We start from the raw sequence: 129,340 nt of genomic DNA, 5'->3' as shown, positions 1-129,340 counted from the left end.
TGTGTGATGTAGATTTGTAACGGAAGCTGGAAACTACCTTGGTAGTGATGCAACGAGATGCTCGGGATTTCTTTTTATCTAAAAAACAACAACAACACAATTACTGATATGAACATGAATACTTTTCACCTGGAATTTCAGCCGTTATATACGGGTTGTTTGTTTGTTTTCTCTGTTGTTACGTGTAACACCCTCTACAATGTTCCAGCTGTGTGTCGGCGACATGTGAAACAATGGAGACTAACAAATTCAGTGGTTGGTATTATGTGGGACGATCCAGGGAGTAGGGTTACGATGATATGTAACTAAAAGTATACATTTGAATATTGAATCTTCATAAAATTATCATTATCCTTCATCACACCAACTTCTAAAATGCCCATCAAAGAAGTCATTTTCAAACTGCTAATGTATTGTCCACAACACGTCTAAGTTATAAAATACATCTCAATAGCCATTTCTTGTTTGTGGTTTTTAGCCGCCATCAACTTGCTGGATACTTTGTTTTGCCCGGTACTGTATATAGCGAGATTTGTTACCACCACAGCTTGTCAGTGATGAAACACCATGTCTTCGTATACGGACATGAAAAGTGAAAATGTGGAACAAAATATGTAGACTTCAGAATATTTGATTAATTTTATTCAAAATTACGTAAATATGACTTACATTTATTTCCCCCCCCCAAATCATGAGAGAAATAACCGCACTGACTGCACGCTGTCACTGTTGTATACAGCGACCTCAACCACCGCTGTGTTGACGTACGAATGTTGGCATTTGTGTATTATATGGGCTTTGTTGCGAGTGAGTGAGGTTTTACGCCGCTTTATCAATATTCCAGCAATATCACGACGGGGGACACCAGAAATGGGCTTCACACATTGTACCCATGTGGTGAATCGAACGCGGGTGTACAACGTGACGAGTGGACGCTTTAACCATTAGGCTACCCCACCGCACCCCTTGTTGCAGACATCAGTACCGCACTGCTTCAGTAGTCATGTGTGTGATTCATGTTACACATCACCAGGAAGTCACTGAAGAGCTAGTATCCCTGCTGTTCTAAGTGCCACTGCAACATATCTATCAAAAACAAGTGCTGGAACTGAGACTGAATATGATCACTCGCCTACATGGTCTAAATCCTCGTTTGTACTTCACGAACATACACTATCACCAACATAGCGGGTACTAAAGGCCATGAAACCCATGTCTGGTGTCCCCCGCCGTGATATTGCTGGAATATTGCTAAAAGCCGCGTAAAACCATACTCACACACTCACTAAAGACCAAAGTATCATAATCATTTTTTCTTTGTGTATTCAATGACATTTTAAAAATATGAAAATGAGATTGGGATTGAAAGTCGTCGTTGAACGTCAGATGACCATTGACTTTGTTAGATGGTCAACCAAAGCGCCCAGCTGTCAATCGCGTCATTTACCAAGAAAAGTCAAACTCACTAATATCACGTGGATTCACCTGCGTTGTCAAGTGGTCGGTGGTTGTTGACGGTGGCGTGGGCTGTTGTTGTTACAGGCAAAGAGGGCACCTGGGATCAACATGTCTGGTGTGTGGGCCATCAATCACAACACGTGGACGAACACCTGTAGCTCTGTGGAGCTCATCTCCGACTTCAGAGGCAATTTGAGCACGTTCCCGTAACACAGTCGTCCTAACGGAACGGTCTTGTGCGTGACAGACGCCTCAAAACGTCCAAAAAAGTTTAATTGAGTTTGAAACAATCTCAGAATATCTTCAGTGTTTTTGTCACTGAATTGTACAGCGACACACTCACATGTTTCACTGTAAATTTCGAATATTTCCCGACGATGTTAGCGAAGACACCATGAAATAATGTTGACACGAAGTTGTACTTTTTAACGGAATTAATCATAATGACAGTCAAGACACACGTGACAAAAATGTGACTCATGTTTGCAGTTAAAACTGATCACACACGACCAATACCTCATGCTGCATAAGCAATAAAGTTTGAAACTTCACTATGCTTAATGTCTAAATCAGATTCCGGCAAAGACGCGATGCAGATGTTCGTTTTTGTGCTTCATTTTATCATGACAGGATGGTGATCAGCGCAGACATGCCCACTTCAGAGTGCTGCACAGCTGCCAACAGAGCAATACTTTCTTTTTCAATCGTCAAGTGTTCTTGATGTCACTAGCACCTACAGTTTGTATGTTTTCCAGTTGTTGGGCTGGGAGGACAGGGGAAGTCGTGAGGATGGCTTTAACCTTCTCCAACACACCGTGACAGTTGCTGTCCAGGGTACATCTCGCTCCTAAACAGAACGAACAGGAGAGAGCAGCTGCCGCAAGTGAAAAATGTTGGCAAAGTTTACAGTAGTTACCGTCTTTTGTTGCCTCTTGGTATTTTTGGTTAACTTATTGTTTCAACTCGGAAATCGCCAGGTAACAGAAACTGGGGGCTCCCCCGGAGAACAATATGAGAAAAATGTATTTGTCAAATTTATGGGATTAATATTGTGTTGTCTCCTAAAACAATCAAGGTGTTTAGTGTAGAAAAGCCTGTTAGCCAATATTCAATTCTTCTATGCTCAAAAATTCTGAACTGGTGGAATTGGCCACACATTTACGGAAACAATGTTATACGAATACAGCATCCTTTGTAGATAAGTTACACTGTCACATAACTACAGATATAACCACGCATACACACTTACAGACGTGAGGACACGAGATCCTGATACGACAAAGGGACACCACTCTGTTTACCTACATACAGTGTTACCGGCCACTTGGCCACGTCTCTGTCTTGTGACTGAAGGAGGGAACGTCAATGTATCAAGCCAATAACTTAGGAGCCCTGGCTCGGTGGGGTAGCCTAGTGGTAAAGTCGTCCGCTCGTCACGCCGAAGACCCGGGTTCGATTCCCACATGGGTACAATGTGTAAAGCAGTGTGATATTGCTGGAATATTGCTAAAAGTGGCGTAAAACTCACTCACTCAAAGTGGTCCTGAAATTTAAAAAAATCTGAATCACATGTATCCAGTTGGGTTTATTTTTTCTTCAAGGGTTAGACACGAGTGAGTCCATAACACGACAGAATATGTGTAATGTAAATTGGTCGATATATTTGACATATTGACTTTAAGTTTCAATGGTTTTGGGGAGTATGAAGTGTCTACTACTGTTCTAGGAGTGACAAGCAGTGTGCAACCAACAAATGCATTACTTTAAAGCTGGAGTCAAATCCAACAGCAGGTGCCACGAAAGTCTCACTTGTGCAAACGAAAACCCAATGCTTTTTTATATTTTGAAATATTGTTGAAATATTGTTTTACGTCAACAAAGATGTCCCTGAGAGTCTCTGTATCTTAGGTTTTACTCTAAAAGTTTTATACACTAATAATGATAATACACATTGAAACTGACTTTCAGTCAGTCTGTCAAATAAATCGAGTAATTTTTCAGGCAATTTGTAAATTGACTGGAATTTCAGGAAATTGCCTCATTTTACACATTGACTGTAACATATATACAATCTACCTACACAGAAGTACTACAACAGTCAGGTCGCATGTCAGTAAGTCAGCCCACGTACCTGGCCGCTGTCAGAGGTAAGAGGCCCCGACTAACTTAAGCGTCTGTGTGTGCTTTCACTGACGGGCAGGCCCGAAATCTATTTGATATTTGAAATCATGAAACGAGGTGAAGTGAAATGGGTTTAACGTCGTACTTAAGACTATTTCGCTCATATGACCACGTGCAGGCGTGTGTATGTGTGGCTGCTTGTACTAGCCAAGAATTAAGCTGGTTTTATGGTTTAGTCTCTATTCGCCTACATCCCATTTCGCATTCAAAAACAATGTAGGCTAATTGGGATTAGAAAATGCACCCCTACTCTTATAATGAACCTGACTCATAGTGTTAGCGCTATGAGATACCGTGCCGCAGTGAAGCATGAATACCCCACCCGGAAGCATAATACTGACTCCAAGCCGACCAGTCCTTGTTGTACCCCATTAAAGCCGAGCACCAGGCAGGGACCAACAAGTACCATATTTTAACGTCGGTTGGTATGACGCTACCCCGACCTTCCGCTCTCCGGGCGGACGCTCTAACCACTACACCACGGAGGCGGTATCATGAGACGAATGATCTGAATTATTCAGTTGTGTTTAGTATTAAATTATATATAATGATGGGTATTCTAAACGGAACATTCAGACAACACCCAGCGTGAATATATGCATCGGTTTGTGTATGGGAGTTGGTTGATTGTAAGAAGCTGGAGTTACATATTTACATGTGGGACAGCCACTTCATTATCTGCGTCAGATACTTCAGAGAAGCTCTTGTGTTGACACTCTTGGATTATTTTGACACTAACGTGCATGTTTCTGATCTGAAATCAGTCCAACCAATGCCCTTGTGATTAAACACTAATATAACGTGTCGTTCGAAAAGGGAATGGACTACCTTGCCAAGGGAGACAACTTGTGTTACCTTGGGGAATACGCTCGACACTTGAAGGCATTGCTACCATAGTAAATGGGCGACATTCCATACAAGATTGGTTTGACACAATAGGAGGCAACACAATTATAATCTCATAATTTGACAAACAGATTCTGGATTCCCTTTCTTTAGCTTTTGTTACCGGAGTGAGCCCCCAATTTCTGTTACCTGGCTATATCCGAGTTGAAACAATAAGTTAACCAGTAATCAGTATGTAAATGAATTATCAGTGAATAATCATGGTATATCGCGCTAGTATGAATCTTCTGAGTGAGTGAGTGAGTGTATTTTTACGCCGCACTCAGCAATATTCCAGCTATATGGCGCAGGTCTGTAAATAATCGAGTCTGGACCAGACAATTCAGTGATCAATAGCATGAGCATCGATCTGCGTAATTGGGAACCGATGACATGTGTCAACCAAGGCGTTAGTCGCCTTTTACGACAAGCATAGTCGCCTTTTATGACAAGAATGGGTTGCTGAAGACCTATTCTACCCCGGATCTTCACGGGTCATGAATCATCTGAATGGTATTACCATGTGTAAGGTTGTAAGCGTGACACATTTCAAAGAGCAAAGATTCTCAAGAACGTCTCCATGCTGTCCTTTGTCAACACAAATAACGCTGGTGGCACTGCAGGTCGTGGGACGCGCTGCCACTGAAAGCCACAGCGGGGAATACTTTCAAAAGGTAGCTGTTTAATGTCTGAAATATCATCTCTCTCTAACAGTGATATGAATAGCCCGTACTTTAACACATGCCCGAACAAACTCTCCACAAGATTGTAAGACCAGAGGGCTGACTTCAACGTTCCCTTTCGTCCAGCAACATTCAAACAGCTCCAGGCTTTGGCGACTTTTGAGAAACAATCGAACATGCACTTTCCACTACATTTCAAAGAGAGTCTCACCACGCTTGCTCAAACGTTGTTTCATGGAGATGGAAATATCCGGGGCATCATTCAACTTTCAAATCGTTGAAATGTGTTACCTGTCGATTCCCAAGACAAAAGAAAACGTTAACCCGAAATCTGTACGCAAAAGAAATCTGTGTGAAACACACACCAATAAAATGTTGATAAAGTGTTGATTAAGAATTGTATTCTGAAGCTAAGTTTACAAAGGAATACAAATCACTGCAAAGCAATTACTGTACAATGACACATGAGACTGGCAGTACAGGTGTACCCAGTGGTCATAGCGATAAAGACAACAGTGGTCAAGCCTCCAACATTGGGTCAGGCTCAGTATCAAGGGTGAAAGGGGATCTTCACACAAACTTTGTTTTTGTTTAACGTGAGATGTTATGTGAGATGATTCGGCAAAGACAGGGGTCCTTTCCATACCCTAAAAAACTTCCAGAACCTTCTCTGACTCTCTGGCTCAGGCTAACCTGGAACCCTTATAGGTCTAGAAATGTGTAGACCAGTTGTCTGTGTAGTAGCACATGGCCACCCTCTACTGAATGATAACAGTAACAGAAGATTACAATACAACACTTGGCCATTCTGCAGTGAATGCTGAAACGTGAGTGTAGTTCTGTGTTGTGAGACCAGCAAGGCAGAATGTGGTGGAGATATTGATCCTCAGTCTAGTTCAAAGCCTTACCATTCTGTGTTGGCGTATTCCTTCAGAGTGACTATTCCTGGAGCTAATTGTTTGATGGGCATTCTAGAAGTTGGTGACTCAAAAATGAAACATACAACTTTATGGATCGCTCTTTGCAATAAATAAGACGTTGTCATCCATAAGGTTGTATGTTTCATTATCCCTGTAGCGCTGACACAGGTGGCAACTTGACCACCTCTGGGGGACAGTATAAACTTGCACTGACCATAACTAGCAGTAGAGACGGGTGTAATCAGGAGGGGTGGTGGGGTAGCCAAGTGGTTAAAGCGTTCGCTCGTCACGTCGAAGGCCCGGGTTCGATTCCCAACATGGGTACAAAATGCGAAGCCCATTTCTGGTGTCACCCGCCGTGATATTGTTGGAATATTGCTGAAAGCGGCGTAAACGTAAACTCACTCACTCACTCATTTATCAGATAGTATAACAAAACAGGGATGTACATAAATGGGTTTCCCATTGTGTTCTGGTTAACGCGGACATTATAAGAACCAAGACATTAATTACATCTGAGTAAAGTAATCTAAGTGTTGTTTTATTTAATATATGACATAAAAAAATACCGACATTCGCAACCGATGTCGGTTAAACCACAGAGGGCGCCTGGTATTGCTGTATTGCATGCTGTAAGATACATACATTGCTATCGCATTGATTCAAGTACCACGCGGCATTAAAAATTCAGACGAATTCTGTTTGCAAGTGTAAAACATAACTTTCAGATATAATTGTTATACCTTTATAGGAGATACTTTTAGAGGAACATATGTGCTTTACAACTTATTGTTCTGTGTGAATACATTGGTGTTTGCGGTTCAGTGAACCATCTAACATATCATGATATCACTGATATTGCTCTTTATATGGGTGATGCATGACAAAGTACAGGTAAAAAAACAAAAACAAAACAAAACAAAAACACACGAAAAGCCCCAAGTTTTTACCAAGTATTTGTACAAGTAATTTATGTAAAGTAGACAAATTTAAGAAAGTTGTGACAGATAATTCTATGTCAGAGTTTTCAGCACCGTATACTCTAAAGTGCATACAAATCCGACAGCTCAACGTTAACAGCTGAGGGAGACAAATGACAATTTTACCAACGCTTCATTTACTTCTGGTGATGGGAAACTTACCATTATAACTGTTAATGATATACAGTCTGACTTGACTATACACATGTACATATATGTACACTGGGCTGGAGGCATTTGATACTGAATAACAAATCTTGATTCTTGAAGCATAGGTTAACAAACAGTTGGTATAGAAAATGTTATAGTTGGGATTACACCTTCTCCGAGTCAGTCACCTAATCGCCAGCACACAAAGTCAGCAGCACTCAGCCATCGCTGCTCACAACACGTGGTTCCTCACTGACTGCTCATCGTCACAGAAAACGGTAATTCCTGAAGCACCGGCACTCACCTGGGACAACTTTGTGGCACAGTGGTTTTAATGAGTTTGGGGAAACCCCGCGGGATGAGAAACCCGGGTTGACATCCCACTGCAATATTTCCTTCCGAGGTAATAACGTTCACCATCAATCGACGTGTTTGCCCCATCCTGCTTGACAAAGCCAATGATATCTGAGGGACAAAACTTGAAAAAGAAAACAGTGTCGTGACGTCACCTCATTATGACGTAACCCATTATACTGACGTATACTGAATGAAGTATAGTGGGCGCCTGTGCTCCTTTAGCGAAGCATCTGTTTGTACTCGGTCGGTTGAATCAATAGGGTGGACGTAACTAAATATTTTATTTAACAGTAATAGAGTCAGTCCCCTGCAGCTTGTCCTGGATATCAAGACTGACCACCCAAACCACCGTGTCGCCCCGTACAACTCTCTGCTGTGTCAGGAGCTCCTCATAACATAACCCAGCAGAAAATGGGTACCCGGTGGGATAAGTCATGTGACTATTAACCTTCTAGCGCTTCACAGGCAGCTTGGGTTATCCGGAGTAATAATAAGCAACGCCGTTCAGCCTGCGATTTGAGCAACGGATTGGAAACAGCGCATAACAAATACACTTATCATTTTCATTGTCATTATTGTTGGGGGCAGTGGGGTAGCCTAGTGGTTAAAGTGTTGGCTCGTCACGCCGAAGACGCGGGTTCGAATCCCCACATGGGTACAATGTGTGAAGCCCATTTCTGGTGTCCCCCCGCCGTGATGTTGCTGGAATATTGCTAAAAGCGGCGTAAAACTCAGTCAGCAGTCGAAACAACAATATTAGGACATTTACTGAGTGTGTTGCACCTACAGAGGATATGTTGATTTTGAAATACTTCAGCTATGAATAAGTGCATGTGAGTGTTTATTAGTACATAACAATGCACATCCTGAATGATTATCTTTGACATTTTACAGCAGAGGCCCATTGCCTCATCCACCAATCAGATGACCTTTAATGCTGACAACAACGTGGCTACGTAACAGGGGGGATTGTGACTTGTGTCTAACACAATGGGGTTACTTGTTGCAGTTGTTTGTGTCCTGGTGTTGTGTTGTGGTGACGGTGTCACACAGGACCGTGAACCCCGGACATCATTCCCACAACAACTGAAGAACCTGGAGGAGGAGTTTCACGTTATGAAGGGGAACATCGACAACCGCTTTGACTTGATGGAGTTGTCATTGAAAGAAGAACTGACCAACAGTTTCACTCCTGCCTTGATACAGAGGCTGCTGAAGCAGGCGGTGAGAGACGTTGTCAGTGACGGCACTGTTGAAGAGGTTGTCAGTGGTCGTGTTCTCAAGGAATTAAATACCCTGAAGGTAGGTGTAAGTCAACTGAAGACAGATATCCGCGAACTCTCCCAGCGTTATAAGGATACAGAGAAGGAACGCGACAGGTATAGAGACTCTCTGACAAAACTCCGTGAGGAGTATAACAACAGATTTGAAGACCTACAGACAAACCAGAACGTTACGCTGTACGCACTATGTAATGCCATGGAGAGGAACGCTGAACTCGGGCAAGCCTTGGTGACGTTGAATACCAGCTGTAGGACAAGACGAGACATGAGTGATCACGACGGTGATACGACGTCAATGCCGCTGTCACACACTGAAGTTACAACACCGTCTACGACGTCCCTTCCAGTACAGGAGCGGAAGTCTCGTATGCTTGCTGTACCAAACAGAATAAAACGCACCCCTGCCCAGCAGGTACAGCTTGACAGTAACACAGTCCAGAGCTTGCCGTCTCTCAACTTGAAGGATGTTTGGGGTATAGTTTATGTTGCCAGGTTGCGACAGGTGCTACTGGCAACACATAACCCGGGTCAAATCACGTCCTATCACTTGGACACAAAGGAAACAAGAAGAGTTAAACGTCGTGTTGTTGTGAACGGGATGGGTGTGGACGAGGGGAGACAACTCGTCTTCATCAGTGTACGCAGACCTGGTGTCACTGTCAGCCGGATGTTGACAGATGGCCGCGACTTCCAGAGTATTGTGAGTTTGAAGTGGATGCCGTATAGTATTGCCGTTGATGCACAGAGGACGGTGATGTATGTGGCGTGCACCACGCGCTTGGTGTCTGTGACGTATGAAGGTGAGCTACAGGTTGTCTACACCGGAGATTACATGTACTCCGCAAGCTGGGATCCCATCGCCAGCGCTGTGTATTTCAATCACTTCAAAAGCGTGATGCGAATGTCTCCTGTCGGTACTGAAGCCACCGAGGTGTACGAGTTGGACTACATCGCTTCCAACGTGGTCTTCTACAACGGCAGTATCTACGTTGGAAGCTACTGTGACAGATACGTTGGTGCTCTCCGTCTGGACGAAGACAACAACCCGACAGGTTACCAAACTCTGCTGGAACTGCAGTTTACTTACTACATGAACATCTGCCTGCTTCCTTAGCTTGGAGTCACACCGAAGGTCCCGGTTCGATTCCCCCACATGAAATGTGTGAAGCCCTTTGCTGGTTCCTTTAAGTGGCATTTGGAAGCTGGTATGATGAAGAGGAACAGGTGTTTATGGATAGACAACTTCGTTATTTTAACAGATGCGAGGTTTCGATCAAGATGCTTGATAACAGTTTTAGTATCTACATCGAAACGTCGCATCTTTGAAGTTGTTTATCCATAAATATTGTTCGACTTCTCCCCCTTCTGGTGTTTCTCTCCACGATATTGCTTGAATATTCGAGTTGTCAGTGGATCGGGATTCGTGAATTTCAATCTGTCAAATATACAATCATCACTACCCCCGAGAGGTGTTAATTATGATGAAGTTATAAATCATGTTAACATCAAATGTTTTGTTTTTTGTTGAAAATATCATATCTTTTTCAAGCAAATACATAATCTGAAAACGTCCAGACTGGAACTGGTGTTTAGCAAACCTTGATTGTCGCAGGATACTAACGGGTGGTCAGATACGCTGACTTAGATGTTGTGTGTTGACTGTGTCGTCATGTAGCATGTGCGTTGTACCTGTCATGTAGCATGTGGCAGGTGGGAGCCACCGTGCAGTACGCTGGATACCCAACGCTAGATAGTGGCAAGTGGGAGCCACCATGCAGTACGCTGGATACCCAACACTGGGAGGTGGCAAGTGGGAGCCACCGTGCAGTACGCTGGATACCCAACACTGGGAGGTGGCAAGTGGGAGACACCATGCAGTACGCTGGATACCCAACGCTAGATGGTGGCAAGTGGGAGCCACCATGCAGTACGCTGGATACCCAACACTGGGAGGTGGCAAGTGGGAGCCACCGTGCAGTACGCTGGATACCCAACACTGGGAGGTGGCAGGTAGGAGCCACCGTGCAGTACGCTGGATACCCAACACTGGAAGGTCGCAAGTGGGAGCCACCGTGCAGTACGCTGGATACCCAACACTGGGAGGTGGCAAGCGGGAGCCACCGTGCAGTACGCTGGATACCCAACACTGGGAGGTGGCAAGTGGGAGCCACCGTGCAGTACGCTGCATACACAACACTGAGGTGGCAAGTGGGGGCCACCGTGCAGTACGCTGGATACCCAACACTGGGAGGGGGCAAGTGGGAGCCACCGTCCAGTACGCTGGATACCCAACACTGGGAGGTGGCAAGTGGGAGCCACCGTGCAGTACGCTGGATACCCAACACTGGAAGGTCGCAAGTGGGAGCCACCGTGCAGTACGCTGGATACCCAACACTGGGAGGTGGCAAGTGGGAGCCACCGTGCAGTACGCTGGATACCCAACACTGGAAGGTCGTAAGCGGGAGCCACCGTGCAGAACGCTGGATACCCAACACTGGGAGGTGGCAAGTGGGAGCCACCGTGCAGTATGCTGGATACCCAACACTGGGAGGTGGCAAGTGGGAGGCACCGTGCAGAACGCTGGATACCCAACACTGGGAGGTGGCAAGTGGGAGCCACCGTGCAGTACGCTGGATACCCAACGCTAGAAGGTGGCAGAGTGGGAGCCACCGTGCAGTACGCTGATACCCAACACTGGGAGGTGGCAAGTGGGAGCCACCGTGCAGAACGCTGGATACCCAAGACTGGGAGGTGGCAAGTGGGAGCCACCGTGCAGTACGCTGGATACCCAACACTGGGAGGTGGCAAGTGGGAGCCACCGTGCAGTACGCTGGATACCCAACGATAGAAGGTGGCAAGTGGGAGCCACCGTGCAGTACGCTGGATACCCAACACTGGGAGGTGGCAAGCGGGAGCCACCGTGCAGTACGCTGGATACCCAACACTGGGAGGTGGCAAGTGGGAGCCACCGTGCAGTACGCTGGATACCCAACACTGGGAGGTGGCAAGTGGGAGCCACCGTGCAGTACGCTGGATACCCAACACTGGGAGGTGGCAAGTGGGAGCCACCGTGCAGTACGCTGGATACCCAACACTGGAAGGTCGCAAGTGGGAGCCACCGTGCAGTACGCTGGATACCCAACACTGGCAGGTGGCAAGTGGGAGCCACCGTGCAGAACGCTGGATACCCAACACTGGGAGGTGGCAAGTGGGAGCCACCGTGCAGTACGCTGGATACCCAACACTGGGAGTGGCAAGTGGGAGCCACCGTGCAGTACGCTGGATACCCAACACTGGAAGGTCGCAAGTGGGAGCCACCGTGCAGTACGCTGGATACCCAACACTGGCAGGTGGCAAGTGGGAGCCACCGTGCAGAACGCTGGATACCCAAGACTGGGAGGTGGCAAGTGGGAGCCACCGTGCAGAACGCTGGATACCCAAGACTGGGAGGTCGCAAGTGGGAGCCACCGTGCAGTACGCTGGATACCCAACACTGGGAGGTGGCAAGTGGGAGCCACCGTGCAGTACGCTGCATACACAACACTGAAAGGTGGCAAGTGGGAGCCACCGTGCAGTACGCTGGATACCCAACACTGGGAGGTGGCAAGTGGGAGCCACCGTGCAGTACGCTGGATACCCAACACTGGAAGGTCGCAAGTGGGAGCCACCGTGCAGAACGCTGGATACCCAACACTGGGAGGTGGCAAGTGGGAGCCACCGTGCAGTATGCTGGATACCCAACACTGGGAGGTGGCAAGTGGGAGGCACCGTGCAGAACGCTGGATACCCAACACTGGGAGGTGGCAAGTGGGAGCCACCGTGCAGTACGCTGGATACCCAACGCTAGAAGGTGGCAAGTGGGAGCCACCGTGCAGTACGCTGGATACCCAACACTGGGAGGTGGCAAGTGGGAGCCACCGTGCAGAACGCTGGATACCCAAGACTGGGAGGTCGCAAGTGGGAGCCACCGTGCGGTACGCTGGATACCCAACACTGGGAGGTGGCAAGTGGGAGCCACCGTGCAGTACGCTGCATACACAACACTGAAAGGTGGCAAGTGGGAGCCACCGTGCAGTACGCTGGATACCCAACACTGGGAGGTGGCAAGTGGGAGCCACCGTGCAGTACGCTGAATGCCACGAGTACAGGAGTTAGGCTGTGCGTGCGTGAGGGAGTGAGTGTACGTGTGTTGTCACCTTTACACTGAGTGACTTTAGTTTTACGCCGCTTTTAGCAATATTCCAGCAACATCACGGAGGGGACACCAGGAATGGGCTTCACACATTGTACCCATGTGGGGAATCGAAATCGGGTCTTCGGCGTGACGAGCGAACACTTTAACCACTAGGCTCCCCTACCGACCCCAACTAGTTACAGAGACTGACAACAATAGAAACCAATCAGTTACCTGTGTCACACTTCCACACCTGAGTGGTGTCTGCCAATACAACAATAGAAACCAATCAGTTACCTGTGTCACACTTCCACACCCTAGTGGTGTCTGCCAATACAACAATAGAAACCAATCAGTTACCTGTGTCACACTTCCACACCTGAGTGGTGTCTGCCAATACAATAATAGAAACCAATCAGTTACCTGTGTCACACTTCCATACCCGAGTGGTGTCTGCCAATACAACAATAGAAACCAATCAGTTACCTGTGTCACACTTCCACACCTGAGTGGTGTCTGCCAATAAAATAATAGAAACCAATCAGTTACCTGTGTCACACTTCCACACTCGAGTGGTGTCTGCCAATACAATAATAGAAACCAATCAGTTACCTGTGTCACACTTCCACACCTGAGTGGTGTCTGCCAATACAACAATAGAAACCAATCAGTTACCTGTGTCACACTTCCACACCTGAGTGGTGTCTGCCAATACAATAATAGAAACCAATCAGTTACCTGTGTCACACTTCCACACCTGAGTGGTGTCTGCCAATACAACAATAGAAACCAATCAGTTACCTGTGTCACACTTCCACACTCGAGTGGTGTCTGCCAATACAACAATAGAAACCAATCAGTTACCTATGTCACACTTCCACACTCGACTGGTGTCTGCCAATACAACAATAAAAACCAATCAGTTACCTGTGTCACACTTCCACACCCTAGTGGTGTCTGCCAATACAACAATAGAAACCAATCAGTTACCTGTGTCACACTTTCACACCTGAGTGGTGTCTGCCAATACAACAATAGAAACCAATCAGTTACCTGTGTCACACTTCACACACAACAATCGAGTTACCTGGTGTCTGCCAATACAACAATAGAAACCAATCAGTTACCTGTGTCACACTTCCACACCTGAATACAACAATAGGTGTGGTGTCTGCTAATACAACAATAGAAACCAATCAGTTACCTGTGTCACACTTTCACACCTGAGTGGTGTCTGCCAATACAACAATAGAAACCAATCAGTTACCTGTGTCACACTTCCACACCCGAGTGGTGTCTGCCAATACAACAATAGAAACCAATCAGTTACCTGTGTCACACTTCCACACCCTAGTGGTGTCTGCCAATACAACAATAGAAACCAATCAGTTACCTGTGTCACACTTCCACACCCTAGTGGTGTCTGCCAATACAACAATAGAAACCAATCAGTTACCTGTGTCACACTTCCACACCTGAGTGGTGTCTGCCAATACAACAATAGAAACCAATCAGTTACCTGTGTCACACTTCCACACCCTAGTGGTGTCTGCCAATACAACAATAGAAACCAATCAGTTACCTGTGTCACACTTCCACACCCAATCGAGTGGTGTCTGCCAATACAACAATAAAACCAATCAGTTACCTGTGTCACACTTCCACACCCTAGTGGTGTCTGCCAATACAACAATAGAAACCAATCAGTTACCTGTGTCACACTTCCACACCAGTGGTGTCTGCCAATACAACAATAGAAACCAATCAGTTACCTGTGTCACACTTCCACACCCTAGTGGTGTCTGCCAATACAACAATAGAAACCAATCAGTTACCTGTGTCACACTTCCACACCCTAGTGGTGTCTGCCAATACAACAATAGAAACCAATCAGTTACCTGTGTCACACTTCCACACCCTAGTGGTGTCTGCCAATACAACAATAAAAACCAATCATTACCTGTGTCACACTTCCACACCCTAGTGGTGTCTGCCAATACAACAATAAAAACCAATCAGTTACCTGTGTCACACTTCCACACCCTAGTGGTGTCTGCCAATACAACAATAGAAACCAATCAGTTACCTGTGTCACACTTCCACACCCTAGTGGTGTCTGCCAATACAACAATAGAAACCAATCAGTTACCTGTGTCACACTTCCACACCTGAGTGGTGTCTGCCAATACAACAATAGAAACCAATCAGTTACCTGTGTCACACTTCCACACCTGAGTGGTGTCTGCCAATACAACAATAAAAACCAATCAGTTACCTGTGTCACACTTCCACACCCTAGTGGTGTCTGCCAATACAACAATAAAACCAATCAGTTACCTGTGTCACACTTCCACACCTGAGTGGTGTCTGCCAATACAACAATAAAACCAATCAGTTACCTGTGTCACACTTCCACACCCTAGTGGTGTCTGCCAATACAACAATAGAAACCAATCCAATCAGTTACCTGTGTCACACTTCCACACCCTAGTGGTGTCTGCCAATACAACAATAAAAACCAATCAGTTACCTGTGTCACACTTCCACACCCTAGTGGTGTCTGCCAATACAACAAAAAAAACCAATCAGTTACCTGTGTCACACTTCCACACCTGAGTGGTGTCTGCCAATACAACAATAAAAACCAATCAGTTACCTGTGTCACACTTCCACACCCTAGTGGTGTCTGCCAATACAACAATAAAAACCAATCAGTTACCTGTGTCACACTTCCACACCCTAGTGGTGTCTGCCAATACAACAATAAAAACCAATCAGTTACCTGTGTCACACTTCCACACCTGAGTGGTGTCTGCCAATACAACAATAAAAACCAATCAGTTACCTGTGTCACACTTCCACACCTGAGTGGTGTCTGCCAATACAACAATAAAAACCAATCAGTTACCTGTGTCACACTTCCACACCCTAGTGGTGTCTGCCAATACAACAAAAAAAACCAATCAGTTACCTGTGTCACACTTCCACACCTGAGTGGTGTCTGCCAATACAACAATAAAACCAATCAGTTACCTGTGTCACACTTCCACACCTGAGTGGTGTCTGCCAATACAACAATACCACAATAAAAACCAATCAGTTACCTGTGTCACACTTCCACACCCTAGTGGTGTCTGCCAATACAACAATAAAAACCAATCAGTTACCTGTGTCACACTTCCACACCCTAGTGGTGTCTGCCAATACAACAAAAAAACCAATCAGTTACCTGTGTCACACTTCCACACCTGAGTGGTGTCTGCCAATACAACAATAAAAACCAATCAGTTACCTGTGTCACACTTCCACACCCTAGTGGTGTCTGCCAATACAACAATAAAAACCAATCAGTTACCTGTGTCACACTTCCACACCCTAGTGGTGTCTGCCAATACAACAATAAAAACCAATCAGTTACCTGTGTCACACTTCCACACCCTTGTGGTGTCTACTAATACAAGAATGTGTGTCAGCAAAGCGGTCTGGGTAACATATAAGCTGTTGCACAAATACTGTTTTGAATACAAAACCCTCCATAATCCAAACCAAATATTTATATAGCTTAATCCTTCTCTCCGAGCTAGTTAACTAAACCTCCCAAACAATCAGTTTATCGTAATAATTCTTAACCTTGCGGTAAATAAAACCTTGCGGTAAAACCTTGCTCCGTAATATTTTCGAGACAATGAAAATTATGCGCTTATTGTCAACAAAGGTGAAAACCTCATACACACTTTTAGAAGAATATTTGTGACACGATGGATCGGTCGGCCCGGTAAAGTGTTTGAACAGACTACTTATCAAGGATGAAATACACAATGCCATTTCATGGAACTCACTGATTTCACACGGAACTGTTTTGCAGACTGTGTGGTGTATCCCCCTGTAGTATTGTTGGTGTCTGACGGTGCAGTGTCAACTCACTGATGTATAATTATGTCATCATATCTGTTCAATGGAGGATGAGGGCTTGATTGGGTTCACGTACAGAACTTCTTCAAATACAACAAATGAATTAGTTGTGTTGTCTTATTGAAAAAAAGTTTTATTTCCACATTTATTACCACTGCATGCTTATATGGAGGCATATAGGCAGGTAAACATAATTAGATGCTTGATTGGCATTTTAGAAGATGATATTTGATGAACATAGAGATTTTTTCTGGGTTACATCTTCTTTTCATTCTCGAGTACAACGTTTCAGGGCTTGTTAAACATAATTAGTAGTGAAGGTGTTAAATTATGTTCACCAGATATAGATTTATAGACATAAAAACGTTTCTCGGCAAAATTTGGAGACAACTGAGATTTTCTATATAAGCTTGCTCATATGTATCATCAATTTCTAACACGCAACAACGTTCCTTTGACAACGTCATAGTGTTATGACGTCACGCAAATTGGTTCAATAGGACTGAGTCGTCATAGTGTTACTAATGTTGCTATGTTCTCATTCATAATAGACGCATACAGTATACGCTACTTGAAAACAAGAATTAATTCACCTCTATATTCAATAACACTATGCTGAAAAGTATAATCCCTTTATTCACCGCTTTATATTGGCTATGAATGAATGTATATGCCAATACCGACACTCACGCAGTGAACGCTCTCCCATTCTACAAACGCCATTGTCGAGGGTTGCTGCCTGAAGACTATTAGTTATTCAACCGTAACAGCTGAGTCAAAGGTCACCAGGAACTATAACTCACCGGTATTAGAGACCAGAGACACGAAGTATAATAACTTTCTTGTGTTCGTTAACAATACTTGACGGTCAAATGCACAAATGGTTGTTTGTAAAATCTTTCCAAAGGCCAGAAATGGTGATCAAGAGACCATGTTCACGTCGAGGGCCCGGGTTCGAATCCCATCACGGGTACCTGAATACCATTTCGGGTGCCATCTTACTACTGTAATGATCAAAAGAAAATATCAGTGTTTCCGCTAGTAAGGTGAATATCGCTTTTTCTTAATTTAAACTATGGCGATTATTTGGATCATTTTAGGGAAGAAGAGAGCGTCTAAGTAATCTAATCCAATAATTACCGTTTGAAAAAAAACTTCTATTCTTGGAAATTTACTCGTATATTGAGCAAACAGTGCTGATTTAAGGGTTCGAATTTGTCCCCAGTAACCCATGTAAGAAGCGACTAAAGTATCAGATTGCCATGCTTGCCATCTTGGTTGACAAGTGTCATCGGAAAACACTAGCGTGGATCGATGCTCATGACGTCGATCACTGGAATCTCCGTCCTGACTTGATTACTAACAGACCAAAGTCATTTAGCTGGGACATTGCTGAGTACGTTAACAGGAAACACACCACACGTGCAGTTGAGAGAAGGAAACATGTTTGTGAGGAACGAACCAGGTAAACCTGCTAAGTAATCGTTTCTCTCATTGTGGTCACTATTCCCTTCCTCTGTGTACCTTCCTTCACCAAACACAACCAGAACACATTAGCAATTGATCGCAATTCACGCTTGTGGTTTTATCCACCCGGTCGCTAAACAATACCCCGGCCAGGGTAATGAGAGAATATATCCCGCCAACATTCCACAGAGAGCAGAAACTCGTTCAACCAGTCTCGCGTTGTCATATGGCTAGCGGTCCACAATACACGGAACAGGCTGAGACAGGGCGCGTGTTTACATGGAGACTTCTTTAGCTAGGATTAACACGGGATAAGCTGGGAGCTGACTCTCCGATCAGGAGTTGCTGTCGAAGACACAGGAACAAGATACTTGGTGTCTGTGGATATTTCGTTGGGATATTTCGGCTGTGATCGATTCCAGGAATTTCGTTTGTCGGCACGTGAGGGCAGAGCGTTACCAGGTAGGTTGTTGGTCACGGTGTGGTGACTGTAACATGAACCATGTCGTCAACGGGGTACCTTGTCTTCAGGTGTGTCTGAAGTTTTACTTCTAATCAATTGTATAGTATTTCTGTATTCTGATTACTTGACATTGAAAGGATATTCGACATCGGAAATTCAGATACAACAAAATTCTATGAGATTTTGACACCATGGTACTTTTGTACTTGGTAATTATTGAAATAACACATATTTTACCGTTGTAACTGTTATGTCTTGGTCCGTAGGTGGCAAATGCCGACATAGATGCCGTTATAGTTACAGGGATGCCACCTTAACTGTTCCTGTGTAGAGTCATATGCTTGTGACTGTACCCACGTACAGACGGAACACCGTACTTCTGGCTTAATACCTATAATACGTACCTGGCAATGTATACGTATTGATGACAAATATGTAGATATCTTGTTACAGATTGTGAAATATTTCCAAGTGTACATAATTACATTACTAGGAACGAATAATACATGTGTTCTCAACAGCTCTTTCTCTATAACGATCATTAAATCTGAATTTCACCTTGAGAATATATTTTCAATGTTGTAGTTTATCAATTATTCATAGCGTTAATATATTTTCATTCTTATGAATTACATTTGTATGGAACTTTTCCACAGTGACATATGGAGACTATGATATCTACAAAATGTGACTGCGTTTATAAGGAGACATTATATGGGGTATTTATTGTGAGATGTGTTTTACGTTCAACAATCAGCAAACCGTATAACTCTCTGGGTAAGACGTTGTATACGTACGCGTGTATTTCATTTTTCCCCAAAGTGACTGGTACAGGCAAGACAAGTATAGTGTTGTCTAAGAGATCTTCATCCTATATGAGGTGATCAATACTCCGCCTGATATGTTCATGCAAATGACAACTGGTCTTCAGTTATTGGAACGCTTGCGTGTTTTGACGTTAAAACAAACAACTAGGGTCTACAATGTGTCCAAAAGGCTTATTTCCAAGGTTCTCAGTGAACACGCCATCGATCGAGGCTGGAGTTACTGCATATTGGCATATATAAAAATATCATGCATCGTTAAAACTCTCTGTAAGATTTTCTTTTGATATTCTAAGTATCTACCTTTCACTATACTCTCCCCGGGCCGGTTTGGTAGCTAAACGGTCAAAGCTTCCGCTCATCACGTTGACGACCCGGGTTCGATTCCCCACATGAAGTCCATTTCTGGGTCCTCCGCCCTGATTTTGCTGGAATATTGCTAAAAGCGGCGTAAAACCATACTCAGTCAGGCACCTTAGTCTGCCACTCGTAATTTAACAAAGAGTGAGTGAGTGAGTGAGTTTAGTTTTACACCGCACTCAGCAATATTCCAGCTATATGGCGGCCGTCTGTAAATAATCGAGTCTGGACCAGACAATCCAGTGATCAACAGCATGAACATCGATCTGCGCAATTGGGAACCGATGACATGTGTCAACCAAGTCAGCGAAACTGACCACCCGATCCCGTTAGTCGCCTCTTACGACAAGATAGTCGCCTTTTTATGGCAAGCACATGGGTTGCTGAAGACCTATTCTACCCCGGATCTTCACGGGTCCAATTTAACAAAGAATACAAGCTAAGTAACTAAGTAAAGTCATTTTAAGGAAAACCAAGTTTCCTTCATCTTCACAACTTCTAAAGTGCCTCTTAAACAAGTTGTTGATGAGATGTTTAAGTTTTTACTGTTACTTTAAATTTCATATTGTCGCATGGTTGGAACCGTCCATCTTTCATGTTTTGCTAGAAATTGTTCGCATAATGCCGGCGCCATTAAGCGTGTCTATAACGTGTATGTATACGTACAGCAATAATTCGCATGACATGCCGCCAATAATCCTACTAGACAGTGTTCTCCTTTTGTTTGGTTGCTATGGTGAACACGTCAACGATGCGAATGAAATATTTTACATGACAACACCATAGCGACACCAAGGACACATCCATAAACACTCGGGCTAAATATAGACCGTATACAGAACTCATTCAAACTCACTTTCGTAATGACACGCTTGATCGGTTCAGTAGAATGTCAGTGAAATATATCGGTGAAGGCTCGACTAGTCACTTTCTCTAATGGTGCGGTAGCGCTGTGTAGAATTACGTCCCTTGTTGCGCCAGGAGCCTGTCATTATGAGTTTTCAAAATCGAAATTTAAGGTCCGTAGAGCTAAACACCATATCCTACCTAAGACAGAGGTTATGTGTGAGACCTGTGTTACCTCCCAAGCTGACGGGAAGTGCCATAACCGAAATACTCCTTGGATAGGCTCACTCACTCACTCACTCACTCACTCACTGATGAATCAAGTCAGCAGGGGTATAAGTCTCTGAATATTCTCTGTGCCTTAAAATGGCTGCCTGGGGTACAGAATTGTAAGGAGTGGAGAAATGAATATTACGGGTGAGTTAGTATACGTCAACATTCAGTCACTTGGATAGCGACATGCATGCAGTCGTGTGTGTGCGCGTGCGTGTGTGTCTGTGTGCATGCATGTGTCTGTGTCTGTCCCTTCTGTGTGTGTGTGTGCGTGTGTGTGTTTGTACAAGTCGGGAAGTCTGCCGCTTGTATCGAACCAGCTCACGGAAATACCATACCAAATTTGTAATACCCCGCCCTGTCCACTGACTACCAGATCACCGGTCCTTAATGCCGAGCACAAGACAAGGTCCTTTAACGTCCCTTTTTTAAAAAGACGCGCGGCTCTGTCCATTCGGCCATCTAGACGGTCGCGTTCAGAACGAAGGGCTCCGAGCTCTTTTTGTTTCTAGCCCATGTGAACAACAAGTAAGGACCGACACCGCCAGGGATTATCACCAATATATCGGCCCCATCCTCCACATAAAAAGAACACCAGGACATATCCCAACCCTTCTGCGTGTAGAAGGATGGCTGCTAATATATCGGGGATTCCGCTTGATTCATCACCACAGTCGGAAAACTCCCGAAGCATATCGTAAAAACTAATATATTGATTGTTGATTTATATCATGATGTTATACACCTTCCCTCCGACTCTGAGGCGGTATAAGTGGAACTAATTCGCTGACGTCACAGCGCTGCACTGTCAGTAAACATCATTTTGTTTACACGATCTGTTTCGCCGAAACTACCGCAGCGTGATCTTACAATCAAGCTATAACAGATCCTGGGAGATATCGCCTACGATGACATTACAACTTGATCATGCTTATCCATAATCTGGGCTGGATGCTGTTACAAATTAGCCCTAATCAAGATTACCTACTGCCCCAGTGTTGACAACATCGACTGTAGCTCTTGAAAATCACCCATCCATAAACCTGGCTAGATAATTAATCAGATTGGCCCTAATCGAGAATATTCATCACATATTGTGTTATCTCTGTAAGCGGATCACGGCACCCAAAAGCTGTATTGATTGTCTCTGCGATCACATCCATGATGAGGCTGCTGGCAGAGATTCCCAGGGGTAAGGGGCACAACAACTCTTAGCATTTTGTGCTTGAATCAGCAGGAAAAGGAGGACTCGTTGTCAGGCACTGTCATTTGGCTGAGACGATTCGGTGCTCATTATGTCAACCTCTGGTTTGCAAGTCTAGACATATGGGCACATACATCGTTATGGACAACATTTTATTGTTTTTTGTGTGCATTCAGCTACGTTTCGATGTAGAATCTTCTACTTTTTGCACATCAACCAATCAACAATACGACGTAAAATACTACGCGAGTGAGTGAGTGAGTGAGTGAGTGAGTGAGTGAGTGAGTGAGTTTCCATAACGTGATACACGTCAGTTCGGTCACACTGTCACTCACTGAATAGTTGTAAGAGGCGACTAACGGGATCGGGACGTCAGGCTCGCTGACTTGGTTGACACATGTCATCGTATGCCAATTGCGTAGATCGATGCTTATGGTGTTGATCACAGGATTGGCTGGTCCAAACTAGTTTATTTACCGTTATATATAAAGCTTTGATATTGCTGTATGAGTATCTCAACAGTCGCAACAGTCGTACATCGCGCGGGTCAGTTTCCTACGACTCGGTCCGTCAGAGAAGTTCAGTCCTTTGTTTGAAATTCAAATGGGCATTACAGAAAGACCTCAAGAATTATAGCATGCTGGTATCTATTGATCAGTAGCCCAGAGGTCAGGTGACCTTGTCATTGTAGAATGCGGCGCCTAAGGGGGACAGTCGGGTACTGTGACCCGCGACCTAAGGGGGTTGACTCGGATGACTGATCAAATATGTTTCAAGATACAAAGTCTATTGCATGTATGCGTGTATGTGCGTGCGTGCGTGCGTGCATGCGTGTATATATGTAAAAGCTAAGCTACTAGAAATTTAGCACTGGAGGAAAACATTTGGTCCTTGAACTTCGGAATTAACACACAGCTTAACCCCTTTCTCCTCATTACCACGGGGGCGGTGGGGTAGCCTAGTGGTTAAAACGTTCGCTCGTCACGCCGAAGATCCTGGTTCTATTCCCCACATGGGTACAATGTGTGAAGCCCATTTTGTGGTGTCCGCCGTCGTGATATTGCTGGAATATTGCTATAGGCGGCGTAAAGCAATACTCACTCACTAACTCACTCTCATTCTCACGATCTTCCATATCCACACTCACACAGACACAGTAACTCCACTCACTAACTCACTCTCATCCTCACGATCTTCCATATCCACACTCACACAGAGACAGTAACTCACTCACTAACTCACTCTCATCCTCACGATCTTCCATATTCACACTCACACAGAGACATTAACTCACTCACTAACTCACTCTCATCCTCACGATCTTCCATATCCACACTCAAACAGAGACAGTAACTCACTCACTAACTCACTCTCATCCTCACGATCTTCCATATCCACACTCACACAGAGACAGTAACTCACTCTCACCTCACGATCTTCCATATCCACACTAACTCACTCTAACTCACTCACTAACTCATCCTCACGATCTTCCATATCCACACTCACACAGAGACTCCACTCACTAACTCACCCTCCACTCACTAACTCACTCTCATCCTCACGATCTTCCATATCCACACTCACACAGAGACAGTAACTCACTCACTAACTCACTCTCATCCTCACGATCTTCCATATCCACACTCACACAGAGACAGTAACTCACTCACTGCCTCTCATCCTCACGATCTTCCATATCCACACTCACATCCACACTAACCATCATCCCACGATCTTCCATATCCACACTCACACAGAGACAGTAACCCCACTTCCCCCTCACGATCTTCCATACACACTACAGTCATGTAGGTAAAGACTTCTAACCCCCCTGTTCCCCAGACAGCTATCCCCTGTAAGCCAGGTGTCCTCCATGTTTTGTATATCTCCTGCTGTCTCTATGTCAAACACAAACCGCCGCCCCACGAGACATTCAATCATAATATCCAATCATACCAACACATAATACTCCCGTTGCCCATGGAGACGCAGGACGCGGTGTTGACTGTCGACAAAGAAGGTGAAGCAGTTGTTGTTTCGTGTTAAATATACGCTTTTATCCTCACCGATCTCACACTACTTACAGCCCCTGGCTACACCGGCGTTTCATGGCAGTATTTCCTTAGAATAGCTATTCCTCTGTATACATTGACATACGTATCTCTAGGGGGTGTATGTAATGTCGTTGTAAATCTTTAGTGATCTTAACGTGCCTTGTGCCATAACGTGACAATTCAATATCAATCGCTTATGACAATAAGGATGTTGAATATGATGGCGAAATTGTTGACACAATCACAGATTGTATAACTTTAATAAAGCACTTGTTGATATATAGTGTTAACTGATCTCAGACGTACATAGTAAACTTCTATATAAGATTACTGGTGTTTTATGAACGTTTGTGTAAGAGATATAGAACATCTATCAATCACTGATTGGGGGTAAAATAACCGGACGGGCTGGGGGACAATACGAGTGTGGCAGTCATTCTGGATGAATGAAACTCCACCCTCCCTTAATATACAAAACTCTTCCTACGTAAAACTCTCTAAATACAGCTTCGGGGCCCTCATTTCACAAGCAGCCATATCTTCAGAGTGACAAAGGCAGATCACTATAATGTTTATTAGAAGAATTAAAAACATATATTTAATCAAAATGCTCTGCTCACGTATGCTGGAATGAATATTTTCTTGCGGTATGTTTAGGCCCCGTGGTAGTTGTATCTTCCAGTCTTTGATCATAACTCGATGCATACCTTTAAAACTATGGTCTGACCTAGCCGTCTTTTTCTGACGGTTGTATTATTCTATTTCACGTGTAAACTGAAAATCAATATTTACTGCTTGGATTGACTGATATCGAACACGACAAGGAGGTTTACTTCTCCAGACGTGACAGGTGAAATGTACACAACAATGGCTGATTGATTCCCTCAAGACATCATCACCGACCTGCTCTTGCGCAACGACGTTCTCATTGTTAACTGCCTCGATAAAACATTCTAACTTCTACTTCGACGACTAAATGGTTGATGACCAATGGGACCCTTACAACCTCCTCCAGCAGTAGAGGTTTGACTCACAATGTCTGCTCGGATGATATCGATTTATCGATCTGTCCCCATGTGATATTTTTTGTGCCATACAATAATGACTATTGTCAAAACCCACATTCCTGCGAGAGTGAGTGAGTGAGTGAGTGCTTTTTCCGCGGCTTGTGTTCGGTAATTCCAGTAAGGTCTGACTGTGGAACCACTGTTCCCAGGATTCAAACCTAACAGGAAGACCGTGTGACACCCGACTCCCATCAAAGGTGGTCCAGTGGAGTGAGTGTCTGCCTGGAGAGCGAAAGGTAGACAGTTTGATCCCATGGTCCAAGCGTTATATATACCAAACGGCGTTAAAAGATTGTTACTTTTTTGTTTCCCTGCCTCCCGCTTTTCACATCACCGTGTTAAAATGTTCTGTACACCAATGTATTTCTCTGCGTTGTCAAATCTGATGACGTTGAACCATTTACGATTTAAAGTTTTGAATCTTCTTTACCATGACATGACTGAAATATCCATCCGACACCTGCCATCCGACCCCTTCATTGCTGAATATCTACGTAATATCAATCACTATGTTCTCAACCTCTTTGAAAACTGTCGCCGTTCAGTCAGCATTGAACCCCAACAAAGTCTCCACACACACGAGGACAGCTACTGACCCACTACAGTACTTGGGGTCACGGCAGATGTTCTGTACTAGTAATCTGTATGTGTTATTTACAGCCGTCACGCAAGGTTGAATATATTGCTTCTGTTACAGAAGGGAACTCATCCGGTAAATCGTCGTCCAGTAACACTCTCAATATAACGGTATAATGTATGTCTGTTGATAGCAGGGGTTGGGTCGGAACAATGACAGCTCACTTCGATAACAGATGGAATCCTTCCCACTCAGATTCGACTTAAGGTTAGGCCTGTAATGCTATGTGCGCTGAATCAGAAGAACAATATAATATATTGTGTAGTGGAGCTCAAGAGTGTTTGAATCAGTGGGTTTAGGACATTTCAGGAATATTCTGATGGGGGCCCCATAATTATGCTGTGTACTCATGTGGGAATCGAACCCGGTCAGGTGGCGTGATGAGCGGCACCAAGAATACGTCGTTGTGGGAAACTTGAAGACGATGTGAAGTTATATGTAGTGGTAATTAGAACATGCCATGAGCTGTACAGATGACTAACCGAGGGACAAACGACGCTATTAAAAAGCATTTTGTAACATTTGTAAAATATAAACAAAAAATGTTTGCATTAAGCTTTACATCACATTCTATCAAAATCAACAATTGTGCTTTTTCCTGCAATAAACATTACACATGATAGGCGTCATATGGTTTGAAAGTCTTACCCAAGTGTTCACTGAAGCTATATATTTTACACGCCATTAACCTACTACCGAGTACTTGTAACACCCCATGTTGGAATTAGATATGGTTAAAGCGATATAATCAAATATTAAACCTTTCTTTCGATTTTTAGTTACATAAACAATACCTCGGTATACTTTCCTTTGCCCCTCATTTCATGTGAATCCCGAAATAGACAAAATAATGTTATTACATTCCCGAAACTGGAACATGTTGACAAAGTCTGTATGTGAAGACGATATCCAGGTTGGGTTGATATCAATATTTATTGCCCTATCAGCGGTGGTAATGGCCTACAGCATGTTGTGTCGTGTTAATTATTAACAATAAAACCGTATCGTCACTCGGGCGAACTTTATCGCCGATGTAATTTGAGCCGTTGGAATCTTTGCCATTGACGTGACAATGCGCATTACGGTTATGGTGACCTTCACCTTGTTGTAATGGTGACCTTCACCTTGTTGTAATGGCCGTCTCGACAGAATTGAGTTGAGCCAAAGCTGGGGATAAAATGTTTTATGTTATTCGAAACATATGGTTTCTCTTTCTTGTTTTTTTATGTGTTTCAAGTCCAGCATCGCTATTTTCATCATTGATGTCATTAGTTTTGTTTACCGCTAAACTCTTAAATATCAGTTCGAGGAATTTAAGTAAGTGCGCAGAGTGAACAGGATTGAGCCGGTTTTTGTAGTTAGCTTTGTGTTAAACACCGTACTGGGGTCAAGCTACATGTCTGCACCTTACAATACGGTCATTATCATCCTTCCACCAAGATGAGGAGCATGACCTTCCAATACATCAAATCGGATTTTACCAAAGGATTGGGTTGTTAGGAACCTTTTCGAACCCTGATCGCCAAAGCCAGTATTACTTTAAGTAGTAACAGCTGCAGAAGATTCAGTGGCGGTGGAGGTTGTAGATGGTGGTGGTTGTGGATAGTGAACGTGGTGGTGGTAGAGGCAGTAGTAGGTGTGGTAGTAGAAGTAGTCGTAGCAGTAGCACCAGCAGCAGCTGTATTAATAGTAGTAGTAGCTGTAGCAGATTCAGTGGTGGTGGAGGTTGTAGATGGTGGTGGTTGTGGATAGTGAACGTGGTCGTGGTAGAGGCAGTAGTAGGTGTGGTAGTAGAAGTAGTCGTAGCAGTAGCACCAGCAGCAGCTGTATTAATAGTAGTAGTAGCTGTAGCAGATTCAGTGGTGGTGGAGGTTGTAGATGGTGGTGGTTGTGGATAGTGAACGTGGTCGTGGTAGAGGCAGTAGTAGGTGTGGTAGTAGAAGTAGTCGTAGCAGTAGCACCAGCAGCAGCTGTATTAATAGTAGTAGTAGCTGTAGCAGATTCAGTGGTGGTGGAGGTTGTAGATGGTGGTGGTTGTGGATAGTGAACGTGGTCGTGGTAGAGGCAGTAGTAGGTGTGGTAGTAGAAGTAGTCGTAGCAGTAGCACCAGCAGCAGCTGTATTAATAGTAGTAGTAGCTGTAGCAGATTCAGTGGTGGTGGAGGTTGTAGATGGTGGTGGTTGTGGATAGTGAACGTGGTGGTGGTAGAGGCAGTAGTAGGTGTGGTAGTAGAAGTAGTCGTAGCAGTAGCACCAACAGCAGCTGTATTAATAGTAGTAGTAGCTGTAGCAGCAGCAGTAGTAGTTGTAGTTGTAGTAGTACCAGTAGCTCCGACGACAAAGAGGGGGTGCTCATGCTATCAACCATTTGTTTGACTGACCCGATACCCGGCCACCGAGATAGTGTTAGGCTTGAGCTGAGTGCTGCGTAAAACAACCTACACTTACTCAGCCATGGGGGTCGGCGTGGTAGCCCAGTGGTTAAAGCGTCTGCTCATCACGTTGAAGACCTGGGTTCGAGTCCCCACATGAGTACAATGTGTGAAGCCCATTTCTGGTGTCACCTGCCGTTATATTGCTGGATTATTGTTTAAAGCTGCGTAAAACCAAACTCACTTTCTCAGTCATGTGTTTAGAGTTTTCTTGCACGACTTTGTATTAAATTTCTGAATTAACCAGCTGTTATGGCAATCAGCTGTTTCAATAGCCAGGTTCATGAAATATTCAAACCTCTCATTTCCCGTAATAGTCCTCTCAATGGAGTGTTTTGTGTACCAGTCGGAATTGCAGCAGTAAAAATCCATTTTTCATGATGGAAATAGCACTAAAGCCATATTTGTGTAAATACCGGATGACGACATGAGACGACAGAGACACGAGGTGGGGAATTCATGAAACAGATTCACTAATGGTCCCCAGCATTGCTTTATAACAGCAAATCACCAACGTATTGAAACAAAGTCAAACTAAATGTTTAAAACTTGTCAATTGTCATAATGTAACGAAATAGTACGACGGGGTTTTAGAGCATTTCTAATCATCACAAAGACCTATTCAGGGTAAAAACGTTATCTCTAAATAGTCAGCATCCAGAGTGACACATTTCTCCCAACGTTTCTTAAACTTGCGCAGACCGCCTGATTTCATGGAAAACCAACCCTCCACCTCTTGAATGACCCATGGGCGGATTCAGGAATTTTGAAAAGGGGTGGGGTGGGGGTTTCAGGGCAAAATATCTTCAATGTGGTCTTAAGTCATTTTCAAGGGGGTGGGGGTGGGGGTGGGTGGTGGTGGTCGAACCCTCTGAACCCCCTCTGGATCCGCCAATGAATGACGTCATTGGTATCGTCAAACAGCGTCCTCTTCTTGGCTCATCTGTGAGGTACATATGACCAGTTTGAAGATTCCTTTTCCATATCACAACAGTATCATAAGATAGACTATCTTCACCATAAACAGATTTCATCTCCTCGTGAATCTGTCGGGCAGTGCAACCCTTTAAGTGCAAAAACTTGATAACACTGCCATCTCAATCTTCTCCACAGTTAGGGTTGCTCGTGTTTAGGACTTGTGTCTAATCCATTAACTAGATATGGATCACTATGTTGCCTTCAAAATGTCATCATAATTTCTCTAAAAATTCATGGCAATAATTATAACTTTTTTGATATCCCCTCGTATACTGGCAGTAAGATGTTAACACGCTTGAGTGATTTGAGCATTAACCAATGACCCGTCATGTAGACGTGACACGCTTCTCTGAATATATAGCTGTTCCAACGAGACCACCTGGCAGGAGGTAGAATACAGCGCGATGGTCTACTCGATACACGTTGTCGACTTTATGAGCCGGTTTGGAGTGAGAGAGACACTCCCATGCATGCCGAGGCCGGATAGGTCTGCCGAAATGCCAATCGGGGAAGGCGACCTTCATAAACACCTAACTAGAAGAAGAGAGAGTCAGTTTGGTTCAATGCGGCTGTGAACATCATTTCATCAAAGTTACATCACGACACATGAGGGATGTGGGGATCTGAACCCACTTTGGTGAAACGTCACCTAACTGAGAATAATCATTTCTCGGATTCTTGGACTGGAAGCAGATCCTGCAGTTCTTCATAGCGAGTTGCGCTGCTTCATCTAAGTCAGTAAGACACGAAGAATTGTCACACGTTTTGCCCATGAGCGGATCGAAGCAGGGTTTTTGATGTGGTGAGCGAACACTTTCACCAGTTTGCAATACATCTGACGATATATAGTCTTGTAGGGAAGAGGCTATATTTACTGCTTTGTGAGGTGTAATGTAAAACTGTGATGGCCTTGTAAATGAGCTGGATCGACCACTCCATGCTCAGTTGAGAGAAAATTCCATCTCACTGATTTGATTGTCCAAATTAGCCGACGCGCTACATGGAGATTGTTATTTTGCATCGACCAACACGTACATTTCCATGTGTGTGCACCTTGGAAATATTCAATAACCCAGGGCGCACCTGCGCTCATTACAGATCAATAATTGCCCTGTTCAATTATGTAAGAAGGTTTGTGTGGAGATGTCGTATTCATCTTGACATGGGGAATTTCTCCAGAACCTCATGCTCTTGTTCTTTTCTTGGAGCCGATCAATGTGTTCATATACTGGGTCCGTGTAAGTCACGACGATGGGCATGGCGCTATAAAAACCTTGAAGCGCAATTAGAGGACTGCGGGAGCCGATGTCTGGCACTCTGAACGAGGTTTTGCGGCGTCAGCAACCACCTTGCTGTTCTACCCGAGCAGCTCACGTTAGTGTAGGAAACAACTACGGAGGTTGTCAGTGATGTAGGTTGTCAGTGTTTACGCAAGCGGCCCAGCTACAGATGGTTATCATGTCAGTGGGATTCTGTTCAGTTGATATTTATTGTAATTACAGGGGTGGCTTGAACAACCGCTGATGAACACAACTAAACAAATCTCTGTATATAGCATTTAGAACAGCGTATACATGTATTTTCATAAAGTCCTATATATTCAGAGATTTAAAACCAACCCCGACCCTCACGACCTTAAGGGACACTTATCATTTTTAATACTTATTTATTTTATTGTCATTTATACGTCAGCTAGGGGTGTTTAAGGCTGAAGGTTTTTCATCTCTCAGATTTGTTAGGTGTTCAGGCTTATAATATATTCTCACCCAGATCAATGTGAGTATTGGCTGGAATGTGGACAGCTGCTGTCAGCTACACAGCCTGCATTGATCGGACAGCAGCTGGACGCCTAGAGTATCTATAACACAATCTGACACAATAGGTGTTCAATCTGGCAGCACTTATTGTAAGTAACTCGATCAGCAAAAATCTAGGTATTGAAATCTGCAGGGATTTAGCATTCAGGCATGAGACAGTTCCACCCTACGGTGTGCGAAATGGAACAAGATCCAAACAAAGGACTCGGGGGTGGGGGTGTGTGTGTGTGTGTGTGTGTGTGTGATGGATGGCGGACAGGGGTGTGTGTGGCGGGGGTTTGTAGGAGATTGGGATAGTCATTTTGAAGCATAACAAACTCACACTTGGAGGTGAGGTTGGGTGAACCCCGTTGAAGATGTTTGCACATGACTTAAAAACCTGCACATTCCGATGACAGTCTTTCCACTAGATCAGCATGTGAGCCGGAACACGTGAAAGTCTGCTCATGGACCTTCCCAGTCACAACATAGGATCCATCATCCCCAATGGGCGACACTTGTTATGGGGTATTTGATAGGAAGTGTCCTTTAACAATGTAACAACGAGAGCGTTATTAGATAGCCTTGAAATACCAGGCAAATCTAACTGTAAAGATGACTACGATGATGATGATGATGATGATGATGATGATGGTGATGATGATGATGATGCTGATGATGAAGGAAGTGCTAGTCACATCTAATGTCACACAACTGTCACACAATGTGCTTCCAATGTATTGGTACTGTCTTGTGTGAAATGCAAACAATAGTATCATCCCGATCATGCAGGTGAATTAATATATTCAACGATAACGGTCATGATGATGATGACAGTATGAAATATAGCTGTCATGATGACTGTATCAAATATAGATGTCATGATGACTGTATCAAATATAGATGTCATGATGACAGTATCAAATATAGATGTCATGATGACAGTATCAAATATAGATGTCATGATGACTGTATCAAATATAGATGTCATGATGACAGTATCAAATATAGATGTCATGATGACTGTATCAAATATAGATGTCATGATGACTGTATCAAATATAGATGTCATGATGACTGTATCAAATATAGATGTCATGATGACAGTATCAAATATAGATGTCATGATGACTGTATCAAATATAGATGTCATGATGACTGTATCAAATATAGATGTCATGATGACAGTATCAAATATAGATGTCATGATGACTGTATCAAATATAGATGTCATGATGACAGTATCAAATATAGATGTCATGATGACAGTATCAAATATAGATGTCATGATGACTGTATCAAATATAGATGTCATGATGACAGTATCAAATATAGATGTCATGATGACAGTATCAAATATAGATGTCATGATGACAGTATCAAATAGAGATGTCATGATGACTGTATCAAATATAGATGTCATGATGACAGTATCAAATATAGATGTCATGATGACAGTATCAAATATAGATGTCATGATGACAGTATCAAATAGAGATGTCATGATGACTGTATCAAATATAGATGTCATGATGACAGTATCAAATATAGATGTCATGTCATGATGACAGATATTAAAATATAGATGTCATGATGACAGTATCAAATATAGATGTCATGATGACTGTATCAAATATAGATGTCATGATGACAGTATCAAATATAGATGTCATGATGACAGATGATCAAATATAGATGTCATGATGACAGTATATCAAATATAGATGTCATGATGACAGTATCAAATATAGATGTCATGATGACAGTATCAAATATAGATGTCATGATGACAGTATCAAATATAGATGTCATGATGACAGTATCAAATATAGATGTCATGATCATGATGTCATGACAGTATCAAATATAGATGTCATGATGACTGTATCAAATATAGATGTCATGATGACAGTATCAAATATAGATGTCATGATGACAGTATCAAATATAGATGTCATGATGACAGTATCAATGATATAGATGTCATGATGACAGTATCAAATATAGATGTCATGATGACAGTATCAAATATAGATGTCATGATGACAGTATCAAATATAGATGTCATGATGACTGTATCAAATATAGATGTCATGATGACAGTATCAAATATAGATGTCATGATGACAGTATCAAATATAGATGTCATGATGACAGTATCAAATATAGATGTCATGATGACAGTATCAAATAGAGATGTCATGATGACTGTATCAAATATAGATGTCATGATGACTGTATCAAATATAGATGTCATGATGACAGTATCAAATATAGATGTCATGATGACAGTATCAAATATAGATGTCATGATGACAGTATCAAATATAGGTGTCATGATGACAGTATCAAATATAGATGTCATGATGACAGTATCAAATATAGATGTCATGATGACAGTATCAAATATAGATGTCATGATGACAGTATCAAATATATAGATGTCATGATGACAGTATCAAATATAGATGTCATGATGACAGTATCAAATATAGATGTCATGATGACAGTATCAAAATATAGATGTCATGATGACAGTATCAAATATAGATGTCATGATGACAGTATCAAATATAGATGTCATGATGACCTTATCAAATATAGATGTCATGATGACAGTATCAAATATAGATGTCATGATGACAGTATCAAATATAGATGTCATGATGACAGTATCAAATATAGATGTCATGATGACAGTATCAAATATAGACGTCATGATGACAGTATTCAATGTAGGTGTCATGATGACAGTATCCAATGTAGGTGTCATGATGACAGTATAAAATATAGATGTCATGATGACTGTATCAAAATAGATGTCATGATGACAGTATCAACCACCTATGGTGGCTAATAATAACTCATTTGTCGCCCTTCATTGGTGATATGGATTTTGGTATATACTGTATTAGCTGACTATTCGTCAGGTAACTCGGTGACGAACACTCATTCTGTTTAACTCTGAGACGAAGCATGTATTCCAGCCTGTTATTCAATACACGGACATAAGCAGGGTTACGGTGTGAGGCTGAGTGGCGGGTTACACGTCTTGATGAGAATCGTGATACACCCAGCGTGTCAGTTGGCTCTGTGAGATGTGGTACAAAGCATATTGTTTAAAGGGAATGTCACAGTGAGCTGGATACACGTAATGGCGTCGGGATGACACAGGATGCCATAGTCGTTCTTCTTCCCAAATCTTTCCAATGTCAGTGTACAAGTTGGTCATGTGTGTCTGGGGATGGTGGAGTAAGTGGACGAGTAGCGATCTGAAGAAGGGGAATTCAGAGGACGTAGTGCTGGAAAGGTCTGTCGCTGTATGGTGAAGACAGGCGTCCAGATTTACTTTGGTTTCATTCCCGGTGTGCAACTTGCTATTCAGTGCATAGTTTCCTTCAAGTTACTGATTAAACTATTACAAGATTTACAGTAGTTTCACTTCCGGTGTGAAACAGGTTGTGTGTTTGTAACCTTCTTACATCCTGGCTGTTGGACACCACAGACTGTTCAGTGCATAGCTTCCTTCACTATAGTGTACTGGTTAACTGTTACAAGGATTTGGATTGTATTTCTGTGATTAGTGAAGACGTTTGATAACGGCCAGCAGCAGGGGTTATCAGGTGAAGGTAAGTTCTGGTTCGTACCACTGGCGATGACGAGTAGGAGAATGAATAACGTTATACAGATACTCTCATTAATATATAGGTGGAAGGAGGGATTGATGGATAGATGTTTACACAGACAATTCAGCTTGGACACTCAACATATGTATAGTGTGACAGACACTTTCCAACAGTGACAGTCAAAGAAATAAGTTGTGAGTGACTGAAGCACAGACTGATCTAGATAAACTGAAAGAGACCCTCGATGATGAACACCGACTGCTGCATTTCATACAGTCTCAAATATACAATGAAAGATTCTCATATATTCTGACAGACTTTAAAATATATGCTGTTTTGTATTGGTTATTGTTTAACCCCGCACTCAGCAATATTCCAGTTATATGACGGCAGTCTGTAAATAATCGAGTCTGGACCAGACAATCCACTGATCAACAGCATGAGCATCAATCAGTCAGTTTCCCTACCCAGTAGGGAAACGATGACCTGTGTCAACCAAGTCAGCGAGCCTGACACCCGATCCCGTTAGTCGCCTCTTACAACAAGCATGGGTTACTGAATACCATTCTAACCCGGATCATCACGTGTGCAAGTGTATTCTGACACAGTGGCAAGTATATGCAGCCAGAGACAGAGACACTAAAAAATGTACTCACAGACACTCAAACATATACTAACAAACAATCAAAAATAAACTGACAATCAAAAATATACCGACCGACAATCAAGATATACCGACAGACAATCAAATATATACAGACAGACAATAAAACATATACCGACAGACAATCAGAAATATATACTGACAGACAATCAAAAATATACTAAGAGACAATAAAAAATATACTGACAAGCAATCAGAAATATACTGACAGACAATCAAAAATATACTGAAAAACAATAAAAAATATACTGACCGACAATCAATATATACCGACAGACAATCAAAAATATACTGACAATCAAAAATATACTGAGAGTCAATTAAAAATATGTTGACAGATATTCAAATATATACTTACGACAAACAAACGTATAAACTGAATACACAGGAACATATACTGACATATACTCAGATATATAGTATAACAGATATATAGTATAACAGATATATAGTATAACAGATATATGGTATAACAGATATATAGTACAACAGATATATAGTATAACAGATATATGTTTTAACAAATATATAGTATAACAGAAATATAGTATAACAGATATATGGTATAACAGATATATAGTACAACAGATATATAGTATAACAGATATATAGTACAACAAATATATAGTATAACAGATGTATAGTATAACAGATATATGGTATAACAGATATATAGTACAACAGATATATACAACAAAGACATGAAGTTGAAGTCACCAGCTGGGAGACACACACTGTCAACAAGGAAGTGATGGGTGGTGCAGGTACGTGTGTTAGTAATGCACGTGGCCGGAACTATCAACATATACTAATACTAACTCGTGCCTGGCATGTGTAATCAACTCACACAACCACGCCTGTCGTCGTCAACACTCTACTACCGACAGCTGGGACAACACAGGAGACGTTTCATATGTTTGATCATAGACAGAAATAATTGATCACTTCTCCTGACTCCATCAATCGTGCTGGGTGAAGGTGTGTGTGTCACGCGTGTGGTTGTTGTAGTGACCGTGTGTCTATATTTCCCAATATCACCCTGTCAAGTGAAATTTATAAACGCCCACACAAATGCGTGACGTCATAATAGGGAGATAATTGTTTTTTAAGTGATGTATGATATCGTGAAGACTCTCAACTGCGACACCACGTCTCCAATGATTGTGTTCACTATACCACCACCGATCCGTACTATCTGATCTGTTTACAACCATTGTTTTTCATGAACATGTTTTATGTTTTGAAGTTGTGAAAGAAAAATCTTCAAGAAAATCGCAGATCCACCAGAACACTGAACAGTGTGTTTCCATCTTAAATGTCATTCGCATTTGCTTAGAATTATGTTCTAAGAGTATTCCCTACTTAATCTATTTTTAACACGTGTAGTAATCATTGATGAAGTTTAAATATTTTAACAAACGATCTTGCTTTTCGACAGAAAGCGATATGAGTTATGGAAGCGTAGAATGCATGAGGTACAGTTTCTATTCAGTGTTCTATAGTTTCTATTCAGTGTTCTATTGCAACAAAGGGTGTTATTTTTTCATCTGAATTCCAACACTGTACGTGTACAGTCACTGGTAAAGCATTGATTGACCAACCTAAATTATCTTCTTGGGCAATACAAATCAGTAACCTATTAATCCCTCAAGAATAACGAAATACAATTCTCGTGTCTGTTCTCATATAAGAAAAATGTAATTAACCATTTCTGTCAGTGACATACAAACATCGGCCTTTGTATATACTGATACAACCCACACTTACCCTCGAATACATTAGAATAGGTCCCTAGCAACCAATGCCAGTCGTACTTAAGAGTTGGGTGAATATGGCTTTCAGAAATATTTTCAGCAATATCATGGCGGAAGACATCAGAAATAGGCTTCACACATTGTACCCATGTGGGGAATCGAACCCGGGTCTGCGGTGTGACGAGCGAACGCTTTAACCACTAGGCTATGCTGCAAGTACCCGCCGTAAGAGGAGGCCAAGTAGATAGGGTGGTCAGACTCGGTGACTTTGTGTGTTCGATCCCCATCCGCGGATCTTGATCAAGACCATACTATTTACAGCCCCCCATCATACACCTACAATGCTGTAACATTGTTATCTCATCATACATGCCTGGAGTAACACGCCTGGGCCCAACAACCCCCGGGCCTAACAACCCCTGCGCCCAACAACCCCTGGGCCTAACAACCCCTGGGTCCAACAAACCCGAGGCCTAACAACCCCTGGGTCTAACAACCCCTGGGCCTAACAACCCCTGGGCCCACCACCCCTGGGCCTAACAACCCCTGGGCCCACCACCCCTGGGCCCACCACCCCTGGGCCTAACAACCCCTGGGCCCACCACCCCTGGGCCCACCACCCCTGGGCCTAACAACCCCTGGGCCTAACAACCCCTGGGTCCAACAACCCCTGGGCCTAGATTTTCGAAGCTCTCTTAGCGCTAAGATAGTCTTAAGTGCCACACATTAACATTAACTTACGACTATCTTAGCTCTAAGAGAGCTTCGAAAATCTAGGCCCAGGGGGTGTTAGGCCTAGTCCTCCATTTGTCCATCCACCTTACCACTCTAGTGCTAAGTAACTACAAACTTCCCTTGTTATCTTATCACTGTTGTTTCACATGTACGTATAGAGCTGTCTGTTTCCTCGTCTTTCATTCACCTGATGAAGGAGTAAGAATATACTCAGAAACGTCGTGTCCCTCAAATTAATGAAGTTGACATCCATAAATGCTTGCCTTTACAAAACTGATGTATGTGACGTTAATCAACTTACAAAGAGAAGTATTGTACACCCTCTCCAATGTCTGACACAATTAACGCCGGTTGCCACCTTGCATCACTGTAAACAAACCGCCAACTCCAGTACATCCAGACGAGCTCCGCCTCATGCCTCATCAACCTGCCTTTCACAGACATGGTGAATCCAACAGAGCTACTGATGCGGGACATATTAAAACTCAACCAACTCCATCGTGATATTTGTTGACTTTGTTGCTGGGACGTATGTTTAAACAAACGACAGTACTATATTGTACTTACAGAAAGTTGTTGTCAGAACAGGAGTGAAACCCATTAGGATTAAACATTCAAGTGGAGAGTCGGAGTGAAGAGGTAGGCATGTTGTGGAACATATCATTACATTACTGTTGGCAATACTTGTCTTAAACGGCGTGTTGACTTATGAATATTGATGTTTTTCTTACAATGTGATGTTTCTATTTATCTGATAGTAACTTTATACTTCATAAGTTAGAGGGGCGGTGGGGTAGCCTAGTCGTGATGCATTTCGCTCGTCACGCCGAAAACCCGGGTTCGATTCCCCACAAGGGTACAATGTGTGTTTCTGGTGTCCCCCGCTGTGATATTGCTGGACTATCGCTAAAAGCTGCGTAAAACTAAACTCACTCACTCACTATTTAAGTCCGAGGACTTTACAACAAGTTTGTTTCCTGATGTCGTCACAAACGCAGAACTTCTGCATGTTTGTATTATTCTGTACACGACCACCCAGTGATACGGTTGTTTTATTTGATAGGCATTCTCTAGAAGCTTTCGGATGATAAAGTACACACAAGTTACAGACAACATATTTGCTTGACAGTGGTCATACCGAACGGGACTATTCCTAAACACGACGGAAACGTATATCGAATAAGCTATTATCTTCAACATTTACTGATTGGGGTGTGTTATTCTGCTTAATGTTTATTGTAGTAAACACAGATTGCAAACTATAGTACTAGAGAGGGTGTTGTGTTTAAGTTTACTTAGCGTATCTAAGAAAATCCTCACATGGATGGAAACGGGGCATTATGGGAGTGTCTGAGAGACATATTTGGCACGGCCGTAGCTAGCGAGGGGAGTCATGTTGTTGAAATCAGCGGAATGAATGGATCTAGTACACATGTTGCTGTTTGTGGCTCTCAGTCGGTGTCCATTCAGTGCCAGTGTGAAGTGTGGTGATTTGTATAAGCGACGGTTAATGTAGGAATGCTTTCACTGTACCCTGGGTAGGTCTGTCGGGACGTGATGTAGAGCAGTCGGCTTAACAGACCCCCACCTAGATATACCTCCACATGTCATGATCAGGTATGACTTATTCCGGTCCATCTCAGTCTAGTTTGTTTTTATAAATTTGTTAAAAGCTATATGATGGCGATCTGTACGTAATGGAGTCTAGACCAGACTATCCAGTGATTGTGATCCACACGATTGGGTTACGATGACGTGAGACTAACCAAGTAGCCTCATGACCACCCAATCCACAATTTCGCCATGACAGACATGGTTTAGATATTACATTTAGACAGGCTTATGTGACATGTATAGGCTTAGCGTGACTAATACAGTCCACAACCAACTTCCTTATTACATGAGCACTATTTGAAATGTCTAACAAGTTCGACCTTTGGTTATGTGCGACATACTTTTCGTAAACTAGCTGGTCTAATTAGAATCGGGCATTCTGGAATGTATGTCAAGTTATTATTTGATTGACAGGTGGTAGATTGCACCACGTGGTGTGTGTCCGAGGCATATATACGCTTTGAGCAGTATTACAGGGATATCTTGTGTATATCTTATCAGCTTCATGTCGGAGGAAAGACTAACTGGATGTAGCAGATCGTACACGGTTGCCACTCTGGTGATATACCATCAGCACAACGGTCAACACTAACTGGATGTAGCAGATCGTACACGGTTGCCGCTCGGGTGATATACCATCAGCCCCACAGTCAACACTAACTGGATGTAGCAGATCGTACACGGTTGCCACTCTGGTGATACACCATCAGTACAACAGTCAACACTAACTGGATGTAGCAGATCGTACACTGTTGCCTCTCTGGTGATACATGTATACCATCAGTACAACAGTCAACACTAACTGGATGTAGCAGATCGTACACGGTTGCCGCTCTGGTGATATACCATCAGTACAACAGTCAACACTAACTGGATGTAGCAGATCGTACACGGTTGCCACTCTGGTGATATACCATCAGTACAACAATCAACACTAACTGGATGTAGCAGATCCCACACGGTTGCCACTCTGGTGATATACCATCAGTACAACAGTCAACACTAACTGGATGTAGCAGATCGTACACGGTTGCCGCTCTGGTGATATACCATCAGCACAACGGTCAACACTAACTGGATGTAGCAGATCGTACACGGTTGCCACTCTGGTGATATACCATCAGCACAACAGTCAACACTAACTGGATGTAGCAGATCATACACGGTTGCCACTCTGGTGATATACCATCAGCACAACAGTCAACACTAACTGGATGTAGCAGATCGTACACTGTTGCCGCTCTGGTGATATACCATCAGCACAACAGTCAACACTAACTTGATGTAGCAGATCGTACACGGTTGCCACTCTGGTGATATACCATCAGTACAACAATCAACACTAACTGGATGTAGCAGATCCCACACGGTTGCCACTCTGGTGATATACCATCAGTACAACAGTCAACACTAACTGGATGTAGCAGATCGTACACTGTTGCCGCTCTGGTGATATACCATCAGCACAACAGTCAACACTAACTTGATGTAGCAGATCGTACACGGTTGCCGCTCTGGTGATATACCATCAGCACAACGGTCAACACTAACTGGATGTAGCAGATCGTACACGGTTGCCACTCTGGTGATATACCATCAGTACAACAGTCAACACTAACTGGATGTAGCAGATCGTACACGGTTGCCACTCTGGTGATATACCATCAGTACAACAGTCAACACTAACGGGATGTAGCAGATCGTACACGGTTGCCACTCTGGTGATATACCATCAGCACAACAGTCAACACTAACTGGATGTAGCAGATCGTACACTGTTGCCACTCTGGTGATATACCATCAGTACAACAGTCAACACTAACTGGATGTAGCAGATCGTACACTGTTGCCACTCTGGTGATATACCATCAGCACAACAGTCAACACTAACTGGATGTAGCAGATCGTACACGGTTGCCACTCTGGTGATATACCATCAGTACAACAGTCAACACTAACTGGATGTAGCAGATCGTACACTGTTGCCACTCTGGTGATATACCATCAGCACAACAGTCAACACTAACTGGATGTAGCAGATCGTACACGGTTGCCACTCTGGTGATATACCATCAGCACAACGGTCAACACTAACTGGATGTAGCAGATCGTACACTGTTGCCTCTCTGGTGATATACCATCAGTACAACAGTCAACACTAACTGGATGTAGCAGATCGTACACGGTTGCCGCTCTGGTGATATACCATCAGTACAACAGTCAACACTAACTGGATGTAGCAGATCGTACACTGTTGCCACTCTGGTGATATACCATCAGTACAACAATCAACATTAACTGGATGTAGCAGATCCCACACGGCTGCCACTCTGGTGATATACCATCAGTACAACAGTCAACACTAACTGGATGTAGCAGATCGTACACGGTTGCCACTCTGGTGATATACCATCAGCACAACAGTCAACACTAACTGGATGTAGCAGATCCCACACGGTTGCCACTCTGGTGATATACCATCAGTACGACAGTCAACACTAACTGGATGTAGCAGATCGTACACGGTTGCCACTCTGGTGATATACCATCAGTACAACAGTCAACACTAACTGGATGTAGCAGATCGTACACTGTTGCCACTCTGGTGATATACCATCAGCACAACAGTCAACACTAACATTCAGTAGCACGTATTTATAATGTTAAATATATCAAATAAAGGACACCTCACTTAACTTATCATAGCAATGTATAAGTGAGAAACTGATTGTATTGAAGATGATAATATGGTAGAAAGAGTACAACATTACTAATGAAATTCTCGCCATATTAGAAAATGGTACTTATTGTTACCGTTCCCGGCGCCCGTCATATGGGGACCAAACAAAACCTGGCCAGCCTGGAGTCGGGTTGATGTATCAGCACGTAGGTATATACATGCAGTATTCTTACAAACACCTTTGAATATCTCCTTACCTATAAGCCCCCTTACAGTATAAATACTTCACTCACTGGCCCAATTTGGCAATATTTACAAATGTAATCGAACATGAAGGGCTGTTTGTCGGCGCTACCTCGGACAGAAGACTCCACTCTGTCAATGCCAGCCAGGTGTGACGGCGAGCACCTGTGTTTGGGCGCATCACCAGGTAGGGGAGCGTTGCTATTGTACGCTCACGCCTTGATTTGTATAAAACACGGAGCGTGTTGAGACTAGGCAGAAGACGACTGTTGTCATGTCGTCACCGTCGCTCAAGGCCGTAGACTGTGCATAGTTCTGTATACTTGAAGTAAAAAGATATTATTTATGATAGTAGCTGTTTGGTTAGTTGCTGCGTCTGTCTCGGTTACACATTCATTCATCGGACGGTCAGCACTATGCAACTTAAGCTTACATTATATTTGGTGAATATTCATAAATTTGTCTGTTTTAAAGCTAATACAAAACGCGATCGACTGAAATTGTATGGTGACAAAAAGCATAGAGGGTACAGTCTTGTCATGCACAGCGGGACGTATCAGTACATTGCCTGAGTTCATCCATTATAGTCAGAAGGCACCAGAAGTAATCATTCATGGTCAGAAAGCACTAGAAGTGATCAGAAATGATCCCTAATGGTCAGAATGCAAAAGAAGTGATCCGAAATGATCCCTCATGGTCAGAAGGCACTAGAAGTAATCCGAAATGATCCCTCATGGTCAGAATGCACTAGAAGTGATCCGAAATGATCCCTCATGGTCAGAAAGCACTAGAAGTAATCCGAAATGATCCCTAATGGTCAGAATGCAAAAGAAGTGATCCGAAATGATCCCTCATGGTCAGAATGCAAAAGAAGTGATCCAAAATGATCCCTCATGGTCAGAAAGCACCAGAAGTGATCCGAAATGATCCCTAATGGTCAGAATGCACTAGAAGTGATCCGAAATGATCCCTCATGGTCAGAAAGCACTAGAAGTAATCCGAAATGATCCCTCATGGTCAGAATGCAAAAGAAGTGATCCGAAATGATCCCTCATGGTCAGAAGTCACTAGAAGTGATCCGAAATGATCCCTCATGGTCAGAAAGCACCAGAAGTGATCCGAAATGATCCCTCATAGTCAGAAAGCACTAGAAGTGATCCGAAATGATCCCTCATGGTCAGAAGGCACTAGAAGTGATCCGAAATGATCCCTAATGGTCAGAAGGCACCAGAAGTGATCCGAAATGATTCCTAATGGTTAGAAAGCACTAGAAGTGATCCGAAATGATCCCTAATGGTCAGAAAGCACTAGAAGTGATCCGAAATGATCCCTCATGGTCAGAAGGCACTAGAAGTGATCCGAAATGATCCCTAATGGTCAGAAGGCACCAGAAGTGATCCGAAATGATCCCTAATGGTTAGAAAGCACTAGAAGTGATCCGAAATGATCCCTAATGGTCAGAAAGCACTAGAAGTGATCCGAAATGATCCGTTATGGTCAGAAGGCACTAGAAGTGATGTTAAATGATCACAATCACTCAGAAACCAAAACCCAGGCTTTTGGGAAAGTAGGGTGTTTCGTCTTATTGATATATTTGACATGTTACTGATGAACCTGGAGAAAATAGGAAGGACGCGCTTTTTATGTTCACTCAGATAGGTAATGGCTTTCTGTCAGAAGTTACTTTGATATATATCTTCGGTAGCTGACATTGTATTACAGTTATCATAAACAGCCATGTGCCGATACATCTAAGATAAGGTCAGAACGAATCCCCCGCAGGTTGTGGTGACCACACCATAGCTGATGATGACCACCAGACAAGGTATACACTCATGTTTCATGGTGGCTGAGAATGAAGCAAGCGAAAATTGGTTGTTTGATGTTGATGAATTTGACGCGCGGATATTATAATTGAGTTTTTTACCTTTATGTTTGCAGCATATCTGCTACTGTTTTCAGCCAAGTAACGTTTTACTTACGTTGTAATTGTTTGTCAAATCCAGTTTGTTAGTGTATAAGTGTACTTCTTTTGCCCGGTAGTGTAACAAGGGATCAATAGGTTTGGTCGGTGGTGACGATTCTTGAAACGGGATGAATGAACCGATGAACAAACCACCTCGCACAAATTTGTTTTTGTAGTAATAGATAATAAGCATGCCCTTTTTATAATATATTTCCCTCTAATAATTTTAACACATATTCAATTTGGCATTTATTGTTGACAATATCGACAAGTTTGCTCAGTGATACATTCAGACAGAAAATGTCAGATAATTCAAATATTTACCGGACTTTTTAAATCTCAACCTTTCTTCAGATCGGTGTGTATGGTTGAGAAATACAATCACAATAAACAGGTAACGAGTTTGTTTAGTCGTGAATGTGTGTTTCTTTAATTCTATCAATAGGATTTTCTGTTTTCCTAAACAAGTGCTTCAACTTCACAGCAAAATATGTAAGTGTGTTAGATCCAGTTTTTTCATACTATACAAACGCTGACACATCAATTTGTTGATCGGGCTGTGTTCACTTAAAAGTGATCAAATATTTATACAGCGCTGTGCTCGGTTCTGATCATACTTCATAGTAAAAGGATCGATTATATAATTGTCGGCTGTCGGTTGTCTGGTCGGTTTACATGTACAATGGAGATTCTTCAAAGCGACATCCATGCGAAGACAAACGTATGGTCATATGAAAACGCTGTAAAAAAATGATGAATTGCGTACTCGGCAGGAACAACACGGGGACGTTGTGAGGATGGTCACGGCGACGGAAAAGAGACTCTGTCCTTCGGTCAATATGATAGGTTTCGAAATATTCCTGTTATTACTCTTGGATTTGCGGCGTTTGTGGGGGCGAAAACAAGGTTGGGAAATAATAGGAACTTTGTATCTGTTAACTAAAGATAGAATGGTGGCATGACATGTTCAAGTAGTGTTACTTTACTGTCAGGATAATTTCAACCACCCACTCACTCACTCGCGCCTTCTGTTTACATGACCTTGTACACCCCCAGTTCTTCTTCTTATGTGTGAGTGAGTGAGTGATCAGTCGTTGAGTGAGCGAGTGATCGGTGGTTGAGTGAGTGAGTGAGTGATCGGTGGTTGAGTAAGAGAGTCACTGATCGGTAGTTGATTGAGTGGATTTCATCTATGCGGTTCTGTGTGACGAAGCCATTGAAATCCTGAGAAACCGTATAGATGAATTCCACCCAACCTTAGACACCCGTCTAACAACTGACAGTATCATCCAACTGCTACACTCCTGCATCACCTCCACCTACTTCACCTGGCGGGACAACATATACCAGCAAACCCACGGCCTCCCCATTGGTTCTCCACTATCACCATTAATGACTGAAATCTTCATGACCCACCTAGAAGAAAAAGCCCTGGAAACATACCCCATTACACCCCTCTGTTGGTTCCGGAAAGTGGACGATACCTTTGTCATCCTTAAGCCTGGCAGCGACCCTAAAGCTCTACTAGACCACATCAACTCCCAAAACCCACGTATCCAGGTCACCATGGAAGAAGAGTCCAACCGTCAATTACCCGTCCTTGATGTACTGGTTCTCAAGGACACCATAAACTTAGTACTACAGTATACCGAAAACCAACCCACACAGACCAGACCTTCACTACGCTTCTAATCATCCACCCCAAGTCAAGAAAGGAATCATCTCCAACCTAGTACACCGAGCCCACAACATCTGCTCCACCAAGCAACACCTTACCGCGGAACTCCAGCACCTAAAACAAGTCTTCACACAGTACAACAACTACCCTGAACAGCTTGTGCAACAAACCATACAGAACTTCAACAATAAAACAGAGAGAGACCCACCCGTCAACAATCTGCACCCTTTGTCATCAGCCTCCCCTACTACGGAATTGTCAGCCACAAGGTCCAGAGACTCCCCAAAAAACAGGCTAACAAAGATGTTGTTTTCAAAAAGAAGTAACACCATCCCCAACATCATCAAAACGACTGGCAAGCCACCAACCAGCCAGAAACAACATCCACAGGGAACAGTTTACCACGTCTCCTGCGACTGTGGACAGACCTACGTAGGTGAAACATCAAGACCCCTCAAAATCCAAATCAAAGAACATCAGACCTCAGTATCCAAACTAGACTCAAAATCAGCCCTTTCAGACCACATCAAAGACAATCCCGACCATAGTATCCAGTGGGACAGAACCAAAACCCCAACAACCAACCTCAAAGACCATAAACTCAGGAAACTCCAAGAAGCCATCTACATCAAAAGACTCCAGCCATCAAGTTACTACACCAAGGTTACTACATACCTCCTGCATACTACCAAAGATCCTCATCATCGATAATCCCCTATTTATGTATACATCGCATCGTCCTCATAATCACCTATTTATGTATATCACAGGCTTCACTTCCCATTGTGTACTTTGCAGGCTTCAATTGTTAACGCGTTCATCGTAGCACTTGTGTTGTTATTGTGTCTGGCTTCTAGCCCTTGTGTTGTTATTGTGTCTGGCTTCCTAATCCCCATTGTATCTGTACAAACATCTGCACCGTCTTCTCTGCAGAGATTTACCCTTGTGGCGTACCTAAACCCATGGTTGTGGGTTCGAATCCCGGTTCCATGGCCACGGTTTGTGTTCTACGTTTGCCAGCACCATATCAAGCATCACCAGAATGGTAGATGTCTGAGACTTGTATCCCTCCCCGGCGTGCAATTTGATCGTGTTTACACAAACACTCAGAATGTCCATGGCTGAAACATTGTCACATACAACAGAAGAAATCTGGCAAATAATACATCTTAAACCTGTCCATCAAGAAAGAGGCAATACCTGGGGGTTGTGGATGGGTGGTCCTGTCGATGGATAGATGGTCTTGTCGAAGGATAGATGGTCTTGTCGATGGATATATAGTCTTGTGGGGGATAGGGTTTTGTGTGGATCCTAGTCGTGCGTTGTGTTGGTGGTTGACTTGTGTTGTGTGGTAAACTTGTGTTGTGTGTGGTTGACTTGTGTTGTGTGTGGTAGACTTGTGTTGTGGGTGGTTGACTTGTGTTGTGTGTGGTAGACTTGTGTTGTGTGTGGTAGACTGGTGTTGTGCCTGTAGACTTGTGTTGTGTGTGGTAAACTTGTGTTATGTGTGGTAGACTTGTGTTGTGTGTGGTTGACTTGTGTTGTGTGTGGTAGACTCGTGTTGTGGGTGGTTGACTTGTGTTGTGTGTGGTAGACTTGTGTTGTGTGTGGTAGACTGGTGTTGTGCCTGTAGACTTGTGTTGTGTGTGGTAAACTTGTGTTATGTGTGGTAGACTTGTGTTGTGTGTGGTTGACTTGTGTTGTGTGTGGTAGACTTGTGTTGTGTGTGGTAGACTGGTGTTGTGTGCGGTAGACTGGTGTTGTGTGTGGTAGACTGGTGTTGTGTCTGGTAGACTTGTGTTGTGTGTGGTAGACTGGTGTTGTGTGTGGTAGACTGGTGTTATGTGTGGTAGACTTGTGTTGTGTGTGGTAGACTTGTGTTGTGTGTGGTAGACTTGTGTTGTGTGCGGTAGACTGGTGTTGTGTGTGGTTGACTTGTGTTGTGTGTGGTAGACTTGTGTTGTGTGTGGTAGACTTGTGTTGTGTGTGGTAGACTTGTGTTGTGTGTGGTAGACTTGTGTTGTGTCTGGTAGACTTGTGTTGTGTGTGGTAGACTGGTGTTGTGTGTGGTAGACTTGTGTTGTGTGTGGTAGACTTGTGTTGTGTGTGGTAGACTGGTGTTGTGTGCGGTAGACTTGTGTTGTGTGTGGTAGACTTGTGTTGTGTGTGGTAGACTGGTGTTGTGTGTGGTAGACTGGTGTTATGTGTGGTAGACTTGTGTTGTGTCTGGTAGACTTGTGTTGTGTGTGGTAGACTTGTGTTGTGTGTGGTAGACTGGTGTTGTGTGTGGTAGACTGGTGTTATGTGTGGTAGACTTGTGTTGTGTCTGGTAGACTTGTGTTGTGTGTGGTAGACTGGTGTTGTGTGTGGTAGACTTGTGTTGTGTGTGGTAGACTTGTGTTGTGTCTGGTAGACTTGTGTTGTGTGTGGTAGACTGGTGTTGTGTGTGGTAGACTGGTGTTATGTGTGGTAGACTTGTGTTGTGTGTGGTAGACTTGTGTTGTGTGTGGTAGACTGGTGTTGTGTGTGGTAGACTTGTGTTGTGTGTGGTAGACTTGTGTTGTGTGTGGTAGACTGGTGTTATGTGTGGTAGACTTGTGTTGTGTGTGGTAGACTTGTGTTGTGTCTGGTAGACTTGTGTTATGTGTGGTAGACTTGTGTTGTGTGTGGTAGACTTGTGTTGTGTCTGGTAGACTGGTGTTGTGTGTGGTAGACTTGTGTTGTGTCTGGTAGACTTGTGTTATGTGTGGTAGACTTGTGTTGTGTGTGGTAGACTTGTGTTGTGTGTGGTAGACTGGTGTTGTGTGTGGTAGACGTGTGTTGTGTGTGGTAGACTGGTGTTGTGTGTGGTAGACTTGTGTTGTGTGTGGTAGACTTGTGTTGTGTGTGGTAGACTTGTGTTTTGTGTGGTAGACTTGTGTTGTGTGTGGTAGACTGGTGTTATGTGTGGTAGACTTGTGTTATGGGTTGATTGGTTATGTTGAGGAAGGTGGTCACAACTAAATGAAAGGTGAGTGAGTGAGTTGGGTTTAACACCATATCACGGCGTGTCAGGTTGATGAGCGACGAAGTGATTCCGAATTGTAGGTCTTTCCGAACTGGGAAAGTCTAGAGCCTATGGTCCTGTCAAACCAAGAACCATAATCGGAACGAAATGGGATTCGAACCTACAAGCCCTTCTTGCGTGACGAAAGGACAAACGTGTCACCACCGTCCTCCCCTACCGAAGAACTCTGGTTCTCGCGTCTTGGCACGGTACATCCCGGTAACCACTGATAGAGATGGCTTCTTTAGAGTCGAGTCATTCAAATCAGACCAATGCTATAATTACATCAAACAAGTGCAGGTTATGAAATGTACCAGATTTAAATATTCTGGGTAATTGAGGACAGTAATCGAAGATAGAAAATAGCTGAACATTATGAATGACATTGCTAAGTAAGGCAATGTTTCCGGGCTCCAAGTGGCAATGGTGTATACGAAAAGGGCCATATCATGACGGTCGATCAATTATTTTGTTCGGATTGGTTGGCAAGGCAACACGAACGCTACTAAGGATGTCGTACAATTGTAAGAAATTTAGAACTAATTCTACCATTGATGTATAATTGTACCAAGATCATGCAATGCATTGTTCATCGTGGTCCCATTAGGTACGATGACATGACATGTGATGTGAATCGATGTAATTGCATGCAACAAGCTTAACGCCATGTTGTCGACAACCTCAGACACCAAGGTAGGCTATTCACGACAGAACAGCATACAATCGTGATCTGTCAATCGTCATAAAACGAAAATAAAAATCGCAACTTCCTATCAGCATAAATCAATGATTCTATACAAATCCGAGAACGCTACTTACAAATTCAGGAGTCACGTGGAATATATCGAACTGCCTATGTTGTGGTTCGTCTCCATGGCAACCGAGTATGGAACGGCGGATTGTGTATCACGTCTATCGTCCAAGTAGCTGGCAATGGAGACAAACCACCGTCCTCAGGTGCTCAGTGTGTGGGACAAACACAACGTTGTACTTGTTGTAAAAAGAAAGGTTAGTTTAGTTGTGGTGTGAGGTGTTTATTTGTTGATTGACGTTTGTAAACAGCTGAGAGAACACAACCTCCTGCTGATGTCTTTCTCACTTCCGGGATGGTTGTTAACAGTTGTTAACCGAGGATGTAATCAGTTATATCATGTATGTCGTGTCTATTTCACCACATAAAACACACATCACATTATTGTACCACAAACACTTTTTGACTTGATGATGGTATTTAAACTTAATTTTATCATACACTATTTATGTCATATTGAATGTTGTTAAATACGTCCCAATATCTGATACATTACTTCTGTTTCATGAAACTTAAAACAGCACAGAAATTCAATCGTTATGAAAAATCGGAGAAAATACACACTATAGTTACGGCCTTTGTCTTCCACGGATCAGTATAATCTAAAACAATCTTTTTATATCGTTTATACATCTATCGTATACGTATTTTATATATTCAGAAAGAAACAGTAATAATTTTACTGTTTATAGATTTCGTAGGGGAATATAACCTTTAAGGTGTTTTAATGATAAATGTGCCAATAGGATAATTTTTATAAGTATTTAAGAAAGTGAAGGATATTGGAACACGAGCAAGTCTTTAAGGCAGAATAATTTTCTCAGGAGATACTGATGGACAGTCGAGTGATGAGTACTTAACTAGCCGCGGTCGATGGGTAGGGTTGTGCTAGGGGCCACGTTGGACACCAATACCTGTTAATGCTAATTGTAAGTGTCACCGCAAGTAGCCGTTAAATTGCTGATCCGGTGTGAGGCAGTATTTACTGTAACAGTGTGAGACTGGCAGGTGCTGTTGGTGAAGCAAGACTTACTATTTTACTAACACATGTCATAACTCATAGGCAGTTATCAAATCATAACATTTTCTTCACTGATTTGCCTTTTACTCCATTTCATTAGGTTTTAGATCAATATTTTATGTTTAATATTTTCACGGGATCAAAATGAGTCTTTGTTTCATAAATATTTATAAACTCCTTCGTTGGTGTTTATTCTTGAAAGTGCTAATTGTTGTTTTACATATGTGGGTTAAATAATCAAACTCGAAATGACATTTAATTCAAAATTTATAACAAAAGATCATTTCACCATAAAAGATCGTTTAATTACATTCATGCTGATGACCTACTTTTACTAATATTGCGCCAATATCCAAAGGACTGACAATACTCTGTCAGTATGACAAACACGCACTCCTTGATTGAACAAGCATACCAGTGTCAGTGATGTAGGTCAAACAGCCGATCGAAGTGTGTTTACCCACGTAAGACATCGCAAATTCGTTCGTTTGTGTTTCTGGTTTTCCGATAAAAGCTTAATACCGCTGTGAAGAAGATTCGTGCGCTGCTGACAATGTATCGAACCGCTACAGCTGATAAAATGTCAACCTTAGCTGGAACGCAGTTTCATGTAAGCTGCTGGAACTTGTAGCAAGTCCTCGGGGAGCTCGTGCTGTACGTTATTCCAGCGTGAAGCACGAGCTGTTTCTGCAGGTTATGTCAGGTTGATGCGCCCCAGAAGAAACGGTCGATGCTGTGATGATTTACTGAGTGTTAACGTCGTGGTTTACCAAAACCTCTCTACAAATTTGATCATAGTATAACTTATTATTGATGACATGCTAGTAGATGTAAAACTTTGGGGGGCGGTGGGGTAGCCTAGTGGTTAAAGCGTTGGCTCGTCACGCCGAAGACCCGGGTTCGAATCCACACATGGGTACAGTGTGTGAAGCCCATTTCTGGTATCCCCCGCCGTGATGTTGCTGGAATTTTGCTAAAAGCGGCGTAAAACCAAACTCAGTCAGTCAGTAAAGGTTTGGAGGATAAAATGCAATATTCCAGCTATATGGCGGCGGTCTGTAAATGGACCAGACAAGCCAGTGATCAACAGCATGAGCATCGATCTGCGTTCTTGGGAACCGATGACATGTGTCAACCAAGCCAGCGAGCCTGACCACCCGATCCCGTTAGTCGCCTCTTAGGACAAGCATGGGTTACTGAAGGCTCATTTTAACCCGGATCTTCACGGGTGCCAGTTTCTGAATAAAGTTACGTTGAAGTCATCTCAATATGCCATTAATGTCAAACTAAATCTCCCTGCTAAACAGTGAAGAGTTTTACGCAGTATATCAGATATACGGCGGACCTGCTAAACTTATATGTATGGTCTACCTGTTCTTATACCGGCATGATTTTGATGCTAACGTATATTTGACAAATTTGCTTTTCAATATAACCTTGTATATGTGTGTTCTTGTGGATTAGGAAACTTGCTGCCGTCGTTTGCCGGCTGAAACATGGCCCATGACACATCAAATGTTAACACACAAACATAGACTGAAATAATCCATTTCTTGACAACCTGTCAATGAAATTCCAGTTTTAAACTCACGTTTAATTTTGTAATACATATCTGTCATTGAGCTGATTCAACTTGTGATTTGAGGGTGATTCGTAGAAGGATCTTAGAACAACTTGAAAAATAGTATTTTAACAACATTTTGCTTTTTTCAGAACAATGGTCTGATATCTGGCAGTTATCCGGAGACCTTTGCCTTACACCCACAATAGCAACAGCAGTGTACAGAGCTTCCACGTCATGACGTCACGAACTGTCCCTTCCCTGCTTCTAGGGCTTACAATGGTGCTATGTTTATGTTCATTATCAACAGCTCAAAGTAAGTAAAACTAATATGCACTTGCAGTTTAGGAAACAAAGTAAGTTTCTTCTTTAGATCTAATGCAGGTTTTTGCACTTTTTCATTACAGAGCATGTTGAATAATGTGTAGTACTCGCACAGTGTGTTGATAACTGTAGCCGACTTGTAATATATTTATGAGTGAAATACGAGCCTAATGACAGACATTATAACCTATCGTGATGGAAATATTTGAATTCCATAAACCTTGTAGGGAGTTCCAAAATCTATAATTTATGGCAAGCGAAATTCATGTGAAATTCATTGAGGATGACGCATTAAGAACATCGATTTTCGTTATAAGTGCCGGGGATCGAAGGAAAACATCTTTAATAACTCCCTTTAGGAATGTTAGGTCTCGATTTTGTCAGTTTTCGGCTCTACAAGGAAATCACCGTGAAAACAAACTCTGAACCTTAATTATCAAATATGTCTTCTAAAATGGTTATAGTCTGTCGCTAGACATAGTTCTGTACTGTTCCTATTAATATATTAGTAATACAGTCTGTACTTACTGTTAGTATAAATAGACTTGTACTGTCGTGTTCAATTAACAATAGCATCATCATCATCATCATCATCATCATCATCATCATCAATACAGCCATTGCCACAAGTTAACTGATGGTCACGTACATATTCCCAGAGCAACATATTGATTAAAGTACCGGTGTTCTCAAGTCGCCGTGTTTGTGAAAAGTATTAAACAGGCCGTCGTGATATATCTTGAATACTGCTGATTTCGGCATAAAACAACGTTCACTGAAAGTCCGCGGTTTTAGCATTTAGAGAGTGTGGGTTCTTGTATACAATCGTGTTATTCCCCTTGGTTTAAAAGAGCCAATCACGCCTCTTTTCTCACATGAATGTGACAATAAGGCCGGCGGTCATGGGGGTAACCTGTTGTAAAGGTATTTTCACGGCACTCCGAAGGCCTGGATCCGATTCCCCACATGGATAACTGTGCCATGAACATATCTGAATATTGCTAAAAGCTGTGTAGAACCCGTCTTACTCACTATTCAGCTGATACATCTCAAGCACTACGGTCCCCTTACTTCCATGTAACCAATAAACAACCTGAGTCTACCTTCCACACACTGAGGTGGGGTAGCCTAGCGGTTAAACGTTCGATCGTCACGCCGTTGACCCGGGTTCAATCCCCCACATCGGTACGATTTGTGAAACTCAATTCTGTGTCCCTCTTGATCTTGCGGGAATATTGCTAAAAGCGGCGTAAAACCTTACTCACTCATTCACTCACTTCCTCTCTTTCTCTCACACACAAGAAAACAAAAACAAAACAAAAAACACAGTGGTTATCCGTTGACGAACTTCGCCAGTCAATAATTGGACGTTCATTAAGCCATTATCACCATCATCATCGGGTGGTGGGGTATCCTAGTGGTTAAAGCGTTGGCTCGTCACGCCGAAGACCCGGGTACGATTCCCCATATGGGTACAATGTGTGAAGCCCATTTCTGGTGTCCCCTGCAGTGATATTGCTGGAATATTGCTAAAAGTGCTGTAAAACTAAAGTCACCCATCACCATCAGCCATCATCACTGTCGTCATCAATAGCCAACATCATCACTATCGTCATCATTAGCCAACATCATCACTATCGTCATCATTAGCCAACATCATCACTATCGTGATCATTAGCAAACATCATCATTATCGTCATCATTAGCAAACATCATCATTATCGTGATCATTAGCCAACATCATCACTATCGTCATCATTAGCCAACATCATCACTATCATCATCATTAGCCAACATCATCACTATCGTCATCATTAGCCAACATCATCACTATCGTCATCATTAGCCAACATCATCACTATCGTCATCATTAGCCAACATCATCACTATCATCATCATTAGACAACATCATCACTATCGTCATCATTAGCCAACATCATCACTATCATCATCATTAGCCAACATCATCACTATCGTCATCATTAGCCAACATCATCACTATCGTGATCATTAGCCATCATCATCACTATCGTCACATCATCATCACTATCGTCATCATTAGCCAACATCATCACTATCATCATCATTAGCCAACATCATCATTATCGTCATCATTAGCCAACATCATCACTATCGTCATCATTAGCCAACATCATCACTATCATCATCATTAGCCAACATCATCACTATCGTCATCATTAGTTTCATGACATTCATTCTCATGCTAGTACTAACTTTTTCCAGTTTTTACCAAACCGTTCCTCTCCATGCAAACCCCTATGACCGCCGGTACGAGTTACACCCTCAGCTGTAGCTCCATCGCCAACGGCGCCCAGATAACGTATGTCTGGCAGAGAGGGGACGAGTTAAGTCCCTTCACCACAAGCACGTCCTGCACCATCATCACCACGTCAGCTCAAGGTATCGTATCTTACGAGTGTGTCAGTGCCTACCAGCTGACCGCCAGGAGGGAGGATAACGGCGTCAATATCACCTGCACGGCATCCTTGCCTACGGGGAGAACAAACAGTGATACAGGCACCTTCTACATTCAGAGTACGTATGCTGTCCGTCATTGTGTTCCTCCGTACGTATTCACAGCTTACGTCATCCTTCCGTTTGATGTCACGCAAACCTATCGATGTGCACAGTTACCTCCCTTTTGTTCCTCAGTCGCCCCAGGTTAATCCCGGATTATGACAAGTAGTTTTTATTGTTTTTTAAGCATCATGTCTGTAGCTTTACCTAACTTCGCCCTATATGAAGTCATGTCATTATATAATCGGAACTTCCAAGTTACTATGGTTACTATAGCGTCTCAGTTCCGGTTTTCATGTCACAGGGTAGTCCCAAATTGGACCCTTACGTTGTGGCTGATTACGTGTAATCGTATGTTTGTAACATTTACGACGCACTGAAAACACCGAAGATTCCGTACAATTTCGGTTTTCAGCAACAAAACACATTTAAAAAAATTATTACATTAAAAAATAACAACAACGTTGTGAGTGATATATAACTGAGGTATTCTGATGAGAATATACATACCCTGTTGAAATTAAATTATATCATTCAATGTCTAGTATTGCAATAGAATGAATGCATGAATGAATAACTTTTTATATTTTTATAGTCATGGTTATTTTTTAAATCTTATTTCCACTCCTGTTATACATATTTCTCCAAACAATGATACATTGTCAAAAAGGTATACACGGTATAAAAGGTATACACGGTATAAAAGGTATACACGGTATAAAAGGTATGAATATATAACTGGCTCCGTAGAGTGTGTGAAGCCCATCTCTTGTCAACCGCCCTGCTTCAGCTACAATATTGCTTTCAATGGCAACAAAGCCATATTTACTCACTCACTCTGCTTGATGAATAGGTTGAATAAAACCCCACACTCCTCACATTCCTCCCTGATTGCCTGTCCAATCACCGTGTCGTCAGTTTCTGGTTGTCATGACTACAAGGCCACACCTACTGGATGGTGCCAATCAGGAGCACGGTGCGACAGGAAGCGTGGATACGTATCGAACGTAGATGATGGATAGAGACCACTATCGATATTATTGATCCACTATCGATATTATTGATCCACATAGAAGCGTATTGCTCAACATCGAACAGAACTGGTCAACATCGAACGGCCTTAATCAACATGGATTAGCATTGATCAATGATTCAATATTGAATAGCATTGATCAACATCGAACAACATTGATCAACATCGATGCATGCCTAGGTATAAGACGTAGCCATTTCTGAAACTGACATTGGCTCAGATAGAGATAACAGATACAATCGGATAGATATGTATAGATAGATTTACGATTGATAAATGCACATATAGATAGCTGGTAGACGCACACAGAAACATATGAATAGATGCCATGCTAGATAGCATATGGATTGCATTGAATGATCACAGATAGAAACCGATAGACGCACGTATAATCTATAGAGAGATGAATTTCTTTTGCATATTTGTTCTTGCAGCTACCGTCTCTGAGTAAAACGAGGACCCAATTTCGACATGTTAGTTTCTTTCACAGCTACACAGGAAAGATGTTATCATTTGTATTGGCAATATTTTGATATTTAGGATATTTAGGTACATTAACGCATTCAGTGGCAAGGCTGGAGAAGACCCTACCATCACCTTGTAGTCGTGTAAAAGCTACAACACTGGATCGGGTTATCATCGGATCCTGGCGGTTCTGTCTGGCGTGGTAGAGTAGCAATCGCACGTCACGCCGAGGATCCGGGTTTCATTTCCAACATGGGTCTCATGTTAAAATCCCATTTCTGATGTTTCTCGCCGTGATATTGCTCGAATATTGCTAAAAGCGGCGTAAAACTAAAGTCACTCACTCCCTAGCTGACCCGTGAAGATCCGGGTTAGAACTGATATTCATTAACCCACGCTTGTCGTAAAAGGCGACTAACGGGATCGGGTGGTCAGACTCGCTGACTTGTTTGACACGTGTCATCGTATCCCAATTGCGTAGATCGATGCTCATGGTGTTGATCACTGGATTGTCTGGTCCAGACTTATGTAGATTATTTACAGACCGCCGCCATATAGCTGGAATATTGCTGAGTGCGGCGTAAATCTAAACTCACTCACTCACTCCCTAACTATCGTTTCTTCGCGCCGCCGTGATGTGGCTTGACCAGCCTGGACTATTGCTGACCGCGGCGTAGAACCACAAACCTTATGTAGACTATGACTGTCTGTATTGTACTGTATTAATACTATGATCATTAGGATCAATAATCATGATTATGAATTTATCATCACTATCACTGCAGTTCCCCCGCCTAGTCAGTACCCGGAGATTATCGGGGCCGACACCATCAACGAGGGCCAAAACGTCACGTACTTGTGCGTGGCTGACGGTGCAGTCCCTCAAGCCACGCTGAGGTGGCGAGTTCGCTCTGTACTAACGGACGGATACAGCCCTCCAGCCACCGTCAACGGTGACGGCACCTTCAGGACCGTGAACTACCTCTACCGCCTCTTCACCGCCGCCGACGATGGCATTCGGCTCGACTGCGACATGTCCCATCCAGCAACGAGTGGGAGAAGGGTCACAAAAACCGTCACAGTTCAATGTGAGTAGGTCGGAATGGATGAACGGATGATTTAAAGTGTAACTGGTACTTGAAGCAAAAAGCTGATTGTGCCAAATATAAAACATACTGATCTTTAGAGGGAGCATCGTCTGTGTACCTGTATACCATTATATCCTAACAGTCTATACATACACGACATGTGCATTTATCTTACCTTCATGTAAAATACTTTAATTTCATTGGTCAATGACGCTTTAACAAGTTTCCGTGTCATCCCATCCAGAAGGGTGACAACTGGAAAAAATATTACCCGCTGGCACGGCAACCGCCAAATTCGTATCCATTTTAATGTACCGGACATGTTATAAGATACTACTCTATGCATTTACTTGTAAAGTTAACACTCTGCTGATATCTGTATTAACTAACAGTCACATAGTGAGTGAGTGAGTGAGTGTTTTGGTTTTAACGCCGCTTTAATCAGTTGTCCCGTTATGTCCTGTAACATTGAGGTGCGAGGTTTGCCGTGTAAGTTTAAACCACCGTTTTAAAACTGAGATTGTAATGTCAAACGCACAAGGAACTTATTCTGATCCGTGCAAGGGACGCAACTCGTTCAATATTACAAAGAACTCATCATCATATCGTGTGTTTTAGATAAGCCGACCGTTTCCTCCAGCCCATCCACGTACACGTTGACAGAGGGGGTTACTGGCAATCTGCACTGCTCTTATGCATCCATGCCATCTCCGACCACTGTCCGATGGGTGAAGGACAACCAAGTACTAGACAGGTCATCAGGGCGGTTCCTCAATGGCGATACTCCGACCTCACCCACTCTGATTATCAACAACCCCCAGGCAGAGGACGCGGGGACGTACGTCTGCATCGTCTCAAACGTTGTGGGTGAAGGATCTGGTCCTAGCGTCACCGTCGTCGTCCGATGTGAGTAAAGGTGATGGAGTTGTAGTGTGTGTGTATAATGGGTGTGGCTTTGTGTGTGGAATGTGTGTGGCTTTGTGTGGGTGTGGGTGTGGGTGTGGGTGTGGGTGTGATAGGTTTGCCTGGGCAGCGTTTCCTGGGTGAAGTCTCATTCGCTGTCAGGCACTAGGCTGATGACGAGCCTAAACTGTGCCAGGATCACCCGAGCCCCCTTTGCTGCTTTTTGTTTTAATCTCTAAAACATAATGATGTTTTATTTTTCCCAGATAAACCAAAGTCACAATTCCAAACGCGTCGTATGGTGCTGACATCAGCGAGTCTCTCACCATTCCATGCATCATCGACGCTGATCCCACGGTAACGTCAGTGACGTGGTACAGGACTGTTTCCGGCTCGACTCTACCGGTCACCATTTCGGGATCGAAGTACGGGGGAGGAACTGTTGCAACCCCCGCGATGACGATATTTAACCTCTTGCCGTCTGACGCAGGATCGTATCAGTGCGAGGCTGGGAATGGTCTAGGAACCACTCCGAGTAATGCGGTGTCTGTTTCCATAAGTTGTAAGTTGTATAGAAAGGTACCCGGTAGATGTTGATTTGAATAATGATAATAGATGGCTCTAATTAGGCAGCGCTTCCTGGGTGAAGTCCCATTCGCTGGCTGGGCTGCGTGCAGAGGAGCAAGGGCCCTGAGCTGATGATGAGCCTTACCAGCCTGACTGGGCCAGGATCACCCCAACCCTCTTGCTGTGTTCATATATCAAACTCTGTCAAATAAGATCTGTTCATGAGTGTACTCGATAACATATATACGTCCCCTTCTCCGACTAAAGCACCCTGGCAATGCACTCGTAGGGATTCACCGATCTTCAGAGGGAATTCGTGGATTGGGTGGTCAGGCTTGTTGGAGTGCAGGTCACCTGAACCCTCCAGAGTAGATCGTTGTTCGCTATATAAATTATCAAACTGTCTGATGTAGATCCATTTGTCATAGGCTGTGGTAGGGTAGCCCAGTGGTTAAGGCGTTCGATCGTCCCGCCGAAGACCCGGGTTCGATTCCCACATGGGTTCAATGTGTGAAGCCCATTCCTGGTGTCCCCCGCCGTGATATTGCTGTAATATGGTTAAAAGCAGCGTAGAACTAAACTCACTCACTCACTCACAGGCTGTTGTCACATAACAGTAAGACAAGTGAGTGAGTTAAGATTTAAAGTCACATCGGCAATATTTCAGCCATATCGTGACCAGTAAGATAAGACATACCTCGGTGCTTATTATTTTATGGCATAATATTGCTGAACAAATCCTCCACGAGGACAGCTATACTTGCTTTGTGCAAGGTGTCACCAGGGGGCGTCGTCGGGTGACTTCAGGGACAGGGGCACGTGTTGTATGTGTAAGAAAGTTTAACATTGATATATCATGGCCTGATCATGTATTATATGACGTTTGTATTCATACATATGCTATACTCGCTCAGATGCTCCCACCAATATCCGTGCTGTCCCAAACGCCTTCGAGGTTGATGCTGGTGGAGACGTCCTGGTGACGTGCATTGCAGACGCCGTGCCGTCCCCAACCTACGCGTGGTTTTTCGAAACGGACAGCACCAACCCTGTCTCCAGCAGCTCCGCCCTCAACATCACAGCGTCGACGCCGTTTGACAACGGCAGGTACACCTGCAAGGCGACGAACGAAAAGGGACAGGCCTCCGTCATTGTCGGCATTAGCGTCAGATGTGAGTTCCTATTTACCGAATGTATGAGTGTGTTGGGTTTTAGGCCGTTTTGAACTGTATTTAGTTTTATCACGGCCTCCGGGCGGGTCTCGGACGTTTACCACCTTGATTAAGACCATGAAGAGACAAACCTAGCCACATGACCTTGACTTTCTTAAACACCCAAGGGACGCAACTTTGCACACCAAAAGGCAACCCGTGCCCGCTGACCTTATGTAAGGCCGTTTTCTGATTCGACATTCACGTGAAGGAGTTTAACAGTATACACAAATCGTAAGGTAAGGTCTCCTGGATTCAAATACTTAAGTGCTTATTGATGTATAAGCACTTAAGTACTTATGTGCTTATTTATTTACCTGGGAGCGATGGGGTAAAGCGTGCGCTCGTCACGCCGAAGACACGGGTCCCACTCCCCACATGGGTACAATGTGTGAAGCCCATTTCTGGCGTCGTCCGCCGTGATTTTGCTAGAATATTGCTTGAAACGGCGTAAAACTAAACTCACCCACTCAGTGATTTACCAGCGTCCTGTCATTATTTAGCACCACTCCTTATAGAGGAACATTACCCCGAGTAAAGAGGTCTTATTTTATCGCAGTTCCTCCAATCATCAACACAAGTTCCTCCCCTCAAGATATTGATGAAGGGTCTTCAGTGACTCTTCTGTGCTCAGTGTACGCCAACCCAATCCCCTTCGGGGTTACGTGGTTTAAGAACTCCCAGTTCCTCAACCGGACTAACCCAGGTTACTCCGGGGGAAACAGTGTTGCCTCACCTCACCTCACCATCGCCAACATCCAGAAGAACGACGCGGGAAGCTACTACTGTGAGGTTCCCAATCAGATGGGACGGACCCGCAGCAAAAGCGTCATCGTTCGTGTTGTCTGTAAGTATCCAAATACCTAGGTATACTGATGGTAATAAATAAAGAACATAGCTATGTAATATAGTTATGTGTAAGTAGAACATCCGATACCGACCAATCATTCTATACGTTGCTTTATTTGTTGCCATCAGTATATTCAAGTAATCAGGTTGTTGTCAGAGAAGCTCAGTGCACGACAACACGGGCATTAGTTAAGGGTTGATTCACAGACAGAATTACTCCAGGGTTGATTCACAGACTGAATTATTCCAGGGTTGTTTCACAGACTGAATTACTCCAGGGTTGATTCACAGACTGAATTATTCCAGGGTTGATTCACAGACTGAATTATTCCAAGGTTGATTTACAGACTGAATTATTCCAGGGTTGATTTACAGTTTGAATTATTCCAGGTTTGATTCACAGACTTAATTATTCCGGGGTTGATTCACAGACTAAATTATTCCGGGGTTGATTCACAGATTGAATTATTCCAGGGTTGATTCACAGACTGAATTACTCCAGGGTTGATTCACAGACTGAATTATTCCAGGGTTGATTCACAGACTGAATTATTCCAGGGTTGATTCACAGACTGAATTACTCCAGGGTTGATTCACAGACTGAATTATTCCAGGGTTGTTTCACAGACTGAATTACTCCAGGGTTGATTCACAGACTGAATTATTCCAGGGTTGATTCACAGACTGAATTATTCCAAGGTTGATTTACAGACTGAATTATTCCAGGGTTGATTTACAGACTGAATTATTCCAGGTTTGATTCACAGACTGAATTATTCCAGGGTTGATTCACAGACTAAATTATTCCGGGGTTGATTCACAGACTGAATTATTCCAGGGTTGATTCACAGACTGAATTATTCCAGGGTTGATTCACAGACTGAATTATTCCAGGGTTGATTCACAGACTGAATTATTCCAGGGTTGATTCACAGATTGAATTACTCCAGGGTTGATTCACAGACTGAATTATTCCAGGGTTGATTCACAGACTGAATTACTCCAGGGTTGATTCACAGACTGAATTATTCCAGGGTTGATTCACAGACTGAATTATTCCAGGGTTGATTCACAGACTGAATTACTCCAGGGTTGATTCACAGACTGAATTATTCCAGGGTTGTTTCACAGACTGAATTACTCCAGGGTTGATTCACAGACTGAATTATTCCAGGGTTGATTCACAGACTGAATTATTCCAAGGTTGATTTACAGACTGAATTATTCCAGGGTTGATTTACAGACTGAATTATTCCAGGTTTGATTCACAGACTGAATTATTCCAGGGTTGATTCACAGACTAAATTATTCCGGGGTTGATTCACAGACTGAATTATTCCAGGGTTGATTCACAGACTGAATTATTCCAGGGTTGATTCACAGACTGAATTATTCCAGGGTTGATTCACAGACTGAATTATTCCAGGGTTGATTCACAGATTGAATTACTCCAGGGTTGATTCACAGACTGAATTATTCCAGGGTTGATTCACAGACTGAATTATTCCAGGGTTGATTCACAGACTGAATTATTCCAGGGTTGAATCACAGAGTGAATTACTCCAGGGTTGATTCACAGACTTAATTATTCCAAGGTTGATTTACAGACTGAATTATTCCAGGGTTGATTTACAGACTGAATTATTCCAGGTTCGATTCACAGACTGAATTATTCCGGGGTTGATTCACAGACTAAATTATTCCGGGGTTGATTCACAGACTGAATTATTCCAGGGTTGATTTACAGACTGAATTATTCCAGGGTTGATTCACAGACTGAATTACTCCAGGGTTGATTCACAGACTGAATTATTCCAGGGTTGATTCACAGATTGAATTACTCCAGGGTTGATTCACAGACTGAATTATTCCAGGGTTGATTCACAGACTGAATTATTCCAGGGTTGATTCACAGACTGAATTATTCCAGGGTTGATTCACAGACTGAATTACTCCAGGGTTGATTCACAGACTGAATTATTCCAGGGTTGTTTCACAGACTGAATTACTCCAGGGTTGATTCACAGACTGAATTATTCCAGGGTTGATTCACAGACTGAATTATTCCAAGGTTGATTTACAGACTGAATTATTCCAGGGTTGATTTACAGACTGAATTATTCCAGGTTTGATTCACAGACTGAATTATTCCGGGGTTGATTCACAGACTAAATTATTCCGGGGTTGATTCACAGACTGAATTATTCCAGGGTTGATTCACAGACTGAATTATTCCAGGGTTGATTCACAGACTGAATTACTCCAGGGTTGATTCACAGACTGAATTATTCCAGGGTTGATTCACAGATTGAATTACTCCAGGGTTGATTCACAGACTGAATTATTCCAGGGTTGATTCACAGACTGAATTATTCCAGGGTTGATTCACAGACTGAATTATTCCAGGGTTGATTCACAGAGTGAATTATTCCGGGGTTGATTCACAGACTGAATTATTCCAGGGTTGATTCACAGACTGAATTATTCCAGGGTTGATTCACAGACTTAATTATTCCAGGGTTGAATCACAGAGTGAATTACTCCAGGGTTGATTCACAGACTTAATTATTCCAGGGTTGATTCACAGACTGAATTATTCCAGGGTTGATTCACAGACTGAATTACTCCAGGGTTGATTCACAGACTGAATTATTCCAGGGTTGAATCACAGACTGAATTACTCCAGTATGCACCCACAGTATGCTGTATGTGGGACTGGAGGGCCGTGGTGTAAGCGAAAATGGAATTAGTCGTCATGGCAAATCGTTGTTACATGTGTAACCGGCTTTGCATGCTTGTCAACGAAATAGTCATCAGCTGCAAGCCATGTCCCAGTAAACCATGACGGGTTCTATCGACATTCAGACATTTACACTCTCCACTGGCCGGTCAGCGATGTCAACAGGGTTTATTTTCCGTCATCAAAATGTATAATGATTGCCACATTCAGTAAGATAATCCAGGGAGCTGACCCGGTTTGACTCAAGTATTAGTTGTTGAGAACAAATGACCAACATTTAAATTGCCTTGTTAACGGTATAACAGTCTGTATCACCCTGTGTAAATTCCGTGGTAGAAAGGGCACACGTGTCACCATGGACACCTTACACGTTGATTGGGTGGTCAATACATGGACATCTCTCCTTTATCCATCGTATCCGTGAGGACTTGTCGATGGTTGTGTTACCACTCACTAGTCAATTGGATTATTTGAAAACTCTTGTTTGATGGATTGTTGAGTTCCTACACTTTGCCTACATTCATCCTCTACTGTGCCTACATTGATCCTACATTGTGCCTACACTGATCCGATATTGTGCCTACATTGGTCCTCTACTGTGCCTACATTGGTCCTCTACTGTGCATACATTGATCATATATTGTGAATACGTTGATCCTCTACTGTGCCTACATTGGTCCCATACTGTGCCTACATTGGTCCTTTACTGTGCCTACATTGGTCCTGTCCTGTGCCTACATTGGTCCTGTACCGTGTCTACATTGGTTTTTCTACTGTGTCTACTTTGGTCCTGTACTGTGCCTACATTGGTCCTCTACTGTGCCTACATTGATCCTTTACTGTGCCTACATTGGTCCTGTACTGTGCCTACACTCGTCCTGTACTGTGAATACATTGGTCCTATATTGTGCTTACATTGATCCTCTACTGTGCCTACATTAATCCTATACTGTGCCTACATATATGTACATTTGATTAAAGGGGTCCACCATAAATTTGCTTCCAGATCCTCCCTCGAGTATTGCTATCACTCCAAGTGGCGCGCAAACCCTCAACGAAGGTGACAGCCTCACCCTCATCTGCCTCGTGAACGCTGTACCGATGCCCAACTACGAATGGAGAACAGGAAATGAAGTTATAACCTCCGCTCCAATCCTCGTTATCAATTCAGCTAGACCGGACGACAACCGGGACGTGACGTGTGTGGGCTCCAACTCCAAGGGGAACATCACCGAGACGGTCCGGGTCAACGTGGAATGTAATACCTAAGTCTATCATGCCATCGTCCAGTTACCATGTTATTGTCAAGAGGAAACAGGAAACTAATATCAAATATCGTCAGAAAAATACAGGGTCACAGATTGATGGATGTATACTGACACTAACAGTATGACAGGTTCATGGTATACTGACACTAACAGCATGACAGGTTCATTGTATTCTGACACTAACAGTATGGCAGCTTCACGGTATACTGACACTAACAGCATGACAGGTTCACAGTATACTGACACTAACAGTATGCCAGGTTCACGGTATACTGACGCTAACAGCATGACAGGTTCATGGTATACTGACGCTAACAGTATGACAGGTTCATGGTATACTGACACTAACAGCATGACAGGTTCACAGTATACTGACACTAACAGTATGACAGGTTCACGGTGTAATTACACTAACAGCATGACAGGTTCACGGTATACTGACACTAACAGCATGACAGGTTCATGGTATACTGACACTAACAGTATGACAGGTTCATGGTATACTGACACTAACAGTATGACAGGTTCACGGTATACTGACACTAACAGTATGACAGGTTCACGGTGTAATTACACTAACAGCATGACAGGTTCACGGTATACTGACACTAACAGCATGACAGGTTCATGGTATACTGACACTAACAGTATGACAGGTTCATGGTATACTGACACTAACAGTATGACAGGTTCACGGTATACTGACACTAACAGTATGACAGGTTCACGGTATACTGACACTAACAGTATGACAGGTTCATGGTATACTGACACTAACAGTATGACAGGTTCACGGTATACTGACACTTACAGCATGACAGGTTCATGGTATACTGACACTAACAGTATGACAGGTTCACGGTATACTAACACTAACAGTATGACAGGTTCACGGTATACTTACACTAACAGTATGACAGGTTCACGGTATACTGACACTAACAGTATGACAGGTTCACGGTATATTAACACTAACAGTATGACAGGTTCACGGTGTAATTACACTAACAGCATGACAGGTTCACGGTATACTGACACTAACAGCATGACAGGTTCATGGTATACTGACACTAACAGCATGACAGGTTCATGGTATACTGACACTAACAGTATGACAGGTTCACGGTATACTGACACTAACAGTATGACAGGTTCACGGTATACTAACACTAACAGTATGACAGGTTCATGGTATACTGACACTAACAGTATGACAGGTTCACGGTATACTGACACTTACAGCATGACAGGTTCATGGTATACTGACACTAACAGTATGACAGGTTCACGGTATACTAACACTAACAGTATGACAGGTTCACGGTATACTAACACTAACAGTATGACAGGTTCACGGTATACTAACACTAACAGTATGACAGGTTCACGGTATACTAACACTAACAGTATGACAGGTTCATGGTATATAGACACTAACGGCATGACAAATGTTCTGCCGACATTCACAGCTTGTGATTATAACTATCAACGAAGTATATTGTTGGATTTCCGTTGACGCTAACACCCATACAATGGTCACGTTCTCTTGCAGATATACATCGACTTTATATCTGAGATAATCGCTTTGAGAAACCAATTGCTCACAGCTTCCATACAGTTTCAGTTAACGTATACACAATGTCTGCTTGCATCAAAAACATAGAGGGGCGGTGGGGTAGCCTAGTGGTTAAAGCGTTGGCTCGTCACGCCGAAGACCCGGGGTTCGAATCCCCACATGGGTACATTGTGTGAAGCCCATTTCTGGTGTCCCCCGCTGTGATGTTGCTGGAATATTGCTAAAAGCGTCGTAAAACCAAACTCAGTCAGTCAAAAACATAGATTCACAATGTCGAAATTGTTTATACCTTGTAATATCATCTCATGATCGTAAGAATGTGTGTTGTCGGTGTGAGGAGTGTAGCATGCCATGTTACACCACCAGGCTCTAATGTTCTCACTATAACTATATAGACGCCCCGCGAGTAACGATACCTGGCGGTGATGCATTCGGCGCTGACGAAGGCAACGCTCTCAGCATCCCCTGCGTCGTGGACGCCAACCCAGCAGTAAACACATTTCAATGGCTGAAAGATTCCGCCGTCCTTGACCTTTCGGACACCAGCAAGTATAGCGGCGGGACAAGCGCCTCCACCGGTCTTACGATACTAGCGTTGTCGTCTGCTGATGCCGGGAACTACAGCTGCAGTGCTGGTAACCCAAGAGGTCAGGCCACGAGCAGGGATGTGTTAGTGACGATCAGCTGTAAGTTTCATTGTACTGGATGTTCTAGTCGTCCGTTGCACGGTTTTGGTGTTTGCTTCTTGGAACCCACGAACCAACTTTTCTGACGGCGGCTGGCTGTTATTTACACCCTATTGCATGTTTGCACGTGTTCTCGTTGACATCTCTTGCATGACGTCACCTGCACTCACATTTTCACTTTTGCACGGTTCCTATGGCTACGTGACGCCATGTTTTCACGTTTTTGTACCACGAACATTAACTGTGGATTGGTATTTTGTTTCTATATATATGCATGCTCTTCTTTTCTTTTTGCTTTTTATTACATCAGTTTGCAGTTTCATGAGGCTCGTGTTCGTTGTCTTTCCCAAGCAGAACGTACCAGTCTGATCTGCATATTACTTCCTCTTTCCTTCCTTGATCGTCCCAATGTTCGTTGAAAACTCAGAATATCCTTCACTGTTCGCTTGCTTCAGAACTTCGTCATGGTTTTGTATGCTTCAGGTTTCTTATTAGTATTTTGTTGGCGTAAATTTGCGTCTTATTCTTTCTTCCTGCTGTTGAGTTTGTTGTTGTACGAAGGTCGCAAACAAGCAGATCGTACCAGTCTTATCTGCATATTATTTCCGTTTACCGTCCTTGATTTGTTGTCCCTGATTTCGTTCTTTCATTGTTCGGTTGCTTCTGTTTCTTAATTTGGCAGAACCCTGCCATCTATGACACATGCTGTGTATACACTGTACAAAGCAATGGTGTGTGCACTGTGTGTCTGTGTGGTGGGTGCTGAAGTTCACTTTTAAATATAACCGGTGTAGATTGCGTACTGAATACATTTTAAAATGAGTCTCTATGTTCTAAACATAATCCACGAGCAACGGTTCCCATAACAACATATTATTAATTTATGGTACTTGCAATGCAGGGTCCCGATCCGCAAAGCATTCGTAACGTTACGACCTATCGTAACTCTGTACTATATCAATGGCTAACGAATGACGTAGTGCTACGAATGCTTTGTGGATCGGGACCCTGCTTATTGTAATGTTCGTATGAATCTTGTTTTAACTTGCACGGTCTATATCAGACAATAAGTCGATCCTTCCATTATCCGAGTCGTTAAGCCATTTGATTTTAAAAACTTACCAGACCAGCCAGAGAACGTCACAGTGAGCCAAACGTCTGTGACAGTAGTCGAGAACGAGGCTATATTGGTCACGTGCTCAGGAAACGCCGTACCCTCTCCTAGTTTTAACTGGCTGAGAGGAGGAGTGGAATACCAAGATGGCGTCTACCTTAACATCACTTCCGCAACACCAGAGGATTCTGGGACATACACGTGCAAAGTTAATAACACGAAGGGAACGGCCGAGGTTTCAATACTCGTGGATGTTCAATGTAAGTATTACAATCAATAGATGCAGTGATAAGGATTTGATCTTGACAATGACTTGATATCACAGCTAACATAAATTATATATGATTATTCAGATTTACTATAAAATATTTGAATGATATACAGTGAAATGCTAGACAGTGGAAACACGTCCTTAGATTTCCAGAATAATTATTTAATTAACTATTTAAAGTTTATATATCCCTTACAAGTTTTGATTGAACGAAGCAAAACCTCAGTGATATTTCCTTCTGCTACTACTTTCCCAACGCCAAACATCCAGAACTGTTCCCAACGTCTGGAGATTGATGTGCCACTATATTGATTGAGTATTGGTATGCGTTTCAACCAGTACTCAAAATGAGTTTAAACAGTGAACATAGACATACCAACTTACTGACTTCTCTAGTCATGATGACATACCTTCTTGGTTGAATTAAACATTGTCTATACGGCGACAGTGAAGGATTACCCAGCAAATAGAAAATGAAGTATATTTACAGTTGTGGGTCACATCTGTCTTTCAGATTTTCCTCGCGTGTCTTCCCCGGATGAACCGCTGATTGCTGATACCGGCGATACCGTCACCATACCTTGCACGATCGACGCCAACCCAAACGTGACGGCAGTGACCTGGAACATGCTGAACGGCTCCTCCCAGCAACCTGTAGACATGTCAGACAGCAGGTACACAGGCAGCACACCTGGCAGTCCATCTATGTCAATTGACAGTCTGACGCCAGAAGACGCGGGGCGCTATCAGTGCAATTGTGAAAACGCCATTGGAACCGGAAGTGGGTCGTATGTTACACTGACGATCACGTGTAAGTAGTGCTGTGTTGTGTGCCGTGGTCAGTGTTGTATCTCCCTATCCCGTTGTGTTTTGAGTTCATTCCGTGTGGTTTAACACATTCCTTGCGTGACCATAACACAATAATTTTGTTTTGTTTCATTTTTTAATATTTAAAAAAAAATAAAATACTTTTTATGCTGTTGAGTTTTGTTGTGATTTTTGTTATGCACCTTTAACAAATATGTCTGCTTTAACCCCGATTTTGTTTACTCCCCAATGCCTCTGACTGACTACCCTGGAGTATTGTACAGAACGGTGGTGTCAGGGAGGGAGTGTTGGTTAGATTCAAGTCCGTGATCCAGTCGGTGATTCGTGATCACTTTCTTCATTCGTGATCAGCTCTTCTTCACAAATTACGATAAAACCCGATGATAATCCTGAAATACTACACCGAGCTATAAAAAAACGTATTTCCCTTACTCTCCTGGCAAGACATGTTTATAGCTACAACATTAGCTATATACCCATGATATATACTATTCACGACCGTGTTATCGTCTACATGGTCTGTGGTCCTTCTCATGTACATTGGATATCCCGCTAGGAAGTGTACGTTGTTTAACCAATACCGTTCATGACGGCGTGTTCTGACGAGGTCACCTACCACGGTGGGTGCTGCTAACGAAACCGTTACAATTTCTGCCATGGTTCTGCACCTGTTCTTCTGCACTGTTTCTTTGCATCCTGTTTGTATTCCCCCTCATGGTTGTGGTCTTCTAACGTTTAATCCCACTGTTTATACATATGCGTCTTACGGTGTACATATATCATTTTGAGAAGGTCATAATTTTTCGAATACTCATCATAAACGAGGTTAATATGGTTTTAATCTTGTTGCTTCGTGTGTTGTCATTCTTGATCACAGATAAATCACAGGCTGTTCCTTTAATTGTCTTCATTTTGTTTCACACCTTTCTATCAACATTCACAAGTTAACGATGACAATGCAGCTATATAACTGGTTCTGAAATGTAAACTGAATTCTTTGTTATCGTGTCATGTTCAATGCTTTGCCCCCAGTTGTTCCAAAGGAAGTCTCACTGACACCATCTAAGGTCAATGTCACTGAAGGGGAGACAATTTCAGTCACATGCTCCTCTAGCGCAGCGCCCTCTGCCACCTACGTCTGGTTGCGTAATGGAGATTTCTATCAAAATGGCGCCACGTTGTCCATATCGTCCGCCTCGACTGAAGACAATGCCACTTTCATGTGTCAGGCAACCAACGTGAAGGGCACGACCAGTTCTAGCATTGACATTAATGTATCATGTAAGTATTGAAGAGGGGGACGTGGTGCTAGTAATATCTAGGTTAAACGATTTGATGTGCTGTATAAATTAACTCGCCTCAGACAATTATCATACTGGTAGCAGTATTGAATCATACTGTTATTATAGCCTACAGCGCTAAAGTAAACCCATGTATGTTACGATGTGTGTTACGATGTGTGTTCGGTTTGGTCAAGCAATGACATGGAAGCCGTGTGAAGTCAGTGAGCATTACTCCCTCCCGGCATGGTTGGGTCATTACTCCCTCCCGGCATGGTAGGGTCACTAGTATTTCTGATATTGACAATGAGTAGGGCACGTCAGCACATGATCGAGAAATAACGCTGATGTAATTTGACGGTTCATTGGCCTGATGTACTGCTGGCTTCCCTCCCCCTGAAACCAGGCCGTAAAGGTAGTGACTGTGATGCAAATCTACACTGTGTATTCATGGATAATGCAGGGGAGTAATGAATAAGGTCATGTGAGTATTCAGAACTATGTAGTTCAAGAATAGCCGACGCAATCTGGTCTCTTTTTGCCGCTCACTAGAAATGTGTGATTGCAGTATCAACCTCTGCCATCATGCCGTACAAGCATAAGCACACACAGAAGATACCCTCACAGCACACACACAGAAGACATACCCTCACAGACACACACATACAGAATGACACACAAACACAGATACAGACACACGCACTAATATAATTTGATATTTTCCACATTAAAGTAGATATATTCGCTGTTATTGTGCAGATAGCATCCATCACTGTGTTACACGTATGCTGCTGACGTCATGTCAAACTTCCATTTTCATCTGTGCTAAGCTAAGAAACTAGAAAATAGCTTGTCAAAAGTAAATATGGCCTGAAATTACTTTGACTTTAATGCTATTTCAAATTGTTTTCATATGTAATGTTGACAGATCGCCCTCGTGGTATCTTAAAGAACTCCATCGTCACAACAACGATTGGCAATAGCGCGACCTTGACCTGCCAGACCAGGGCCAACCCGCCCACATCGTCGTACACGTGGTCGTTTGGTAGCACGCAGCTAGCGGAGACTGGAGCCAGTTTGAAAATCACACCGACGACGGTGGACGATTTTGGTCAGTACACCTGTGTCGCTAGAAACACCATTGGATCGTCCGAACCCATCAACTTGGACTTGCAGCAAGAAACAACGCCGAGTCCACCAAGTAAGTTACAGGTTTAAATGGATATCAGTGGTTTAAATGGATATCAGTGGTTTAAATGGATATCAGTGGTTTAATTCGACATCAGTGGTTTGAACAGACATAAGTGACGTAAATAGATATAAGTGGTATAAATAGCTATAAGTGATTTAATTAGATATAAGTGAATTAATTAGTGATTAATTAGACCATGACATATTCTCATGACGCGATGTCATAGGGATACAATCATTCGATATCATCGAATATCCACAGTGTTGTAGGCGGGTCGTATGTTACAAATTCCTTCACATCACACGTTCTGAAATGAAATAATTGTTCAGCTGCTCATTTCGGAGAAACATACGGGATGTATTCAAGCCATGGCCGAAATAATGGCGCAGATATCTAAGACACTAGCTGAGATTTCCGGTTCAGACATACTCTTAAAGGGTTGCTCCCTTCTGACGCCCCAGAAACCTGTGACCAATGGTCGGAGTCGTAGAACCCCCATGTTTCTGGCCAGGTGCTCCCCAGAGTGATCAGCACTTGGGCCGTACGTTACTTGGACATGGCCTCCCACATGACCTGGCACGCCGTGACCTGGGACTTACCGGCGTTAAACCCAACTCACTCACTCACTCACTCATGCATTCCTTCCTTGTTTCAGACACGGGCGCTTCAACGGCGGCACTGGGCACGGAGATAATTGTTCTAATCGTTATAGTCGTCCTTATCCTCCTCATCATAATAATAGTCATCATAATAGTCTGCTACAAGAAAGGTATGTATAATTTTTTTCTTCTTGTTTTTTTTGCTCTGACAACGTACATAGCTGTATAATGTACTGGCACCGTTGCACACAGCAGATTATTGCCTTCCTATCAGTATACAGTGGTGATACTTTAGTAGTTCAAGACTTCTTAATATCACCGTTTAACGATGTGTGTTAACGTAACGGTGTTTGAACGGCTTGTTCAGACGTGGTACAGGTGATGACGGAGTAGGAATATACTCTTAAATGCCATGTTTCTCACAACAAAGAAGCTGACATACATAAATTCTCGCCTTTACCTGGTTTACGGTTTTCATGAAATATAAGTGTTAGTGCAAGTGATTTATAACTATTGTATAATACCGAGGACATTATGAAACGTGTTAAGAAAACTGAGACCTTTGTGCAAGTTATCGTCGATTGTTGAGTGCGCCATATACCTCCATAAATATACCGGAGCCTCTGGCTATTATACCAGATTGGTACCGATTGGAGTGAGTGAGTGAGTTCGGTTTTACACCGCTTTTAGCAATAGTCCAGAAATATCACGGCGGGGACACCAGAAATTGGCTTAACACGTGGGGAATCGAACCCGGGTCTTCAGCGTGACGAGCGAACGCTTTAACCAGAAGAGAGACGCGACCCTAAAACAGGCGTGTAGTGTGGCAGGATGACCCAGCCGGAACTCTGGTGGAGGAAGCAGGTCCAAAATGTTTGCCACAACGCAAATAGTCTGTACTGTCGAGGGCGGTGCAAACACCACATCAGTCTTACTGTTAGATTCTTCTTGTCAATGTATGTTATAAATACTGTAGTGATAACCAGGTTTGTTGTGAAAAGTACATTTATCCTATCTTACGCCCCTGAAGTGAATGGGTACATGGAAGTCATATATTGATGTCATGAATATATTTTCACATTCCATTTCTCTGCGGCGTCCGTTTCTAAAAATACAGGGTAACTGCGACATTTATATTCTCTCAATTGTAACTATGTTCACAGAGTTCTCTCCCCTTTTTGTTATACACACAAGAAACCATATCAAGATTATTCGACAGTTCATCACTTGAACACACAAAGTCTCACTTTGAAAGACATTTCAGATATTGTACAAGCATATGTTCCAAATGAAAAACATAAAAGTGTGATGACTTTTGATGGAGCCATGGTAATCTGTGGTAGATATTACTGGTTAAGGCTTGAGACTCTTAAGGGAGAGAACTCTGCTTGTCTCCATCTGGATTAAGTGTCGATATCTTCTTCCTGCCGTCACCCTGGTTCTACAAAGCCTACTTAGCGCAGCGATAACCGATAATCGTAACACACCTCATTGTTCACTTTATCAGTCCGGTTATCGGGACGCTGTAGTCGGTTTATAGAACGGGCCCTGTTTACTAACATTCCCCCCGGATCTAACTCATAAATGTCGCTTTTACTTCGTAAGATGATATGTGGTTTGTCCCTCGACATAGCCCTGTGTAGTGTCGCTTCTCTGCTTTCGATGTAGAAACCTGCTCTTTTTTATAATTACCAACTGGCCTGATTACAGTCCATCCCCTTACATACGGGCAACAAGATACGTCACTATGTACTCATACTCTAACCACATCACGTGTACAGTTAAACCTCGTTAATGTGAACGTTAAATACATTTCCGGATTAACCAGTCACGATAACGGATTTTATCTTACCTCACACATAACTGTCGTTTTCTGACTGGCTGAGCGCTCTTCTGTTATTTTCAATGTAACCCACTTACAAGCGAGTAACATTGTCAATGTCAATGGAATTCATTTGGTACATTGTGTTAGTAATTCTTCTTCACAATAATTGAGTCACGTATGATGTACGGAGATAACCGATGTTTTGCGAATGCAAATCGATGGAAGGGAGGTAATTCTAAACTCGATATTGGTTAATTGCCTAACTCTGGTACTCCTTATTATGACCCGATACCCGTGCTTCAAACAGTTCAAAATCAACATTGAGGTGTTCGGTAAGATAAATACTTTGTTCACATGTCCCTTTAAACATAGAGGGTACATCAGCTCATGTCCCCCTCGTGGCCAGTGAACAAATATTATGTCACTATGTTCAAATCGAGAGTCGTCCCGAAGGTAGTTTCCTTGTTGTCAGAGTTTGTATTATGGAGGTTTAACTGTACACATTACAATTAATTAATATGTTGTTCATTCCACTGATTATGTAAATCTTGTCTCACCAGAAACCACACCTGACTTGTCAACTTCTTTACGTGTCCGTTCACATCACAAATCGTATCTGAGTGTTGTGGCCACATTCGTGTTTTGAATGTATCTAACTAACTAACTAACTAACTAACTAACTAACTAACTAACTTCAATTGTTGCCGAGCTTAGTTTCAATAATTCACCATGAAACAGACCATTCAAGTACACCCCTTGCTTCGTAGATAGTGTTTCCTATTTTCATGTTGATCAGAATGGTATTATTTATATAGCTTTACGTGGCTACATATAGAACTCCCACTCGTATATACTCACACACACGTATACAAAGAAACACATACTCTCTCTCTCTCACTCTCTCCCTTTCACACACACACACACACACACATTTGCTGAACACGAACAAGCACGTTTTCGGAGATGCTGAGTATCTTTTTAAGGAAGCAAAACCCACTCAACCTGTGTTATAGAGACAGCGGCATATGGAACCTTTTCACTCAATTGTCAAAACGAAATGTTGAAAATCTATATGTAGTAAGAGTTCATGTATGGAAGTTCTGACCAGCAAAACCCACTCTCTGTCCATCTAAATTGTATGTCCCTCAAACATCACAAACCGCAATGCTTGAAGTTCCTCTCACTCCCTCACCAGTCTAATGCGTAAAAGACACGTTTCCGTTGAATGGCCCAGTAAGATACACACATATACACCAACCTGCATGGCTGTAGGTTCTGGCTGCAGGTTCTGGCTGTAGGTTCTGTCTGTAGGCTCTGGTTGTAGGTTCTAGCATGTCAATGTATCGTTCCGCTGCTGCTAATGTATGGTTTAGCCATTCTGTCGTGCAGTTGTGTATTTGTGTGATAACAATTAGACGTAGTTGTGTACAGCTAGTATGTCCGTATAACACACTGTCACATTTCCTTCCATTCTCGTGTAGGTGATACATAATTCTGAAGCTGTACGCTACGTGTGACCAGAAACATCCATATATGCCCAAACAATGATTCGTGTGCCATCGCGTTCAGAGTAAGGTGCTTAAAACACCTGGTGAATCACGTGACATCATTTCCCTAACTTCTTACTCAGGCTGACAATCACAAAGATGCTTGATTCAGACTCAAAAGAAACTTGTAGGTCGCCATTTTTAACCTGCACTATCGATGAGTGCATTTGACGGTTAACAGTCATTGAACACAAACATTTGGATCCGCTCTTCTCAACAAAACAGTAACCATCATCCTCTATATTCTGTATACAGGGTAGTTGTTGCATGGTGTGAGTGAGTGAGTGAGTGAGTGAGTGAGTGGGTGGGTGGGTGGTTGGTTGGGTGGGTGAGTGAGTGCGTGAGTGGGTGAATGAGTGAGTGCGTGGGTGAGTGAGTGAGGGAGTGCGTTGGTGAGTGAGTGTACCACTGCATTTGGCGGCGTATCAGCTTCATGTCGGAAACATAAACCCAAAGTAATGGAAATACACAGTCATTAAATCCTGCAGTGGGACATGAACTACACAATACAAGGACACCCCATTCACACATCTACATTCCAAATCCCCCCAACAAACCACACCTCCAGCCCAGCCCCTCCCGCATGAAGCAGTCGGCACCAGAGCCCTGATTCCTGTATGTAATTTGTGGATTTTCTGTCTCAGGAAAATGCGGCAAAAAGAAAGAGACGAAAGGTCGCGTGGCTCCTGTGGTTCCCCCGTTAGTGGCCAAGACGGAGGCTACGCCAACAGCTGTGGAGACGTCCTCTACTGACCCCGAGAAACCGTCTGTCAGGTTTGCCGCCTAAATATGTCTAGATGTGTCATTAACACTTGTGTCATGGCGTCTATTAACACCTGTGTCATGGCGTCTGTTAACACCTGTGTCATGGTGTCTATTAACACGTGTGCTGTATTCATACTTGGAGAGGAGCCGCACGGCATTGGAATCAGACAATGAAGGTGAAGGTCATCCCAGACTCATCGCTGATCCACGTGTTCCATTAACCTGACTAACACATGCTGTGTGTTCTGCTGTTGGGTCTTGGTGTATCTGTGTTATATACGTCTAAATGTGTCATTATATACTGACGATTACTGCGTGTATAATTAACACATTTGTTGCCGTGCCTAAATAACATATGTTCTGTGTTGTGTTGTTGTGTCTTGAAGTATACTTGCTATCTGTGTCGGAATGTGTCATTGCGTGCTTATAGTGTACTGTTCTTTAACATGTGATGTTTATGTCATCTTCTAATAGAATGGTTTAACAAAACGAAAAGATTAACTAATATTATAAAAAACTCCTGGCTGCCATATGTCCGAGAGGGTATAGCTATTGCTACTTGGTTACCACGTCACCACGTGGATATGGTGCCACCCTGTTACTTGGTTACCACGTCACCACGTGGATATGGTGCCACCCTGTTACTGGGTTACCACGTCACCACGTGGATATGGTGCCACCCTGTTACTTGGTTACCACGTCACCACGTGGATATGGTGCCACCCTGTTACTTGGTTACCACGTCACCACGTGGATATGGTGCCACCCTGTTACTCGTCTATGAGATGCCTCCGATGACTGAAAAATGTCTAATGCGGCTTGGAAGCCAACGCGCCCATCGGCATTGACGTTACTGTCTCGGTATTGCATATCAAACCTGATTCGTTTTAAGAATAACAAGTAACTTCATATCGTTACTTTAAACTTTGCTTGAGCGGCGTTAATCTCACAATGCGTCGCTGCAAGATGTACGACTTCTCTGTATGACATATGCCAATGTGATGATATATTTATTTATATATATATATATATATATGTGTGTATGAGTAAGAAAGCTGGCTTATCATGAACTGTCATTAGGCTGTGTTGCTGCTGTGTTAAATGTTATTGTGAAAATACTCTGAATATGATACTTCCAGACTAATCATTTATGATAATCTAACATGTTGTATAAATGAGTGCTTATTTAGTTTCTTGCATATATTCTTGATATAATGTAATGTATTTGACTGAGAGGCATATGTGCTATGTAAATGGACGATCTGTATATATTTGCACTTGATTAACAAATCTATTTAAGTCAGTTACTGCTAGAGTAGTCGACATTTCATGTCCATATACACACCCAGGGTATGACAGGGTAACTAACCAATCCACCCTTGTGTTTAGTAAATGGAGTGGCCAGGTGAGATAATGAATGTAAGTCACCATACACTAGCATGGGTGGACTCGCCTTGTTCACAGAACATGAACACACTGGTTCGTGAAGCACATGTGCATGTGTGTATGCTCACGTTAAGTCAGAACACTCAGACTACACACTCACACACACACACACACACACAGCCAGAGACAGAGATACAGACACACACACGCACGCACACGCACACCCGCTCACACACGCACACGTACACACACACACACACACACACACACACACACACTCACACACAGACAGAGACAGAGAGACGCAGCACAGCACATTGGCGGAAGAGGTGACGTTACATTAAAATGTGAACACAAACATGTTATTAACGGAAAACCTCATTTATTCAGAATGCTCATTCAACGGAAACCCAGTGTAATATAAGTATAATATAGCATGTATCACCACACAACACATGAAAGGTCACACCATGAAAGTTACACAGCACCATGAAAGGTTACACAGCACCATGAAAGTTACACAGCACAATGAAAGGTAACATAGCATCATGAAAGGTTACATAGCATCATGAAAGGTTACACAGCACCATGAAAGGTTACACAGCATCATGAAAGGTCACACAGCACCATGAAAGGTTACATTACACCATGAAATGTTGCATCACGCCATGAAAGGTTACATTACACCAGAAAAGGTTGCATCACACAATGAAAGGTTACATCACACCATGGAAGGTCACACAGCACAAACTAAAAGTTACACAGCATCATGAAAGGTTACATTACACTCTGAAAGGTTACGTATTATCACAAAGCGTTGCAAAACACCATGAAAGGTTACACAACACCATGAAAGGTTACATCACACCATGAAAGGTTACATATTATCACAAACCGTTGCACAACACCATGAAAGGTTTTACAGCATCATATACTGTTACACGGTATCATGGAAGGTTACATAGTATGATAGGAGGTTACACGGTATCATGGAAGATTACATAGTATGATAGGAGGTTACACGGTATCATGGAAGGTTACATAGTATGATAGGAGGTTACACAGCATCATGGAAGATTACATAGTATGATAGGAGGTTACACGGTATCATGGAAGGTTACATAGTATGATAGGAGGTTACACAGCATCATGGAAGATTACATAGTATGATAGGAGGTTACAGAGCACCAATAAAGGATGCATGTACATAGAACCACGTAGCATGTACGGTAAAAAGCGACATCGGAGCCAGACGGTATTGAAATGCTGACACTACTGTATGCCACTCACTTATATCTCTATGCATGTCATGTATTGTAGACCCCGTCCGCAATGGTCAGCTGTGTCGAGGCAGGATGTGCACGTCAATGTCAATAATCATGTACATAAAGAGCACGACAAGATGAGGTATATGCAGTCACTGTGTGTTCGCTTCTGTCACTGTAGCGTGTGATTAGTTACATGTCTGTATGCCAGCACCGTGTCCGTCCTTTCACAACCATCTGCATATATACAAAGCATATCTTTTCGTGTGGTGTACAGTGATGTATGCCTGATAACACACCAGAACCTGTCTAGTTGACCGTGTATACAATCCAGCTGTAAGTACACGTCTTATATGGGACATATAGAACACACGACTTCTCCTACATGTCATGTTCATGGTCTATATGCATATAGTGTGAGCTGAGACAACTAACACCTTCAGAGTTGTACAGGTAAAACGCTGTCAATACTTCACGGTTTAGTATCCATAAACAATCTTACTTTCTTACGGTTAAGTAATCCTTCATCATCTGTAAGCAGATACCGCTGTGGTTTAGTATTAGCACTGGTGCCAGGAACGCATTCTCGGGTCACATGAGACAAAAGGAAGTATTTCTGGTGCTACGTGTGTTTCTGCCTTGAAAAGTTCCATAAACGGGCACCTGTTGGGTTCAGACGGTGTCCGTCCCCGATGCAGGGATTTTTGGCCTTATGTGAGTTGTTAATGTCCTCGTGTCGTTGTTGGGGACTGGTAATTGGCAGGCTCCATTGTTAGCCCGGTGATCGGCAGTATCTGTACAGGTGATGAGGTTGTATCCCACGTGAAGTACTGACGGTGTCAGAAGCCATATTGCATGTCAGCCCTTCTTAATTATGTGAATAAATGTATTCCAGTACAGTTTAAACAAAACACTTCCCATTGTGTAAATGTATCAATGTTGATAAGCACGAGGGCCCTGTTGTCTGTTTGTGTTGCCATAGTCTGAACAAATTACAATGATAACGCCCAATAACCGTGCCTAATTACAGTGTCTTACTTTGAGAGCGAGGCTATATCCTGCAATATGTACACTGGTAGTCTAGATGTGTTGTGTGTTCCTTAGATGCTGGAGTAGAAACTCTGTGTGCTGTGTTACTTCCTCTGTGTATATATCTGTAGATAGACTCACATTAGTGTATATTATACGGCACTGTATGTACCCAAGTGCCATAGTAACAGTATGAATCATTTAGCGTCTGTATGTCTATAACTGTAGGAGGGACGGCGGAGTATACTGGTTGTTAAAGCGCTCGCTTTGTACCACGAACGTCCCTGTTCCTTTGCCTATATGACTGAGTTTTCACTGTATAATATTTCTGAGGTATTGCTACACGTGGCGAATATGACGAACATTCCACCTATCACTTCATTATACAAGAGTTGTATATATTAATGTTTCGTGAACGTATCAATGTTTCGTGAGTAATACACGATACATGTAGATATCGTCTAAGTCCCTGGTGTTCGGGGATTTGTAGGGACCATCTCACTTCATCTACCGGAATATTGCCAGAAGTGGTGTAAAATCCCTCTCATTCAGTCAGCGTGTCCAGAAATTCGCCCGTTGATCGTCGTCTTACGATGCATGTACGGTCATGGGTAATGTTAACATACAATTTTTGCAATTCGAGTGCACAGTCTGAATATAATATACAACAACACAAAGTTCAATACAATACTCACTGGGGCGTTTCATAACAATAATGACGTTTGAGAACGTCGTCAGTGTTTTGTCATATAACGTTTACTAACAGCCTATATCCACATCTATGTTCTGCTTCATTGAAAGTGATGTAATATATATTCTCTGATGTTCCTTATGTTACTGTAGCATCCTATACTAGAAGATCAAAAACCGAGAAGAATATTTCCGTCCTCGTTGTGCCATATTGTCTCACACTAGCTGTACCAGCTCATTTACAGTATAACATTGTTTCTCGGTTCTCCGTGTATACCCCTGTCCTGTGTCTAGATCCTATCACCTCTCTATATGTACATAGTGTGAGGCAACATCACATTATCTTGGCAGCAGTATCATGAATGTTTCACAATGTGATATTGTATTTCCCTTAGGTATGTAATAAGAACTTCGTAATACATGTTCACACATAGATATCGACATTTCGAGTAAGTGGAGTTGTAGTAGAAGGCAGGGATTCTTCGGGGACATATGATTGTGTTAAATGATAGATTGGTTTAAGACAATGTATAACTGTATATAGAACAGAGTTCTTCAGAAAATGCAACATTATGGAGTCCAAAACGATATATACATGATTGTATGACTTTTCAAGTTAGTGACGAGTTATTGAACATATTGTCCGTTCATGAACGAGTTCTTAATATCCCTGATGACGTCAATAGTAGCTTGTGATTAGAATGACGTCATATATGTAATGGTATGTGGCCAGTGTTGTGTCGTCAAGGCCGGGTTTGATTCCAAACATGGTCACCTCGTATGAGGACTTGTGTAGATATTGTCGTGATATGACTGAGGTATTGCGAGATATGCGATCAGACAATAGACATTAACGCTAGTATTCAAGATCGCGTGATATAAATGTCAAGGTCAAGTATATGTATGTACGTATGTATACATTCCTGTATTACACGTGTAAAATGTGTCACGTGCTATGTACCATTCAGCTCATTGTGTAGTGGGAAGAAGAATACAATATTTATTTTCCTGTTTTATCATACCGTTACATAACCTCACAGCAGACATTAGGTAGACAAGCACAAAGGACGTGTATATGTTTAATACGTCATTTGGGTCACGTGATAATTTGAATCTCAGAAAAATGTGTCTAATTCTATTGTTTTGTTATTATTTTCATTGCATATACATTGTTATAAAATTAAATAAAATAATCTTTTAAGGTGTTTTTTCCTTTTTTGTTTGTAAGTAGTATTGTTATACATGTATATGTCTTTTGTGTTTCACATTTGGTATTTAATCAGGGATCCATAAGTGTTTGACAATCCAGTGGTACTAGTATTTCTATAATCTCCATGTGACTTCACTGTATTCCCTGAACCATACCGCCGCCATAGCTTCATATGTAAACCGATTGTAATGACATGAAACAAAGCTATGATCCTCAATGTGTCCAGGATGCATATCACAATACCATGGTGATAATGTACACTTCATTCAACCTTATTATATATTAAAATATACATCCAAGCTACGGTTAACATGACAACGTAGGTAAGTATTCCAACTCAGGTGTTCACAGTGCAAGCAAGGATTTCCCCATTAGCCGTACTTGATTGTTATGTGTAAACTAATTTCAGTGTTGAAGATGAAACCGCTGGAAATGGAACAATTCCTAACGGAGCACCTGCTGGGGGCCCAATAATGTAAGTAAGAACGTGGCATCATGCTCAATAGCTTAAATAACGCAACAGTTTAATTTGTATTCTCAGCAAAATCGGTTTAGTTCACTGAAGAGATTGACTGCAGGCGACATGACGAGTCTAGAAGCTTCTCTGATGCCAGTGTGTTTCCATGGCAACCCACGTGCATGTTTTGTCTTACGTAACGTCAATGTTATGGACACTGTGTTTCGGTAATGGTTTGGTAATTTTGATAACTGTTTATTTAGTGCATTAATACTATTTGATAATCATTATTATATCGGTCTGTTATAATGAGTGAGTGAGTGAGTGAGTTTAGTTTTACGCTGCACTCAGCAATATTCCAGCGGCGATATATGGCGGCGGTCTGTAAATAATCGAGTCTGGACCAGACAATCCAGTGTTCAACAGCATGAGCTTCAATCTGCGCAATTGGGAACCGATGACATGTGTCGACCAAGTCAGCGAGCCTGAACACCCGATCCCGTTAGTCGCCTCTTACGACAAGCATGGGTTACTGAAGGCTCATTCTAACCCGGACCTTTACGGGTCCTATTATAATGGAAGACCAATGCCAGTCAGATCACCTGTAGGTTGCTTCAGGTGTTCCAGGATCATCGGTAGCTTCGTCCTGGAACGCTGTCCAAGGTGTCCTTTAGGTGTTCCAGAGGCTTATAGCCATTGGATCGAGTTCCGTCATGGCCTGCTATTCCTTGTCACAACCACGTTCGGGTTATAAGACCCGAATCTCTTAAAGTACTGTTTAAAGCAATGTAATAAAATCCTAACCAATTATGATTTCTCAATTGAAGTATTTTAAGTATTGGATGGATTTACCTTTACAGATCAATTAAGGACCCGGATGATACTCCCAGAGCACATCACTTACCTCCCCTACATTACGGTGGTGGGGACAACGGTGAGGAAAATGCAGAGGAGCGGCGAAGAAGGAGAAGGAAAAAGCGAAGGAAGCGCCAGGACGAAGGGGAGACAACCGAGCAGCCCAAGTCAGACACCATAGACGAGGAAGAGGAATAACTTGACCACGTCACATGGGAGATACTTCTGTGGAACCAAATACTATGTAGCTGTGGCTGTGATATACGTGAACTCCAAATGACCTTTGACTGGAGTGTGAGCATCAACGACAAAGAATATAATTGTTACTATTTATTGACAAGTTCCTTGAAAGGATCTCATCTTGTGACCAAACTCTCAGCAGCAGTTGTTGCTGAATATCAGTGCCTTCCGTCCCAACCTTGACGTGCATATTCTGTTCCCGCCGGTGTCCTGTCCACCCAATCTTCTGACATCGCTGACATCGCTGACATCGCTGACCTCTGACACAACGAGACCATGTGACGTTAATCAGGGCAGAGGGGAAGACGTTGTCCTTCTGTTACGTCACTATGACTACACAACTGGGTTTCCCAGTGTTCAGTGGCTGCATGCACGTATGTTACTATGACTACGCAACTGGGTATCATGATCTCAGAGTGTTGATGATGCTGTTCGGTGATACCATGGTGCAAGACACCTGCTGTTACAGGTGTTACAGGTGTTACAGGTGTCACAGGTGTGATATAGACAACGTTCACCCACAGTATGGTCCATGTACACAGTGCCAGTAATGTCCCAGTCAGTGTACAAAGATTTCCTTAGTTAAATAATGTATACACAGACTCTGAACATGTTGAACTAAGTTCCCTCGGTGAACCGAATAACAGGGTGCAGTTGTTGATTGAACATGTTTTTTATAGTAGTTTGTAACGATATAATCTTTCAAATGTGCACATATTGCGACGCCTAGAAGGGAGAAATCACGTTTGCATCATCAACGACAATATCAACTTTCTCCTTGTCCTTATTCCTGCCGACGTTGTTACTCCCTCAGCTATGATTGTTGGGTTAGCTAGGTAGCTTCAGCACGGATCACGTGCGTGCATACCCATATGTGCCTTTGCAGTCATTGAAGGCATTGTCATGTCTACTGACACGCCTTCAGTACATATATATAGATGCACATAAAGTTCTCACTTCAGATAGGAATATTAAACTGTATGTTTCAAATAGTTCCTGCATTCTCCACCTTGAGTAGCACCTGACAGTGGTTGACAGGTGATTGTATGTTTAACTGAATTATGGAGATGAAAGGAACACGATGTTGTGGTATGGACAACTTGGATCTTACAACTATAACCATACTTAAACTATGTATGATTGGGAGACAAACCTCCCTTACAACGTCTTGAGTCAATCCTGAATCAAACTGCTTTCCTGTGTTGCCATCTGTGGAATGACCGATACGTTCCAACGACTTCCTTTGTAGAACACTTCCAGATTTGGATTATGTGAATTCGTCCGTAAGCCGATATTCAGCTTGTGTAGATTCCAAATTAATCTGACACTGATCAGAGGCCACACCAAAGTGAAACCAAATCGGGCTGCTCTTTCTGTGATATAAATGACACTGTTCAGCGTTTAACCGACTCACTGTGTAATGTCAGTGTTAGCGTCCCGTCCAAAGATTGCTGGCCATGCCAGTGTTGTCATCTGCTGTCACTCGTATATAACGGTACAAGCTGGCAATGCCGTTACAGAACTCCTTCCATGCATAGGTCAACGTGATCTGTCGTCTTCAAATCATTGTAATTATAAAGTAGTGTTTTCATCCTGTCATTACATGTCTGCCAATAGAAATAAATGCTTAATGGTATATCATAATGAACATTAATTTCGATTAATTTTGTTAACGGTTAATTTGATCATTCAATGCCGTTGCAGCAACATTTGATGAATATTTTCAAACGAGTTTCAACTTGTTAGCCATTAGATATTTCAGAGTTTTATTCAAGTAGTTTGGAACTGTCACTAGTTATCTCCTTCAACAACATGTCCATATAGTAGGTGAGGTTTAAACACGTAGAGGAATGAGATATTTCTATATTTCTATATTTTCTATTTTGCATTATGGTTGTAGAAGCCGCCACAGCGATGTTGTGATGTTGGATGTTACATACATATTTTATGTACAGTATTTATTGAAATAATGCATTTTCTATGTCGTGAAATACATGCATATAAAATATGTACAATACCACCACTGGTTGTTTTGTGTTACAGGCTTCAGAAGAAATGACTGGAGAATATATCACTCGGATGTCCACACACTGCCGAACTAATTGTATACTGTTACGATCACTGGTCTTACTTTGATAAATCAAAACATAAATCCAAGATCAATGAATACACATGGTCTTTAAAATCTAACTAAATGTATTTAGTGAGGCATCTTATGATCATCAGAAGCTTAGCATAATTAGATAGAAAAGCCCGGGCTTACACATGATTTTTGCTATGAAAGTTGGGCAAGCCGTCAATACTATCTAAATATATAGCTTTTCAATCTATCGGGCTTGCACGAAAAACAAATGGCCTGCTAGACGCCTGATCATATTATTACGTTAGGATCTTATTATCAGTACTATGATGTGACATCTGTGCGTATAAAGTGTAGATTTTACTGGCGTTTCAAACATTCACTGGCTGCCGGGAGGGCGAAGTGCAAATGTGGTGAGATAGGGTAACGTGATAGGGTAACATGCAGTGTCCAAACTGACGCTGTGCTGAGGAAATTTGATGATGTGTTCCGAAATGGCTCATTTGGTGCCTGAGTTGTTTGTGGATGTCTTGTGTTCTTTAATGCGAAGTGTTTTTGAATGCATCTTCGAGTGCATAGTGGTTGGAAATTCGTCTTAAGATAAATTCTATCATGTCTCGTACCGCGAACAGCACCGCAAATAATTGTAAGTGCATCAAGATTAAGTTTTTTTAAGTGTTAATACTTGCTGTTTGGTACAATTGTCCCAAATGTGACAACAATAATCGAAAATAGGCATAAGAAATTGTTTGTACATTGTAAAGTTTTACGTGAGATACGATGAAGAATAATTATTATATATACAACTTCTTTTATTCTGTGGAGGCGACGTTACGACATAGGTTCTAATGTCGTTGTCAAGCAAGTGATACCTGAGTCAAAAATTGAGAGAATATATACAGGAGTAGTGGTTACAGTAGATAGGGAATGTGTTGTTTATACAATAGATGAGGTTGATGTACAACGTTTGTACGAGAGATTGAGTAAATTGATAGGAAGCCAGTAGGGTGACATACAAGGACTGAATTAGAGCTTATACAACTGATAGGAAGCCAGGTGGATGTTTTATACAATGGATGGGGTTGATGTACATAGTTGGAATAAAACAGGTAATGTACACAAGAAATATTGTTGATTACTTTATCAAGCGATGGTAGGCATTGGGAATGTAGTATCCTTCATCTCTGTTGAGGGCGGGTCCTATCTTCTTGATGTGTACTGCTTCCAAACTTTTACGAATTTTGTAGTCTGACTGGTTCTTTACGATGGTTTTGGCCTTGTCCCATTTGATGCTGTGGTTAGGATGGGCTTTGATGGTTACCATGGGTGCAGCCTTTTTAGCAATACAGATTACATGGTCAGTCCAGGAACAATCGTGCTGTAAAGTAAGTCCCAAATGTTTATGGCTATGAAGTCATTAATATTACTATCGTTCATTGTTAAATTTCGTTTTGGGCTGGGCTGTATTTTACGAGAAAATTGTATAGAGTCTGTTTTATTAGGATTAGATGTAACTTGCCATTTGTCAGCCCAATCAGAAATTTTACCAAGATCATTATTTAGGCACAGAGCAGTTTCATCAGGACCTGCTATTATTATAAAGTAATGTGTCATTTGCGAAGAGACGGATATTGCTGTTAATTCCTTCAACGATGTCCTTAATATAAGCTATAAACAGTAGGGGTCCTAAGACAGAGCCTTGGAGAACCCTAGCGAAGACTGATCTTTTTCTCTTGTATTTAATCGATTTTGCAATCGACTCTTTGATAGTGACGTATGCAAGACAATGATCGCTAGGCACAGGATCTAGAACACCCGATCCAAGCGCTAACACTTGAAACACAAATAAGATCAATTAATGTACCAGAACTAGGTGTAATCCTTGTAGGTTCAGTTATAAGATGTGTTAGTCCAAATACCTATTGTGATTGATTAATTTTATAACTTGTGGCAATGAGAAGATGATTGTTAGTCACCAACTACAATTGTGTCCATATTAAGATCAGCAGCGTAATTGACAGAATCTTCGATTAAATCCAGTAAGCTTCTGTTTTGTCTGCCCGATAGAACGTTCCTATAACATAATTCCGTTTTTTACCTCTTACTTAATCCACATCGCCTCAAGCCCAGCTATAGTTAAATTCTCCATATATTCAAAACTCATTTTACTTTTTACATACAATGCGACACCCCCGTCGCTGCGCTGTCCATCATTTCTGAGAGATGAATGGAAACCCGGAGTTGAAATATCGTTACTACTTATACCGTCATGTAACCATGTCTCGGTAAGACATATGACGTCGTAGTATCAGAACTCTGCCTGAAGTATGTCAACTTTATCTTTAAGGCTACGCACATTTAAATGCGTTATGTTCAGTTCATGATTATTCAATAGACCTGGGTTAGGATGAATATCATCGCAGATCAAGAGAATAAGTGATACTACCAAGGCGACTTTGGCATGGTATCGGCAAAACCAGTAGTAAAGAATAAGAGGTATTTTTAAAACTTATTGGCAGATTTGTTTTGAATGTGACAAACAAAAGATGTAGGAGTTGAATTGTATATTTATGTACGAAGAACACAAATGCAAACTCCATGCTTAATTAATGTATAGTGACACAATCATACCTGTTTTGTGAGAGTAATTTAAGAGAGAGACCGGAGCAGCTCGGTGAGTTTGTTGATATTATGTGCAGTTCCATTGACACTTTCACACAGAACTTTGATAACAATAATCATAATGACATTAATAAAACCATAACCTGCTTGCTTGACCTGTTCAGACACTGTTTTTCTCTAACTGATACCCCACACTCCCATACACGTAACACTCACAGACCAAAGCACTAACAAATACAACCTAAGTGGTTTGACAAAAAAATGTGAAAGTTTAAAACGCTGAAAGTATACACTTCTCGATAGATTCAGAGCGACAGCCGATCCTGTGCATTGTACCGAGTATCTCGATGCAAAACGAGACTTTAAAAAGCTATGCAACCACAAAAAATCGGTATATAAGAAAGATATTGAAAATGAAATTTTAGATACAGCAAAGAGCAATATATGTAAAGACTTTTGGAAGGCCATTAAGAAACAGCGAATCGAAACGCAGTTGTTGTAATATATCAGCTGATAACTTCAGTTAGAACATTGTTATTTCAATACTATTATGCACAAGTATGGATCCACCAAACAGTTGGTGATCCTAATATGTTCTTAAAGCTATTCAAACAACGCTGTAGAGACATATATTACCAAGAATGGTCATCCGATATTGCAAGCTCCAAATATTTGTGTGCATATTCACATGACATTGTCTATGAACATAGTTAAAAGTATAATCCTCTATGCAACACCGCAGATCTTTTACCAAATTTAGATGTGGCATCAATAAACTGAATGTACAAACCTATAGAAGATCCAAAGATGATGATATCAGTTCTGCCATGTGCACCCATTGCATCAATATTGTCCAGGAGGAGCACCATGTTCTATTACAATGCCCTGTTTATTCTGAGAAGTTTGTAAATTTACTTAATACCCCAAATGCAAATGTTATTGTACGCCTAGCCACATTAGTAAACAAACTCCATTTTATGATACTTATAAATGCCAGTGTACTTCCAATGCCAGCGCTCCAAAGAACATGATGTAAAAATGTCACTGTACTTTTGACCTCATGGGCACTCTACGAAATAAATCTGTCTGTGAATGCCTATTAAGACATTCTGAGAAGCGCCAGAGTCAACCTGAAGTAGCCTCCAATCAAGATGAATGAATATTACAGGTTGACTGTGAGACATAAGAGGAAGCAAATTATCCCACAAATTATAGATTGCCAACAACTGAAGGTAGATCACCAAACTAGGGACCGTGGCCAGGAAATTGAGCAAAGTTTGGTTTAAGAGAGATTCTAAAATAGTTTCACAATAACATTATGTGATCGTGAAGTTAGCACTAATATTTGCAATAAAACCTGGATTAAGCAAGCCTTGGTATTATGCCTGATACAGGTTTTTCACTATCGCAAAACGCAGTCGTTTGATGACTTATATATGTGAGTTAACTGGTACTGAGTTCCACTGGTTTGGGCAATGTTCCAACAGTACCACAAGTCTGAACACCAGGACATGTATTTATACGTTATGGAGAAGTGAACTCAGGTCCTGTTCGAGCCCAATTCTTCCTATTTGGTACTCCTCGCCATTGATACAAAATTGCCATAACATCGCCAGTGCACTCAAACAGACCATACAAAATGTATTTATTTTTGTCGGATTCTTATCATAAGGGAGTGGTAACGTGAAACATAATTCCAGATCATCATCTTGAACAAACAAACAAACATGTTAAATTCTCAACCCGTGAAGGTCCGGGTTAGAATATTGATCTTCAGTAACCCATGCTTGTCGTAAGAGGCAACTAACGGGATCGGGTGGTCAGACTCGCTGACTTGGTTGACACATGTCATCGGTTCCCAATTGCGCAGATCGATGCTCATGCTGTTGATCACTGTCTGGTCCAGACTCGATTATTTACAGACCGCCGCCATATAGCTGGAATATTTGTGAGTGCGGCGTAAAACTAAACTCACTGTTGAATTCTCTCTTTTGAAAGCATGACCTTGAGCTGTGCATCTAAATCTTGTTGGTAATGGCTGTTCGGAAACAATAATGTTATTGTGTTCCCAGATGTGTCGGCATGCATCTTTTCCCCATAAGAGGAGACATACTGGTCGTCGTATCATGCCTCTGATATCAAGCAATCACAAATTTTCTCAGGGTTTGGATTTACAAGGAAATAATCTTGTTCGGTGGGTCAGCCACGAAACACATCAAGCTGCGCAGTACGCGGTGAAATGGGATGGACGTAATACCTCACTGAGCACAGAGTAGAAGCTTTTAGAGCTTTTATCAAGATTAACAGAATAAGTGATAACAGATAAACCAACAGAGGAAACACTGAACATCTACTGTTTTTAAATGGATCAACACACCATATTATGTCTCGTATAAATGCCAAATAACAGCGCCAGTGCACTCAAACTAACAATATAAAATGTATATATTTTTTGTTGGATTCTTGTCATCAGGGAGTGGTAAAGTAAAACATGATTCCAGCTTATCATCTTGAATAAACAAAAAAAACCATGCTGAATTCTCCTTTGAAAGCATGACCCTGAGTTTTCCATCTAAAGACAGTCTTGTTGGTTATGGTTGTTCGGAAAAATTGAATGTAATTGTGTTTTAGAAGGACGCTTTTATCTGTTTTACTTTCTATTGTGGTGCCAGTTGAGATCAGATTTGTCTTCTGCAAGATTGTAAATCATGGTAAAATGCTTGATGCATGCCATCGTAACCATGCCACTTGTGAAGACCTGTGTCAATCACTTACGTGTCTGGGTCAGGACCCGTGAAGATCCGGGGTAGAATAGATCTTCAGCAACCCATGTGCTTGCCATAAAAAGGCGACTATCTTGTCGTAAGAGGCGACTAACGGGATCGGGTGGTCAGGCTCGCTGACTTGGTTGACACATGTCATCGGATCCCAATTGCGCCGATCGATGCTCATGCTGTTGATCACTGGATTGTCTGGTCCAGACTCGATTATTTACAGACCGCCGCCATATAGCTGGAATATTGCTGAGTGCGGCGTAAAACTAAACTCACTCACTCACTCACTGTCTGGGTCAGATGTGATAATTCAAAACCCATTGTCAGCAAAATGTATATAATCATTGTGATCTTCATATGCCGTTGTCTTACGGCCTGAAAAGCAATAAAATTCTGTTCTGTTCTGTCATAGAGCTTGAATATATGATGTTTAAAAAGCCCAGACATGTATTGTGATGATGGTATTTTTATTGCCGACCAACGGATAGATCCCCAGTCAGCTATTTTAAACATATCTAACTTGAGGAAATATACGGTATGAAATATGTATGGAGAAAGCAAAACTATTCACAGCATAAAATGCACTGTCAGATGTAAAGCCTCTGAAATGTACGTCAATGTCACGCTTCAATGCCTTTCAAGTTGGTTTGATTGTAGACATAAGACTTGATCAACTCACTTGGGGTTTGAAGTGATTGACGGGATATACGACAGTCAGTGACACAGTATGTAGTGTGAGGGAACAACATTGTAATCCAACAACAGTAGTCGCAAACAGAATCATGTCATCAGCAAACAACAATAAAAACAACTGTGTCAAATAGGGATGTAACTGGATACCATGAGTACCATTCTGTTGTATTATCGAAGCAAATTCATTAATGAACATTGAGAAGAGGAATGGACTCAAAATAAAGCCTTGTCTAAGCCCAGCATTGCAATTGAATGTATCTGATATTTCATGATTATTTCTGGTGCAAACTTTCACATTAACATATGTCCTCTGTTGCAATCTATTCATCATAGAGCTAATACCATGGTTTTGCAATAACACCCCCCCCCCCCCCTCCAAGTGTTTCTCTCTGTATTGAATCAAACGCTTTCTTAAAATCGACAAACAAAGCATACATTTTCTTTCCCTTTGTATTTAGACACTTTTGAACAATTGAATTTAGTATAAAGATGTTATCAACAGTGCTGTATCCTGCCCTAAAGCCGGCTTGAGATTCATCTATTTAATCAAAAGTATATGCCCAAAAATTCAATCTATTGTTGATGATATAGACAAAAACCTTTCCCAATATACTTAACAGATATATACCTCTATAATTATCAACATTATTAATGTTCCCGCTTTTATGAATTGGAATATTAATTCCGATAGTCCAAGACGTTGGAAAATTACCGCTCTCTAAAATAACAATAAAAATCAACTCAAAGTAAGGAAATAAGATATCTTCAGAATATTTAATAAATTCAGGTAAAATATCATCAACACCCGCTGCTTTATTTATCTTTAAGTGTCTTATACTATCTATAATTTCTTGTCTGGTAATAGGTGGATCTAGAATATCATTAGTCAATAGGTCAAAGTCAGTTGGTGTGCTTGTACGTACATTAGTACTGTCGTTGACAGCACTTACATCCTCTGTTACATCATTGCTAGTTGATGTAAACAATTGTTTGAAATGTTCAAACCACTCACGGGTACTTATATCATGTGTAGTAGACTGTTTACCATTCAAGCCTTGAAGGATTGACCAAAACTCTTTGGAATTGATATGGTTTTCTAGTTTTATCTGTTTTTGTTTCTAGTACTCTGTTCTTTTCTGCTTACACTTAGCGTTATATAGGTTTCTAACTAAATGGTACTCATCTAAGTGCTGTTTGTCTTATAAATTCTGAACTGATTTAATTTCCGGCAACGCTCAGCTTTCAAACGCCTACATTCACTATCAAACCATGGGCTGTTCTTACTAAAATATCTGTGTCAATTTTCGTTTCATACCCATTGCAGCAGAGCACAAAGCCTCTGCAATATATTCTATACTCTGATTGATATCACTAAAGGCTGTATCTAAACATTTATCGAGTCTTGCACACTATCTGAGAACATATTTTGTCTAAACTCATCCGATTTGTCTTCATTCCAAACAAACTTATAACTATGATTCAATCATCTCTTATTACATCACATTCCCGCTTGTGTGTTGTAACCAATTTCATCGTGATTGCGAGGTGTGTGGACTCTGTGCGAGATTGTATATTGAAGTCAGTACAAGACGAGAACAGACATGATGATGCAATAATATAATCAATTACGCTGGCCCCCCATTGACCCGAGAAATGTAAAATCTCCAATAAATAAACTTACATTTGTGTTCCAACAATCTTGTCATCATTCACACATGTCTGTACATCATGAGGCCTTCCACTGTTATGCCATGTGGCTGGACTGTATGAACTGCACATGCGTTTGGGTCACATGACCGAACAATGCCCAAGCACCTCTCTAGACTTTCTGCTAGGCTCTTATAAAAAATAATTACATGAACAGGCAAATGAAATTACCTCTTGGTTTTTGGTAACTTGTTAGAATATAATTGAAATATAATTTAAATGACAGAAAATACTTTTGGAAAAGAAAATTATAAAAACAATTTGCAGTTAGCATTGGAAACAAAATCTGCATTCACAGTTATTTTTAAGGGAACTGTGAACCTGATTGTCAGGGTAGTCATTTTCGAAACCTGTCTCAGTTTTGACTGATACTTTCCCATACTCGTGACGGGCATTACATTTTATTTTTATGTCGTTATTTTAATGCTAAAATTTCTTTTATATTAATGCTATCGATATGCGGTATTTGCATAGTATGAAATGAAATGACGAATTTATGTGGAGACACACGAAGACAATTAGTCGTGTGTTTGCAGTTATCAGTGTTCGTATTTAAAATCATTTCCAGCTTTGTAAAATGCATTGTAAATTATAAATTGTCTGAACATATACTTATAGGTTGTGTACTTTATTTGGAGACGTTAGAAATTGTAAGGAATGTTAAATTGGAGTATACGTATGCTCTGTTTGAGGGGCATTCTAGAAGTTGTGAGCAATAGGAATGACAAGTGTCTATGGGTGATCAACTTCTTTATTATACATTTGCGACGTTTCGGTATAGATGCTTATACCGTTTTCAAGCATCTATACCGAAACGTCATTATTGTAAAATAAAGAAGTTGATGATCCATAGACACTTGTCATTCCTATACGTATGCTATCATCCATAGACACTTGTCATTCCTATACGTATGCTCGGTTGCTTGTTTTGTATTGTTTGCTTAAACCATTATTTTCCCACAAATAGCTACACGCTTTAATTTACAAACATATTGTTCACAAAATGATTACAAATTTAATAACAAGTTAGAGGCATAGTGATAGCTCACATAGATTTAACTTAGCCCTCGCGTCATTTCATAATCTTCTTATGCAACAAATCGGTATCGAGTTCACAAGACAGAATTAGTACATATGTGTCCTGTTATGTTTGCGGGAGTTGCTTCCCTTGGAGCATTAATCTCATCGTCATTGACCCAAAAATCGAATTATTAGAGTTAGTGAATAAGATTTGGATCAGTTTTAGCAACATTCCAATATTATCAGGACGTGGGACACCAGAAATAGGCTTCACACATTATACCCATGTGGGATACGTATTATCAGGATTTAGTGATATGTTACAGCTAACCTATACACTTGGTGTTTCATGAAATCTTGGTATAATTACAAGTGTACATAGTCCATCATAACATTGGTTGGCGTGGTATAAGAATTGACAGACTGGTGAACAATCCGGGTGATTGTAGGCAGAGCAGTAGAAACCACCACCAAGACCACCTCAGAACAACGAGATCAACCTCCAACTAAGCCTGAACCACCCCAATACACATTCACTATGCTGGATCCATTAGTCATCATATCAGTAGACTTCTAAAGAAAACAGCAAGCGTTGACACTACATTCACATCTGGCAAAACCCTAAAATCTTTATCAAGGAAGCTTGTAAAACTACCCCTAACCCATGAGGATGTGTGTACAAATTGAAGTGTACATGTGGCAACACCTGTACATTTAGAAACTGTGACTTCAGAACGTTTATTTCTGAGAAATTTCTCCTCGTCCTTTTTGTAAATAACTTCGTTCTCGTGTTATTTGTTGTGAAAGAAGTTGCACCCGATCTGTATCTTAGTGGATGTAATAGTAAATTTCGTGAAGGAAGATGGCAGTCTTATCAATACCAACGAGCATGTTGTGACAACTTAAGCGTATGATAATGGTAAAGTACACTGGGACTCAGACGTTTGTATGCTGCTTCCATCGACTGAGATTTCCTATGTCTGGATGCCGCAAGATATTGGATTACACGCAAATAACAACAACAAAGGGAGTACAAATTTCAATTGGAAATAGCCATGGTTCAATATTCAAAGTACGACTAAAATATACAGAGAGTGTCGTAACATCAATTGAATTTCATTTATTGTATAATAATTCTAAGGATAAAAACATGCGTGAGAACTACCCCTATCTGATGGAAATGGCATACATATGACATATAATTTATATATCTTTCAAAAGTGAGTGAGTGAGTGAGTTTAGTTTTACGCCGCACTCAGTAATATCCCATCTCTTCAAAAGAAGGAACCTGACATGCTGGAGATTATCTAGTGAGTGCATCTAACTGATTCAAGCATGACATCATTGCTCAATTACAGTAAAATCATCACTTTACACATTTCCAAAACATGATATCCCCGGAAAGTGTTGGGTAAAGCCACTTGGTCTGACCACAATGTCAGTATCTGGTGTGTCCACCGTGAGCATCGATAACAGCTTGGCAGCGATGACCCACAGAAGAAAGGAGATGCCGAATGCTGTCTTGATGAATGTTTTGATACACTTGAAGTGGTGCGTGCAGTTTTTGTAGTGTCTGAGATGGCGGATTACGCTGGCGCAAGCGTGGATCAAGAGTGTCCCATAGATGTTCAATTGGAGACAAATCGGCCGATCGAGAAGGCCATGGTAACACCTGAACGTTGTTTTGCTGGATGAAGTCCTGGCAAACACGTGCAACGTGAGATCGAGCATTGTCATGCTGCAAAGATCCACCGTTGCCGTTGATGAAGGGAACGATTTGACGTGGCAAAATCTCATCTCTATAGCGAACCACTTCAATGCACCTGCCACGTTCTCAAAAACTGACCGGCCAATATGATGGATGCCTGCCCACACCATGACACATTCACCACCATAGCTATCGAACTGCTGTACAGCGTTATTGGCGTAACGTTTATTTCGACGTCTGTATACACGTGAACGTCCATCAGCACGTCTGAGAAGAAACCTAGACTCATCTGAGAACAATTTGCATTCCATCTTGCCCGCTGCCATCTCACTCGTTGTCTGCACCATTGTAGACGTCCAGCCTGTTGACGTTGTGTCAAGACGTTACGTCGAACTTGTCTTCTGGCAAAAAGTCCGCCTACCCGTAGTCGATTGCGCCTGGTCGGAGATTTGGGATTTGGGTTGTTGTGGATGTTTCGGTCGTGGTGCGTGAACGAAGATGTCTCAACCTGATGTAGCAATCCTGGGCGGCGGTGGCAACTCTAGTTTGACCTGACCTGGGTCTGTCATTAACACTCGGAGTATTCTTGTATCGGATCCATAGGTTTGAGATGGTCTGTCTGGACACACCTAACTGTCATGACACCTCATGGTGCCATGCCCCTCATTGTAAACGGCAGATGGCGCTGTGTCGTTGATCTTCTGTCCGTCTTGGCATTCTTTTGTCGTCTATAGTGGCTTAAAGCAATGTATCTGGGGGACAGTTGATGTGGCATTATAAAGCCTACCGTCACTGGCTTCAGTTCAAGGTGAAACATAGTTTCATCATGCACGTGCATTTCATGTAGGGTGCGTTTTAGCAATTCACTACAAACGTGAGTGTAACGTTACGTTTTTGTTCAATGTTTTGTTATATATGTTGCATTGCTTCTGTTGGCTATTAAATGTTGTAACCTTTTTGGAGGCATGATATAAGCCCTCGTGTAGTTGCGTACCTTGTCTATGACAGGATTCGCCCACAACTGATTCACACACGAATGTTCATACTATAGATGTAACGCTCATCACATGTCTCTTGCGGTGCATCTCCCAACACACAGCCACACAGTAAAGAACTCGGTGGAATACTCTCACTGCACCAGGTTCTCAAGACACAGAGAGATGATGCTGATCACCAGCCCCACGCCACCAAGGATGAAGCCGCCACTGATCTGTTCAAGCGTCATGCCCGCCATACTTCTCCTGCTGACACACTGATGCTCGCTCCTCGTCACATGCCACTTCCTCCACAACTTCTCCAGAATACCACTCTGGCTCAGATAGGACATTCTGTTCCACAAACAAGTGGACGAACTCAGAGAATAGCGGGTATAATGCACCCATTGTTGAATAATATTTTACACATCAATATTTACAATATTGCAGATAATGACTAAAGTATCATATATAACACGTACATAAACAGATGCTTACACATCACACGAATACCTGTAGCTACTTAGGAAGTGATTGTGTATAAAGGATTCCTCTTGACGGTGGACTTAAAGGATTCAAACGTAGGTTTCCTAATAGGTGTGATAGTAAAGAGAATTCGCCATAGTAATTGAGGATTTTCTTTTGAGAAACTATTTTCCTTCATATAGAGAATATGATTGAATACGGGATGCATTTTCTGTGTAACATGTGAGTGAATTTCTTCTAAGTGAGGGTATAAATGAGGAATATAGGATTCCTTATTAATGAGAAAATAACGGAAATTCCTCAAAGGTAAGATATTAAAAATTCCCCATAAGTGATATTTTAAAGTAGTCATCTGGAGGAAGGTATTAAACGATTATTTCTCCCTTGAGAGTGAGTTATCATGAAGGATTTCTCCCTTGAGAGTGAGTTGTACTTACATTCTTTCTATATCATCTTTCAAGGGTGAGTTCTTTGGAATCCCAAAAGCCAGGTGTATCCATAATTCCTGTGCACCCAGTGGTTCAAACTGGCAGTCCTCGGCCAGGTGGAGGTCGACGGTCGACTTGAACATCACCAGGGCATACTTCTGTTGCTTCATTCTCTGCATGTGATTACTGACATCAGACTTGAGAAAACTGGGATCGTTGTTCGTTATCTTGGCCCACAACCTTCCCTGAATACTCGTGTTGGAACTTGCCTGTTGGCAATAGAACATTTCAATAAATTAAAACGTTGTTGACTTTAATATTGAAGAACAGCCAAATGAAATATCATATTACTTTCAAAGCAGAAATCAGAGGGATGATGGTCTTCCCATCGTCGTAATTAGGTGGGCCTGAGACTGTACAGACACTTTGATTGTGTACTGTGGTGTGTAGAGATAGCCTTCACTATGTAGAGACCCACTCAAGCTGCATATCGCGCTGGCTTTAAGTTGCACACAGAAACCAACATGAAAATCAGAAACCAACTTGACTGAGAAATCATGGAGGACCAAACAAAGTGAATCTAATGATTTGTTTATGTAACCCAAAATTGAAAAAAGACCCAGTATAGCAGTGTAACGAATAATACTGAGTCTAAGTTTACTTATGTACCATTAGAGTCTAAGTTTACTTAGACTGTCCCCATGTACGCTGTTTTGATAAAAAAACACAACATTCCACAACTGTAAAACTGCACTTTCTGTCGTGTGTGCGACTACGCAGTTGATGGGTAATGGATATAGACAGAGTAAGAGCGTGTCCTCCTTTAATGAGCTGGTCACCTACCCGCCTGTACAGCTGTCCCACTATCCCGCTATACGTGCCGTTGACAGGGAGGCCCCAGGCTCCATCCTCGGGCTCCGTGATGCTGTAACTACACCACAAATGTTCATACGTATTGGGGATGGGCAATATAACCGGTTTATCTTTTCAGACATGAAAACGATACGTATTGCCATACACTGATCGAAAACCGGTATTTTTGACTTGCATTCGGAAAACTTCGTAAAACTCGGAAGTCGGATATTTCCTTGCTTATTTTGTGCCAAATATTATTTACATTTTTATTTTGTCAGGATTAAACGTTTTTATTAAAGCTTAATCATGCATAGTGATTTTGTTGTGCTCATGCTTTATACTGACTGACTGAGTTTGGTTTTACGCCGCTTTTAGCAATATTCCAGAAATGAGCTTCACACAATGTACCCATGTGGGGATTCGAACCCGGGTCTTCGGCGTGACGAGCCAACGCTTCATGCTTTATAAATCAAGCACTGACTCGATTATAAGTACTGTAGTTTTTTGTTTAAAAATACTTCTTGCAATATATTGCAATACATATCGCTATATATGCTTTCGCATCGCAATATAACGAAATATGAAAATTCTCTGCAATACCTCCCCCCCCCACCCCTGGTACGTATCAGGTGGGTCTACACATGCGATGCATAATGAAATTCTTGTTTCTACAGCACATCTTTCTCAGCTGAGTGCTGAGTGAGTGAGTGAGTTTAGTTGTACGCCGCACATATTCCATATTCCACCTATATGGCTGCGGTCTGTAAATAATCGAGTCTCGACCAGACAATCCAGTGATCAACAGCATGAACATCGATCTGCGTAATTGGGAACCGATGACATGTGTCAAACATGTCAGCGAGTCTAACCATCCGATCCCGTTAGTCGCCTCTTACGACAAGCATAGTCGCCTTTTGTGGCAAGCATGGGTTGCTGAAGACCTATTCTGCCCCGGATCTTCAGGGGTCATATGTTGATTCGAATATGAACAAGAAAACCGATGGTGGATAGTATATGAAACACACACACATAACCCCCAATCTCACTAAATTCTCAAATATCCAGGCATATAGTCAGGCTATTTCAGTTTATGTACGCTTTGCTTGGCAGATAACTGTTCTTATTTTGACAATACAACATTAAAAATACAAAAAAACACATACAGTTTCATTGCAAAAGAACATCACCTAACCGTGGTCATGGTTACGGTCAACTACCATGCCATCATGACAGTGGGTCCATACACGTACACTTGAATGAAGGACTTGTTGATCAAAACACCACATTGATATCTTTAAAAACTTGGCTATTTCCATGTTTGGACACATGACGTAGATAGCTCAAGGTATAGATAGACACGAGGGTTGTTATATTTCTGTTATGTTCCAGTACGGTCTCACATACCTTAAGTTCAGAGCCTGTGTTATGATGTCCAAGATCTCTATTGCATATCCCTCATGGCGAGTGGTTGCGTTCAACACATACTTGGATATAAACCTGTTTGACTGAAACATCGTAACATCGTAAATTCACATAATACAGATAGAAACTTCAGAAGCATATGCATAATACAATAAAATGTGTCAAACGGGTTTTTCAGAATCTTGTAAGTATACTCAACGTCATGAATGGGGGCGCACGTACATAATCAGAGGTAAAGGTATTAAACTACGGTGTTTCATCCTTCAACATACTGTGCAGTTGCACTGAGAATGTCACATGTACGGTATGTATTACTTGATATATGTTGTTCGGTCATGGGCGTAACTACGGACTAGGTGCTCAGCTTTTTTTTGTAGATTCGTTCAATGGGATAGATTGGCAAGCACCGAGTCCACGTGTCTGTGCATCCGATCCCGTTAGTTGCCTCTTTCTGAAATCCTGGGCTGCTGGTTGGATACGTGTAAACTTCCACGACCCGTGGCACTCCTTCCAAACAGAGGCGAGGCGAGGCGTCGTTATATGAAATGCTATTCAAAATATTGTTTATACAATTACATACAAGTGACTGATATCAGTTTGAGGCAGGGTAACATCAAGTACCACGTCTAAAAGTCTGTTGGTATGACGCCACCGGGGATCGAACCATACAAAGGAAGTGGTGATGTTAAATGAGAGATCGTTGTTACCTCTAAAGTCGTCACCCGGAGATGCCTGTTGTTGTAACCGTAGGCAGTGTTAGGATACAGGCAGGAAATATAGTCCCTCGCTACACAGGGTTCTACTGGAACAAACACGTTCTGCCCTGGGTGGTGCCTAACTGTCAACACAGTGTGCAGGATACGCTGAAAATAAACAACGTAGACAATACGACAGCAGAAACCTTACAGCTGACACAGTTGTACGGAGCAAACTATATCACAAGCACATGTGTATGAACCACTATCAAACAGTAATGATACCAGGTGCTCGCCGAAAGATAAGCGCATCTAGCACCATCGCTGACACTCATCATAAACACATGCAACACCAAGTAATTGTTCATCCTGAACAGACACTGGAACATTATGGTGCAAATGGCAAAAATGCATTGTCGCATTTGAACAGACACAGGACAAATGCAATTTTGATATGGAATTGCATTCGATATCAAATTCGGAAATATCCACCACACGTCCACCATAATAGTTTCAGCTTGTGTTTTAGTTTGTCTTCCCAGACGCTTGTAAAGTTGTAACACTGATCAGACATGGTGTGTAACTGTGAGCTACCACCATTCACTGATATATAACATCACATCTGCAATATTACACATTATTAACACTGACCACATCTCTTCAGAGTACACGGGAGGAGGTTCCAAGCATGTATGGTTCTTGGTACCGTGTTTAACATAGAGCTCAACAATGGCCCACACAGTCCGGTTGTTACCGATGTCCACTGGACCCCAGTCAGGTGATGTATTCCTACCTTTGATAGCGGCAGTATCAGTGCTACGTTTTCTAAAGCAATGTAACCCCGAAGATCAGTCAACTTCAGGTCCTCTATAACAAGCAGCCATTTGGAATGATGCTGAAAATCGGTTTGTCCTTTCGTCATCTCATCAAAAGAGTTCACCTAAAACCCCCAAAAGGTATTTTATTACAGTTTCAGGGTAGCATCGAACATGTAGCCAATGCAAACATCAGTATGTTATGAAAGCAGTGTAATACCTTGTGCTACAGTGTTTCAACTGTTGCACATTGTTATACATCATAGATTCAGTAAGGTGTGCACAGGGGCTTGTCATATTTAGACTCTCGCTATATTTAAACAGCGCTCTGGAAGCTTCCATTGTGCTCTGACCTACATAAATCTATAAAAGGTTCCAGCAACCTTTTTTGTGTATATAAGGGGAGCCAGCTAATGCCTTGCAACACATCTCGAGTTACCATTAGGCTACCCCACCGTCCACCTTAAAAGAACTAGATGTAAAACAAACAACAAAGAAATGGGTTGTAATAATATGTGTTCCAAGTTCATGAATCAATACAAATCATTACAAAGGGATAACTAATGTAATAAGATTTTCATTCCGAATTGCGTTTTGAAACATTTTCTAAAAAAAGGACATGAACAAATTGAAGAATAATATAGACAGCTAACCTTTAACACTGGAGATGTGGGGCATTACAAGCTGACACGTACCGTCTTCATCAGCTGCTGCACGTGTACTTGTTTCATGACAACCACCACATTTACTTCCGGAAACATCGTCTGGTGGAGTTCCAGTAAGGTGCGGGCTGTGTCTGTGGTGTTGAGGTCATACACAAGACAGCGAAGGGAGGACTGTGACATGTCTGATACAAGATTGCCACTCTCTGAAACCAAGCACTCATTTGGTTCATGATAAACAGCTTGGGGCATATGAACAGATGGTGACACGAGTTCTCCACGAATTGTTACAACCGTAGTACAATTAGTGTTCGTAGTTAATCGAGAAAGTATGGACAAGTTGTACAATCACTTTACAAATTAAGGCTGTGTCTAGGTTGACTTTGTGTTGGGATTTGATTCACTCTATTGGTAACTATGACAACGAGGAGCTGTACCTTCATGATCATACAGCAGGACAGACACCGTTGTCCACCCCAGTCTCTGGATCAACTGAGGAACATAATGACATACAGCAGGACAGACACCTCTCTCCACCCCAGTCTCTCGATCAACTGAGGAATATAACGACATACTACAGCAGGACAGACACGTCTCTCCATCCCAGTCTCTGGATCAACTGAGGAACATAATGACATACAGCAGGACAGACACCTCTCTCCACCCCAGTCTCTGGATCAACTGAGGAATATAGCGACATACAGCAGGACAGACACCTCTCTCCACCCCAGTCTCTGGATCAACTGAGGAATATAACGACATACAGCAGGACAGACACCTCTCTCCACCCCAGCCTCTGGATCAACTGAGGAATATAGCGACATACAGCAGGACAGACACCTCTCTCCACCCCAGTCTCTGGATCAACTGAGGAATATAGCGACATACAGCAGGACAGACACCTCTCTCCACCCCAGTCTCTGGATCAACTGAGGAATATAACGACATACAGCAGGACAGACACCTCTCTCCATCCCAGTCTCTGGATCAACTGAGGAATATAGCGACATACAGCAGGACAGACACGTCTCTCCATCCCAGTCTCTGGATCAACTGAGGAATATAACGACATACAGCAGGACAGACACCTCTCTCCACCCCAGTCTCTGGATCAACTGAGGAATATAGCGACATACAGCAGGACAGACACCTCTCTCCACCCCAGTCTCTGGATCAACTGAGGAATATAACGACATACAGCAGGACAGACACCTCTCTCCACCCCAGCCTCTGGATCAACTGAGGAATATAGCGACATACAGCAGGACAGACACCTGTCTCCATCCCAGTCTCTGGATCAACTGAGGAATATAACGACATACAGCAGGACAGACACCTGTCTCCACACCAGTCCCTGGATCAACTGAGGAACATAATGACACACAGCAGGACAGACACGTCTCTCCATCCCAGTCTCTGGATCAACTGAGGAACATAATGACATACAGCAGGACAGACACGTCTCTCCATCCCAGTCTCTGGATCAACTGAGGAACATAATGACATACAGCAGGACAGACACGTCTCTCCACCCCAGTCTCTGGATCAACTGAGGAACATAATGACATACAGCAGGACAGACACGTCTCTCCACCCAAGTCTCTGGATCAACTGAGGAACATAACGACATACAGCAGGACATGCACGTCTCTCCACCCCAGTCTCTGGATCGACTGAGGAACATAACGACATACAGCAGGACAGACACCTCTCTCCACCCCAGTCTCTGGATCAACTGAGGAACATAGTGACACACAGAAGGACAGACACGTCTCTCCATCCCAGTCTCTGGATCAACTGAGGAACATAACGACATACAGCAGGACAGACACCTCTCTCCATCCCAGTCTCTGGATCAACTGAGGAACATAATGACATACAGCAGGACAGACACCTCTCTCCATCCCAGTCTCTGGATCAACTGAGGAACATAACGACATACAGCAGGACAGACACCTCTCTCCACCCCAGTCTCTGGATCAAGTGAGGAACATAACGACACACAGCAGGTTAGACACGTCTCTCCATCCCAGTTTCTGGATCAACTGAGGAACATAATGACATACAGCAGGACAGACACCTCTCTCCATCCCAGTCTCTGGATCAACTGAGGAACATAATGACATACAGCAGGACAGACACCTCTCTCCATCCCAGTCTCTGGATCAACTGAGGAACATAATGACATACAGCAGGACAGACACGTCTCTCCACCCCAGTCTCTGGATCAACTGAGGAACATAATGACATACAGCAGGACAGACACGTCTCTCCACCCAAGTCTCTGGATCAACTGAGGAACATAATGACATACAGCAGGACATGCACGTCTCTCCACCCCAGTCTCTGGATCAACTGAGGAACATAATGACATACAGCAGGACAGACACCTCTCTCCATCCCAGTCTCTGGATCAACTGAGGAACATAACGACATACAGCAGGACAGACACCTCTCTCCACCCCAGTCTCTGGATCAAGTGAGGAACATAACGACACACAGCAGGACAGACACCTCTCTCCATCCCAGTCTCTGGATCAACTGAGGAACATAACGACATACAGCAGGAGAGGCACCTCTCTCCATCCCAGTCTCTGGATCAACTGAGGAACATAACGATATACATCAGGACAGACATGTCTCTCCATCCCAGTCTCTGGATCAACTGAGGAACATAACGACATACAGCAAGACAGACACGTCTCTCCACCCCAGTCTCTGGATCAACTGAGGAACATAATGACATACAGCAGGACAGACACCTCTCTCCATCCCAGTCTCTGGATCAACTGAGGAACATAACGACATACAGCAGGACAGACACCTCTCTCCACCCCAGTCTCTGGATCAACTGACTGACTGACTGACTGAGTTTAGTTTTACGCCGCTTTTAGCAATATTCCAGCAATATCACGGCGGGGGACACCAGAAATGGGCTTAAGACATTGTGCCCATGTGGGGAATCGAACCCGGGCCTTCGGCGTGACGAGCCAACGCTTTAACCACTAGGCTACACCACCGCCCCTGGATCAACTGAGGAACATAATGACATACAGCAGGACAGACACCTCTCTCCACCCTAGTCTCTGGATCAACTGAGGAACATAATGACATACAGCAGGACAGACACCTCTCTCCATCCCAGTCTCTGGATCAACTGAGGAACATAACGACATACAGCAGGTTAGACACGTCTCTCCATCCCAGTCTATGGATCAACTGAGGAACATAATGACATACAGCAGGACAGACACCGTTGTCCACACCAGTCTCTGGATCAACTGAGGAACATAACGACATACAGCAGGTTAGACACGTCTCTCCATCCCAGTTTCTGGATCAACTGAGGAACATAATGACATACAACAGGACAGACACCTCTCTCCATCCCAGTCTCTCGATCAACTGAGGAACATAATGAACACAGCAGGACAGACACCTCTCTCCATCCCAGTCTCTGGATCAACTGAGGAACATAATGACATACAGCAGGACAGACACGTCTCTCCACCCCAGTCTCTGGATCAACTGAGGAACATAATGGCATACAGCAGAACAGACACCTCTCTCCATCCCAGTCTCTGGATCAACTGAGGAACATAATGACACACAGCAGGACAGACACCTCTCTCCATCCCAGTCTCTGGATCAACTGAGGAACATAATGACACACAGCAGGACAGAAACGTCTCTCCATCCTAGTCTCTGGATCAGCTGAGGAACATAACGACATACAGCAAGAGAGACACCTCTCTCCATCCCAGTCTCTGGATCAACTGAAGAACACAATGACAGTCCTCACACGTCTCCGTGGTGAAACCTGAAGTTTAAAGGGGTGGTGGGGTAGCCTAGTGTTTAAAGCGTTCTCCCATCACGCCGATGCCGGGTTCGATTCCCCAAACAGGTACAATGTGGAAAGCTCACTTCTGATGTCCGCCGCCGTGATATTGCTGGAATATTGCCAAAAGCGGCGTCAAACCAAAACTCACTCACTGAAGTGTAAAGGGAAACATGGTTTTCATGAGTTAGTGAGTGAGTGTATATGGCTTTACGCCATTTTCGGCGTGACGAGCAAACGCTTTTACAATTAGGTTACCGCACCGCCCCCATTGTTTTCATGACAGAGGTAGGTCACCTGTAGATCATAGATATTTCATTTTGAACCGAATTCTCTGTTACGGTCAGCGGCCTGTTATATGTGCAGGGTAATAAGGCTTATAGACGCAACAACTACTTAATCTTAGAGCACGTTGTTTGCTTGTGTGACATGTGATGATATGTGGCATATGTGATAATATGTGTGACATGTGATAATATGTGTGACATGTGATAATATGTGTGACATGAGATAATGTGGTGAGGTGAGGTGAAATTGGGTTTAACGTCGTGCTTGAGAATATTTCGCTCATATGACGACGTGAATGCGTGTGTTTGTGTATGTGCGGCTGCTTGTACTAGCCCAGACTTAAGGTGGTTTTATAGTGCTAGCCCACTGAGATACCATGCCACAGTGAAGCATGAATACCCCGCTCAGACACATTATACTGACTCCGAGCCGACCAGTCCCTGTTCTAACCCATTAATGCCGAGCGCCAAGCAGGGACCAACAAGTACCATATTTTAATGTCTTTTGGTTTGACGCGGTCGGGGATCAAACCCGCGACCTTCCGCTCTCCGGGCGGACGCTCTAACCACTACACCACAGAGGCGGTCCTGAGATAATATGTGTGACATGAGATAATATGTGTGACATGTGATACTATGTGTGATATGTGATAATATGTGTGACATGTGATAATATGTGTGACATGTGATAATATGTGTGACATGTGATAATATTTGTGACATGTGATACTATGTGTGATATGTGATAATATGTGTGACATGAGATATAATGAGGTGTTAAGTATTGTTATATGTATCACGTAGTGTGAAATATATTACATTTTAACTCCATTATTTTTCTGGAATTGAGCGAGGTGTATCAGTTTATAGAGTGAACAATTTCGACATCATACTCTTTGCATAACATTTGGTTTATAAAATTACCAACATTTTGAATGTAATTTAAGTAGGGTAATATCCTCGTTACGCCTTTCCTTAAAATAATGAGGCCTCGGCTCCGTCGTATCCCAAATGCGTAGATCGATTTTCATGCTGTTGATCACTGGATTGTCTGGTCATTACTCAATTTCTTACAGACCGCCGCCATATAGCTGGAATATTGCTGAGTGTGGTGGACATCAAGCTCGTCTGTGTGATTATAGTTACAGCGTCCTTCTGGCTGGGAGGTACGCCATTATCTAGCATGTTACATAGAACAAGTCGGCAGTATTTCAGCCATATTGCAACCAGACAGAATCCTGCTTCTGTTTGAGTCCAAATACACATGAACATAACAAAAGTGCATTTAAGCACATACTGATTAAACAAATACTGACACAACATGGACGTCAGGCCCGATTAGCAACCGAAAACTGGTCAGCTGGTCAACTACTGAAAGTAGAAATTATATCAAATATATTCTCTGAATTACACTGTTCGTATATAAAAGAAAACAGGCTCTAACCTTGCATTCGGTGTTCGCCACAACACAGCACCACACACAGAATTGCAATAAAAACTTTCAGGAAACGGTAAGAATCCATCCTCTCTGTGAGAAACCTGACGCTCTCGGAGTCGTTCCATGTATGTACCATTGCCATAAAAAGTAATGAAGGTACTCGAGAACGATCAATACTATAATAGTTTAAATATGGAAGTAATAATATATCTGAAATCGAATTATATGCCAATAGGTGAATGGTACTTTCTCTCACTGCTCCTGTCTGTTCTGTATTTGTACAGCTAATGACGGACGTGCACGCACAATGTAAGGCTGCATGCCGTGTGCGTAAATACAGGCGTGGTAAAACACACTCTCCCCACCATCCCTTGGGTCGTCAGTACATGAGTTGTTAGTTTGTCTTATCGTAAACACTTGCAACTCATTGATATAGCATTATCGACATTGTTGTTGATACCAATTACGGAAAATCGATTGTTGCTGCATTTGACAGTAGTTTATCATTGATGTTTCATTGGTTTATGCCCACTGAGTTGCAGGTAAAATCGAATTTGGCTCCACGATCCCCAGAGATTTGCCTGCTGGGAGGGGTTGGATTGAATCCTTCTCACCAGTTTGTGCATTCTACCACCGACAACACCCTGCTCTGATTGAACCCGCTCTGGAAATAGTTCCAAATCGCTATTATTGGTTTGTATTACAAGGGGGTATGCGCAGTAGTTGGAACAGTGGAACAAATGCACGTGCGGTGCGTGATGAAGATTAACTTAGACTACCGTAGAAACCAACCCCTTCTTGTTCTCGGGGTTTCATTTCATATGGATACAACCCTACTATACAAACCAATAATAGCGATTTGAAACTATGATTGTTTTTTAAACAACTTTTGTCCTAAATTCTGAGGTTTTAATGTTCAATTGGCAAGGTAAAGTTACGAGGATTCGCAATCTAAATTTCACTTTATTTGATTTACGTTTTAGTTTAAAGTGAATTTCATTGGTACCTTCACTGCAAACAAACTAATATAGTCTTGGCAGTAACCAACGTCACATGTCGTAATCACGAGGCAGTAACTCATTGCATTAACTGAACCTGCTCATGAATGAATCTGGCCTGCTCCGATGTGCGTGCGTGCATTTATTTCATGTACCTACTATCGTCACTAATTACATACGCAAGAGGCTTTATGACGTCATAAATATAACGTCGACCGTTGCCAATAGCTACGCTCCCCGTCTCCCTATGTTGCCACTCCTTGTTACCTCATGGGTAAATGACGACATAAATACTGCTGTTGATACAACTACTCACACGTCAAACGAATACAGCACTGGGATGGTGTTTCATACCTGGTGATAGTTGCAATGCTCTAAGTAATCCATACTAATTTAATGAGAAAAACCATCTTCAGGACCCAAGACGCGTAAGATATATAAGTCACCAATTTTTAGAATGCATATTTTTTTTATTGAAACGCAACTATACATCGTATCCTCAGTTACCTCCAGATCAAACCTAAAGGAACCCAAGTTTCTTCATCGATGATGAAAGAGGTTCATCAGGGCGAAAGTACCCAAACACCCACGCCGAATCTTGTATTGAACACGAAGACAAGTAATTCGAAGAGACAGAAACTCAGATCGGGGATGCTAGTGCGTTAAATTCTGATCTTGGGAGGGTGTGAGAAATTCGGTTGGAGGGAAGAGAAATTCTGATCGGTGACCGGGAAGGATTTGAAAGACTATTTTGGAGGTCACTTCTTTCAAGCAGCCGTTTATAGCGTTCATAGCGACAACAGATGGATGTTTCTTTCTGTTTTCTGAAACCAATCACTTGTTTACGAACATTGGCGAGTGAGGACCACGATTTATCCTGAAATTGGAGTACAGGTGTTGGAGGTTCCCAGACACTGCTTCTCCACATTATCCCAGACCAGGGTGGCGGCGCAGGGCATGTCGTACTTGATGCCGCTAGAGCAGGCCACGAACTTGTAACAGTCGGTGCAGTGCTGATAGTCGCCATCGTCTTTGCCAGTGCAGGAGTTGACACAAGTCCCAGTCGTTAACCCAGGTGTTGTTGCTGATGTTGTTGCTGATGTTGTCTGTGACGTTGTCTGTGACGTTGTCGCGCTGGAACAAAAGTAGATTGAGAATTCACTGATTACGGACTGCTTGTAATAAATATATACAAGAAATAAAGTACCGCAACACCCCGTGTTTTCCGTAGTATTTTCATAACTTCAATTTAACTTACTATCTGGATAATTTGAACCTAAAGGAATGATTATATGGCAAGCTAGACCCAAAATGAACGAAAAACTGTACTTTATTTAGAGAAGCAAAAATTGCAAAACATTGAATGATTTTGTTGTGCTGATAACTATGTTCGTGTGATGTTTAACAGGTGCGGTCATTTTCAAGATTCTGGCATACAATCCTTGAGGAATCACATAGGTATCAAAAACTGAGCACTGTGTCAATATCTGCTGCAACCTCTGCCACCTGCAATAACATCACTGACTTCCTGTTTTCCGTTCCATTCTTGATAGAGGGCTTGATCTAAAATAACATTATTAGGCGGTAGGTAGGCAGGTATCGAGGGAGGTAGGTAGGCAGGTATCGAGGGAGGTGGGTAGGCAGGTATCGAGGGAGGTGGGTAGGCAGGTATCGAGGGAGGTGGGTAGGCAGGTATCGAGGGAGGTAGGTAGGCAGGTATCGAGGGAGGTAGGTAGGCAGGTATCGAGGGAGGTGTGTAGGCAGGTGTCGAGGGAGGTAGGTAGGCAGGTATCGGGGAGGTAGGTAGGCAGGTATCGAGGGAGGTAGGTAGGCAGGTATCGAGGGAGGTGTGTAGGCAGGTATCGAGGGAGGTAGGTAGGCAGGTATCGAGGGAGGTGGGTAGACAGGTATCGAGGGAGGTAGATAGGCAGGTATCGAGGGAGGTAGCGAGGGAGGTGTGTAGGCAGGTATCGAGGGAGGTAGGTAGGCAGGTATCGAGGGAGGTGGGTAGGCAGGTACCGAGGGAGGTAGGTAGGCAGGTATTGAGGTAGATAGGCAGGTATCGAGGGAGGTGGGTAGGCAGGTATCGAGGGAGGTAGGTAGGCAGGTGTGGAGGTAGGTAGGCAGGTATCGAGGGAGGTGGGTAGGCAGGTATTGAATGAGGTAGGTACTCAGGTATCGAGAGTAATTAGCAGGCAGGTATCGAGGGAGGTGGTAGGCAGGTATCGAGGGAGGTAGGTAGGCAGGTATCGAGGGAGGTAGGCAGGTATCGAGGGAGGTAGGTAGGCAGGTATCGAGGGAGGTGGGTAGGCAGGTACCGAGGGAGGTAGGTAGGCAGGTATTGAGGTAGGTAGGCAGGTATCGAGGGAGGTGGGTAGGCAGGTGTCGAGGGAGGTAGGTAGGCAGGTGTGGAGGTAGGTAGGCAGGTATCGAGGGAGGTGGGTAGGCAGGTATTGAAGGAGGTAGGTACTCAGGTATCGAGAGTAATTAGCAGGCAGGTATCGAGGGAGGTGGGTAGGCAGGTGTCGAAGGAGGTAGGTAGGCGGGTATCGAGGGAGGTAGGTAGTCAGGTGTCGAGGTAGGTAGGCAGGTATCGAGGTAGGTAGTCAGGTGTCGAGGTAGGTAGGTAGGCAGGTGTCGAAGGAGATCTCCCACTAGCCGTCGGCCGTCGTTGGTGAAGAGAAGTTTCAATGAGACATACTAGCAGGTCGTTGTACTGGGAACATCACAGTCGTCGATGGCGTCGTTGTGCCACAGGTTCCCAGGACATTTCACGACGTTCATGCCGCTGTTGAGACACTGGACGTAATGGGTGCAGGACCCGCAGTACGGGTAACGCTCGTTGCTGACGGCCACGTTGTTGCAGCTGGAGAGGCACACATTGGGGGCTGGAGGTACAACCACACACATTAACACACACTGCAGGCTCAACCCGACATCATATATTTCTAATTATTTTATCGACATCTAGAAGTTGGTGAGTCAATAATAAAGCACACAACTTTATTGATAACAACTCGTTATGGATAACAACTCTAAGCTTGATAACAGAATCTACATCGAAACGTCGCTCCAGGCATAAGTTGTTATCCAACATAAAGTTGTATGCTATAATAACATATATATCGTGGTATAACTCTGATCAACGGGGTCAGGTTTTTCCGAAAACATTGTGAACAATTGAAATTATGAGAGGTTACTTTTCTGTGAACCACCAAGGCCAATGAACCACCAAGGCCTGTGAACCACTAATGCCTGTGAACCACCAAGGCCTGTGAACCACTAATGCTTGTGAACCACCAAGGCCTGTGATGCCTTCATCCAACCTGGGCGGATATAGTTTTTACAGTAGATGCCATGACGTCATCAATTTCATGAGATCCCAATGCTTTGGCATCATCACTTGCATAATTCACAATGCTATGACGTTAAAGACCTGATGACATCACAATGCTATGACGTTAAAAACCTGATGACATCACAATGCTATGACGTTAAAAACCTGATGACATCACAATGCTATGACGTTAAAAACCTGATGACATCACAATGCTATGACGTTAAAAACCTGATGACATCACAATGCTATGACGTTAAAGACCTGATGACATCACAATGCTATGACAGCGCTGTACTACAAGTGTAATGACAGTAGACAGTTGATATCAGTAGACACTTGGGTGAGATTCTCTATGTATCCAATCATTTGTTTTAATGTCGTACAGAGGCATCAGTTATAGGAAGCCAGGTCTATGGTCTGGGAGTGAGAGCGACCCCAGAGTGTGTCTGTTTGTTGAGTATGTAATCAAGTACCATTTCAGAATTTAGGTTGGAGGAGTTTGCAAATCGAAGTAACGAAATTAAGTTACAACCCGACTACCGGCCCAAATAGCTGTACATTTGTATATGAAGAGGTCTGAATACTAGAAGTAATGCTGCACTTACGGTTGGTCGTGTGCGAGGTCGTCGTAGCTGACGTGGTAAGTGATGTCGTAGTTGCTGACGTAGTTGCTGACGTAGTTGCTGATGTAGTTGGCGACGAATATCTAGAATATGAAACATTTCCATGAAACTCAGATATTTTTCACAACAATTAAATAAACCTCCATAACCAAGCCTCGTTGTTACCAATTCCCATCGACCGAGAAATCCTTCGTTCCTCACCAGTATTTCAATGCGTGTAGAAACGAGCACCGTTCAAATGCTTCCCCATTACTCAGGGTCATCTAACACATATTTAACATGACAGTACTCCGTTCCCTACCCACACAGCGGGACACATGTGGCGTCCGTGCCCTACACACACAGGGAGACACATGTGGCGTCTGTCCTGTACACACACATGGAGACACATATGGCGTCCGTCCCCTACACACAGGGAGACACATGTGACGTTTGTCCTCTACACCCAGGGAGACACATGTGACGTCCGTCCTCTACGCCCAGGGAGACACATGTGACGTCCGTCCTCTACCCCCAGGGAGACACATGTGACGTCCGTCCTCTACGCCCAGGGAGACACATGTGACGTCCGTCCTCTACACCCAGAAAGACACATGTGACGTCCGTCCTCTACACCCAGGGAGACACATGTGACGTCCGTCCGCTACACACAGGGATACACATGTGACGTCCGTCCTCTACACACAGGGATACACATGTGACGTCCGTCCTCTACACCCAGGGAGACACATGTGACGTCCGTCCTCTACGCCCAGGGAGACACATGTGACGTCCGTCCTGTACACACATAGGGGGGCATATGTAACGTCCGTCCCCTACACACATAGGGGGGCATATGTGACGTCCGTCCCCTACACACATAGGTGGGCATATGTGACGTCTTCTTTTCGACAGGCCACGACAAGGCAAGCCTCTAAATGAGTTAGTGATCGGTTTTAGTTTTACGACGCCATGAGCAATATTCCAACAATATCACGGAAGTGGGCACAAGCAATCGACTTCACACATTGTACCATTGGGGCATCAAACCCGGGTCTTCGTGACGAGTTAATGCTTTAACAATCAGCCTACGCCGCTGCGCCCATTTACTCCCTGAAGGTCACAATGCTGATATTTCAGCGACATCATTACAATAATAATGTGATGCTTAATATATACTCAGACGACGTTAGTATAACATCCAGGGTGTCCTGGGTTTGCAGTTAACACGAGTTTCATGAGGTTAACATATTTGACTGTTGCAGGCAGTGACAGGCGGTACGCCTCCGACAACCAATACCAGTACATCTTGTACTACTGTGTGTCTGCTCCATGCACAACGGGGCGCTGGGGTAGCCTAGTGCTTCGCCCGCTCGCCACGCCGAAGACCCGGGTTCGATTCCCACATGAGGACAATGTGTGAAGTCGATTTCTTGTGTCCACCTCCGTGATAGTGCTGGAATATTGCTAAAAGCGGCGTAAAACCATACTCACTCACTCCCTCCATGCACAACAGCCTGGTGAGACATGACACCGAGCCCTCAGTTGTTGGTAATTGTTAGCCTGCACGTGTAGGGGCCGTATGTTGGGGCGTATGTTGGGGCGTATGCTGCACTATCTAGAGGCCGGCAAAAGCGTCACATACTGACGATGCTATCATATGAAAAGGAATACTGCCCAAATGTGTCGGAGTCATTCTAACACTGGAATATTGGAATATCGGAGAAAGGAATAACGCCTACGGCACTCAAGTACTAACGCACATATACAGGAGCTCTTTCACACCCACATGCACACGCACACGTGCACTTACTGACGCCTTCATACGAATGACGAACGTTACTTACGTGCAGCCGGAGTTACTTGATAGATCACACTCGTCGTTGGCGTCGTTGTGATGGAGGCCGGAAGGACATGCGGTGACGACCATGCCCCCCGACAGACACTGCACATACAAGGTGCAGTCAGTGCAGTGTGGGTAGCGTTCACTGGACACGGGGATACCCAGACAGGAGGATACACACGTCCCCTCTGCAACACAACAACACGCGCTAGAGGGATGTGTTAGCAGAACATGACAGAACTGCCTATTAAGTAATGAAGACATTGCTGACACGTGGTTCTCCACAGCGGAATTCAGTATATTCAATTAACAATATGAGGACAAAGTGCCTTTAATGTTAGAGCACTTACGTGCATGTACTTCCGGTCGTGTGCGCTTGCACGTGATTGCGTATGTGCCCTTCTGAGGGCAAACATGTATGCCAAGGAAACAACATGTAACTTGTTTAACGTCTCCTGGTATGACGGCGCCGGGCATTGAAACATCAGGTAAGACGTTCTGGTAACATCCCTTAAAGGGAGGCAACTCCTCAGTCACTGTCACTATGTCCTGTCAGGACTCTATCATTATCATCCAATATGAGACGGCGCTCATGGTAATCTTGCTGAGTGACATGCATGAATCTACTTCACAACATACCGACACAAGGCAGGATTGGTAATCATTCAGATGAAACCGACTAATTTGAAAAAAGGGAGTGTTGTATTTGATCATGCAACATGCACGTGTCGATCATCCAACATGTACGTGTCGATCATCCAACATGTACGTGTCGATCATCCAACATGCACGTGTCGATCATCCAACATGTACGTGTCGATCATCCAACATGTACGTGTCGATCATCCAACATGTACGTGTCGATCATCCAACATGTACGTGTCGATCATCCAACATGTACGTGTCGATCATCCAACATGTACTTGTCAATCAACTAACATGTACTTGTCAATCATCCAACATGTACTTGTCAATCATCCAACATGTACGTGTCGATCATCCAACATGTACGTGTCGATCATCCAACATGTACGTGTCAATCATTCAGCATGTGCGAGGCAATTATTCAACATGAAATGATCTTCTCTGATTACATAAGAACATTTTAAATCGAAGCGGTCTGTAAATAATAGCGTCCTGACCCGACAATCCAGTGATCAACAGCATGAGCATCGATCTACGGAATTGGAAAGCGATGACATGTGTCAACCCAGTCAGCGAGTCTGACCAGCTTGTCCCGTTAGTCGCCTCTTAGGACAAGCATGGGTTGCTGAAAACAATTCTCACCCAGATCTTGACGGGTAGCGACATTGCAGAAATTAACAGTAAAGCATGTGACACAGGAATATTCTCAGATTTACATTTTGATTTGAAGACAAAACAAGGACCATAAGGAGCGTCAATAACAGGTGCCTGTCTGTCGCCATTAGGAGCGTAAATAACATGTGCCTGTCTGTCGCCATTAGGAGCGTCAATAACAGGTGCCTGTCTGTCGCCATTAGGAGCGTAAATAACATGTGCCTGTCTGTCGCCATTAGGAGCGTCAATAACAGGTGCCTGTCTGTCGTCATTAGGAGCGTCAATAACAGGTGCCTGTCTGCCGCCATTAGGATGCCTGCGTCAATAACAGGTGCCTGTCTGTCGCCATTAGGAGCGTCAATAACAGGTGCCTGTCTGTCGCCATTAGGAGCGTCAATAACAGGTGCCTGTCTGTCGCCATTAGGAGCATCTATAACAGGTGTCTTTCTGTCGCCATTAGGAGCGTCAATAACAGGTGCCTGTCTGTCGCCATTAGGAGCGTCAATGACAGGTGCCTGTCTGCCGCCACTAGGAGCGTCTATAACAGGTGCCTGTCTGTCGTCATTAGGAGCGTCAATTACAGGTGCCTGTCAGTCGCCATTAGGAGCGTAAATAATAGGTGCCTGTCTGTCGTCATTAGGAGCGTCTATAACAGGTGCCTGTCTGTCGCCATTAGGAGCGTCAATAACAGGTGCCTGTCTGCCGCCATTAGGAGCGTAAATAACAGGTGCCTGCCTGTCGCCATTAGGAGCGTCTATAACAGGTGTCTTTCTGTGACAATTAGGAGCGTCTGTAACAGGTGCCTGTCTGTCGCCATTAGGAGCATCTATAACAGGTGCCGGTCTGTCGTCATTAGGAGCTTCATAAACAGGTGCCTATCTGTCGCCATTAGGAGCGTCAATAACAGGTGCCTGTCTGTCGCCAGGTTGAACGACGGCGTGTGCTGATCGTGTCTGACATGATTTGTTTACCTGCAGGAGTGGTCAGGGATGTTGTCGTCGGTGATGTCGTAGTTGCAGATGTTGTTGGTGAAGTCGTAGTTTGAGATGTTGTTTGTGAAGTCGTAGTTGCAGATGTTGTTTGTGAAGTCGTAGTTGCAGATGTTGTTTGTGAGGTCGTTGTTGCAGATGTAGTCGCTGACGTTGTACTGCAAGGCAAATGAGTAATATATGTAAGGAAGTGCAAGGACACTACTTTTCCAGGACACTACTCTACCAGGACACTGCTCTACCAGGACACTACTCTACCGGAACACTGCTCTACCAAGACACTATTCTACCAGGACACTGCTCCAGGACACTACTGTACCAGGACACTACTGTACCAGGACACTACTCCAGGACAGTACCAGGACGCTGCTCCAGGACAGTACTCTACCAGGACACTGCTCTACCAGGACACTACTCTACCAGGACACTGCTCTACCAGGACACTGCTCTACCAGGACACTGCTCTACCAGGACACTGCTCCTGGACATTATTCTACCAGGACACTACTCTACCAGGACACTACACTAACAGGACACTGCTCAAGGACACTACTCTACCAGGACACTGCTCTACCAGGACAATGCTCTATCAGGACACTGCTCTACCAGGACACTACTCTACCAGGACACTACTCTACCAGGACAGGACACTACTCTACCAGGACACTACTCTACCAGGACACTGCTCTACCAGGACACTGCTCTACCAGGACACTGCTTCAGGACACTACTCTACCAGGACACTACTCTACCAGGACACTACTCTACCATCACTACTCAACCAGTACACTGCTCTACCAGGACACTGCTCTACCAGGACACTACTTTACCAGGACACTGCTCTACCAGGACATTGTTCCATCAGGGCACTGCTCTATCAGGACACTGTTTCATCATTTAACTGTTCTATCAAGACACTTATCTATCAGAAGATTGTTTCATCAGGACACTGCTCCATCGGGACACCTCTCTATCAGGACACCGTTAGACCAGGACACTGTTCCATCAGGATAGGACACTAATCCATCATTTGTGAAATGCGTTCATTTTCTCATCTTTATAATAACATTGAGTGCCATCATGGAACTATCGTCAGTGTTCGCATCGAAATTAGTGGTATTCTATAGACTAGTCTGACATACTATTGCATTGGATAAATCCCTCACTCCCTCAGCTCTTACCCGCACACTGAATTGCTTATCAAATCGCAATTATTTGCAGCAGAGTTAAAAACCAGCGATGATGGACAGACTCTCCGCTGTAGTCCAGATGGCTCACATCTGATGTAGTACTTGCAGTCATCACAGTCGGGGTAGCGCATGCCATCAGTTGTCGACTTGCCGGCGCAACTTGTAATACAAGCTGAAATACAAATATTCAAGTGCATAAATATAGAGTCCGAAAACAGGCTGATTTTATCTTGGGAACCTACATCCGACGGATAAATAGAATAGAGAATAGCAGTAAGTGAGTATGGTTTTACGCCGCTATTAACAATATTCGAGGAATATGAGTGAGTGAATATGTTTTGTTTTCGGTGCTTTTAGCAATATGCCAGAAATAACACGCCAGGGGACACCAGAAATAGGCTTCACACAGTGTACCCATGTGTGGAGTCGAACAATGATCTTCAGCGTGACGAGCGGACGCTGTAACCACTAGCCTACCCAACCGCATCAAAATGAATAGCAACGCTATCAAGTATTAAGTAGATGGAGATTATTACACGAGCAAGTGTGACATACGACTGTGGAACGAGTATTGCCCGAGCGAGGCCAATGCATAATTTTGCACGAGTTTCGTATAAATCATATGACACACTTGCTCGTGTAATAATTTCTTTATTAGCCATTTTATTCATGTTTTTTTGTGTGCAGTAAAACGCGGTAAGCAGGTGTGACAACCCTCGTCGTTGACGTCACGTTCAATTGTTTAATTGCGTCAAAAACGACAAAATACAGAAACAATGGTTTCTAGGCAATTACGGACAGCAGGTGTCGACGTCTAAGGACTCACACTTCTATTAGGAGCTCCCTTGCATGGTATGTACGGACACCGGGTGTCGGACACCTAATGACTTGCACTTCTATTAGGTGTTCCCTTGCATGGTATGTACGGACACCGGGTGTCGGAGACCTAATGACTCGCACTTCTATTAGGAGCTCCCTTGCATGGTATGTACGGACACCGGGTGGCTGACACCTAATGACTCACACTTCCATTAGGAGTTCCCTTGCATACGTTTTATGGTATATCGGTAGTCTGGACGTATAGCACACAGAGTAGGAGTAAACGTTTCCCGAATACTTCATATACACGCTTGCTGTCAGCAGTGATGAGATAATACATAACATGTACCACTAGTGGTCTGTACAGAAGTCTCTCTTTTCAAAACGACTAAATACCACTTGGAAGTTAATGTTTAACATTGGCGAAGCCAAGGGGAGGGGTGGCGGTTTAGGATTTCGTACCCCTCCTTTTGAAAATTCCTGGATCCGCCTTTGCCAGCATTACAGGTAATGAACATCTTGATGGGTGACTCTCAGTCATCGACATGGATTGTTACAAGAGATTTATGTATCAATTGTCGTACAGTAATATCAAATAATACTCCACGCACCTGCATCAGTCATCGACATGGATTGTTACAAGAGATTTATGTATCAATTGTCGTACAGTAATATCAAGTAACACTCCACGCACCTGCATCAGTCATCGACATGGATTGTTACAAGAGATTTATGTATCAATTGTCGTACAGTAATATCAAGTAACACTCCACGCACCTGCATCAGTCATCGACATGGATTGTTACAAGAGATTTATGTATCAATTGTCGTACAGTAATATCAAGTAACAGTCCACGCACCTGCATCAGTCATCGACATGGATTGTTACAAGAGATTTATGTATCAATTGTCGTACAGTAATATCAAGTAACACTCCACGCACCTGCATCAGTCATCGACATGGATTGTTACAAGAGATTTATGTATCAATTGTCGTACAGTAATATCAAGTAACACTCCACGCACCTGCATCAGTCATCGACATGGATTGTTACAAGAGATTTATGTATCAATTGTCGTACAGTAATATCAAGTAATACTCCACGCACCTGCATCAGTCATCGACATGGATTGTTACAAGAGATTTATGTATCAATTGTCGTACAGTAATATCAAGTAATACTCCACGCACCTGCATCAGTCATCGACATGGATTGTTACAAGAGATTTATGTATCAATTGTCGTACAGTAATATCAAGTAACACTCCACGCACCTGCATCAGTCATCGACATGGATTGTTACAAGAGATTTATGTATCAATTGTCGTACAGTAATATCAAGTAATACTCCACGCACCTGCATCAGTCATCGACATGGATTGTTACAAGAGATTTATGTATCAATTGTCGTATAGTAATATCACATAATACTCCACGCACCTGCATCAGTCATCGACATGGATTGTTACAAGAGACTTTTGTATCGATTGTCGTACAGTAATATCAAATAATACTCCACGCACCTGCATCAGTCATCGACATGGATTGTTACAAGAGATTTATGTATCAATTGTCGTACAGTAATATCAAGTAACACTCCACGCACCTGCATCAGTCATCGACATGGATTGTTACAAGAGACTTTTGTATCAATTGTCGTACAGTAATATCAAGTAATACTCCACGCACCTGCATCAGTCATCACCGGCATCAGCACCAGCAGTACGAAAAGACTCGTGAAGTCCATTTCTGGTGTTACTGAAACATATACATTAGCAACATATATACTCAGAGTGAGTGAGTGCAATATTCCAGCAATATCACGGCGGGGGACACCAGGATTGGGCACTACGTATCCATGCGGGAACTTGAACTCGGGCCTTATTCACAAGGCTACCCCACCACCCTTAAACATCCTCAGAAGAGCCACCTAGGTATACTGGCTGCCAAGCATGAACACATGCCAACAAGAAGTATAGGTTTGGAAATGTTGACAACGTGTTGATAACTGCAGAATCCGTTGATTATGCCAGTGTTGCTCTGACTGGTACAATGAATAACGATCATTCAACATAATGAACTATCTAAGCGAAATGACGACCATCTGTAATCATCCAAACAATGAACAACGGACCAGGCGAGCGATATTCGTACTGTTCGCAGGATGACACTCTGTCAACCAAATCAACCAAACTGTCATCTCCACCCAGTAGGACGTCTCTAACAATCGCCATAGGTTGCCTCGGGAACGCTGGCATACTGTTAGCCAGTCAGGTCGTCTTTAAGAAAATAAGAATGCTAGGAACCAGTTCTAACCCTGGACTTGTAAGAACTAGTAAGTAAGATCCAAACACGTGCTCACCTTGTCAAGATACAGTTGTGTCAGACTCCAGTACAAGTAAACCGTTAATTCCTCACCAACCGTTTCGTCACTGCAAGCACCTGCCACCGCACGACGTTACCTACTCAGTGAGATTCAACATAAGACGGCTTTCTTTTATGCCAAGTGAATATGTCCTGATACTTATCGAAGAGGGATCGGGCACCCTGCAGTCATATTTCAACATGTTTCTACTGAGATGCTATCTGATTCTAAATCTGGAGGCACCCGTCTATATATCTCTATGCTCACTTTACTGTAACTCCTAGTTTGGCTTTAGGTGGTGATTAGGCTTGGGAAAATCTTGCTTATGAATATTTTTCTCTTTGTTGGCAGGTAGCGGAAGGTAGGAGGAGGGAACAGGTGTGGGGGGCATGTGGCGGGGGGAGATAGCCGTATATTGGGACATCGTATGGGGGTGGGATTGGTCGTAAGCAAGATGATCAAGTCAAACCTACAAGCCTATCCCATATGTATGTCATAAACGAACTGACTATTCGCTAACAACAATTCACGTGAATAAGGAGCAGTTAGTGAAAGGAAACATAATTTGTCTTGGGTTTGTTTAAAGCTCTTAATTAAATATTTCTCTTAAGGTTGATTTCAGTCCCTTTGATATTCTTGGGGTTTGGGGTGAAGTTGAAATAAGTCTTTTCACTGGTTTTAAGAGATAATGTGGTCGTTCACTTAACAACAATACATCACGGGTACCAATAAAACCTCTTGGAACCTCTCCTTCTTGGCACCTCTTCCTCTTGGCACCTTTCCCTCTTTGCACGCCGTCCGCTCGGGAATTCCCCCTGTTGGCACCACCTCCCCTCTTGGCACCTCCCCCCTCGGCACCTCTTTCCTTTGGCATCTACGCCTCTTGGCACCTCCTCCTCTTGGCACCTCCCCTATGGGCATCTAAGCCTCTCGGCACCTCCCCTCTTGGCACCTCTTCCTCTTGGCATCCCCTCCTCTTGGCGCCACATTCTTTTGACATCTACTCTTGGTAACTACTCCTCTCGGCACCTCCTCCTCTTGGCACCTGTTTATCTTGCCACCTCATCCTCTTGGCACCCCACCCCCTCGTGACACCTCCTCCTCTTGGCAGCTCTTCCTCTGGGTAGCTCCTCCTCTTGGCACCTACCACTCTTGGCGCCTCCTCCTCTTGGCACCTCCTTCTCATGGCACCTCTTCCTCTTGGTACCTCTTCTCCTGGCACTCCGCCCCTTGGCACCTACCACTCTTTGTGCCTTCTCTTCTTGCCGTCTCATGTTGAGCATGTCGTGTAAATGTACATGTATCTGCAATACTGGGAGTTACAATGTGATGTATGTTACCGACTTAAAGTGCATGTGAATGTAACATGTAATTAAATATAGACCAAAACACATGTTGGCGTTGTCATAACATAAGAGGGCTTCTGTACTGGCAACATTACTATTAGTTGTACATGATACAGGCGCGGGGAGTGAATGAATATATTTTCTGTAAGTAGGCAATCATAGGATACAAAATATCATTTTAGACAAGGCAATATACAATGTTACACATTATTTACACACATTTGATCTGATCACGAGGGCATGCTTAATAAACTGCACAGTTTTAAGAAGAATACTAGTATTATTACATAGCATTAATTTTTTAAACTTAATGATAGTTGGACATTGATCAAAATTTGGTAAATATATACTACGTAACATTACATATGCATCACAGACAAAAAAAAATGTAATTCATCCTCTGGGACATTACTGTTACACATTTAACATATTGTTGAGGCATAACTATCATCTTTTCGTCTTACATTACAAAGAAGGGGTAGGTGATGAAGTCTAAGTAAGCATAAATATCGTCTATATTCTTTAAAATGTACATTTGAGACATAAAACTCTGCATCTAATAAAGATTTAATGGCCTTGTAGCGATGATCCATTAATTCTACTCAATATGCTTTGCCCCTTTACATCAATAAGCCTCTGTTTGAACATGGATATAAAATGATTAATATTGCCAACACCATGACTAAACCACACAAATCCAAACCCGTTGATGTTTAACAAACATTTTACATATGATGCCCAAGTATATCTACCAGCTGCGTCGAGATTTTTCATCAAAATATAGCATTGTTTAGGATACCTGTCTTCAGACATATGAAGTAATATACACCAGTAATGTATACATTTAACATAATAATCAACACTTATACAATATCTACCACAATCTGCTAATATAGCATTGCTAGAAACATGTTTACCTACGCTAAGAACATATTTACAGAAATTTGTATGAAATTTGTTAATTAACTGTCGTTCTTGATAACCCCACATTTCTGCACCATAAAGTAAAATTGGCTTCACTTTGGTATCAAAGAGCTTAGAAAGAATATTAACTGGAATATTTGGATACATGTAGATTAACTTCTTTATAGAAAATAATGCCTTGTTTGCTTTGGTTGATAGTGTCTCTGTACATTTAGTCCATGACAGACGTGTAGAGAAGAGAATTCCAAGATTTTTGTAGTATGTAGAGGTTTTTAACTGTGCTCCTAGAAGAACCATTGTTCATAGTGACGTAATCTTGCTCCGTTTCGAAAAACCAATATCTCTGTTTTATCCATGTTAACTTGTAATCCCCACGTTGTACAGTAGTCGTTTAGAATGTCAATTTTTCTTTGTAGTCCAATAACAGAGTCATCGAAAATACATAAATCGTCAGCATAAAGCAAAAGTAATATTTCTAAAAATTCAGATCCAACAAATATTCCTCTAATTTCCGCGTTTTCTAGCATCACCTGTAAATCTGATATAAACATCGTGAACAAAAAGGGGCTCAAGACACATCCTTGTCTAACTCAGCTAAGACAGTCAAAGTATTCAGAGATTGAGGTGTTGGTTATTCGGACAGCAGACATTATTTTCGAGTACATATTCTTTATAGCACATTAAGAATTCGTCCATGAATATCATTCTTTAATAGTGAATACCAGAGAAGTTTTCTATTGATAGAATAAAAGGCTTTCTTAAAATCTACAAATAAACAATAGAATCTGCCACCTCGCCTTGATAGGTATTTCTGGATTAAACATTGTAACGTAAAAATATTATCAGTTGTGTTGTAGTTGTTCCTAAATCCTGCTTGAGCTTCTGGAATCTTGTCATAAAGTGCTGCAAATGTTTGTAGACGGTTGTTTAGGATAGAGCAAAATATCTTTCCGAAAGTGTCCATGAGTGAGATACCTCTATAATTGTTGACCGAGTTAATGTCGCCTTTCTTGTGGAGTGGTACGATTAATCCCTTGGCCAATTCAGTAGGATATTCTTCATTAGTTAGGATGGTATTATATACAGTTACTAGATACGGACTTAAAAGATCAGCACATGATTTCACCATCTCTGCTTTGATACCGTCCGGACCCGCTGCTTTACCTGATTTCATGTCTTTAATGGCTACTTCAACTTCTTGGGGCGATAAGTTTCGGTTCAATAGATACATAACATAATTATCTCTACACACATCGCTTGTAGATTCACAGTGGTTGTCCAATGCATGATCAGCTTCTTCTAGTTTTGATTCACCCACTGTATTATCTGTGAAGTTAAAAGTGTCTTTAAAATAATCACTCCACTGTTCCTGGTTTATTTGTGGTGTGCTTTTCTTGTTGCTTGTCATCTTATTTAGATTTTTCCAGAATACTTTGCTGTCCTTGGAACTGTCCATTAGATTGTGAATTTGGAACTCTTCGTATTTTCTCTTCTTCTGTCTGCATAAATATCTGTAATTATTTCTTGCATGAACATATTCCTTTAATGATACTTTGCTTCCAGTTAGTCTAAAATGGTCTAATAATTTGAATTTCTGTGATTTCAGGATTTCACATTCTCTGTCGTACCATACAGTAGTGTTACGAGATTTATCACACTAAGGTCTCCTTTCCAAACCACACAACGTAGCAGTGCTTTGAAGAATGTCAGTGAGGTTACCAACTACAATGTCGATGTTGTCGTTAGCTTGAATACGGAAAGCATCCATTGGCGTTGTCATAACATAAGAGGGCTTCTGTACTGGCAACATTACTACTAGTTGTACATGATACAGGTGTAATGAGCCGGTGCCTGACATCTTGTATAACGCACGAGCGCGGGGAGCATTCATTAACCACATTACGGCTGATAAGGGAGTGGCTCATTATTATAAAATACTCACTGACAGGAATCAGGATATTTGCAAACATTTTGTATTAGAGTATGTCCCGAGGAACCTGTGCTTGTTGTAAGAGCTGACTTACAGAACAGTGAGGTCAGGCTAGGGGAATTGGATGACTGAATACCGTCGTTTCTCAAATGCTGGGAGCAGTGTTCATGATGCCCATCATTGGTTTGTCTAGAGACTCGATTAATTACCTGCCGCTGGTACAGCGTTAACTATAGCGCGGCGCAACCCAGGTCTCCTTACTGAGCCAATGGTCAGTCTCCCAGATCAGATCCTGATACCCACTGTATGACACAGCAGAACGGCCTTGGTGTCAGTTTTAATAAACCCTTATTGTAAGAATGATTATTAGTCACCGCGAATCTACTGGAATCAGTTGTAATCTACTCATTGCTTGTGTTTTGTCAGAACCCTGATGTCGAAACATGTCGCCCAGAGGAATCTGTGTCCGGAGATTACACATTTATGACTCACATGTCTGGTGGCAAACAGGAAATATATGTATCTAACAATCGTTCTCCTCAAGCCAGACTGAAACTGCTTCAAAATGCTCTTTGATCATGCAGTGAGTGATTACAGCCTTTGGTCCTGTAGTGAGTGACTACAGCCTTTCATCCTGTAGTGAGTGACTACATCCTTTGGTCCTGTAGTGAGTGACTACAGCCTTTCATCCTGTAGTCAGTGACTACATCCTTTGATCCTGTAGTCAGTGACTACAGCCTTTGGTCCTGTAGTCAGTGACTACAGCCTTTGATCCTGTAGTCAGTGACTACAGCCTTTGGTCATGTAGTGAGTGGCTATAGCCTTTGGTCCTGTAGTGAATCACTACAGCCTTTTGTCCTGTGTTGACCCTGGCGTTGACAATTATAATTTTTTTGCACTCTTCTTAAGCAATTTCTTCGTTTGTATTTTAATTGTCACAGCTTCTGTATTTACAGCAAGGACATCAACATTATTCACACAGTATTGATACACAAAGCATCGATAAGCCCGTGATCATACAATGCTCACTGAAATAACACCTTATACGTTAGTACATGCCTGATATTTACAGCATTGGTCAATAGAAGCGTAATGCCTACAGTACTGATCCTTAATGTATTGATCGGGGTGGTGAGGTAGCCTTGTGGTTGAAGTGTCGCCCGGGTTCGATTCCCTACATGGGTACAATGTGTCAAACCAATTACCGGTGTCACCCAACCCGATGTTGCTGGAATATTGCTATACACGCGGCTTAAAACTAAACTCACTCACTAATGTGTTTATTAAGTTTTTTTCTGTCCTCTTCAAGCAGCGGATACGTAGGGGAGGCCTGGTTGTAGTTGATACATAATGTGTGAGAGGACTATTGGAAGGATAGGGAAGAAAGATGGAAGCTTACATGTACTCCATGTGTTAATCAATGGAAAGGGTTGCCCATTATCCGAAAATGTATTTTTCAATTTGTAAGTACTTCTTATCATGTTTAATAAGTGCAGAAGGTTCAAGTCTGATTCTGAACATAAGCATCTATATAAACATTGTTCTGTAATGGAGTATGAATGATTTATAAGCATACTGTTGCCAGAGGTGCCAAGGATGAAAGATGTATGTGTTAGATTATATCCGTGTTACTTGGAGAGTTAAACCAAATTACAAATGATGTACTTTTGTGCATGTGATTCTTTCAGGTCTCTGTCTCCCCCTCGCAGAAGACACAAATACTGTCATCACTTTTTTCTATAAAACAACTTGTTTTGTTATTGATTGCCAATTTTTGGTTAATTCCGAACACTATGAAATGTGCTCGCTATTTATACGATTTCCTTCTTTAGTTTCCCTCTTCCCACATAATGGATCAAGGCTTGATATTCTTTTTTGCGTAAGACCTCCTAAACTAAAGTACAATCGTTGGTAAGACGTAGGCGAACACACTGTTTTTAATCTTTATTCTCCTCTACTCATTATTTATTATCTTTATTCTCAACTACCCCTTGTTCTCTTGGAGTAGCATTCCATGTGCCTGTGCTAATCCTGATGAGCCAGAAGTACATCAGAAAGGTTCCCTTTCAACCAAATTCAATAAATTTCCTCCGCAAACATTTTAAGAGTCCCATTTTTACGAAAAGGACTGCTAATGTATACACTAGAAACTTAATTAAGCACCCCCTGTATTTTTGCAATGATAGGTTTTCAACACGTACATAAAACTTCTCGTGGTAACCACGATGGAAAAACATGAGTTTTTCTGACCCGTATGATCCTTTGACCCATACAAAAAAGACAAAGTGATTCGAATCCATGTTGGTTTTATGATGACACTTGCTCATTTGAAAACCACACTGATTTTCATACAAAACTATGTCTGTACAAATATGGCCCTGGAATGTTAAATGTTGAATTTATTGGTGAATGTGAACATTCAAATGTCATTTTGCGTGTCTTACACTATTCAAGGCCAATACCGAGTGTAACCTTGTACCGTTGCGTCCAATTTTACGCACATTATTATTTTGAAAATGCAGAAAGCAGATGCATCATATAGGAAGATTGTGAATTCAACAAGAGAGCTCCAAATGACGTTTTAGTCCTCTTCATTTATTAATC

General features: G+C 42.6%; 5 protein-coding genes and 1 long non-coding RNA gene across 6 annotated transcripts; 3 read left to right on the top strand and 3 right to left on the bottom strand.

The window, feature by feature from the left end:
* Positions 1 to 18,669: 18,669 nt before the first annotated feature.
* Positions 18,670 to 86,606, top strand: LOC124289385 (hemicentin-1-like). The gene is made up of 19 exons (XM_046726011.1): positions 18,670 to 18,912; positions 52,938 to 53,101; positions 55,354 to 55,665; positions 57,931 to 58,233; positions 58,852 to 59,139; positions 59,408 to 59,698; positions 60,618 to 60,875; positions 61,474 to 61,761; positions 65,510 to 65,761; positions 67,743 to 68,033; positions 69,159 to 69,407; positions 69,933 to 70,229; positions 71,279 to 71,527; positions 72,455 to 72,727; positions 73,374 to 73,487; positions 77,334 to 77,463; positions 80,161 to 80,247; positions 83,444 to 83,509; positions 84,352 to 86,606. Exons 2-19 carry the CDS (start codon positions 53,023 to 53,025, stop codon positions 84,542 to 84,544), a joined length of 4,020 nt encoding a protein of 1,339 aa, XP_046581967.1. The 5' UTR covers positions 18,670 to 18,912; positions 52,938 to 53,022; the 3' UTR covers positions 84,545 to 86,606.
* On the top strand, positions 46,061 to 47,057 carry LOC124289396. The gene is made up of 2 exons (XM_046726021.1): positions 46,061 to 46,253; positions 46,375 to 47,057. The coding sequence occupies exons 1-2, from the start codon at positions 46,061 to 46,063 to the stop codon at positions 47,055 to 47,057; spliced, it is 876 nt and encodes a 291-aa protein (XP_046581977.1).
* LOC124289355 lies at positions 78,187 to 79,701 on the top strand. Its single transcript, XR_006901677.1, has 3 exons — positions 78,187 to 79,302; positions 79,337 to 79,636; positions 79,677 to 79,701. It is a non-coding gene; the product is annotated as an uncharacterized LOC124289355 (long non-coding RNA).
* An 11,480-nt stretch (positions 86,607 to 98,086) lies between the features above and the next one.
* On the bottom strand, positions 98,087 to 99,343 carry LOC124289419. Its single transcript, XM_046726040.1, has 2 exons — positions 99,088 to 99,343; positions 98,087 to 98,518 (listed from the first exon to the last, which is right to left on the bottom strand). The coding sequence occupies exons 1-2, from the start codon at positions 99,255 to 99,257 to the stop codon at positions 98,320 to 98,322; spliced, it is 369 nt and encodes a 122-aa protein (XP_046581996.1). The 5' UTR covers positions 99,258 to 99,343; the 3' UTR covers positions 98,087 to 98,319.
* A 213-nt stretch (positions 99,344 to 99,556) lies between these two features.
* On the bottom strand, positions 99,557 to 109,324 carry LOC124289380. The gene is made up of 7 exons (XM_046726002.1): positions 109,097 to 109,324; positions 103,561 to 103,733; positions 102,844 to 102,990; positions 102,063 to 102,218; positions 101,338 to 101,438; positions 99,922 to 100,009; positions 99,557 to 99,577 (listed from the first exon to the last, which is right to left on the bottom strand). Exons 1-7 carry the CDS (start codon positions 109,230 to 109,232, stop codon positions 99,557 to 99,559), a joined length of 822 nt encoding a protein of 273 aa, XP_046581958.1. The 5' UTR covers positions 109,233 to 109,324.
* Positions 109,325 to 110,537: 1,213 nt separating this feature from the next.
* LOC124289407 (cell wall protein DAN4-like) lies at positions 110,538 to 122,637 on the bottom strand. Its single transcript, XM_046726032.1, has 8 exons — positions 122,534 to 122,637; positions 121,861 to 121,929; positions 119,343 to 119,523; positions 118,144 to 118,319; positions 115,878 to 116,061; positions 114,034 to 114,134; positions 112,790 to 112,976; positions 110,538 to 111,222 (listed from the first exon to the last, which is right to left on the bottom strand). Exons 2-8 carry the CDS (start codon positions 121,916 to 121,918, stop codon positions 110,961 to 110,963), a joined length of 1,149 nt encoding a protein of 382 aa, XP_046581988.1. The 5' UTR covers positions 121,919 to 121,929; positions 122,534 to 122,637; the 3' UTR covers positions 110,538 to 110,960.
* Between the last annotated feature and the right edge of the window lie 6,703 nt (positions 122,638 to 129,340).

The sequence above is a fragment of the Haliotis rubra genome, unplaced genomic scaffold (genome assembly GCF_003918875.1).
Source record: "Haliotis rubra isolate DU_JTF1 unplaced genomic scaffold, ASM391887v1 Scf1119, whole genome shotgun sequence".
In the NCBI taxonomy this organism is placed as follows: domain Eukaryota; kingdom Metazoa; phylum Mollusca; class Gastropoda; order Lepetellida; family Haliotidae; genus Haliotis; species Haliotis rubra.
This window is presented reverse-complemented; position numbering and strand designations above follow the sequence as displayed.

Bases quoted from the DNA above. Each gene is read 5' to 3' on its own strand.
- LOC124289396 (XM_046726021.1), top strand. From the start codon at position 46,061: ATGACTGAAATCTTCATGACCCACCTAGAAGAAAAAGCCCTGGAAACA. The intron at 46,254-46,374 runs GTCAATTACCCG...ATCCACCCCAAG, and splicing joins CATGGAAGAAGAGTCCAACC to TCAAGAAAGGAATCATCTCC.
- LOC124289385 (XM_046726011.1), top strand. From the start codon at position 53,023: ATGACGTCACGAACTGTCCCTTCCCTGCTTCTAGGGCTTACAATGGTG. The intron at 59,140-59,407 runs GTGAGTAAAGGT...TTCCCAGATAAA, and splicing joins CGTCACCGTCGTCGTCCGAT to CCAAAGTCACAATTCCAAAC. The intron at 60,876-61,473 runs GTGAGTTCCTAT...ATTTTATCGCAG, and splicing joins TGTCGGCATTAGCGTCAGAT to TTCCTCCAATCATCAACACA.
- LOC124289419 (XM_046726040.1), bottom strand. From the start codon at position 99,257: ATGCAGAGAATGAAGCAACAGAAGTATGCCCTGGTGATGTTCAAGTCG. The intron at 98,519-99,087 runs GTAAGTACAACT...TTTGTGGAACAG, and splicing joins AAAGATGATATAGAAAGAAT to AATGTCCTATCTGAGCCAGA.
- LOC124289380 (XM_046726002.1), bottom strand. From the start codon at position 109,232: ATGGCAATGGTACATACATGGAACGACTCCGAGAGCGTCAGGTTTCTC. The intron at 102,219-102,843 runs GTAGGAATACAT...GTTTATTTTCAG, and splicing joins TGATACTGCCGCTATCAAAG to CGTATCCTGCACACTGTGTT. The intron at 101,439-102,062 runs GTAACAACGATC...ACGATGTTTCAG, and splicing joins TCCGGGTGACGACTTTAGAG to TCAAACAGGTTTATATCCAA.
- LOC124289407 (XM_046726032.1), bottom strand. From the start codon at position 121,918: ATGGACTTCACGAGTCTTTTCGTACTGCTGGTGCTGATGCCGGTGATG. The intron at 112,977-114,033 runs GTAAGTGCAGCA...TTGTACCTCCAG, and splicing joins GACCTCGCACACGACCAACC to CCCCCAATGTGTGCCTCTCC. The intron at 111,223-112,789 runs GTATGTCTCATT...CTTTTGTTCCAG, and splicing joins CCCAGTACAACGACCTGCTA to CGCGACAACGTCACAGACAA.